At 46.2% G+C, this 144,179-nt stretch overlaps 2 protein-coding genes across 2 annotated transcripts; both read right to left on the reverse strand.

Annotated features, from left to right (window-relative positions):
* Window positions 1-49,033: 49,033 nt before the first annotated feature.
* On the reverse strand, window positions 49,034-107,057 carry LOC143817849 (olfactory receptor 52P1-like). Its single transcript, XM_077299313.1, has 2 exons — window positions 106,983-107,057; window positions 49,034-49,993 (listed from the first exon to the last, which is right to left on the reverse strand). Exon 2 carries the CDS (start codon window positions 49,958-49,960, stop codon window positions 49,034-49,036), a length of 927 nt encoding a protein of 308 aa, XP_077155428.1. The 5' UTR covers window positions 49,961-49,993; window positions 106,983-107,057.
* LOC143817850 (olfactory receptor 52E8-like) lies at window positions 79,270-80,289 on the reverse strand. Its single transcript, XM_077299314.1, has one exon. It carries the CDS (start codon window positions 80,287-80,289, stop codon window positions 79,270-79,272), a length of 1,020 nt encoding a protein of 339 aa, XP_077155429.1.
* Window positions 107,058-144,179: the final 37,122 nt, after the last annotated feature.

Raw genomic sequence — 144,179 nt, forward strand, 5'->3', positions numbered from 1 at the left:
TAATACCTGCACACCTGAGCAATATACCTGCCGTATATAGTATATAACCCCATATCTGTACTAATAATACCTGCACACCTGAGCAATATACCTGCAGTATATAGTATATTACCACACACCTGTACTAATAATACCTGCACACCTGAGCAATATACCTGCTGTATATAACCACACACCTGTACTAATAATACCTGCACACCTGAGCAATATACCTGCAGTATATAGTATATAACCACACATCTGTACTAATAATACCTGCACACCTGAGCAATATACCTGCAGTATATAGTATATAACCACACACCTGTACTAATAATACCTGCACACCTGAGCAATATACCTGCAGTATATAGTATATAACCACACATCTGTACTAATAATATCTGCACACCTGAGCAATATACCTGCCGTATATAGTATATAACCACATATCTGTACTAATAATACCTGCACACCTGAGCAATATACCTGCCGTATATAGTATATAACCACACACCTGTACTAATAATACCTGCACACCTGAGCAATATACCTGCAGTATATAGTATATAACCACACATCTGTACTAATAATATCTGCACACCTGAGCAATATACCTGCCGTATATAGTATATAGCCACATATCTGTACTAATAATACCTGCACACCTGAGCAATATACCTGCCGTATATAGTATATAACCACACATCTGTACTAATAATACCTGCACACCTGAGCAATATACCTGCAGTATATAGTATATAACCACATATCTGTACTAATAATACCTGCACACCTGAGCAATATACCTGCCGTATATAGTATATAACCACATATCTGTACTAATAATACCTGCACACCTGAGCAATATACCTGCCGTATATAGTATATAACCACACATCTGTACTAATAATACCTGCACACCTGAGCAATATACCTGCCGTATATAGTATATAACCACATATCTGTACTAATAATACCTGCACACCTGAGCAATATACCTGCCGTATATAGTATATAACCACATATCTGTACTAATAATACCTGCACACCTGAGCAATATACCTGCCGTATATAGTATATAACCACACACCTGTACTAATAATACCTGCACACCTGAGCAATATACCTGCAGTATATAGTATATAACCACACATCTGTACTAATAATACCTGCACACCTGAGCAATATACCTGCCGTATATAGTATATAACCACACACCTGTACTAATACCTGCACACCTGAGCAATATACCTGCCGTATATAGTATATAACCACACATCTGTACTAATAATATCTGTCATGGTTCCCAATGGCAAGGGAAAGTCAGAGAACATAAATAACAGAACAGCTCTTGGGTGATGGAATCTCGAGCTGACCATGAGCTAAACCTATCACACAACTAACAGTGGCCGGGTGACGTACCTACGTTTTATCCCTAGACGCCCAGCGCCAGCCGGAGGACTAACTAACCCTAATAGAGGAAAAGACAGACCTGGCTTACCTCTAGGGAAATTCCCCCAAAAAGGAGACAGAAGCCCCCCACATATATTGACGGTGAGTTCAGAGGAAAAGACATACGCAGTATGAAGGTAGGTTCAGCAAAGCGAGGTCCGCTTACTAGATAGCAAGAAGATACAATAGGGAACTTCACGGTCAGCTGAAAACCCTATTAAAATACCATCCCGAAATTACTTTAAGACTCATGTGTCAACTCATGACACCGGAGTGGCAATTTCGGCCCACAAGAGCTTCCAGCTACAGAAAAATAACATAACTGTGAACTGGAACAAAAATGCAAAACAAACTTAGGACTAAGAGTCCAACTTAGCTGATAGTAGTCTAGAAGCAGGAACATGCAACAGAAAGGCTCTGGTTACATTGATGGCCGGCACTAGAATAACTGAGCAGCAAGGCTAAATAGGATACTCCCATATCCTGATGGAAACAGGTGAACAGAGAAAGTGAAGCACACAAGTCCAGTACCACCAGTGACCACCGGGGGAGCCCAAAAACCAAATTCACAACAGTACCCCCCCCTCAAGGAGGGGGCACCGAACCCTCACAAGAACCACCAGGGCGATCAGGATGAGCCCTATGAAAGGCACGGACCAAATCAGAGGCATGAACATCAGAGGCTGTCACCCAAGAATTATCCTCCTGACCGTAGCCCTTCCACTTGACCAGATACTGAAGTTTCCGTCTGGTAACACGGGAGTCCAAGATCTTCTCCACAACGTACTCCAATTCACCCTCAACCAACACCAGAGCGGGAGGCTCAACGGAAGGCACAACCGGTACCTCATACCTGCGCAATAATGACCGATGAAAGACATTATGGATAGAAAAAGATGCTGGGAGGTCCAATCGAAAGGACACGGGGTTAAGAATCTCCAAAATCTTATACGGGCCGATGAACCGAGGCTTAAACTTAGGAGAAGAAACCCTCATAGGGACAAAACGAGAAGACAACCACACCAAGTCCCCAACACGAAGACGAGGACCAACACGACGACGGCGGTTAGCAAAATGCCGAGTCTTTTCCTGGGACAACTCCAAATTGTCCACCAACTGTCCCCAAATCCGATGCAACCTATCCACCACAGTATCCACTCCAGGACAATCCGAAGACTCCACCTGACCGGAAGAAAAACGAGGATGAAACCCCGAATTGCAAAAGAAAGGAGAAACCAAAGTGGCAGAACTAGCCCGATTATTGAGGGCAAACTCCGCCAACGGCAAAAAGGCAACCCAGTCATCCTGATCTGCAGACACAAAACACCTCAAATAAGTCTCCAAGGTCTGATTAGTTCGCTCAGTCTGGCCATTAGTCTGAGGATGGAACGCAGACGAAAAAGACAAATCAATGCCCATCCTAGCACAGAACGCCCGCCAAAATCTAGACACGAACTGGGTCCCCCTGTCAGAAACGATATTCTCCGGAATACCATGCAAGCGAACCACATTTTGAAAAAACAGAGGAACCAGCTCGGATGAGGAAGGCAACTTAGGCAAGGGCACCAAATGAACCATCTTTGAAAAACGGTCACACACCACCCAGATGACAGACATTTTCTGAGAAACAGGGAGATCAGAAATAAAATCCATAGAGATGTGAGTCCAAGGCCTCTTCGGAATAGGCAAAGATAACAACAATCCGCTAGCCCGAGAACAACAAGGTTTGGCCCGAGCACAAACATCACAAGACTGCACAAAAACTCGTACATCTCGAGACAGGGAAGGCCACCAGAAGGACCTAGCCACCAAAGATCCCGGGATGACCTGCCAACACAGAAGAATGAACCTCCGAGATGACTCTACTGGTCCAATCATCAGGAACAAACAGTCTACCAGGCGGGCAACGATCAGGTCTATCCGCCTGAAACTCCTGCAAAGCCCGTCGCAGGTCTGGGGAAACAGCAGATAATATCACCCCATCCTTAAGGATACCTGTAGGTTCAGAATCACCAGGGGAATCAGGCTCAAAACTCCTAGAAAGGGCATCCGCCTTCACATTTTTAGAACCCGGTAAGTATGAGACCACAAAATTAAACCGAGAGAAAAACAACGACCAGCGCGCCTGTCTAGGATTCAAGCGCCTGGCAGACTCAAGATAAATCAAATTCTTGTGATCGGTCAATACCACTACCTGATGTCTGGCCCCCTCAAGCCAATGACGCCACTCCTCAAAAGCCCACTTCATAGCCAAAAGCTCCCAATTACCAATATCATAATTTCGCTCGGCGGGCGAAAATTTTCGAGAAAAGAACGCACAAGGTCTCATCACGGAGCAGTCGGAACTTTTCTGCGACAAGACCGCCCCAGCTCCGATCTCGGAAGCATCGACCTCAACCTGAAAAGGAAGAGTAACATCAGGCTGACGCAACACAGGGGCGGAAGAAAAGCGGCGCTTAAGCTCCCGAAAGGCCTCCACAGCAGCAGGGGACCAATCAACAACATCAGCACCCTTTTTGGTCAAATCAGTCAAAGGCTTAGCAACATCAGAAAAACCAGTTATAAATCGACGATAAAAATTAGCAAAGCCCAAAAATTTCTGAAGGCTCTTAAGAGAAGAAGGTTGCGTCCAATCACAAATAGCCCGAACCTTGACAGGATCCATCTCAATGGAAGAGGGGGAAAAAATGTACCCCAAAAAAGAAATCTTTTGAACCCCAAAAATACACTTAGAACCCTTCACACACAAAGAATTAGCCCGCAAAACCTGAAAAACCCTCCTGACCTGTTGGACATGAGAATCCCAGTCATCCGAAAAAATCAAAATATCATCCAGATACACGATCATAAATGTATCCAAATATTCACGGAAAATGTCATGCATAAAGGACTGAAAGACTGAAGGGGCATTTGAAAGACCAAAAGGCATTACTAAATACTCAAAATGGCCCTCGGGCGTATTAAATGCGGTTTTCCACTCATCCCCCTGCTTAATTCGCACCAAATTATACGCCCCACGGAGATCAATCTTAGAGAACCACTTGGCCCCTTTTATTCGAGCAAACAAATCAGTAAGCAGTGGCAGAGGATACTGATATTTGACTGTAATTTTATTCAAGAGTCGATAATCAATACACGGCCTCAAAGAGCCATCTTTTTTAGATACAAAGAAAAAACCGGATCCTAAGGGAGATGAAGAAGGACGAATATGTCCCTTTTCCAGGGACTCCTTAATATATTCTCGCATAGCAGCATGTTCAGGTACAGATAGATTAAATAAACGACCCTTTGGAAATTTACTGCCCGGAATCAGATCTATGGCACAATCGCAATCTCTGTGAGGAGGTAGTGAACCAAGCTTAGGCTCCTCAAAAACATCACGATAATCAGATAAAAATTCCGGAATCTCAGAGGGAATAGATGACGAAATGGAAACCAAAGGTACGTCCCCATGAGCCCCCTGACATCCCCAGCTTAACACAGACATTGCTTTCCAGTCAAGGACTGGGTTATGAGATTGTAACCATGGTAATCCGAGCACCAAAATGTCATGTAGATTGTACAACACAAGGAAGCGAATCATCTCCTGATGGTCTGGATTCATACGCATAGTCACTTGTGTCCAGTATTGTGGTTTATTACTAGCCAATGGTGTAGAGTCAATACCCTTCAGAGGTATAGGAACTTCCAGAGGCTCTAGATCAAACCCACAGCGCCTGGCAAAGGACCAATCCATTAGACTCAAAGCGGCGCCAGAGTCGACATAGGCATCCGCGGTAATTGACGATAATGAACAAATCAAGGTCACAGACAGAATAAACTTAGACTGTAAAGTGCCAATTGAAATAGACTTATCAACCTTTTTTGTACGTTTAGAGCATGCTGATATAACATGAGTTGAATCACCACAATAGAAGCACAACCCATTTTTTCGCCTAAAATTCTGCCGTTCGCTTCTGGACAGAATTCTATCACATTGCATATTTTCTGGAGCCTTCTCAGAAGACACCGCCAAATGGTGCACAGGTTTGCGCTCCCGCAAACACCGATCAATCTGAATAGCCATTGTCATGGACTCATTCAGACCTGTAGGTGCAGGGAACCCCACCATAACATCTTTAATGGCATCAGAGAGACCCTCTCTGAACTTCGCCGCCAGGGCGCACTCATTCCACTGAGTAAGCACAGACCATTTACGAAATTTTTGGCAGTATATTTCAGCTTCATCTTGCCCTTGAGACAGGGCCATCAAGGCTTTTTCAGCCTGAATCTCTAAGTTAGGTTCCTCATAAAGCAACCCCAAAGCCAGAAAAAAACGCATCCACATTGAGCAACGCAGGATCCCCGGGTGCCAATGCAAATGCCCAGTTTTGAGGGTCACCCCGCAGCAAGGAAATTACTATCTTAACCTGCTGTGCGGGATCTCCAGCGGAGCGAGATCTCAGGGAAAGAAATAATTTACAATTATTTTTGAAATTCAGGAAACGAGATCTATCCCCGGAGAAAAATTCTGGTATAGGAATTCTAGGTTCAGATATAGGAGCATGAATAACAAAATCCTGTAAATTTTGAACCTTCATAGCAAGATTATTCAAACCTGTAGCCAAACTCTGAGGATCCATTTTAATCAGGTGAGATCAGAGCCATTCAAGGATTGGAAGGAGAGAGAGAGACAAAGGCTGCAATTAGAGCAGAAATGCAACAAAGTCAACTAAAAAGCAAGCTCAGAAGAAAAAAAAAAATAAATCTGCAGACTTCTTTTTCTCTCCTTGCTTCTGCCAACGGTTTTAACCCTTGGCCGGCCATACTGTCATGGTTCCCAATGGCAAGGGAAAGTCAGAGAACATAAATAACAGAACAGCTCTTGGGTGATGGAATCTCGAGCTGACCGTGAGCTAAACCTACCACACAACTAACAGTGGCCGGGTGACGTACCTACGTTTTATCCCTAGACGCCCAGCGCCAGCCGGAAGACTAACTAACCCTAATAGAGGAAAAGACAGACCTGGCTTACCTCTAGGGAAATTCCCCCAAAAAGGAGACAGAAGCCCCCCACATATATTGACGGTGAGTTCAGGGAAAAGACATACGCAGTATGAAGGTAGGTTCAGCAAAGCGAGGTCCGCTTACTAGATAGCAAGAAGATACAATAGGGAACTTCACGGTCAGCTGAAAACCCTATTAAAATACCATCCCGAAATTACTTTAAGACTCATGTGTCAACTCATGACACCGGAGTGGCAATTTCGGCCCACAAGAGCTTCCAGCTACAGAAAAATAACATAACTGTGAACTGGAACAAAAATGCAAAACAAACTTAGGACTAAGAGTCCAACTTAGCTGATAGTAGTCTAGAAGCAGGAACATGCAACAGAAAGGCTCTGGTTACATTGCTGGCCGGCACTAGAATAACTGAGCAGCAAGGCTAAATAGGATACTCCCACATCCTGATGGAAACAGGTGAACAGAGAAAGTGAAGCACACAAGTCCAGTACCACCAGCGACCACCGGGGGAGCCCAAAAACCAAATTCACAACAAATATCTGCACACCTGAGCAATATACCTGCAGTATATAGTATATAACCACACATCTGTACTAATAATACCTGTACACCTGAGCAATATACCTGCAGTATATAGTATATAACCAGACATCTCTAATAATACCTGCACACCTGAGCAATATACCTGCCGTATATAGTATGTAACCACACATCTGTACTAATAATACCTGTACACCTGAGCAACATACCTGCAGTATACAGTATATAACCACACACCTGTACTAATAATACCTGCACACCTGAGCAATATACCTGCCGTATATCTAATATATAATTGCCTAGAATACTACTTCCTGCAATTTGTGCCAACTTCCGTGGCTTTGTCCGGAGCTATTGTCCGGAGCTATTGTCCGGAGCTAATGTCCGGAGATAAGTGACGTCACCAGTGTCCTACACCCAGGCAGAGCACAGTGGCCCCAGGCAGAGCACAGGGGCCCCAGGCAGAACATGGGGCCCCAGGCAGAACACAGGGGCCCCAGGCAGAGCACAGGGGCCCCAGGCAGCATATGGGGCCCCAGGCAGAGCACAGGGGCCCCAGGCAGCATATGGGGCCCCAGGCAGAGCACAGTGGCCCCAGGCAGAGCACACACCAAATCGAAGGCCGAGCGGCCCCGCCCACCAAAGCGGAGGCCGAGGGTCCCTGACCACCACATCGGAGGCCGAGGGTCCCCGCCCACCAAATCGGAGGCCGAGGGTCCCCGCCCACCAAATCGGAGGCCGAGGGTCCCCGCCCACCAAATCGGAGGCCGAGGGTCCCCGCCCACCAAATCGGAGGCCGAGGGTCCCCGCCCACCAAATCGGAGGCCGAGGGGCCCCGCCAACCAAATCGGAGGCCGAGGGGCTTCGCCAACCAAATCGGAGGCCGAGGAGCCCCGCCCACCAAATCGAAGGCCGAGCTGCCCCGCCCACCAAAGCGGAGGCCGAGGGGCCTGGCCCCGCCCACCAAATCGGAGGCCGAGGGGCCCCGCCCACCAAATCGGAGGCCGAGGGGCCCCGCCCACCAAATCGGAGGCCGAGGGGCCCCGCCCACCAAATCAGAGGCCGAGGGGCCCCGCCCACCAAATCGGAGGCCGAGTTTCCCCGCCCACCAAATCGGAGGCCGAGAGTCCCCGCCCACCAAATCGGAGGCCGAGGGGCCCCGCCCACCAAATCGGAGGCCGAGGGGCCCCACCAACCAAATCGGAGGCCGAGGAGCCCCGCCCAACAAATCGAAGGCCGAGCGGCCCCGCCCACCAAATCGGAGGCCGAGGGGCCCCGCCAACCAAATCGGAGGCCGAGGGGCCCCGCCCACCAAATCGGAGGCCGAGGGTCCCCGCCCACCAAATCGGAGGATAAGGGGCCCCGCCAACCAAATCGGAGGCCGAGGAGCCCCGCCCAACAAATCGAAGGCCGAGCGGCCCCGCCCACGAAAGCGGAGCCCGAGGGGCCCGGCCCCGCCCACCAAAGCGGAGGCCAAGGGGCCCCGACCACAACATCGGAGGCCGAGGGGCCCCGCCCACCAAATCGGAGGCCGAGGGTCTCCGCCCACCAAATCGGAGGCCGAGGGTCCCCGCCCACCAAATCGGAGGCCGAGGGTCCCCGCCCACCAAATCGGAGGCCGAGGGTCCCCGCCCACCAAATCGGAGGCCGAGGGGCCCCGCCCACCAAATCGGAGGCCGAGGGTCCCCGCCCACCAAATCGGAGGCCGAGAGGCCCCGCCAACCAAATCGGAAGCCGAGGGGCCCCGCCCACCAAATCGGAGGCCGAGGGTCCCCGCCCACCAAATCGGAGGCCGAGAGTCCCCGCCCACCAAATCGGAGGATAAGGGGCCCCGCCAACCAAATCAGAGGCTGAGGGGCCCCGCCAACCAAATCGAAGGCCGAGGAGCCCCGCCCAACAAATCGAAGGCCGAGCGGCCCCGCCCACCAAAGCGGAGGCCGAGGGGCCCGGCCCCGCCCACCAAAGCGGAGGCCGAGGGGCCCCGACCACCAAATCGGAGGCCGAGGGGCTCCGCCCACCAAATCGGAGGCCGAGGGTCCCCGCCCACCAAATCGGAGGCCGAGGGTCCCCGCCCACCAAATTGGAGGCCGAGGGTCCCCGCCCACCAAAGCGGAGGCCGAGGGTCCCCGCCCACCAAATCGGAGGCCGAGAGTCCCCGCCCACCAAATCGGAGGCCGAGGGGCCCCGCCAACCAAATCGAAGGCCGAGGAGCCCCGCCCACCAAATCGAAGGCCGAGCGGCCCCGCCCACCAAAGCGGAGGCTGAGGGGCCCGGCCCCGCCCACCAAAGCGGAGGCCGAGGGGCCCCGACCACCAAATCGGAGGCCGAGGGGCTCCGCCCACCAAATCGGAGGCCGAGGGTCCCCGCCCACCAAATCGGAGGCCGAGGGTCCCCGCCCACCAAATTGGAGGCCGAGGGTCCCCGCCCACCAAAGCGGAGGCCGAGGGTCCCCGCCCACCAAATCGGAGGCCGAGAGTCCCCGCCCACCAAATCGGAGGCCGAGGGGCCCCGCCAACCAAATCGGAGGCCGAGGGGCCCCGCCAACCAAATCGAAGGCCGAGGAGCCCCGCCCACCAAATCGAAGGCCGAGCGGCCCCGCCCACCAAAGCGGAGGCTGAGGGGCCCGGCCCCGCCCACCAAAGCGGAGGCCGAGGGGCCCCGCCCACCACATCGGAGGCCGAGGGGCCCCACCCACCAAATCGGAGGCCGAGGGTCCCCGCCCACCAAATTGGAGGCCGAGGGTCCCCGCCCACCAAATCGGAGGCCGAGGGTCCCCGCCCACCAAAAGTAAGTGCGGCCCCAAAAGTAAGTGCGCCCCCGGGGTGCAAAAGAAAGTGCGCCCCCGGGTGCAAAAGTAAGTGCGCCCCCGGGTGCAAAAGAAAGTGCGCCCCCGGGTGCAAAAGTAAGTGCGCCCCCGGGTGCAAAAGTAAGTGCGCCCCCGGGTGCAAAAGTAAGTGCGCCCCCGGGTGCAAAAGTAAGTGCGCCCCCGGGTGCAAAAGTAAGCGCGCCCCCCAGTCCCGTGTGTGAAAAGTGCTGCTGTAAAGCTGGTAGCGCTGTTCAAGCACCATGTATTTTCTTCAGGAAATGCCCATCTAATATATAATTGCCTAGAATACTACTTCCTGCAATTTGTGCCAACTTCCGTGGCTTTGTCCGGAGCTAATGTCCGGAGATAATGTCCGGAGCTAATGTCCGGAGCTAATGTCCGGAGATAAGTGACGTCAGCAGTGTCCTACACCCAGGCAGAGCACAGGGGCCCCAGGCAGCATATGGGGCCCCAGGCAGAGCACAGGGGCCCCAGGCAGCATATGGGGCCCCAGGCAGAGCACAGTGGTCCCAGGCAGAGCACAGGGGCCCCAGGCAGAGCACAGGGGCCCCAGGCAGCATATGGGGCCCCAGGCAGAGCACAGGGGCCCCAGGCAGCATATGGGGCCCCAGGCAGAGCACAGTGGCCCCAGGCAGAGCACAGGGGCCCCAGGCAGCATATGGGGCCCCAGGCAGAGCACAGGGGCCCCAGGCAGCATATGGGGCCCCAGGCAGAGCACAGTGGCCCCAGGCAGAACATGGGGCCCCAGGCAGAGCACAGGGGCCCCAGGCAGAGCACAGGGGCCCCAGGCAGAGCACAGGGGACCCAGGCAGCATATGGGGCCCCAGGCAGAGCACAGGGGCCCCAGGCAGCATATGGGGCCCCAGGCAGAGCACAGTGGCCCCAGGCAGAGCACAGGGGCTCCAGGCAGAACATGGGGCCCCAGGCAGAGCACAGGGGCCCCAGGCAGAGCACAGGGGCCCCAGGCAGCATATGGGGCCCCAGACAGAGCACAGGGGCCCCAGGCAGCATATGGGGCCCCAGGCAGAGCACAGTGGCCCCAGGCAGCATATGGGGCCCCAGGCAGAGCACAGTGGCCCCAGGCAGAGCACAGTGGCCCCAGGCGGAGCACAGTGGCCCCAGGCAGCATATGGGGCCCCAGGCAGAGCACAGTGGTCCCAGGCAGAGCACAGGGGACCCAGGCAGCTTATGGGGCCCCAGGCAGAGCACAGTGGCCCCAGGCAGAACATGGGGCCCCAGGCAGAGCACAGTGGCCCCAGGCAGAGCACAGGGGCCCCAGGCAGAACATGGGGCCCCAGGCAGAGCACAGGGGCCCCAGGCAGAGCACAGGGGCCCCAGGCAGCATATGGGGCCCCAGGCAGAGCACAGTGGCTCCAGGAAGAGCACAGGGGCCCCAGGCAGCATATGGGGCCCCAGGCAGAGCACAGTGGTCCCAGGCAGAGCACAGGGGCCCCAGGCAGCCTATGGGGCCCCAGGCAGAACATGGGGCCCCAGGCAGAGCACAGGGGCCCCAGGCAGAGCACAGGGGCCCCAGGCAGCATATGGGGCCACAGGCAGAGCACAGTGGTCCCAGGTAGAGCACAGGGGCCCCAGGCAGCCTATAGGGCCCCAGGCAGAGCACAGGGGCCCCAGGCAGCATATGGGGCCCCAGGCAGCATATGGGGCCCCAGGCAGAGCACAGTGGCCCCAGGCAGAGCACAGGGGCCCCAGGCAGAGCACAGGGGCCCCAGGCAGAACATGGGGCCCCAGGCAGCATATGGGGCCCCAGGCAGAGCACAGGGGCCCCAGGCAGCATATGGGGCCCCAGGCAGAGCACAGCGATATTTTGGACCACTGTGCGGTGTTTCAGACCCCCTGTGTGATGTCTGGGGCCCTGTTCTTAAGTATATTAAAGATTAAAGTAACGTATATTAAAGTATATTATAGATCAAATTTGACACGTTTATGAGCACCATTGAGTGATATACTCAAGAATGACATAATTTTTCAACATTTTATGGTTTCAAACTGTAAACACTCAGAGTTTTTTTTACTTCAACCAGAAAACCTTAACGGTTCATAAAAAAACTTGACTGTTCAGGATATGATAAAAGTCATAGTATTCTGAATCTTTAACTTATAAAGATACCTTTACATGGGGTGATTATTGGTTCCAGAGAGGCTTTCGGCCGATAATCGTACACATGGCTGGTGACAGGACAATACAATATAAACGTTCAAAGGTAAACACTGATAACATTAAAATCTAATATATAATTGCCTAGAATACTACTTCCGGCAATTTGTGCCAACTTCCGTGGCTTTGTCCGGAGATAATGTCCGGAGATAAGTGACGTCACCAGCGTCCTACACCCGCTCAGGGTGGACAAAGATATATGCCTTCGTGGTGCGCGGCACTTTTCTGATTGGTTGCCGCCTGCCGCGAGCGACCAATCAGAAATGTGCCGTACTGTCAAGAATTGTCAAGAGCTGGTGAGTGCAGCCATTTTTTGTTCTTTCTTACTATTATTTATTAATTGTATTATTCTTACATTTGAATAAATAAAGTATATATGGATTCTAGACTCCCGATTCTTTAGAATCGGGCTGCCATCTAGTATAGTATATAACCACATATCTGTACTAATAATACCTGCACATCTGAGCAATATACCTGCAGTATATAGTATATAACCACACACCTGTACTAATAATACCTGCACACCTGAGCAATATACCTGCAGTATATAGTATATAACCACACACCTGTACTAATAATACCTGCACACCTGAGCAATATACCTGCAGTATATAGTATATTACCACACACCTGTACTAATAATACCTGCACACCTGAGCAATATACCTGCAGTATATAGTATATAACCACATACCTGTACTAATAATACCTGCACACCTGAGCAATATACCTGCAGTATATAGTATATAACCACACACCTGTACTAATAATACCTGTACACCTGAGCAATATACCTGCCGTATATAGTATGTACCTGCACACCTGAGCAATATACCTGCAGTATATAGTATATAACCACACATCTGTACTAATAATACCTGTACACATGAGCAATATACCTGCAGTATATAGTATGTAACCACACACCTGTACTAATAATACCTGTACACATGAGCAATATACCTGCAGTATATAGTATACAACCACATACCTGTACTAATAATATCTGCACACCTGAGCAATATACCTGCAGTATATAGTATATAACCACATACCTGTACTAATACCTGCACATCTGAGCAATATACCTGTAGTATATCTATCTATATATATAATTGTCTAAGGGTTTTTCCGTCTGTCTGTCTTTCTGTCTGTCTGTCTGTCTTTCTGTCTGTCTGTCTGTCTGTCTGTCTGTCCTGGAAATCCCGCGTCTCTGATTGGTCGAGGCCGCCTCAGCGAAGGGCACTGTATCGATGTAGATGTCATAATGGTTGCCATGGCGACGATGATGTCATAAAGGTTGCCTCGACCAATCAGCGACGGGCACAGTCTGCCGCGAATTCTGGAATCATCATTGTCCATATACTACGGGGACATGCATATTCTAGAATACCCGATGCGTTAGAATCGGGCCACAATCTAGTAGTATATAACCACACATCTGTACTAATAATACCTGCACACCTGAGCAATATACCTGCAGTATATAGTATATAACTACACATCTGTACTAATAATACCTGCACACCTGAGCAATATACCTGCAGTATATAGTATATAACCACACATCTGTACTAATAATACCTACACACCTGAGCAATATACCTGCAGTATATAGTATATAACCACACATCTGTACTAATAATACCTGCACACCTGAGCAATATACCTGCAGTATATAGTATATAACCACATATCTGTACTAATAATACCTGCACACCTGAGCAATATACCTGCAGTATATAGTATATTACCACATACCTGTATTAATAATACCTGCACACCTGAGCAATATACCTGCTGTCATGATTCCCCAATGGCATGGGAACATCAGAAACACAAAATAACAGACTAGCCCTCGGGTGATGGAAACTCAAGCTGACCGTGACCTAAATCTACCACACAACTAACAGTAGCCAGGAAGCATTCCTACGGCTGCCTAGATGCCATGCACCAGCTGGAGAACTAACTACACCTGGAAGAGGAAGGAACAGACCTGGCTTACCTCTAGTGAAATTCCCCAAAGATGATAGTAGCCCCCACATATATTAACGGTGAGTTCAGAGGAAAAGACATACACAGTATGAAGGTAGATTTAGCAAAGCGAGGTCCACTTACTAGATAGAGGAAGGATACAAAAGAGGACTTCACGGTCAGCTGAAAAACCCTTTCAAAAACCCATCCTGAAATTACTTTAAGACTCCTGTGTCAACTCATGACACAGGAGTGGCAATTTCAGTCCACAAGAGCTTCCAGTAACAGGAAATGACAAACTGTAAACTGGACAAAAAATACAAAACAAAAAGGACAAGAGTCCACTTAGCTGATCAGCAGACTGGTAGCAGGAACATGCAACTGAAAGACTCAGGTTACAATGATGACCGGCAAGGAAGTGACTGGAGAGCAAGGCTAAATAGGGAACTCCCAAAACTGATGGAAGCAGGTGAGCTGAGGCAGAAAAGAACACACAAGTCTCCAGTACCACCAGCCACCACTAGGGGAGCCCAAAAAGCGGATCACAACAGTACCCCCCACTTAAGGAGGGGGCACCGAACCCTCACAAGAACCGCCAGGGTGACCTGGATGAGCCCTATGAAAGGCACGAACCAAATCCGAGGCATGAACATCAGAGGCAGTTACCCAAGAATTATCTTCCTGACCATAGCCCTTCCATTTAACCAGATACTGGAGTCTCCGCCTGGAAATACGGGAGTCCAAGATCTTCTCTATAACGTACTCCAATTCACCCTCAACCAGCACAGGAGCAGGAAGCTCACCAGAAGGAACCACCGGCACCTCGTATCTCCGCAACAACGACCGATGGAACACATTATGGATAGCGAAAGATGCCGGGAGGTCCAAACGAAAGGAAACAGGGTTAATAATCTCCAAAATCCTATAGGGACCGATGAACCGAGGCTTAAATTTAGGAGAAGAAACCCTCATTGGGACAAAACGGGAAGACAACCACACCAAGTCCCCAACACAAAGGCGAGGACCAACCCGACGCTGGCGGTTAGCAAACCGCTGAGTCCTCTCCTGGGACAAATTCAAATTGTCCACCACTTGTTCCCAAATCCGATACAACCGATCCACCACAGCATCTACTCCAGGACAATCCGAAGACTCCGCCTGACCAGAAGAAAAACGGGGATGAAACCCCGAATTGCAAAAAAAAGGGGAAACCAAAGTGGCCGAACTAGCCCGATTATTAAGAGCAAACTCCGCCAACGGCAAAAAGGCAACCCAATCATCCTGATCCGCAGACACAAAACACCTCAAATACGTCTCCAAAGTCTGATTAGCTTGCTCCGTCTGGCCATTAGTCTGAGGATGGAAGGCAGACGGAAAAGACAAATCAATGCCCAACCTGGCACAGAATGCCCGCCAAAATCTAGAAACGAACTGGGTACCCCTATCAGAAACGATATTTTCAGGAATACCATGCAAGCGAACCACATTTTGAAAAAACAAAGGAACCAACTCAGACGAGGAAGGCAACTTCGGCAATGGCACCAAATGAACCATCTTAGAAAAACGGTCACACACCACCCAGATAACAGACATCCTCTGAGAGACAGGAAGATCAGAAATAAAGTCCATCGAGATGTGCGTCCAAGGCCTCTTCGGAATAGGCAAGGGCAACAACAACCCGCTAGCCCTAGAACAACAAGGCTTGGCCCGAGCACACACATCACAAGACTGCACAAAAACACGCACATCTCGAGACAGAGATGGCCACCAGAAGGATCTAGCCACCAAATCCCTGGTACCAAAAATTCCAGGATGACCCGCCAGCGTAGAAGAATGAACCTCCGAGATGACTCTACTGGTCCAATCATCAGGAACAAACAGTCTACCAGGTGGACAGCGATCAGGTCTATCCGCCTGAAACTCTTGCAAAGCACGTCGCAGATCTGGGGAAATAGCGGATAATATCACCCCATCCTTAAGGATACCTGTAGGTTCCGAATCACCAGGGGAATCAGGCTCAAAACTCCTAGAAAGGGCATCTGCCTTCACATTCTTAGAACCTGGTAGATATGAGACCACAAAATTAAACCGAGAGAAAAACAACGACCAGCGCGCCTGTCTAGGATTCAGGCGCCTGGCAGACTCAAGATAAATCAGATTCTTGTGATCAGTCAAAACCACCACCTGATGTCTAGCACCCTCAAGCCAATGACGCCACTCCTCAAATGCCCACTTCATGGCCAAAAGCTCCCGATTACCGACATCATAATTTCTTTCGGCGGCAGAAAATTTTCGAGAAAAGAACGCACAAGGTCTCATCACTGAGCAATCGGAACTTTTCTGCGACAAAACCGCCCCCGCTCCGATCTCGGAAGCATCGACCTCAACCTGAAAGGGAAGAGAGACATCAGGCTGGCGCAACACAGGGGCAGACGAAAAGCGGCGCTTAAGTTCCCGAAAGGCCTCCACAGCGGCAGAGGACCAATTGGCAACATCAGCACCCTTCTTAGTCAAATCCGTAAGAGGCTTAGCAACACCAGAAAAACCAGTTATAAATCGACGATAAAAATTAGCAAAGCCCAAGAACTTCTGAAGACCCTTTAGAGAAGTAGGCTGCGTCCAGTCACAAATAGCCCGAACCTTGACAGGGTCCATCTCAACAGAAGAAGGGGAAAAAATGTACCCCAAAAAGGAAATCTTTTGAACCCCAAAAACACACTTAGAACCCTTTACACACAGAGAATTCTCCCGCAAGACCTGAAAAACCCTCCTGACCTGCTGAACATGAGACTCCCAGTCCTCAGAAAAAATCAAAATATCGTCCAAATACACAATCATAAATTTATCCAGATATTCACGGAAAATATCATGCATAAAGGACTGAAAAACTGAAGGTGCATTAGAAAGGCCGAAAGGCATTACTAAATACTCAAAGTGGCCCTCAGGCGTATTAAATGCGGTTTTCCACTCATCCCCTTGCTTAATTCGCACCAAATTATACGCCCCACGGAGATCAATCTTGGAGAACCACTTAGCCCCCCTTATGCGAGCAAACAAATCAGTAAGCAGCGGCAACGGATACTGATATTTGACAGTAATTTTATTCAGGAGTCGATAATCAATACAAGGCCTCAGCGAGCCATCCTTTTTAGAGACACAGAAAAACCCAGCTCCTAAAGGTGGCGAAGAAGGACGAATATGTCCCTTTTCCAGGGACTCCTGAACATACTCTCGCATGGCAGCATGCTCAGGTACAGATAGGTTAAACAAACGACCCTTTGGAAATTTACTGCCTGGAATCAGATCTATGGCGCAATCACACTCTCTGTGGGGAGGGAGAGAACCAATTTTAGGCTCTTCAAAAATATCCCCAAAATCCGACAAAAATGCCGGAACCTCAGAGGGAATAGATGACGAGATAGAACCCAAAGGTATGTCCCCATGAGCCCCCCGACATCCCCAGCTTAACACAGACATAGTTTTCCAGTCCAGTACTGGGTTATGAGATTGTAACCATGGTAATCCAAGCACTAAAACATCATGTAAATTATACAACACGAGGAAGCGAATCACCTCCTGATGGTCTGGAGTCATACGCATAGTCACTTGCGTCCAGAACTGTGGTCTATTACAAGCCAGAGGTGTAGAATCAATACCCTTTAGAGGTATAGGAACTTCCAGAGGCTCCAAATCAAACCCACAGCGCCTGGCGAAGGACCAATCCATGAGACTCAGAGCGGCGCCAGAGTCCACATAGGCATCCACGGTAATAACTGATAATGAACAAATCAGAGTTACAGACAGAAGAAATTTAGACTGTAAAGTGCCAATAGAAACAGACTTGTCAACCTTCCTAGTACGTTTAGAGCATGCTGATATAACATGCGCGGAATCACCACAGTAGAAGCACAAGCCATTTTTGCGCCTATAATTCTGCCGCTCGTTTCTTGACAGAATTCTGTCACATTGCATTTTCTCTGGCGTCCCTTCAGAAGATACCGCCAAATGGTGCACGGGTTTGCGCTCCCGCAAACGCCGATCAATCTGAATCGCCATTTTGATGGACTCATTCAGACCTGTGGGCGTAGGAAACCCCACCATGACATCCTTAACGGCATCAGAAAGGCCTTCTCTGAAAATTGCCGCTAGGGCACACTCATTCCACTGAGTAAGCACAGACCATTTATGAAATTTTTGGCAGTATATCTCAGCTTCATCTTGCCCTTGAGACAGGGCTATTAAAGCTTTTTCAGCTTGAATCTCCAAATTAGGTTCCTCATACAGCAACCCTAAAGCCAGAAAAAACGCATCCACATTGAGCAACGCAGGATCCCCTGGTGTCAATGAAAATGCCCAATTTTGAGGGTCACCTCGCAGCAAAGAAATCACAATCTTAACCTGCTGAACAGGATCTCCAGAGGAGTGAGGTCTGAGAGAAAGGAATAATTTACAATTACATTTGAAATTCAGAAACCGAGATCTATCTCCGGAAAATACCTCTGGTGAAGGAATCTTAGGTTCAGAAATAGGAGTACGTATAAAATAATCTTGTAAATTCTGAACCTTCGTAGCAAGATTATTTAAACCTGCAGCCAAACTCTGAGAGTCCATCCTTAAACCGGAGAGATCAGAGCCATTCAAGGATTAGAAGGAGAGAAAGGCAAGGCTGTAAATAGAGCAGAAATACAACTGAGCCAACTAAGTAGCAAACATGTGAGGAAAAAAAAAAAAAAAAAATCTACAGACTTCTTTTACTCTCCTTTCTTCTGCCAATTACTTTAACAGTGGCCGGTCATACTGTCATGATTCCCCAATGGCATGGGAACATCAGAAACACAAAATAACAGACTAGCCCTCGGGTGATGGAAACTCAAGCTGACCGTGACCTAAATCTACCACACAACTAACAGTAGCCAGGAAGCATTCCTACGGCTGCCTAGATGCCATGCGCCAGCCGGAGAACTAACTACGCCTGGAAGAGGAAGGAACAGACCTGGCTTACCTCTAGTGAAATTCCCCAAAGATGATAGTAGCCCCCACATATATTAACGGTGAGTTCAGAGGAAAAGACATACACAGTATGAAGGTAGATTTAGCAAAGCGAGGTCCACTTACTAGATAGAGGAAGGATACAAAAGAGGACTTCACGGTCAGCTGAAAAACCCTTTCAAAAACCCATCCTGAAATTACTTTAAGACTCCTGTGTCAACTCATGACACAGGAGTGGCAATTTCAGTCCACAAGAGCTTCCAGTAACAGGAAATGACAAACTGTAAACTGGACAAAAAATACAAAACAAAAAGGACAAGAGTCCACTTAGCTGATCAGCAGACTGGTAGCAGGAACATGCAACTGAAAGACTCAGGTTACAATGATGACCGGCAAGGAAGTGACTGGAGAGCAAGGCTAAATAGGGAACTCCCAAAACTGATGGAAGCAGGTGAGCTGAGGCAGAAAAGAACACACAAGTCTCCAGTACCACCAGCCACCACTAGGGGAGCCCAAAAAGCGGATCACAGCAACCTGCAGTATATAGTATATTACCACACATCTGTACTAATAATACCTGCACACCTGAGCAATATACCTGCAGTATATAGTATATAACCACATATCTGTACTAATAATACCTGCACACCTGAGCAATATACCTGCAGTATATAGTATATTACCACACATCTGTACTAATAATACCTGCACACCTGAGCAATATACCTGCAGTATATAGTATATAACCACACACCTGTACTAATAATACCTGCACACCTGAGCAATATACCTGCAGTATATAGTATATAACCACACATCTGTACTAATAATATCTGCACACCTGAGCAACATACCTGCAGTATATAGTATATAACCACATATCAGTACCAATAATACCTGCACACCTGAGCAATATACCTGCAGTATATAGTATATAACCACACATCTGTACTAATAATATCTGCACACCTGAGCAACATACCTGCAGTATATAGTATATAACCACACATCTGCAGTATATAGTATATAACCACACATCTGTACTAATAATACCTGCACACCTGAGCAATATACCAGCAGTATATAGTATATAACCACACATCTGTACTAATAATACCTGCACACCTGAGCAATATACCTGCAGTATATAGTATATAACCACACACCTGTACTAATAATACCTGCACACCTGAGCAATATACCTGCAGTATATAGTATATAACCACACACCCGTACTAATAATACCTGCACACCTGAGCAATATACCTGCAGTATATAGTATATAACCACACACCTGTACTAATAATACCTGTACACCTGAGCAATATACCTGCAGTATATAGTATATAACCACACACCTGTACTAATAATACCTGCACACCTGAGCAATATACCTGCAGTATATAGTATATAACCACACACCCATACTAATAATACCTGCACACCTGAGCAATATACCTGCAGTATATAGTATATAACCACACACCTGTACTAATAATACCTGTACACCTGAGCAATATACCTGCAGTATATAGTATATAACCACATATCTGTACTAATAATACCTGCACACCTGAGCAATATACCTGCAGTATATAGTATATAACCACACATCAGTACTAATAATACCTGCACACCTGAGCAATATACCTGCAGTATATAGTATATAACCATACATCAGTACTAATAATACCTGCACACCTGAGCAATATACCTGCAGTATATAGTATATAACCACACATCTGTACTAATAATACCTGCACACCTGAGCAATATACCTGCAGTATATAGTATATAACCACACACCTGTACTAATAATACCTGCACATCTGAGCAATATACCTGCAGTATATAGTATATAACCACATACCTGTACTAATAATACCTGCACACCTGAGCAATATACCTGCAGTATATAGTATATAACCATACATCAGTACTAATAATACCTGCACACCTGAGCAATATACCTGCAGTATATAGTATATAACCACATACCTGTATTAATAATACCTGCACACCTGAGCAATATACCTGCAGTATATAGTATATAACCACACATCAGTACTAATAATACCTGCACACCTGAGCAATATACCTGCAGTATATAGTATATAACCACACATCAGTACTAATAATACCTGCACACCTGAGCAATATACCTGCAGTATATAGTATATAACCACATACCTGTATTAATAATACCTGCACACCTGAGCAATATACCTGCAGTATATAGTATATTACCACACACCTGTACTAATAATACCTGCACACCTGAGCAATATACCTGCAGTATATAGTTTATAACCACACACAAAATGGTAACAAAATTCTCATTGGGGTCTGTTACAAACCCCCAAATATAACAGAAATCATGGATAGTCTACTTCTAAAGCAGATAGATGAAGCTGCAACCCATAACGAGGTCCTGGTTATGGGGGACTTTAACTACCCGGATATTAACTGGGAAACAGAAACCTGTGAAACCCATAAAGGCAACAGGTTTCTGCTAATAACCAAGAAAAATTATCTTTCACAATTGGTGCAGAATCCAACCAGAGGAGCAGCACTTTTAGACCTAATACTATCTAATAGACCTGACAGAATAACACATCTGCAGGTGGTCGGGCATCTAGGAAATAGCGACCACAATATTGTACAGTTTCACCTGTCTTTCACTAGGGGGACTTGTCAGGGAGTCACAAAAACACTGAACTTTAGGAAGGCAAAGTTTGACCAGCTTCGAGATGCCCTTAATCTGGTAGACTGGGACAATATCCTCAGAAATAAGAATACAGATAATAAATGGGAAATGTGTAAGAACATCCTAAATAGGCACTGTAAGCGGTTTATACCTTGTGGGAATAAAAGGACTAGAAATAGGAAAAACCCAATGTGGCTAAACAAAGAAGTAAGACAGGCAATTAACAGTAAAAAGAAAACATTGTCACTACTAAAGCAGGATGGCACCATTGAAGCTCTAAAAAACTATAGGGAGAAAAATACTTTATCTAAAAAACTAATTAAAGCTGCCAAAAAGGAAACAGAGAAGCACATTGCTAAGGAGAGCAAAACTAACCCCAAACTGTTCTTCAACTATATCAATAGTAAGAGAATAAAAACTGAAAATGTAGGCCCCTTAAAAAATAGTGAGGAAAGAATGGTTGTAGATGACGAGGAAAAGGCTAACATATTAAACGCCTTCTTCTCCACGGTATTCACGATGGAAAATGAAATGCTAGGTGAAATCCCAAGAAACAATGAAAACCCTATATTAAGGGTCACCAATCTAACCCAAGAAGAGGTGCGAAAGCGGCTAAATAAGATTAAAATAGATAAATCTCCGGGTCCGGATGGCATACACCCACGAGTACTAAGAGAACTAAGTAATGTAATAGATAAGCCATTATTTCTTATTTTTAGGGACTCTATAGCGACGGGGTCTGTTCCGCAGGACTGGCGCATAGCAAATGTGGTGCCAATATTCAAAAAGGGCTCTAAAAGTGAACCTGGAAATTATAGGCCAGTAAGTCTAACCTCTACTGTTGGTAAAATATGTGAAGGGTTTCTGAAGGATGTTATTCTGGATTATCTCAATGAGAATAACTGTGTAACTCCATATCAGCATGGGATTATGAGAAATCGCTCCTGTCACCAATCTAATCAGTTTTTATGAAGAGGTAAGCTATAGGCTGGACCACGGTGAGTCATTGGACGTGGTATATCTCGATGTTTCCAAAGCGTTTGATACCGTGCCGCACAAGAGGTTGGTACACAAAATGAGAATGCTTGGTCTGGGGGAAAATGTGTGTAAATGGGTTAGTAACTGGCTTAGTGATAGAAAGCAGAGGGTGGTTATAAATGGTATAGTCTCTAACTGGGTCACTGTGACCAGTGGGGGACCGCAGGGGTCGGTATTGGGACCTGTTCTCTTCAACATATTCATTAATGATCTGGTAGAAGGTTTACACAGTAAAATATTGATATTTGCAGATGATACAAAACTATGTAAAGCAGTTAATACAAGAGAAGATAGTATTCTGCTACAGATGGATCTGGATAAGTTGGAAACTTGGGCTGAAAGGTGGCAGATGAGGTTTAACAATGATAAATGTAAGGTTATACACATGGGAAGAAGGAATCAATATCACCATTACACACTGAACGGGAAACCACTGGGTAAATCTGACAGGGAGAAGGACTTGGGGATCCTAGTTAATGATAAACTTACCTGGAGCAGCCAGTGCCAGGCAGCAGCTGCCAAGGCAAACAGGATCATGGGGTGCATTAAAAGAGGTCTGGATACACATGATGAGAGCATTATACTGCCTCTGTACAAATCCCTAGTTAGACCGCACAGGGAGTACTGTGTCCAGTTTTGGGCACCGGTGCTCAGGAAGGATATAATGGAACTAGAGAGAGTACAAAGGAGGGCAACAAAGTTAATAAAGGGGATGGGAGAACTACAATACCCAGATAGATTAGCGAAATTAGGATTATTTAGTCTAGAAAAAAGACGACTGAGGGGCGATCTAATAACCATGTATAAGTATATAAGGGGACAATACAAATATCTCGCTGAGGATCTGTTTATACCAAGGAAGGTGACGGGCACAAGGGGGCATTCTTTGCGTCTGGAGGAGAGAAGGTTTTTCCACCAACATAGAAGAGGATTCTTTACTGTTAGGGCAGTGAGAATCTGGAATTGCTTGCCTGAGGAGGTGGTGATGGCGAACTCAGTCGAGGGGTTCAAGAGAGGCCTGGATGTCTTCCTGGAGCAGAACAATATTGTATCATACAATTATTAGGTTCTGTAGAAGGACGTAGATCTGGGGATTTATTATGATGGAATATAGGAATATAGGCTGAACTGGATGGAGAAATGTCTTTTTTCGGCCTTACTAACTATGTTACTATGTTACTATGTTACCTGTACTAATAATACCTACACACCTGAGCCATATACCTGCAGTATATAGTATATAACCACATACCTGTACTAATAATATCTGCACACCTGAGCAACATACCTGCAGTATATAGTATATAACCACACATCTGCAGTATATAGTATATAACCACGCATCTGTACTAATAATACCTGCACACCTGAGCAACATACCTGCAGTATATAGTATATAACCACACATCTGTACTAATAATACCTGCACACCTGAGCAATATACCTGCAGTATATAGTATATAACCACATATCTGTACTAATAATACCTGCACACCTGAGCAATATACCTGCAGTATATAGTATATAACCACATATCTGTACTAATAATACCTGCACACCTGAGCAATATACCTGCAGTATATAGTATATAACCACACACCTGTACTAATAATACCTGCACACCTCAGCAATATACCTGCAGTATATAGTATATAACCACACATCTGTACTAATAATACCTGCACACCTGAGCAATATACCTGTAGTATATAGTATATAACCACACACCTGTACTAATAATACCTGCACACCTGAGCAATATACCTGCAGTATATAGTATATAACCACACATCTGTACTAATACCTGCACACCTGAGCAATATACCTGCAGTATATAGTATATAACCACATATCTGTACTAATAATACCTGCACACCTGAGCAATATACCTGCCGTATATAGTATATAACCACACATCTGTACTAATAATACCTGCACACCTGAGCAATATACCTGCAGTATATAGTATACAACCACATACCTGTACTAATAATACCTGCACACCTGAGCAACATACCTGCAGTATATAGTATATTACCACACATCTGTACTAATAATACCTGCACACCTGAGCAATATACCTGCAGTATATAGTATATAACCACATATCAGTACTAATAATACCTGCACACCTGAGCAATATACCTGTAGTATATAGTATATAACCACACATCTGTACTAATAATACCTGCACACCTGAGCAATATACCTGCAGTATATAGTATATAACCACACATCTGTACTAATAATACCTGCACACCTGAGCAATATACCTGCAGTATATAGTATATAACCACACATCTGTACTAATAATACCTGCACACCTGAGCAATATACCTGCAGTATATAGTATATAACCACACACCTGTACTAATAATACCTGCACATCTGAGCAATATACCTGCAGTATATAGTATATAACCACATACCTGTACTAATAATACCTGCACACCTGAGCAATATACCTGCAGTATATAGTATATAACCACACATCTGTACTAATAATACCTGCACACCTGAGCAATATACCTGCAGTATATAGTATATAACCACACATCTGTACTAATAATACCTGCACACCTGAGCAATATACCTGCAGTATATAGTATATAACCACACATCTGTACTAATAATACCTGCACACCTGAGCAATATACCTGCAGTATATAGTATATAACCACACACCTGTACTAATAATACCTGCACATCTGAGCAATATACCTGCAGTATATAGTATATAACCACATACCTGTACTAATAATACCTGCACACCTGAGCAATATACCTGCAGTATATAGTATATAACCACACATCTGTACTAATAATACCTGCACACCTGAGCAATATACCTGCAGTATATAGTATATAACCACACACCTGTACTAATAATACCTGCACACCTGAGCAATATACCTGCAGTATATAGTATATAACCACACACCTGTACTAATAATACCTGCACACCTGAGCAATATACCTGCAGTATATAGTATATAACCACATATCAGTATTAATAATACCTGCACACCTGAGCAATATACCTGTAGTATATAGTATATAACCACACATCTGTACTAATAATACCTGCACACCTGAGCAATATACCTGCAGTATATAGTATATAACCACACATCTGTACTAATAATACCTGCACACCTGAGCAATATACCTGCAGTATATAGTATATAACCACACATCTGTACTAATAATACCTGCACACCTGAGCAATATACCTGCAGTATATAGTATATAACCACACACCTGTACTAATAATACCTGCACATCTGAGCAATATACCTGCAGTATATAGTATATAACCACATACCTGTACTAATAATACCTGCACACCTGAGCAATATACCTGCAGTATATAGTATATAACCACACATCTGTACTAATAATACCTGCACACCTGAGCAATATACCTGCAGTATATAGTATATAACCACACACCTGTACTAATAATACCTGCACACCTGAGCAATATACCTGCAGTATATAGTATATAGCCACACACCTGTACTAATAATACCTACACATCTGAGCAATATACCTGCAGTATATAGTATATAACCACACACCTGTACTAATAATACCTGCACACCTGAGCAATATACCTGCAGTATATAGTATATAACCACACATCTGTACTAATACCTGCACACCTGAGCAATATACCTGCAGTATATAGTATATAACCACATATCTGTACTAATAATACCTGCACATCTGAGCAATATACCTGCAGTATATAGTATATAACCACATATCTGTACTAATAATACCTGCACACCTGAGCAATATACCTGCAGTATATAGTATATAACCACACACCTGTACTAATAATACCTGCACACCTGAGCAATATACCTGCAGTATATAGTATATAACCACATATCTGTACTAATAATACCTGCACACCTGAGCAATATACCTGCAGTATATAGTATATAACCACACACCTGTACTAATAATACCTGCACACCTGAGCAATATACCTGCAGTATATAGTATATAACCACACATCAGTACTAATAATACCTACACACCTGAGCAATATACCTGCAGTATATAGTATATAACCACATACCTGTACTAATAATACCTGCACACCTGAGCAATATACCTGTAGTATATAGTATATAACCACATATCTGTACTAATAATACCTGCACACCTGAGCAATATACCTGCAGTATATAGTATATAACCACACATCAGTACTAATACCTGCACACCTGAGCAATATACCTGCAGTATATAGTATATAACCACATACCTGTATTAATAATACCTGCACACCTGAGCAATATACCTGCACTATATAGTATATTACCACACATGTGTACTAATAATACCTACACACCTGAGCAATATACCTGCAGTATATAGTATATAACCACATATCTGTACTAATACCTGCACACCTGAGCAATATACCTGCAGTATATAGTATATAACCACACACCTGTACTAATAATACCTGCACACCTGAGCAATATACCTGTAGTATATAGTATATAACCACATATCTGTACTCTTAATCCCTGTACACCTGCAGTATATAGTATATAACCACATATCTGTACTAATAATACCTGTACACATGAGCAATATACCTGTAGTATATAGTATTGTAATGATATTACGAATATGTGCACATCCAACATACCCTTCTAGAACATTCCATAGTTTTACTGGTACACACACAGCTCTGCTACATCTTCCTGTTTTTGTAGTGACTGTTGTGAATTCCGTTCTCGAGCTCCCTCCTGTGGTCATGAGTGGTACTGTGTGAGTTTGTTCTTGGGCTCCCTCTGGTGGCCTTTAGCGATATGGCTGGTCTTGGCTGGGCGCAGCTGCTTCATTTCCTTCTATGCTGGGCCTATTTAATTCACCTGGACCTTCATTTGTTGCCTGCTGTCGGTGTATTCAGTCCTGTTTCTGAGTTCTCCTGAATATTCCTTGTGACCAGTCTCCTGCTGGAGAAGCTAAGTTTGTTTGCTCATTATTTCCTTGAAAACGTTTCTCAGTATATGATGAGTTTAGTCCAGCTTGCTTTTATGTGATTTTTGCTTGCTGGTTAGTTCTGGGGTGCAGAGTGCGCCCCTCACATCGTGAGTCGGTGTGGGGGTTCTTGCATTCTCTGCGTGGTTTATTTTTGATAGTTTTTGTACTGACCGCACAGATTCCTATGTATTTTCTGTCTATCTAGTATTAGCGTGCCTCATTTGCTTAACCTGTTTCATTTCTACGTTTGTCTTTTCCCCTTAACTCACCGTTATTATTTGTGGGGGGCTGACTATAACTTTGGGGTTATTTCTCTGAGGCAAGTGAGGTCTTTGCTTTCTCTCTAGGGGTAGTCAGTTTCTCAGGCTGTGAACGTGTTAGGGCATGTTAGGTTAGGCTATGGGTTGAACTAGATGGACTTACAGTCTTCTTTCAACCTTAATAACTATGTAACTATGTAACTATGTAACGTGGCGTCTAGGATTTTAGGAACGCTCCACGGCTGCCTTTAGTGTGTGTGGATAGGATCAGGATTGCGGTCAGTATAGCTTCCACATCCCCAGAACTTGTCCTATATTCTGGTCATATGTGTCAGGTCAGTTTTGAGGTCCTACCACCGGACCATAACAGTACAGCAGGCCACAAAGTGTTGATGCAGCAGAAGAGGGAGAAGAGAAATCCTGAAGTCATTTTTTTTTTTTCTCTGCACTGTGTTTAGTCTCTCTCCTCCCCTTAATCTCTGGGTGGTTCTGAATTCAGCTGCAGATATGGACATTCAGAGTCTGTCTTCTGGTGTGGATCATCTCACTGCAAGGGTGCAGGGCATTCAGGATTATGTAGTCCGTAGTCCTATGTCAGAGCCTAAAATACCAATTCCTGAACTGTTCTCCGGAGACAGATCTAGGTTTTTGAACTTTAAGATTAATTGTAAGTTATTCCTTTCTCTGAGACCTCGCTCCTCTGGTGATTCTGTTCAGCAAGTTAAAATTGTTATTTCTTTGTTGCATGGTGACCCCCAAGATTGGGCATTCTCTTTGGCGCCAGGAGATCCTGCATTGCTAAATGTGGATGCGTTTTTTCTGGCGCTTGGAGTGCTTTATGAGGAACCAAATCTGGTAGACCAAGCAGAGAAGGTTTTGCTGGCCCTCTCTCAGGGTCAAGATGAAGCAGAGGTTTACTGTCAGAAGTTTAGGAAGTGGTCTGTGCTCACTCAATGGAATGAGTGCGCCCTGGCGGCGATTTTCAGAAAGGGTCTGTCTGAAGCCCTTAAAGATGTTATGTGTTGTGGATTCTGTTTTTGGGCTCCCTCTGGTGGTTACAACTGGTACTGGGTGACTTTGGTGGGTTGCGGTCTCTGGTTTCCACCTGTCCATCAGTGGCTGGGTGTTTCCTATTTAACCTGGCTTTCCTGTCATTCCCTTGCCGGCTATCAATGTATCAGTGTGTGTCTCTGTTACCTGCTCCTAGGCCTTCAAGACAAGCTAAGTCTGTATTTCCCTGTTTCATGATTGCTTTCATATTTTTTAGTCCAGCTTGCAGATATGTAATTCTCTGCTGCTGGTTGCTCTAGTGGGCTGAAATTACCACTCATGTACCATGAGTTGGCACATGAGTTTAAGTAATTTCAGGATGGTATTTTGAAGGGTTTTTCAGCTGACCACGCAGTTCACCTTTTGTATCCTCTGCTATCTAGCTTAAGCGGGCCTCATTTTGCTGAATCTGTTTTCATAACTACGTTTGTGCCTTCCTCTCATTTCACCGTCATTATATGTGGGAGGCTGCTATCTCTGTGGGAATATTTCTCTGGAGGCAAGTGAGGTCTGTTATTCTTCTGATAGGGGAAGCTAGATCTCCGGCTGGCGCGAGACGTCTAGGGGCCCCCCAGGAACGTCCCCCGGCTACTGTTAGTTGAGTGTTGAGGTTCAGGATCGCGGTCAGCTCAGGTTCCATCACCCTAGAGCTCGTCCTGTTTTTGCCCGTGTTATGTTGACAAATTCCCTGCCATTGGGAATCATGACAATTATGGTGGGGTTTCCCACGCCTGCGGGTCTGAATGAGTCAATGTCTTTGGCCATTCAGATTGATCGGCGTTCGCGGGAACGCAAACCTGTGCACCATCTGGCGGAATTTTCTGAGCAGAAACCTGAGCCTATGCAATGCGACAGGATTCTGACCAGAGTTGAACGGCAAAACCACAGATGTCAGAATGGGTTGTGCTTTTACTGTGGGGATTCTGCTCATGTTATCTCAGAGTGTTCTAAGCGCACAAAAAGGTTCACCAAGTCTGTCACCATTGGTACTGTACAACCTAAATTCATTTTGTCTGTTACTTTGATTTGCTCTCTGTCATCCTACTCGGTTATGGCTTTTGTGGATTCAGGCGCTGCCCTGAATTTGATGGATTTGTCTTTTGCCAGGCACTGTGATTTTATCTTGGAGCCTTTACAATTTCCTATTCCACTAAAGGGAATTGATGCTACGCCATTGGCCAAGAATAAACCTCAGTACTGGACTCAAGTGACCATGTGCATGGCTCCTGCACATCAGGAGGTGATTAGCTTTCTTGTGCTACATAATTTGCATGATGTTGTCGTGTTGGGTCTGCCATGGCTGCAGGCTCATAATCCAGTCCTGGATTGGAAAGCAATGTCTGTGTCAAGTTGGGGTTGCCAGGGAATTCATGGCGATGCCCCTTTGGTGTCAATTGCTTCTTCTACTCCTTCTGAAGTCCCTGAATTTTTGTCGGACTACCAGGATGTATTTGAGCCCAAATCCAGTGCCCTACCTCCTCATAGGGATTGTGATTGTGCCATAAATCTGATTCCTGGTAGTAAGTTCCCTAAGGGACAACTTTTTAATCTATCTGTGCCTCAACATGCCGCTATGCGGAGTTATATAAAGGAGTCCTTGGAGAAGGGGCACATTCGCCCGTCCTCGTCCCCTTTGGGTGCGGGGTTCCTTTTTGTGGCCAAGAAGGATGGTTCTCTGAGACCCTGTATAGATTATCGCCTTCTAAATAACATCACGGTCAAATTTCAGTACCCCTTGCCACTGTTGTCTGATCTGTTTGCCCGGATTAGGGGGGCCAGTTGGTTCACCAAGATAGATCTTCGTGGAGCGTATAATCTTGTGCGCATAAAGCAGGGCGATGAATGGAAAACCGCATTTAATACGCCCGAAGGCCATTTTGAGTAACTGGTGATGCCTTTTGGGCTTTCTAATGCCCCCTTGTGTTTCAGTCCTTCATGCACGACATCTTCCGAAAGTATCTGGATAGATTTATGATTGTGTACCTGGATGATATTTTGGTCTTTTCTGATGATTGGGAGTCTCATGTGAAGCAGGTCAGGATGGTATTTCAGGTCCTGTGTGCCAATGCCTTGTTTGTGAAGGGCTCTAAATGTCTCTTCGGAGTCCAGAAGGTTTTCTTTTGGGCTTTATTTTTTCTCCTTCTACTATTGAGATGGATCCAGTCAAGGTCCAGGCTATTCATGACTGGACTCAACCTACAACTGTGAAGAGTCTTCAGAGGTTCTTGGGTTTTGCTAATTTTTACCGTCGCTTCATCACTAATTTTTCTAGCGTGGTTAAGCCTTTGACGGATTTGACCAAGAAGGGTTCTGATGTGACGAATTGGTCTCCTGCGGCCGTGGAGGCCTTTCAGGAGCTAAAACGTCGGTTTTCTTCGGCTCCTGTCTTGCGCCAGCCCGATGTCTCTCTTCCCTTTCAGGTCGAGGTTGATGCTTCTGAGATTGGAGCAGGGGCTGTCTTGTCGCAGAGAAGTTTTGATGGCTCTGTGATGAGACCATGTGCTTTCTTTTCAAGAAAGTTTTCGCCTGCCGAGCGGAATTATGATGTTGGTAATCGTGAGTTGTTGGCGATGAAGTGGGCATTTGAGGAGTGGCGACATTGGCTTGAAGGAGCCAAGCATCATGTGGTGGTCCTGACGGATCACAAGAATTTGACTTATCTCGAGTCTGCCAAATGGTTGAATCTGAGACAGGCTCGATGGTCGCTGTTTTTCTCTCGTTTCGATTTCGTGGTTTCTTATCTTCCGGGTTCAAAAAACGTGAAGGCTGATGCCCTTTCTAGGAGTTTTGTGCCTGACTCCCCGGAAGTTTCTGAGCCTACTGGTGTCCTCAAAGAGGGGGTGATTTTGTCTGCCATCTCTCCTGACCTGCGACGGGTGTTGCAGGAGTTTCAGGCCAATAGACCTGACTGTTGTCCACTGGAGAGATTGTTTGTCCCGGACAGATGGACCAGTAGAGTTGTTTCCGAAGTTCATTCTTCAGTGTTGGCAGGTCATCCAGGGATTTGGTGGCGAGGTCCTTTTGGTGGCCTTCCTTGTCGCGGGATGTGCTTTCCTTTGTGCAATCCTGTGGGATTTGTGCTCGGGCCAAGCCTTGCTGTTCTCGTGCCAATGGATTGCTTTTGCCCTTGCCTGTCCCGAAGAGGCCTTGGACGCATATTTCCATGGATTTTATTTCGGATCTCCCTGTCTCTCAGAGGATGTCTGTCATCTGGGTGGTTTGTGATCGTTTTTCTAAAATGGTCCATTTGGTACCCTTGCCTAAGCTGCCTTCTTCTTCCGATTTGGTGCCACTGTTTTTTCAGAATGTGGTTCGTTTACATGGTATTCCGGAGAACATTGTGTCTGACAGAGGATTCCAGTTTGTGTCCAGATTTTGGCGGTCCTTTTGTGCTAAGATGGGCATTGAATTGTCTTTTTCGTCGGCCTTCCATCCTCAGACGAATGGCCAAACCGAACGAACTAATCAGACCTTGGAAACTTATTTGAGATGTTTTGTTTCTGCTGATCAGGATGACTGGGTGACTTTTTTGCCATTGGCTGAGTTCGCCCTCAATAATCGGGCTAGTTCTGCTACTTTGGTTTCTCCGTTCTTTTGCAATTCTGGTTTTCATCCTCGTTTTTCCTCGGGTCAGGTTGAGCCCTCTGACTGTCCTGGGGTGGATTCTGTGGTGGATAGGTTGCAGCAGATTTGGAACCACGTGGTGGACAATTTGATGTTGTCACAGGAGAAGGCTCAGCGCTTTGCTAACCGCCGTCGCTGTGTGGGTCCCCGACTTCGCGTGGGGGATTTGGTATGGTTGTCTTCTCGTTTTGTTCCGATGAAGGTTTCCTCTCCTAAGTTCAAGCCTCGTTTCATCGGTCCTTATAAGATTTTGGAAATCCTCAACCCTGTGTCATTTCGTTTGGACCTCCCAACATCGTTTGCCATTCATAATGTGTTCCATAGGTCATTGTTGTGGAGATACGTGGTGCCTGTGGTCCCTTCTGTTGATCCTCCTGCTCCGGTCTTGGTTGAGGGGGAGTTGGAGTATGTGGTGGAGAAGATCTTGGATTCTCGTGTTTCGAGACGGAAGCTTCAGTACTTGGCTAAATGGAAGGGCTATGGTCAGGAGGATAATTCCTGGGTTGTCGCCTCCGATGTCCATGCAGCCGATTTGGTTTGTGCCTTTCATTCGGCTCGTCCTGATCGGCCTGGGAGCTCTGGTGAGGGTTCGGTGACCCCTTCTCAAGGGGGGGTACTGTTGTGAATTCCGTTCTCGGGCTCCCTCCTGTGGTCGTGAGCGGTACTGTGTGAGTTTGTTCTAGGGCTCCCTCTGGTGGCCTTTAGCGATATGGCTGGTCTTGGCTTGGCTCTGCTGATTCATTTCCTGCTATGCTGGGCCTATTTAATTCACATGGCCCTTCATTTGTTGCCTGCTGTCGGTGTATTCAGTCCTGTTTCTGAGTTCTCCTGAATATTCCTTGTGACCAGTCTCCTGCTGGAGAAGCTAAGTTTGTTTGCTCATTATTTCCTTGAAAACGTTTCTCAGTATATAATGAGTTCAGTCCAGCTTGCTTTTATGTGATTTTTGCTTGCTGGTTAGTTCTGGGGTGCAGAGTGCGCCCCTCACATCGTGAGTCGGTGTGGGGGTTCTTGCATTCTCTGCGTGGTTTAATTTTGATAGTTTTTGTACTGACCGCACAGACTCCTATTTTCTGTCTATCTAGTATTAGCGGGCATCATTTGCTTAACCTGTTTCATTTCTATGTTTGTCTTTTCCCCTTAACTCACCGTTATTATCTGTGGGGGCTATCTATTACTTTGGGGTTATTTCTCTGAGGCAAGTGAGGTCTTTGCTTTCTCTCTAGGGGTAGTCAGTTTCTCAGGCTGTGAACGTGGCGTCTAGGATTTTAGGAACGCTCCACGGCTGCCTTTAGTGTGTGTGGATAGGATCAGGATTGCGGCCAGTATAGCTGCCACATCCCCAGAACTTGTCCTATATTCTGGTCATATGTGTCAGGTCAGTTTTGAGGTCCTACCACCGGACCATAACAAGTGACATGCCAGCCCAGACACCCAGCAGTTTTCCCCCTACTGCCTAGAAAGCTCTCCTCTCTTTGTCTGTGTAATTCTATACCAGTCTTCCCCCTCCCTCAAGAATGTGCTAATTAGCAGAAAACCAGCTCTTTGTGTGCTGCGGCTGCCATGTGCATTCTGTTGTGTATAAGAGTTATTCAGGAAGGAATAACTCGACCCCAGGTAGTGATATAGGTATGAATGTTACATATTTAGGATCTGCAAGGGTAGAGCTATGCGCTGAGTGGGTTTTCTAAGCTACAACTCCAACAGAGTCTGATAAATGGATTATTACTTAACCAGGTTACGCAGCTACCCCATGTATAGACTGAAATGGAAGCTAAGACATGTAATACTTTCATTGTCACTCTACGAGGTTTCCAGCATAAACTATGTTGGTTATGAGTTTTAATAAAGTTCTGAGTCTCTGAGAAAAGAGGAATGCTTTCATAAGTCAGCCCACTCAGTGATGTCACGACCAGGGGGTATAAGGTAGTGGGACCTCATTTTGCACTGATCTTTGCAAGCTGCTCTGATGCATTTTGATGTATCTCCCCTCCCCCACGCCACATGTTTCCCATGATCTGAAAGGACTGTAAGTGCTTTTCTTATTTTAATCCCTTTTTATTTGTAATCATTCTGTACATATTATAATTGTCTCATCTTGTAATATCGTTTTTATACCTTTTGTAAACACTGCCTAATTTTTTGGTAGTAAAAGCTATAATATTTACTAGTCTTGTTTTCCTTGCTCTAAACGTACCCCAACGTCCTCTGAAGTAAATTACGCTACTGATTGGTTTGGCTCCTGACCCGCTATTAATCATAATAATAGGAGCTGGTGGCAGTGGAAGTGTCCTGAGCTTTTGGGGAAACTGGCAGTGACGGACAGCGTTGATAATTATATTTCCCGCCTGAGTGGGAGTAGTTATATCGCCCTCGCTGCAGTGTGCCCAATAGCCAGTACATAGCAGGCAGCCTTTCTGGTGACTAATTATCCTAGGTGCAGTTCCCTGAATGACCTGAAGGTAAGGGGGCACCAGAGAGCTGCAAGTTTCAAACCGGAACTGGGAAGTGGGATATAAATAAATCCCTGAAGAAAGAATTGGGGCAACCAAACACCCGCTTCATGACAAGTATATAACCACATATCTGTACTAATAACACTTACACACCTAAGCAATATACCTGTAGTATATCGTATATAACCACTTACCTGTACTAATAATATCTGCACACCTGAGCAATATACCTGTAGTATATAGTATTTAACCACATATCTGTACTAATAATACCTACACACCTGAGCAATATACTTGTAGTATATCATATATAACCACATACCTGTACTCCTGTACTAATATCTGTACACCTGAGCAATATACCTGTAGTATATAGTATATAACCACATACCTGTACTAATAATACTTACACACCTGAGCAATATACCTGTAGTATATAGTATTTAACCACATACCTGTACTAATAATACCTACACACCTGAGCAATGTACCTGTAGTATATAGTATATAACCACATACCTGTACTAGTAATATCTGCACACCTGAGCAATATACCTGCAGCATAAAAAATATAACATTCCTGTACTAATAATACCTGCGCACCTGAGCTCTCCAGATAAACTGCACCCTGAAACCTTTTGGAAGTCAGCAATTTAAGCCCCAGATCTTGTGACTGATCACATAATTGCATGATTGTGACATCACCAAGGTCCTGCTGTCATGAATGTGTCAGGTGTGACAGACAGTCATCCTGTATCCGGCTGTAGAAGGTCTTTAGGATTAACACAATCACCTTTTTGATTTTTGCATATCTGTTATGGAACGATATCCCTCTCCCTTTAGGACCGAATGGTTACCTCCATCTTCTGCTGCTATTTAGACACCTGTGCTAAAGGTTTATATATCTAGGGTCAGGCTGATTAGGTTCCTGCTTGGCGATAGGTGCAGAACCTATATAAGGACGGTTAGGGCAGACAGGGTGATTTAGATCTGCCTAGGGGTCTCCATGCCCCACTTCCCTCGTGTTTGGGCTCCCCTCTCCCATTCCCCTTGTTTGTGCACTTACTTATCCATCACTGAGTGTGACATTAACACCAGCTCCGATGGGGTGTAATGTCTGCTTCCCAGGTCTCCTTTGCAACATCTAGAAGTCCTTGGGGGTGTCATTTATATAACAGCTCGAACAGCGAGAACCCCGTAGATGACTGAGGAACTTCCCTGATACAGAACAACAGGTATGACAGTAGGCAATCCCAGTCTCGGCCATCCCTCTCCACGACCTTCTTAAGCATGGACTTCGATATCTTGTTGAATCCCTCCACGGGACCGTCCATCTGCGGCTAGTACACCGACGTGCGAAGTTGTGTAACCTGTAGAGTCTTATGCAACTCTCTCATCACTTTAATTTAGCAATTGTGTACCGTTGTAATAAAATTTTGACATTTTGTATGGTGATCCCTGCTCTTCTATGCCTTCTTGTTTTTGGTGTTGATTCTCTCATCACTTTAGACATAAATGGTGTGACCTGGTCCACCAGGATCTCCTTCGCAGGCCTGCCCCCCTAAAAATATGGACTAACACTTAGGCTATGTCTCTGGCGGAGGAGTTTCTAAGGGGTACCGCCTCTGTGTACTGTGTTGCATAGTCTGTCACCACTAGAATGTATTGGTGCCCTCTGGTGGATTGAACCAGGGGCCCCACAAGGTCCATGGCAATCAAGTCAAACGGGACCTCTATAATGGGCAATGGCACTATGGGACTTCGGAAATGGGACACGAGGGCTGTAAGCTGACAAGTAGGGCATAATCGGCAGTGGTCAACAATCTCTCTGTGAATCCCAGTCCTAAAGACCCACTCTTCTGTGTTGTCTACTCACAGAGGTCCACCCAAGATATGGGAATGGGCCAGGTCTAATACCCTACTCCTATAGGCACCTGGTACTAACAACTGCTCTACCACTTCATCTCTTAGCTTAGTGACCTGATACAGCAGCTCTCCATTTAAAGCAAAATGTGGAAACCTGGTGTCAGCCCCCAGTTCTTGGGCAACCCTATTTATCACGGTCACACTTTCCAATGCCCCATTTAGGGCAAGATCCTGCAATTGAGCAGTCCCAAAATTTACAACAGAAACCCTCAGTTCTGGAATCTTGGCTTCACTGGTCACCGTCTCATCCTCGTCACCAGCGAGGACACAAGGGGAACTCATCCACATCCAACTGCAATGTGGTTTCCTCAGGGCTCAGCTGGCTTCTGTCTGAGACACTTGGTATCCCTGACTTCCCCCATAAGTCCCAGAATAGGCTAAAGTCCTGCCCTATTATCACCATGTGTAGCAAGTCCTTAACCACCCCGACCTCATGTGACTCAACCCCACAGTTAGTTTTTATTGTCACTCTGGCAATGGGATAGTCCTTAGCTTTCCTGTGGATACGACAGAAGCCCACATGTTTTCCTGAGACCAACTGGTGGGGGAGTGTGGCCATTTTCAGGGTCACCAAGCTCCTCGAGTCTAACAGTCCTGACAGCAGCACCCCGCTTTTGGTCACAGTACATGCTTGCAACCCCTCTCTAGGCTCTCGAGGCTGATAGTCCACACTGCAGGTGGAATATTTATAGTAGGAGCAGCGCCTCCCTAGGCTGCAGTCCATCGCTTTGGGGGACAAGGGACAACGGGCAGCTATACATCCTGGACCGCAGCATCTCCAGCAAATCAAGTATCTCCCTGTGGTCTTTGACAAACCCTCAGTGACACCTTGGGATCTAGGACTCCCCCCAGTTGTGGCTGATACTACCCTCTTTTGGGGCTCAGGTTCCCTGTTGTGAATTTGGATTCTGGGCTCCCCCGGTGGCTACTGGTGGAATTGAACTGGTGTCTTCATCTTCTCTGTTCACCTGTTCCCATCAAGATGTGGGAGTCGCTATATAACCTTGCTGCTCTGTTAGTTGCTTGCCGGTCAACAATGTTATCAGAAGCCTCTCTGTGCTTGTTCCTGCTCCTAGACAACTACTAGATAAGTTGGACTCTTGTCCATGTTTGTTTTTGCATTTTTGTTCCAGTTCACAGCTGAAGTTTCGTTACTGTGTCTGGAAAGCTCTTGTGAACAGGAATTGCCACTCTGGTGTTATGAGTTAATGCCAGAGTTTTAAAGTAATTTCTGGATGGTGTTTTTGATAGGCTTTTCAGCTGACCATGAAAGTGTCCTTTCTGTCTTCTGCTATGTAGTAAGTGGACCTCAAATTTGCTAAACCTATTTTCATACTACGTTTGTTATTTCATCTCAACTCACCGCCAATACATGTGGGGGGCCTCTGTCTCCTTTCGGGGTATTTCTCTAGAGGTGAGCTAGGACTAATATTTTCCTCTGCTAGTTTTATTTAGTCCTCCGGCTGGTGCTGGGCATCTAGAATCAACGTAGGCATGCTACCCGGCCACTGCTAGTTGTGCGTTAGGTTTAGTTCATGGTCAGCTCAGTTCCCATCTTCCAAGAGCTAGTTCCTATATATGCTTATGCTATGTTCTCTTGCCATTGAGATCATGACAGTTTGACCGGCCTTCAAAGTGTTAATTGTTTGGGCTGAAGCAGGAGGAAAAGAAGTGTTGAAGGGAAATTTTTTTTTTTTTTTTTTCCCCCCCCCCAGAGTTTTGCTGCCTAGCCCTTAATTGCTGTCTAGCTGCTTCTTACCTCCTCTTAACCCTTGAATGGCTCTGTGTCCACCTGTTTGTAATGGATCTTCAGAGTGTAACTGCAGGTTTGAATAATCTCGCCACGAAGGTACAAAATTTGCAAGATTTTGTTTGTCATGCACCTGTATCTGAGCCGAGAATTCCTTTGCCGGAATTTTTCTCGGGGAATAGATCCGGGTTTCAGAATTTTCGAAATAATTGCAAATTATTTTTGTCCCTGAAATCTCGCTCTGCCGGAGACCCTGCACAGCAGGTCAGGATTGTGATTTCCTTGCTCCGGGGCGACCCTCAAGACTGGGCTTTTTCATTGACACCAGGGGATCCTGCGTTGCTCAATGTGGATGCGTTTTTTCTGGCCTTGGGGTTGCTTTATGACGAACCTCATTTGGAGCTTCAGGCAGAAAAAACTTTGATGTCCCTATCTCAGGGGCAAGATGAAGCGGAAATTTACTGCCAAAGATTCCGTAAATGGTCTGTGCTTACTCAGTGGAATGAGTGCGCCCTGGCGGCGACTTTCAGAGAGGGTCTCTCTGATGCCATTAAGGATGTTATGGTGGGGTTCCCTGTGCCTGCGGGTCTGAATGAGTCCATGACAATGGCTATTCAGATCGATAGGCGTTTGCGGGAGCGCAAACCAGTGCACCATCTGGCGGTGTCCACTGAGAAGTCGCCAGAGAGTATGCAGTGTGATAGAATTCTGTCCCGAAGCGAGCGGCAGAATTTTAGACGGAAAAATGGGTTGTGTTTCTATTGTGGTGATTCTACTCATGTTATATCAGCATGCTCTAAGCGCACTAAAAAGCTTGGTAAATCTGTTTCCATTTGCACCTTACCGTCTAAATTTATTCTATCTGTGACCCTGATTTGCTCTTTGTCATCTATTACCACGGACGCCTATGTCGACTCTGGCGCCGCTTTGAGTCTTATGGATTGGTCCTTTGCCAAACGCTGTGGGTATGATTTAGAGCCTTTGGAGACTCCTATTCCTCTGAAGGGGATTGACTCCACCCCATTGGCTAATAATAAACCACAATACTGGACACAAGTAACTATGCGTATTAATCCGGATCACCAGGAGATTATTCGCTTTCTGGTGCTGTATAATCTACATGATGATTTGGTACTAGGATTGCCTTGGCTGCAATCTCACAACCCAGTCCTCGACTGGAGAGCTATGTCTGTGTCGAGCTGGGGATGTAAGGGGGCTCATGGGGATGTACCTGTGGTTTCCATTTCATCATCCATTCCCTCTGAAATTCCTGAGTTCCTGTCTGACTATCGTGACGTCTTTGAAGAATCCAAGCTTGGTTCGTTACCTCCGCACCGAGAGTGCGATTGTGCCATAGATTTAATCCCGGGTAGTAAATACCCAAAGGGTCGTTTATTTAATCTGTCTGTGCCTGAACATGCTGCTATGCGAGAATATATAAAGGAGTCCTTGGAAAAGGGACATATTCGTCCATCGTCATCTCCCTTAGGAGCCGGTTTTTTCTTTGTGTCAAAAAAAGACGGCTCTTTGAGACCATGTATTGATTATCGGCTTTTGAATAAAATCACTGTTAAATATCAATACCCATTGCCGTTGCTGACTGATTTGTTTGCTCGCATAAAGGGGGCCAAGTGGTTCTCTAAGATTGACCTTCGTGGGGCGTATAATTTGGTGCGAATCAGGCAGGGGGATGAGTGGAAAACCGCATTTAATACGCCCGAGGGCCACTTTGAGTATTTAGTGATGCCTTTTGGTCTTTCTAATGCTCCGTCAGTTTTCCAGTCCTTTATGCATGATATTTTTCGCGATTATTTGGATAAATTTATGATTGTGTATCTGGATGATATTCTGATTTTTTCGGATGACTGGGACTCTCATGTCCAGCAAGTCAGGAGGGTTTTTCAGGTTTTGCGGTCTAATTCTTTGTGTGTGAAGGGTTCTAAGTGTGTTTTTGGGGTACAGAGGATTTCCTTTTTGGGATATATTTTTTCCCCCTCTTCCATTGAAATGGATCCTGTCAAGGTTCAAGCTATTTGTGATTGGACGCAGCCCTCTTCTCTTAAGAGTCTTCAGAAATTTTTGGGCTTTGCTAACTTTTATCGTCGATTTATTGCTGGTTTTTCGGATGTCGTTAAGCCATTGACCGATTTGACTAAGAAGGGTGCTGATGTTGCTGATTGGTCCCCTGATGCTGTGGAGGCCTTTCGGGAGCTTAAGCGCCGTTTTTCCTCTGCCCCTGTGTTGCGTCAGCCTGATGTTGCTCTACCTTTTCAGGTTGAGGTCGACGCTTCTGAGATCGGAGCTGGGGCAGTGTTGTCGCAGAAAAGTTCTGACTGCTCCGTGATGAGGCCTTGTGCCTTCTTTTCCCGTAAATTTTCGCCCGCTGAGCGGAATTATGATGTTGGGAATCGGGAGCTTTTGGCCATGAAGTGGGCTTTTGAGGAGTGGCGCCATTGGCTTGAGGGGGCCAGACATCAGGTGGTGGTATTGACTGACCACAAAAATTTGATTTATCTTGAGACCGCCAGGCGCCTGAATCCTAGACAGGCGCGCTGGTCATTATTTTTCTCTCGGTTTAATTTTGTGGTGTCGTACCTACCGGGTTCTAAGAATGTTAAGGCGGATGCCCTTTCTAGGAGTTTTGAGCCTGACTCGCCTGGTAACTCTGAGCCCACAGGTATCCTTAAGGATGGAGTGGTATTGTCAGCCGTTTCTCCAGACCTGCGGCGGGCCTTGCAGGAGTTTCAGGCGGATAGACCTGATCGTTGCCCACCTGATAAACTGTTTGTTCCTGATGATTGGACCAGTAGAGTCATCTCTGAGGTTCATTCTTCTGCGTTGGCAGGTCATCCTGGCATTTTTGGTACCAGGGATTTGGTGGCAAGGTCCTTCTGGTGGCCTTCCCTGTCACGAGATGTGCGAGGCTTTGTGCAGTCTTGTGACGTTTGTGCTCGGGCCAAGCCTTGTTGTTCTCGGGCTAGTGGATTATTGTTGCCCTTGCCTATTCCTAAGAGGCCTTGGACGCACATCTCGATGGATTTTATTTCAGATCTGCCTGTTTCTCAGAAGATGTCTGTCATCTGGGTGGTGTGTGACCGTTTTTCTAAGATGGTCCATTTGGTTCCTCTGCCCAAGTTACCTTCTTCTTCCGAGTTGGTTCCTCTGTTTTTTCAAAATGTTGTTCGTTTGCATGGTATTCCTGAGAATATCGTTTCTGACAGAGGGACCCAATTCGTGTCTAGATTTTGGCGGGCATTCTGTGCTAGGATGGGCATAGATTTATCTTTTTCGTCCGCTTTCCATCCTCAGACGAATGGCCAGACCGAGCGGATTAATCAGACCCTGGAGACATATCTGAGGTGTTTTGTGTCTGCTGACCAGGATGATTGGGTTGCTTTTTTGCCATTGGCGGAGTTCGCTCTCAATAATCGGGCCAGCTCTGCCACTTTGGTGTCCCCGTTTTTCTGTAATTCGGGGTTTCATCCTCGATTTTCCTCTGGTCAGGTGGAATCTTCGGATTGTCCTGGAGTGGATGCTGTGGTGGAGAGATTGCATCAGATCTGGGGGCAGGTGGTGGACAATTTGAGGTTGTCCCAGGAGAAGACTCAGCTTTTTGCCAACCGCCACCGTCGTGTTGGTCCTCGGCTTTCTGTTGGGGATTTGGTGTGGTTGTCTTCTCGTTTTGTCCCTATGAGGGTCTCTTCTCCTAAGTTTAAGCCTCGGTTTATCGGCCCGTATAAGATATTGGAGATTCTTAACCCTGTTTCCTTCCGTTTGGACCTCCCTGCATCCTTTTCTATTCATAACGTTTTTCATCGGTCATTATTGCGCAGGTATGAGGTACCGGTTGTGCCTTCCGTTGAGCCTCCTGCTCCGGTGTTGGTTGAGGGTGAGTTGGAGTACGTTGTGGAGAAAATCTTAGACTCTCGTGTTTCCAGACGGAGACTCCAGTATCTGGTCAAGTGGAAGGGATACGGCCAGGAGGATAATTCTTGGGTGAATGCATCTGATGTTCATGCCTCCGATCTGGTTCGTGCCTTTCATAGGGCCCATCCTGATCGCCCTGGTGGTTCTGGTGAGGGTTCGGTGCCCCCTCCTTGAGGGGGGGGTACTGTTGTGAATTTGGATTCTGGGCTCCCCCGGTGGCTACTGGTGGAATTGAACTGGTGTCTTCATCTTCTCTGTTCACCTGTTCCCATCAAGATGTGGGAGTCGCTATATAACCTTGCTGCTCTGTTAGTTGCTTGCCGGTCAACAATGTTATCAGAAGCCTCTCTGTGCTTGTTCCTGCTCCTAGACAACTACTAGATAAGTTGGACTCTTGTCCATGTTTGTTTTTGCATTTTTGTTCCAGTTCACAGCTGAAGTTTCGTTACTGTGTCTGGAAAGCTCTTGTGAACAGGAATTGCCACTCTGGTGTTATGAGTTAATGCCAGAGTTTTAAAGTAATTTCTGGATGGTGTTTTTGATAGGCTTTTCAGCTGACCATGAAAGTGTCCTTTCTGTCTTCTGCTATGTAGTAAGTGGACCTCAAATTTGCTAAACCTATTTTCATACTACGTTTGTTATTTCATCTCAACTCACCGCCAATACATGTGGGGGGCCTCTGTCTCCTTTCGGGGTATTTCTCTAGAGGTGAGCTAGGACTAATATTTTCCTCTGCTAGTTTTATTTAGTCCTCCGGCTGGTGCTGGGCATCTAGAATCAACGTAGGCATGCTACCCGGCCACTGCTAGTTGTGCGTTAGGTTTAGTTCATGGTCAGCTCAGTTCCCATCTTCCAAGAGCTAGTTCCTATATATGCTTATGCTATGTTCTCTTGCCATTGAGATCATGACAGTTCCCACTGCGTACACCATCCCCTGTACCACCAGGAACTGTTCCACTAAGCCTACTAGTTTGGCCACATTTTGGGGATCTCACTGGGTAACCTCGGTCTGCGCCAGGCTAAGGAAGGGAGTGCTCAAATCTGTCCATGACAGCCTGCTCGACCATCTGGGCTGGAGTCGAGGATTCCGGCTGCAACTACTTTTGCCCAAGATGTAGCTGATCTGGCATTTGGGATTGAGGCGGTTTCTCCCTATAATATGCCCAGTGGTGAACTCTTTGTGCTCTGACTGACATAGTCACTCCTGTGAGTGCAAAATTTCAGTTCTTAACTTGGCATAATCCTGCGCATCCTGCAGTACCAAATCATAATATGCCTTCTGGGGCTCACCAGTCAAATAGGGGGCCAGCACCTCCGCTCACTGCTCTGGTGGTAGCTTCTCACACTCTGCCCACCCGCTCGAACACAGTAAAAAATGCCTCCACATCATCAGCTGAGGTTATTTTTTGCATGGCTCATCTTAACGGTGAGGGTTGCTGGCCTTCCACAAACTGCCTCTGTAAGCAAGTTAATCTGCCTCTGATGCTGCTGCTTATGCTGTATGCTGGTCTTTTGTTGCGCCATCTGTTGCTGCTGTAATTGTTGTTGGTGCTGTAGTTGCTGTTGCTTCTGCACTTATAGCAGATGTTGCAGCAGGTCCTCCATCTTGCCTGATGTCGTATGCTGGCTTGTGGCCATCCCACGTGTTCGCTTCTAACACCACCTGTGGTAGAGCGGCTCACTCTGCTGGACACAAAGGTATAAGAGGAACATTATCTCTATAAGAACATGCTTGTTTTATTAATGGCAGCATAAACCAAGCTGGGAAAATAAACACAGCCCTCTGGGCAAAACAGCAGGGGTTCGGCCCGCTCACGGGTACAATGACCACAGTACAGTTCCTTTTCATGTCACAATGGCACAAACACTTTCCTGGAGTGTTTCCTCTCCAGGTACACTTTACCCTGAAACCTATTGGAAGTCAGCAATTTAAGCCCCAGATCATGTGACCGATCATGTGACATCACGAAAGTCCTGTCAGTACACGGCTCTGCAGGTGGAGATAAGGTGGACATCTTCCCACCCACTCTGTAGACGTCTACATAAAAACTAGCCCATGTATGGAACTGTAACATAACCGCCACAACACGTAGTGTGCTGCCGGAAAATGTTCTGTTTCCATATCACATTAGGTGAAGTGAAATATCTCCCCTCTATTACTTTACCAGTGGCTTCGTCACACTATATATACCTATGTATATACCTATGTATATACCTCTGTCTATCCGATCTGTATATACCTCTGTCTATCTGATCTGTATATACCTCTGTCTATCTGATCTGTATATACCTCTGTATATCCGATCTGTATATACCTCTGTATATCCGATCTGTATATACCTCTGTATATCCGATCTGTATATACCTCTGTCTATCTGATCTGTATATACCTCTGTCTATCTGATCTGTATATACCTCTGTATATCTGATCTGTATATACCTCTGTATATCTGATCTGTATATACCTCTGTATATCTGATCTGTATATACCTCTATATCTGATCTGTATATACCTCTGTATATCTGATCTGTATATACCTCTGTATATCTGATCTGTATATACCTCTGTATATCCGATCTGTATATACCTCTGTCTATCTGATCTGTATATACCTCTGTATATCTGATCTGTATATACCTCTGTATATCTGATCTGTATATACCTCTGTATATCTGATCTGTATATACCTCTGTATATCTGATCTGTATATACCTCTGTATATCCGATCTGTATATACCTCTGTCTATCTGATCTGTATATACCTCTGTATATCTGATCTGTATATACCTCTATATCTGATCTGTATATACCTCTGTATATCTGATCTGTATATACCTCTGTATATCTGATCTGTATATACCTCTGTATATCTGATCTGTATATACCTCTGTCTATCCGATCTGTATATACCTCTGTCTATCTGCTCTGTATATACCTCTGTATATCTGCTCTGTATATACCTCTGTATATCTGATCTGTATATACCTCTGTCTATCTGATCTGTATATACCTCTGTCTATCTGATCTGTATATACCTCTATATCTGATCTGTATATACCTCTGTATATCTGCTCTGTATATACCTCTGTCTATCTGATCTGTATATACCTCTGTATATCTGCTCTGTATATACCTCTGTATATCCGATCTGTATATACCTCTGTATATCTGATCTGTATATACCTCTGTATATCTGATCTGTATATACCTCTGTATATCCGATCTGTATATACCTCTGTATATCTGATCTGTATATACCTCTGTCTATCTGATCTGTATATACCTCTGTATATCTGATCTGTATATACCTCTGTCTATCCGATCTGTATATACCTCTGTATATCTGCTCTGTATATACCTCTGTCTATCTGATCTGTATATACCTCTATATCTGATCTGTATATACCTCTGTATATCTGCTCTGTATATACCTCTGTCTATCTGATCTGTATATACCTCTGTATATCCGATCTGTATATACCTCTGTCTATCTGATCTGTATATACCTCTGTATATCTGATCTGTATATACCTCTATATCTGATCTGTATATACCTCTGTATATCTGATCTGTATATACCTCTGTATATCTGATCTGTATATACCTCTGTATATCTGATCTGTATATACCTCTGTATATCTGATCTGTATATACCTCTGTATATCTGATCTGTATATACCTCTGTCTATCTGATCTGTATATACCTCTATATCTGATCTGTATATACCTCTGTATATCTGCTCTGTATATACCTCTGTATATCTGATCTGTATATACCTCTGTATATCTGATCTGTATATACCTCTGTATATCTGATCTGTATATACCTCTATATCTGATCTGTATATACCTCTGTATATCTGATCTGTATATACCTCTGTATATCCGATCTGTATATACCTCTATATCTGATCTGTATATACCTCTGTATATCTGATCTGTATATACCTCTGTATATCCGATCTGTATATACCTCTGTCTATCTGATCTGTATATACCTCTGTATATCTGATCTGTATATACCTCTGTATATCTGATCTGTATATACCTCTGTATATCTGATCTGTATATACCTCTGTATATCCGATCTGTATATACCTCTGTATATCTGATCTGTATATACCTCTATATCTGATCTGTATATACCTCTGTATATCTGATCTGTATATACCTCTGTATATCTGATCTGTATATACCTCTGTGTATCTGATCTGTATATACCTCTGTATATCTGATCTGTATATACCTCTATATCTGATCTGTATATACCTCTGTATATCTGATCTGTATATACCTCTGTATATCTGCTCTGTATATACCTCTGTATATCTGATCTGTATATACCTCTGTATATCTGATCTATATATACCTCTATATCTGCTCTGTATATACCTCTGTATATCTGATCTGTATATACCTCTGTATATCTGATCTGTATATACCTCTGTATATCTGATCTGTATATACCTCTGTATATCTGCTCTGTATATACCTCTGTATATCTGTATATACCTCTGTATATCTGATCTGTATATACCTCTGTATATCTGCTCTGTATATACCTCTGTATATCTGATCTGTATATACCTCTGTCTATCTGATCTGTATATCCGATCTGTATATACCTCTGTATATCTGATCTGTATATACCTCTATATCTGATCTGTATATACCTCTGTATATCTGATCTGTATATACCTCTGTATATCTGATCTGTATATACCTCTGTATATCTGATCTGTATATACCTCTGTCTATCTGATCTGTATATACCTCTGTATATCTGATCTGTATATACCTCTATATCTGATCTGTATATACCTCTGTATATCTGATCTGTATATACCTCTGTATATCTGCTCTGTATATACCTCTGTATATCTGATCTGTATATACCTCTGTATATCTGATCTGTATATACCTCTATATCTGCTCTGTATATACCTCTGTATATCTGATCTGTATATACCTCTGTATATCTGATCTGTATATACCTCTGTATATCTGCTCTGTATATACCTCTGTATATCTGATCTGTATATACCTCTGTATATCTGATCTGTATATACCTCTGTATATCTGATCTGTATATACCTCTGTATATCTGATCTGTATATACCTCTATATCTGATCTGTATATACCTCTGTATATCTGATCTGTATATACCTCTGTATATCTGATCTGTATATACCTCTGTATATCTGATCTGTATATACCTCTGTATATCTGATCTGTATATACCTCTGTATATCTGATCTGTATATACCTCTGTATATCTGATCTGTATATACCTCTGTATATCTGCTCTGTATATACCTCTGTATATCTGATCTGTATATACCTCTGTATATCCGATCTGTATATACCTCTGTATATCTGCTCTGTATATACCTCTGTATATCTGATCTGTATATACCTCTGTATATCTGATCTGTATATACCTCTGTATATCTGATCTGTATATACCTCTGTATATCTGATCTGTATATACCTCTGTATATCTGATCTGTATATACCTCTGTATATCTGATCTGTATATACCTCTATATCTGATCTGTATATACCTCTATATCTGATCTGTATATACCTCTGTATATCTGATCTGTATATACCTCTGTATATCTGATCTGTATATACCTCTGTATATCTGATCTGTATATACCTCTGTATATCTGATCTGTATATACCTCTGTATATCTGATCTGTATATACCTCTGTATATCTGATCTGTATATACCTCTGTATATCTGATCTGTATATACCTCTGTATATCTGATCTGTATATACCTCTGTATATCTGATCTGTATATACCTCTATATCTGATCTGTATATACCTCTGTATATCTGATCTGTATATACCTCTGTATATCTGATCTGTATATACCTCTATATCTGATCTGTATATACCTCTGTATATCTGATCTGTATATACCTCTGTATATCTGATCTGTATATACCTCTGTATATCTGATCTGTATATACCTCTGTATATCTGATCTGTATATACCTCTGTATATCTGATCTGTATATACCTCTGTATATCTGATCTGTATATACCTCTGTATATCTGATCTGTATATACCACTGTATATCTGATCTGTATATACCTCTATATCTGATCTGTATATACCTCTGTATATCTGATCTGTATATACCTCTGTATATCCGATCTGTATATACCTCTGTATATCTGATCTGTATATACCACTGCATATCTGTATATATAATTTTATTAGAAATCTGATTTCCCCTTGTCCCTTCCACACATCCCATCCCTGCCGTCACCTTCAGACATAAGGATAGCGAGGACCTTATAGATCTCTGACTCTTCCAGGTCACATCTGCCAGGATTTTATTAGGCACACCCGTATCTCCTTCACCCTGTATCCGTATATAAGCGGATGGACGGTTGCCGGGAAGAGGTAGTATATGGCGCTGGTGAGGTTCTGGAGGTCTATGGAGATTGGCATCCTGTATGCAATGGATGACAAGAGACCACAGGAATAGTTCAATACCACGACGCACAGGTGAGTCCCGCAGGTGTGGAGCGTCTTGCGGCGAGCCTTCCCGGTCACTATCTTCATGGCTGAGTAGAGGATCCTAGAGTAAGACATGAGGAGCAGAGTGATGTCCATGGCGGTCACCAGGATCCTCACCATCAGACCCACAATTTGGATATTGTTGATGTTCCCACAGCCCAGGTTCAGGAGAACCATATTTTCACATACGAAGTCCAAGATGAGGTTGGAGAAGCAGAACTCTACCCAAGAGGCTACAATGATTATAGGAGAAACCATGAGGCTACATTCAACAAAACTCAAAATGGAAAGCTGGAGTATCAGGCGGCCCGTCATGATGTCATGATAACGCAGAGGCTTACAGATTGCCACGTAGCGGTCCAGTGCCATCAATAGCAGCACATTGGACTCAAACATGACCATGGTGTACATAAAGAACATCTGGAAGAGGCAGCCACCTAGAGAAATGCGGTCCACTCCACATACCAGCGCCATCATAGTGCTGGGGACAACAGCGGTGGTACAGCAGATGTTCACAGCAAAGAGGAGACAGAGGAGCTGGTACATGGGGGCCTGCAAGCTCTTCTCTACCCAGATCCTATACACAAGGATCAGATTCCCAGACAAGATCAGCATGTAGACACTGCAGAACGGGATGGCAAGAAGCTCCCGAAATGACAAAATTCCGGGGAATCCTCGGAGGACAAATTCAGTGTAGAGGAGGGATGAGTTTACTTTCTCCATTTATCCATTTTATCCATTTATTTCAGGTTAATCCTGCAGCCAAAGCCAAAGGAAGAAGAAAGAGAAATATTCATGAGGTGGCAAACAATATATTTGCTCCACTGTGTATAACATTCTATACTCACAAAATACTTGGAAAGTAACTAAAGTTTTTTATTATTAAAAGTAAGCATTTGAAAAGTTCTGATTGTTTTTTATCTACTTGGCTACGTTATTTTTGCTTACGCTCTCCTACATGCCGTACTGAAAGTGCTGTTTTTGCAGCCTAGTTCAGCCCCTTTTACAAGCTGCTTTGAACTGCTGCTCAATCTCAAACAATATGGGTGCCCGAGTATAGATTTTTGCTAGAGCAGCAGTTCAAAACAGCTTTTTAAAAGAGCATGAAATAGCCACATTCATCATGATCATGAATGGCTGACTTTCCATTTCCTTCTTCCAGTGTGTGTCAAGATGAGACCTGTAAGAAACGAACAGTGAAGACCAGGTAAAGGGCAGGGTGCGATGTGTGGGTGATCGGTGAGGGTGAGTATCCTCTCGTGGGCCGGAATAGCCTCTGAAAAGAGCATTATCATCCAGTAAATCGATAGGATATTGCTAGGATATGCCTTCAGCTTATGATCCATGGGAATTCGAGCTCTGGGCCTCCACCAGAGATCGGTGACCAGAGATCAGTGAATCAATTTGAAGTAAATCGAATGTTTTAAAAAATTACGATTTACTTGCATACAATTTATGGCGATTCACTTTTGAGAAAACAGCAAAATGGCCACTCACCTCTTTGATGACATGGGCACTGGTGAACGGAAGGCCTGGCCATTGTGCTGCGAAGGCTAGGCCATCAATATCAAAGGCTTGGACAACCCCTTTAAACACTGATGACATCCTCAGTGCAATGTTTAACCCCTTATAGATGCAGCCAGTTTTTTGCGCTTCTGTGTTTTTTTTTGTCACCTTGTTTTGTGTCCTATCTTGCTCTATTCTTCCATCCATTTTTTGGTATTTCATATTTTTTTAATGATACATTTATTATATTTTATACATTTATTTTTAACTGAGAAAAGAGGGCATACTAAAATTTTTATCCTTTTATTTTTTAAAGATTTTAAAACTTTACATTTTATTTTTAATTAGTTTTTGGGATCGTTCAAAACAATGCAAGACTTTGGCAGTAGGGTATATTGCACAAATTACAGGCTTGAAGCCGAGCAACAGACTGAGCTAAAGTGGAATGCCAAGATGGCAGCAATGGATGGCTGGGCAGTATCACAAGCATTAAGTGCCGCTGTCATTAAGTAACAGCAGCATTTACGGGGTTAACATCAGCAATCGGAGCTATCACTGGAATAGGGGGTGCAGAGGAGCAGCTGCATCTACTTGAGGGACCCCTTTTAATGTTCAAGAAGACCCCGACACATGGAAAATCGCCTGCCTCTCACCAGTGGATGTGTCATCTCCTTCCATCATATCGGTCACAGCCCGGCAGATCCCACCGGCACAAGTCCAGTCTGGTCTCAGGGTCTTCCGTGTGATTTCATGTCTCATCAGTGACTGAAGTGACCGCTCACTAATGTGCAGCTTTAATATCAGTGGCACACTCCTACAGTACAGACCTCCCATCCCCAGGGGCGCTGCTAATTGCCACCATAGTTATAGTTATTCTCAAGGTAGAATATACTCATCAGTCTGGGGAGATAACAACATGTCCAGAAACTTGGAAGTAATCTAGTATGTTTTTATATTGTTGTTACTTAATAAAGTTATTAATTTTAATTCCTTATCAATCTCTTCTCATCTTTAAGGCACTTAACCATAATAGATTATGTTGATCCCAAAAGATTGCAGTAAGGCTCTGCTCACATTTATCCTGCACTCTGCGTTGAGCGCTTACACCGGGGTTTCCATGTAAATCTCTGAAATACGTGATTCAGACGGAACCCCAGGTGGAAGATTCCCTGTACTGAGACAGATAGAGGTACTGTGGACGCCGTCTGACCCGTGATCCGGCGGTGTTCGTCTTTTTACGACTGCATAAAAGTGCCATCAGCGACAGTTTTGTGCACTTCTGAAAAGGACAATGCTGAACACAGGCCAGACAGAGTCCAGAGTAACTCTGCTGCCTCATAGTGAATGGATCCCTCTGGGTTTCATCTGAATCACATTACTCAGAGATTTAGATGGAAACCCAAAAGTAAGTGCTCAGCGTAGAGCACCAGATATCTGTGATCCCAAATGTTATGTAAAATATTCCCAATAAAAGCTTCCACTCAATCCACAAAAAAAGCAAGTCCCCACTCAGGTCTGTCATGTGTTAATGGAAATATAGGAGGCTTCTATGTTACTGGTAGCAGAAAGGCTCTGGAAAAGCAAAATGGCTCCTCACCCGCCAAAAGAAATTCAGCAAATTCTAGAGTCCCAAATCCAAATGTCCCCTCCCTTCAGAGCCCCACAGTGTACCTAAACCACATACTGCGCCCACGTTTGGCATTTCTGAAGTGACAAGAGCCCGCCTAACTTACGGGTGCATGTCTCCAGAAGCATGATCTGGGCATAATATACTGCAACGTACTGGTCACTACAGCGTACTGGTCACTATAACGTACTGGTCACTATAACATACTGGTCACTATAACGTACTGGTCACTATAACGTACTGGTCACTACAGCGTACTGGTCACTACAGCGTACTGGTCACTACAGCGTACTGGTCACTACAACGTACTGGTCACTACAGCGTACTGGTCACTACAACGTACTGGTCACTACAATGTACTGGTCACTACAACGTACTGGTCACTACAACGTACTGGTCACTACAACGTACTGGTCACTACAACGTACTGGTCACTACAACGTACTGGTCACTACAACGTACAGGTCACAACAACAGCAGTTTGCAATTTTCACTTGGCTCCGTTCATTGCTGCTAGTTTCTGGAAAATGCCCATGGAGTCAAAATCATCATTACACCTGTAGGTAAATTCCCCAAGGGGTAAGTTTACAAAATGGGTCACTTGAGAGGGGATTCTGCTCTTCTAGCAATTAAGACTGTTAGGGGTCAAGTTCCCACCTCTGCACAGGGAGAATCTCAGGCCATCTCCGCTGCGGTCTCCCATTCTTCTCCTGCCACAGTGGAGCCTGCTCAGCGGAGATGTCGGTCCCAGCGTCTCGCTCATGCTGACTCTGTGCAAAGAGTTGCTGCCTTTCCTGCTTCTGCCATTGAGGCCAGTGTTGGGCAGTGGCAAGCAGACGCTGCTGGGACTAAGTCCTACTTTCCTCGTTCTGAGCATGCCCAGAGTAAGATCTCTCAGTGGAGATCGAGGGTCACATGTTCAGATACTGCAGTCAATTCTATTGGTCCTCCTAGGAAGGTCCTGTAGGTGCGCAGGCTCTGCAGCAGCCTCTCATTGGTCCTTCTAGGAAGGTCCTGTACGTGCTGCAACTATTTAAGGCTCGTATGGCCGCACGACCATGCGCTAGTGTCTTTTCAAGTTATGTGCTTTGCGCCACTGTGGTCATGTGGTTGTATGTGTTCAGGGACCCGGCTGAAATAAGCCCCTAGAATGCTGGCACCTCCGGCGAGGAGTTTTGTATGCATGCATGACCACTGACTGCTCTAATTTGGGTAGTTAGCCTGTGCCTCTGTGAAAGTTAACAGGACATAGAGCTTTGCTTTCCCGGCTGCTCTGTGAAGCTAACAGAGCTGGTTCATACCGCCATATAGTGCCGCCGTTTCCTAGCAGCAGGTTCTCCTGCACGGTGGACCCCGGGCTGCGAACGCATCTGTGTCAATAAAACATTTATATTTACTCGGTGCCTTCCGTTAGCCCTAACAGTACACTAGCGCCAGGGTCTGGCTAGAAAATGGCGGACGATCAGCGTCTACAGCGGTACATCCAGCAGCTGGAGGGTAGGTTGGCGGCTCTAGAACGTACAACCTCAGCTGTGGACGTCACCGCTGTCGCTGTTCAGGCTGCAAGTGTAGCTGCAGCCAGTTTGTCCGCTGCCACCCCTGCTCCGACTATACCCCGTCTCCCGCTTCCAGACAAGTTTGCTGGTGATAGTAAACTGTGTCGGGGATTCGTGAGCCAGTGCTCTATACACCTCGAGCTCCTGGCTACACGTTTTCCTACGGAACGGGCGAAAGTGGCATTCATTATTTCTCTTTTGTCGGGCAGGGCGTTGGAGTGGGCAACGCCGCTTTGGGAGCGTGATGATCGTGTGGTACAGAGTGCTCCTCTCTTCTTGGACGCTCTGAGGCAGGTCTTTTTGGGACCACGTGTTACCCACAATACTGCGCTCCAATTGTTGGCAATTACTCAGGGTTCGTCCATGGTCAGCCAGTTTGCCATCCAATACCGGACTCTTGCCTCTGAGCTAGAATGGCCAGATAAAGTTCTTATTCTGGTGTTCTGGAAAGGACTGGCAGATCATGTGAAGGATGCCTTAGCCACCAGGGAGATTCCTGCCACACTGGAGGAGCTCATTTCCATTTCTACCCGCATTGATCTCCGTTTTAACGAGCGGAGGTTGGAGCGGACCCAGTGTAGGCAGAGGTTTCGGCTGGCTCCCACTTTTGCCAAACCTCTAGAGTCTCCTGTTCAGGTATCCGACTCCCATGAGGCCATAGAGGTTTCTCGAGGGGGACCTAGGTCTCAGTCCGCTCGAATACCTGTGGTGTGTAAAAATTGCCAACAACTGGGACATTACGCAAATCAATGTCCACGGCGGTCAGGGAAACGATCGCGTCTAGTGACCATAGGAGGGGGTTCACTAGACTCGGCGGCATTTTCCTCCAAGTTGTCCTTTAAAGGGACAATCCTCTTAGGCTCATCCACTCATACAGTTGAGCTTTGTGTGGATTCAGGAGCAGAGGGGAATTTCATGTCCTCTGCTTTTGCTTTGCGCCACACAATACATCTGGTAATGCTACCCAAACCAGTAACTGTTAGAGTGGTGAATGGGTCAACACTTCCATTACAGATCACACATCAGACTGTCCCTTTCACCTTAGCCATGTCCCCATCCCACCAGGAGATTATTTCCCTTCTTGTCCTTCCCGAGGGAATGGATGAGATTCTGTTGGGGATACCCTGGCTCCGTTTCCACTCCCCACATATTGAGTGGACCTCTGGGAGGATATTGGGTTGGAGTGATGCTTGTACGGGCAGATGTGTGAAAGAGTGCGTTCAGGTTTCCACCACTGAGATACCCGCAGATCTCTCTTCTCTTCCCAAATGCTATTGGTCCTATGCTGACGTCTTCTCCAAAAAGGCTGCGGAGACCCTTCCGCCTCACCGTCCCTATGACTGCCCTATAGATCTCTTGCCTGGAGCAGAACCTCCTCGGGGACGTGTCTATCCCCTCTCTCTCCCGGAGACAGAGGCTATGTCCCAATACATCCAGGAGAATTTGGCAAGAGGGTTCATTAGGAAGTCAGTGTCACCAGCAGGGGCGGGGTTCTTTTTCGTGCAGAAGAAGAATGGAGAGTTACGTCCTTGCATAGATTACAGGGGTCTTAATGCCATCACCATTAAAAATAAGTACCCGCTGCCCCTGATTTCTGAGCTTTTTGATAGGCTTCGGGGAGCAAGAGTATTTACCAAATTAGATCTGCGGGGTGCTTATAACCTGATTCGCATCCGTGAGGGGGATGAATGGAAGACGGCGTTTAACACCAGAGATGGGCACTATGAGTATCTGGTGATGCCCTTCGGGCTCTGTAATGCCCCAACCGTCTTCCAAGACTTTGTCAACGACATCTTCCGGGATATGCTCTCCACCTCGGTCGTAGTCTATCTGGATGATATTCTCATCTTCTCTCCAGATATTGACTCCCACTGGAGAGATGTTGGCAGAGTCTTCGACCTCTTACGGGCAAATTATCTTTATGCAAAGTTGGAGAAGTGTATGTTTGAGCAGGAGTCTTTATCTTTCCTGGGCTATATCATCTCAGCCCACGGATTGGCTATGGATCCTGCCAAACTACAGGCTGTGATGGACTGGCAAGAACCCCATTCTCTTAAAGCGGTGCAGCGCTTTATGGGGTTCATAAATTACTATCGCCAGTTCATTCCCCACTTCTCAACTTTGGTAGCTCTCTTGGTAGCCCTCACCAAGAAGGGAGCAAATCCCAAATTGTGGTCTGAAGAGGTCTCCAGGGCCTTTTCTGCTATTAAGTTTAATTTTGCTTGCGCTCCCATCCAACATCGTCCCGATGTTGATAAGCCGTTCATAATGGAGGTGGATGCCTCTTCTGTTGGTGCAGGAGCAGTCCTCTTCCAAAAGGATGCTCAAGGTCGGAAGCATCCGTGCTTCTTCTTCTCCAAGACCTTCACACCTGCAGAGAGGAATTATTCCATTGGGGACAGGGAGTTGCTAGCGATGAAGCTGGCTTTCTCTGAGTGGAGACATCTCTTGGAGGGGGCTCGTTTTCCCTTTCAAGTCTTCACGGACCACAAAAACTTGTTATATTTACAAACAGCCCAGCGGCTAAATTCTCGCTAGGCCAGATGGTCCTTGTTCTTCTACCGATTCCACTTCACCCTCCATCTCGCTGGGGAGAAGAACATTCGTGCTGACGCCCTCTCTCGCTCTGTTGTGTCATCTGAGGAGGAGGAAGGAGAGCCTCGGCTTATTGTCCCTTCAGAGAGCCTGAGAACCGTAGCTCCGGTTTCGCTAGAGTCTGTGCCTCCGGGCAAGATATTTATGCCCATTAATTTGCGACCGGAGGTTCTCTCTTGGGCTCATTCGTCTAAGGTGGGTGGACACTTTGGAACAAAGAGGACATCTGAACTGCTGGCGAGGATGTACTGGTGGCCACATATGGTTCGAGATGTCAGAGATTATATTCAGGCGTGTGTCTCCTGCGCCAAAAATAAGTCTCCTCGACAACGGCCAGCTGAGTTACTCTATCCTTTGCCGGTGGCAGACAGGCCTTGGGAGATGGTCAGGATGGACTTTGTAGTGGGTTTGCCCAAGTCTCGCGGCTGTACCATCATTTGGGTCATCACTGATCATTTCTCGAAAATGGTGCATTTGGTGCCGCTACCACGGTTACCTTCTGCATGGGCCTTGGCAGCATTGTTCATAAAACACGTCTTCCACCTACACGGTATGCCGGACAAAATTGTCAGTGACCGGGGTCCCCAGTTTGCATCTCGGTTCTGGAGGGAGCTTTGTTGTCTTCTCAGCATTGAGTTAAATCTCTCCTCCGCATATCATCCCGAGACGAATGGGTTGGTAGAGAGAGCCAACCAGACCTTGGTCACATATTTGCGACATTTTGTCTCAGTCAGGCAGGATGACTGGGCATCCTTGCTATCGTGGGCAGAGTTTGCGCTGAACAATGCCGTAGCCGACTCCACTGGACAAACCCCATTCCTCCTCAATTATGGTCAGCATCCGCGGGTACCTGTGCCTATGCCCGTGTCTTCCGCCGACTCCAGGGTGGCAGACTGGGCTGTGGAGGCACGGGATATTTGGGACCGCACTCAGGATGCCATTCGGGCTTCCAAGGAGAGAATGAGGTCTTCCACCGATGCACATCGGCGCCCCGCTCCGACCTTTGCTCCTGGCGACTTGGTGTGGCTCTCTGCCCGTAACATCAGGCTGCGAGTTGAGTCCACTAAGTTTGCACCTCGCTTCTTGGGTCCTTTCAAGGTCCTCGAGCAGGTTAACCCTGTTGTCTATCGTTTAGCCCTTCCGCCACGCCTGGGTATCACCGACACCTTTCATGTGTCCCTCTTGAAGCCCGTATACATGTCCCGGTTTTCCGAGTCATCTGCCGGGACATCGGGTTTGTCTACGGACGATTACGAGGTGAACGCTATTTTGGGGTACAAGGTGGTATGTGGCAAAAAATTTTATTTGGTGGACTGGAAGGGTTATGGTCCTGAGAACAGGTCCTGGGAGCACATTCAGGCTCCACAGCTCATTGCTGCATTCGAGCGTAGCGAGGTCCAGGGGGGGGGGGGCATGTTGGGGGTCGAGTTCCCGCCTCTGCACAGGGGGAATCTCGGGCCATCTCCGCTGCGGTCTCCCATTCTTCTCCTGCCGCAGTGGAGCCTGCTCAGCGGAGACGTCGGTCCCAGCGTCTCGCTCATGCTGACTCTGTGCAAAGACTTGCTGCTGCCTTTCCTGCTTCTGTCATTGAGGCCAGTGTTGGGCAACAGCGAGCAGATGCTGCTGGGACTAAGTCCTGCTTTCCTCGTTCTGAGCATGCCCAGAGTGGACCCCGGGCTGCGAACGCATCTGTTTCAATAAAACATTTATATTTACTCAGTGCGTTCCGCTAGCCCTAACAAAGACTCTGTATATGAAGTCCGCAAACTGTTCTAGGAACATCTGTGCTCCAAGAGGCAAATAGCGCTCCGTTCCTCCTCAGTCTCTCCGTATGGATAAGTAGTACTGAACAGCCACATATGAGGTATTGCCGCCTTCAGTACAAATTTTTGGTGCCATTTTTACCAACGTCTTGTGTGAAATTGTAAAATCTGGGGCTAAAACAACGTTTTGGTGGTATTTTGTCTTTACTGCCCAATGGTATAAATTTCTGTGACACACCCATGGTGTCAATATGATCACCGTACATCTAGATGAATTCATTGAGAGGTGTAGTTTATAAAATGGGGTCATTTATGGGGGGTTCTGCTGTTCTGGCTCCTCATGGGCTCTCCCAGTGGGTCATGGCACCTCTAAACCATAACAGTAAAATCTGGCGCTCCTTGCCTTCTGAGCTTTGCACTGTGCCTGAAAAATATTTCCCGATGGCATGTAGGGTATTGACGCACTAGGAAAAAATGGACTTCAGTTTTTTGTAAAAAAAAATCCTAAGCAACATTAAAACTTGGGGCTAAAACAACATTTTAGTAATAAAAATGTAATCTATTCCTTCTTCACCGCTCAGTGGTATAAAATTCTGTGAGGCACATGTGGTGTCAATATGATCACTGCACCCCTAGATAAATTCATTAGGGAGTGTAGTTTGTAAACTAAGTTCACATATAGGGGCTTCTGTTCTGGCTCCTCAGGGGCTCTGCCACTGTGACATGGCACCCTCACACCATTCCAGCAAAATCTGAACTCCAATATGGCGACTCTTCCCTTCTGAGCTTTGCGCTGTGCCTCAAAAGTAGTATTCCCCCCACATATGGGGTATTGGTGTACTCACAAGAAAATGCACAACAAATTGTATGGTGCAATTTCTCCATTCATGAAAATGCAAAATTTGGGGCCAAAATAACATTTTTGTGGGGAAAATGTGATTATTTTTTTTATTTTCACGGCTCAACGTTATAAACTTCTGTGAAGCACCCTGGGGTTCAATGTGCTCACCACACATTTAAATACATTCCTTGAGGGGTCTAGTCTCCAAAATGGGGTCACTTATGTTAGGGGGTTCAACTGTTCAGGCACATCAGGGGCTCTCCAAATGAGACATGACATTCGCTAATGATTCCAGGACATTTTACATTCAAGAAGTCAAATGGCGCTCCTTCCCTTCCGAGCCCTGCCGTGCGTCAAAACAGTAGTTTTCTCCCTCATATTGGGTCTCGGCATGCTCAGGAGAAATTGCACAACAAATTGTATGGTGCAATTTCTCCTGTTACCCTTATGAAAATGCTATATTTTGTGCTAAAAACATTTGTGGGGAAAATGTGTCCACTATTTCTGTTACCCTTGTCAAAATAAAAAAAATTGGATTTGAAGTACATTTTTTGCGAAAAAAAGTTAAATGTTCATTTTTTTCCACATTAAAAAAATTCCTCTGAAGCACCTGGAGGGTTAATAAACTTCTTGAATGTGGTTTTGAGCACCTTGAGGGGTGCAGTTTTTAGGATGGTGTTACTTTTTGGTATCTTTTATCATATATACCGCTCAAAGTGACTTCAAATGTGAGGTGGTCCCTAAAAAACTGGTTTTGTAAATTTTGTTGGAAAAATGAAAAATGGCTGGTGAGCTTTTAAGCCTTATAACTCCCTAACAGATTTTTTTTTTTTGATGTATTAGACCCCCAATCAGAGGTGTATCTAGCCTTTCCTGCACCCGGGGCAAAGGATCAGTTTGGCGCCCCCCCCCCCCCCCCCCCAAACCTCCCCCATTTGAACCTTAACTCTATTGAAACTGTATGACCAAGCCAAGGTAGATTCCTGAATCCCCATAATGTTAAAATAGATCCCAATAAAAGTAAAATTAATTGAGACATCAGTAGGTTAAGTGTTTTTGAATATCCATATTGAATCAGGAGCCCCATATAATGCTCCATACAGTTCATTATGGCCCCATAAGATGTTCCATATTAAAATATGCCCCATATAATCCTGCATAAAGGTTAATAATGGCCCCATAAGATGCTCCATAGACACATTTGCCCAATATAGTGCTGCACAAACGCTATGGCCCCATAAGATGCCCCATACAGACACTTGCCCCGTTATAGTGCTGCACAAACGTTATGGCCCCATAAGATGCTCTATACCAGAGGTGTCAAACTGCATTCCTCGAGGGCCGCCAACAGGTCATGTTTTCAAGATTTCCTTGTATTGCACAGGTGATAATTTAATCACCTGCACAGAATGATTTCAGCACCTTGTGGAATGCTAAGGAAATCCTGAAAACATGACCTGTTGGCGGCCCTCGAGGAATGCAGTTTGACACCTCTGCTCTATACAGACACTTGCCCCATTATAGTGCTGCACAAACTTTATGGCCCCATAAGATGCTCCATACAGACACTTGCCCCACATAGTGCTGCAAACGTTGATTATGGTCCCATACAGACACTTGCCCCATATAGTGCTGCACAAACGTTATGGCCCCAGACACTTGCCCCATACAGTGCGGCACAAACATTAATTATGGCCCCATAAGATGCCCCATACAGACACTTGCCCCATTTGCTGTTGCTGCGATAAAAAAAATCACATACTCACCTCTCCGTCGCTCAGGCCTCCGGCACTTTCAATATTCACCTGCTCCTCGTTCCAGCCGCCGCTCCATCTTCAGCGTCTTCTGCACTGACGTTCAGGCAGAGGGCGCGCACTAACTATGTCACCGCACCCTCTGACCTCAGCGTCACTGCAGAAGACGCTGAAGACGGAGCGGCGCCGGAACGAGGAGCAGGTGAATATTGCTCAGCGCAGCGCTCCCCTCCCCGTTATACTCACCTGCTCACCTTCCCCGGCGCCGGCAGCTTCTTCCTGTATTGAGCGGTCACGGTTACCGCTCATTACAGTAATGAATATGCGGCTCCACCCCTATGGGAGGTGGAGCCACATATTCATTACTGTAATGAGCGGTACCATGTGACCGCTCAGTACAGGAAGAAGCTGGGGCACTGGGGAGCCAGGGACCTGCAGGGACCGCACCAGGAGCAGGTGAGTATAATTAGACAGCCTTCGCTCCCCCTCCCCTGCCGTCCCCTGGGTGTGACTCGTCGAGGAGCCTCCTTGGACCGCCGCATCATCAGGCGGCCCGCTGGCGCCCCCCTGTCAGCTGTTCCCGGGGCATATGCTCCGGCTGCCCCTCCCTGGATACACCACTGCCCCCAATAAACATCAATACGTAATAGAAAACATCCCAGTTAAGTATAGCGAATAATCATAAATATAAACACTGTAGGAACCACATATATCCTAATACTGGGTCGGACTGTACCAGACAAACTGCAATTCAATATATCAAATAAGCCAAAGAGAAAAAAAACACCCCTTGAAAAAGGCATCAAGCCGAAACGCGCGTCGGGGAGGGCGCAGTAGTGAGTGCATAGTGATCTACATCTTCTCCATACGGGTATGTACTATCTCCTAAACTATGACTGTGTTTACTATGAGTTACATTAAGCGGCAGCTATGTCTGCATTACCTTGTAGATATGGTACATTGTCCCTAATAATGGATATCTATATATGCACTCGTCTGTGCTCTGTTTATGCTTGTTGAGAATACTATGAGGGATCCTTTCCCTGTCATTCTGTTTACCTGTTATTCTTAATAAAGATTGTTTTTCTATTTGCATATAATTGGACTCTAGACCCCAATAAACATGCAGCGATTGCCTGCCATACACGGTAATGCCATAGCCATGTTATGGGCTGACTGCATCGCGTCATCAGGTCTTTTATAAGACCCGGTGACACGATGCTCGGCACTCTCTCCAGCAGCACTGGATCTATGAGGGAGCGCTTAGATTACAGCTGCAGTATTGCAGTACTTGTGCATTCAGTGTAGGGATAGCTGATAGCTGGAGGGATAGTGTTGGACTAGAGGCATATAGGCAGTGTTTATTGCCTTGCAATCCTTCTATAGGTATACCACTGCTGCAATCTTAAAACAAAAGTCCTTTTCAGGGCAACATATTTTTTCCCTATTAGTACAGGAAAGTCTGTAGTCATATATTATATACCTGATCTACAATGCACAAGGCATGCGGTAAAGAACAGGGAAATGGATGTGCTGCTGATTGTGCACGTAGAGGCAGAGGCTGTTGGTCAGGTAAAACTGTGTACCTAGCTTCCTTTCCCACTTTGCAGGGGGGCACCGAACTCAGTGCGTACAGTTGGCCAGTTGGATGGCAGATGCTTCCAGTATGTTTCCCAGCACCAACCTGTCTTTCACATGGTCCAGTATAACTAGCCAAGAATCTGGACCACATAATCCTCATCATGATCCTCCCTCCTCCCACCATGGCGAGTCCCATGAGACAAGTGATTCCACACTCGGACACTCCAAGGAGCTCTTTACATTTATTGCTTTTGGCCTCTAGCCCTGCACGTTTCAAGATTGACATGAGGAGTTCGTGTGTACTGATGTCCAAATATTTGAGCAGCCATGGTCAAAAGAAGACAAATGTGGGATAGGCAGGTGTCTGAAGAGGTTGATGATGATGAGGCAGAGTTGCCAACAAGTGATGTTAAGTCAATAAGTCAGGAGGACCAGAGTGCAGAAGAGGAAGATGAGATGGTGGTCGATGAAGTCACTAACCCAACCTTGGAAGGTGCCATTCTCAGCAAGGCCAGCAGCGCAGAAGGGAAGGATCCACAGCATCGCAACAGTCAGGAAGAAGCAGTTGAGTGCCCCGATGCAGAGCAATAATTCCTCAGAGCCCCCACACGTGGCAAGTTCCCAAGCCAAGGGTTAAGTGTTTCCAGTCTGGTGCTTTTGTAAAGAAAGTGCAAATGATAAAAGAATGGTCATTTGCAAAACTGTGCTATAACAAGATCAGATTGTGCCTAACCACCACCAACATGCTTAGGCACATGTCATAAAAGCACCCCATAGGTGGGCCAAATGCCTGGGTTCACAATAAGTGTCTGCAGTTGACACCACTGCCTCTTCCCCTGGTTACACTCTCGCCAATCTACTGTCCAGGATGCAGGCATGGATGCCTCCCACCCAGCACCTGCCGTTGCTCATTTGCAAGCACCATGCACTATGTCCAATTCTTTGTCCCAGATCAGTGCTCAGCTGTCCCTACCCAGGTCTTAAAATGCATCAAAAATACCCATCCACCCACCAACAGGTCCAAACACTAAACAAGCACATTTCCAACCTACTTATCTTAAAAGTGTTGCCGTTTAGGCGTGTGGACACTTGGACCACACGGTCCAAGTTTACCATCCACCGTTTATGGTTTATGGTCCACCATTTAGGTGTGTGGACATGTGTGGACCACATGGTGGCCCCTGTCATGCATAGCAGAGTGCGTCGGATCAATAGACAACCTTAGCACAACAACCCTGCCACACATTTGAAAAATAAGATCGACCAAATAAGACAAGTCTTTGTTGTTCAACCACCACAACCCCTCTGTATACCAGACCAGTGCCCTTACCCCATAACCTCCCTATCCAACATGACGGAGGGGGAGCTTAATTGTCTCCTCTCCAAATCACACCTCATCACTTGTGCACTAGACCCCATCCCATCCCACCTCCTCCCCAAACTCACCACTAAACTAATCCCATCCCTAACCCACCTCTTCAACCTATCACTAACTTCTGGCACCTTCCCTTCTGCTTTCAAACTTGCCACAATCACACCTATCCTTAAAAAGCCATCCTTTTACCCTAGTGCTATGTCCAGCTATCGCCCATATCTTTTCTCCCATTTGCTTCCAAACTCCTTGAGCAGCACGTCCACACGGAACTTTCCTCCCACCTCTCATCTAACTTGCTCTTTTACCATCTACAATCTGGTTTCCGCCCCATCACTCAACTGAGACTGCCCTGACCAATATCACTAATGACCTACTTACAGCCAAAGCTAACGGACAGTACTCTATACTCCTCCTTCTACACCTGTCCTCTGCTTTCAACACAGTTGACCACTGCCTCCTACTACAGATCCTCTCCTCCTTTGGCATCAAAGACCTCGCCCTATCCTGGATCTCCTCTTACCTTACCAACCGCACATTCAGTGTCTCCCACTCCTACAATACCCCACCATCTCTCTGTTGGAGTCCCCCAAGGCTCTGTTCTAGGACCCCTAATCTTCTCAATCTACACACTTGGCCTGGGACAACTCATAAAGTCCCATGGATTCCAGTACCACCTGTATGCTGATGACACTCAGATCCACCTCTCGGGCCCAGATGTCACCACTCTGCTGTCCAGAATCCCGGAGTGTCTATCAGCCATATCCTCCTTCTTTTCCTCTCGCTTCCTCAAACTCAGTGAGAACAAATCTGAACTCAATATCTTTCCTCCATCTCACACATCTTCCTTACCTGATCTATCCATCACAATTAATGACATTATGCTTTCCCCCATACCGGAAGTCCGCTGCCTCGGAGTAACCCTTGGCTCTGCCCTGTCCTTCAAACCGCACATCCAAGCTCTCGCCATCTCCTGTCACCTCCAGCTCAAAAATATCTCCAGAATCCGTCCTTTCCTCAACCGTCAATCTACTAAAATGCTTGTGTATGCCCTCATCATCTCCCTCCTCGACTACTGCAACATCCTTTTCTGTGACCTCCCTTCTAACACTCTCACACCTCTCCAGTCCAGTCCACCCTTAACTGTGCTGCCCGACTAATTCATCTCTCTCCTCACTACTCCTCCGCTTCCCCTCTCTGCAAATCTCTTCACTGGCTCCCATTCCGTCAGCGTATCCAGTTCAAATTACTAACACTGACCTACAAAGCCATCCATAACCTGTCTCCTCCGTATATTTCCACACTAATCTCTATATCTTCCCTCACGTAATCTCCGGTCCTCCCAAGACCTCCTTCTCCCCTCCACACTTATTCGCTCCTCATCCAACTGCCTCCAAGGCCTCTCCCGAATATCCCCCACCCTCTGGAATTCTTTGCCCCAACACATCCGACTATCAACCACATTTGGATCCTTCAGACGGAACCTGAAAACCCACCTCTTCAGGAAAGCCTACATCCTGCGCTGACCCCGCTGCCTCTTCACCACTACTGAAGCTACCGCCTCACCAACACCGGAGCTGCTGCAACCCCCCGACCTACTGTCTCCTTCCCCACCATCCTGTAGAATGTAAGCCCGCAGGGTCGGGTCCTCTCCCCTCTGTACCTGTTAGTCATTGTTAGTTTACTGTAAGTGATATCTGTAATTTGTATGTAACCTATTCTCATGTACAGCACCATGGAATCAGTGGTGCTATATAAATAAATAATAATAATAATAACATCTGTGGTCTTTTATTGTAGTGAAAACGGTAATGTTAACATTCCTGGTGGGCTAGGGTATAGTAACAATTAACTTTCAAGGCCCGCGTGGCATCACTACCTGGCACACACTACAAGTGCCGCGGCACTGGACAAATGGGGGCACACTCACCATCAGGGACACAGCACTTGACGTGTGGGGTCTGTAAGTTGGGGGACCTATTGCCATTGCCGGATCCACTTACCCCCATTGTACTTTCAGCTATTTTGGCATCCTGGATGCTGACAGTTGAAAGCAATGGTGAGAGAGGGAGCAGTCAGCTGACGCTCTCTCCCCCATCATTCCCTCTCTGCGTCTGAGCTCTGTGACATCTCAGTGCAGTGGGCCCGATGACGTCACTACAGTGTGTCCTCTGTGGCAAGCAGTGCAGAGTGCCAGAAGACGCTGAGGATACTGGAACAGCAAGGAACAAAAAGAGGTGAGTATTTGCTTATTTTTTATGAATGGAGCATAATATGGGGCCCATTATCCTGTATGGAGCATTATATTGGGCCAATTATACTGTATGGAGCAATATATGGGGCCCATTATACTGCATGGAGCATTATATGGGGTCCATTATTCTGTATGTAGCATTATATGGGGCCCATTATACTGTTTGGAGCAATATATGGGGTCATTATTCTGTATGGAGCAATATATGGGCCCCATTACACTGTATGGAGCAATGTATGGGGTCCATTATTCTGGTTGGAGCATTATATGGGGCATATTATACTGCATGGAGCACTATATGAGGTAATTATTCTGTATGGAGCAATATATGGGGTCCATTATACTGTATGGAGCCATATATAGGGCCATTATTCTGTATGGAGCAATATATGGGGTCCATTATACTGTATAGAGCATTATATGTTGTCCATTATACTGTATGCAACATTATATGTGGTCTATTATACTATATGGGGCAATATATGGGTTCCATTATACTGTATGGAGCATTATATCTTGTCCATTATACTGTATGGAGCATTATATGTTGTCCATTATACTGTATGGAGCATTATATCTTGTCCATTATACTGTATGGAACAATATATTGGGCCCATTATACTGTATAGAGCATTATATGTTGTCCATTATACTGTATGTACATTATATGTGGTCTATTATACTGTATGGAGCAATATATGGTTTCCATTATACTGTATGGAGCATTATATGTTGTCCATTATACTGTATGGAGCATTATATCTTGTCCATTATACTGTATGGAACAATACTGTATATTGGGTCCATTATAATTCAATTGAGTTAGATTGATTGGTAACGAGAGGGGGGAAGACCAAAAAAAAAAAAAAAAAAAAAAAAAAAAAAAAAAGTGAGATCTAAGAGCTGGCCACCTATAAATGTAGATATAGCTTGGGGAAGCATTCATGCAGGGGGCATTCGTGCACTATTATTCGTGTACATTTTTTTTCAAAGTACTTTTTTTTCTAAGTATTCAGCAGTTATAACATGGCAGTTAGACAGGGCAGGAGACAGGTAAGACAATCAAAATCTATTCCCTATTCAGTTGGCACACAGCAAATACTCACCATATGTATTTGTATAATCTATATCATGGCTGCTGCTTTCACACACAATCACCGCCCTTGCATAAACTCTTTACACTCCATCCATATTGGCCCCTCTGTCCTGGCCTCTCCTATGTATAGCACTCATGCTCTGTTCACATTGCTTAACAGTACAGATCCATTCATTCCCACCATCCAACACAAGAGACGCTCTCACAAATCACTTAACCATCTGCTCACTCTTTCTATCCTCCTTCTCCTAGTTGCTGGAGACATCTCTCCGAACCCCGGCCCCCCATGTTATAGCCAGTCAAACCTCCCAACTGCTACACCCAGAAACCCCTCTAACCTTATTAATATTCCCTGCATGCCTTCTGTCTCTTTCAATTGTGCTCTTTGGAATTCTCGCTCTGTGTGTAATAAACTCTCCTTCATTCATGACTTCTTCCTTTCTAACTCTCTTAATCTCCTGGCTCTTACTGAAACCTGGATCCAGCAGTCAGACACCACCGCTGCTGCTGCTCTCTCATTTGGTGGACTACACTTTTCTCATACCCCAAGATCAGACAACAGAGCAGGTGGAGGCGTTGGTCTGCTCCTTTCACCCAAATGTACCTTCCAAGTTATCCCCCAAGTACCCTCACTTGTATTCCCTTCCTTTGAGGTCCATGCTGTCAGACTCTACGTCCCCTTCTCCATGCGAGTGGCGGTGGTGTATCGTCCTCCCGGCCCCTCTCACCAGTTCCTGGATCATTTTGCCACCTGGCTTCCACACTTTCTCTCTTATGACACCCCCACCCTCATCATGGGTGATTTCAATATCCCAATTGCTTCTCCCCTCTCCCCATCTGCTTCTCACCTTTTATCTCTAACCTCCTCTTTCGGCCTCTCGCAGCATACTAACTCTCCAACACATGATGATGGAAACTCCCTTGATTTGGTCTTCTCCCGGCTTTGCTCACTGGATGATTTCACAAACTCCCCTCTCCCGCTCTCTGACCACAACCTTCTTTCATTCTCTATCAAGAACTGCCATCCCGCTCAGGTCACCCCCACTTTCCACACTTATAGAAACATACAGGCCATTAACACCCAGAAACTTATGAAGAACTTGCAGTCTTCATTGGCCCCAATCTCATCCATCTCTTGTCCTAATTCTGCTCTGAAGCATTACAATGAAACCCTGCAAAGTGCCCTGGATGAAGCTGCACCTCCTATACATAGAACAACTCGGCACAGACGGCGACAACCGTGGCACACGCTGCAAACACGTTTCCTGCAGCGGTGCTCCAGGTGCGCCGAACGTCTGTGGAGAAAATCTAATCTGCCCGAAGATTTCATCCATTATAAGTTCATGTTAAAAACATACAACTCTGCCCTTCACCTCTCCAAACAAACCTATTTCAACACCCTCATCACCTCGCTGTCCAATAACCCTAAACGTCTCTTTGACACTTTCCGGTCCCTACTCAACCCAAGAGAGCAGGCCCCAACCACAGATCTCCGCGCTGACGATCTGGCCAATTACTTCAAAGAAAAAATTGACCACATTCGACAGGAAATCATTTCCCAATCTCTTCATACCAAGCACTGTCCTCCCTCCCCCACTGCATCTAGTTCACTCTCTGACTTTGAACCAGTTACAGAAGAAGAAGTAAGCAGGCTCCTTGCATCTTCTCGCCCGACCACTTGCACCAGCGACCCCATTCCGTCGCATCTCCTCCAGTCCCTTTCCCCGGCTGTCACCTCTCACCTAACAAAAATATTCAACCTTTCCCTCACTTCCGGTATTTTTCCCTCCTCATTTAAGCATGCCATCATACATCCACTACTTAAAAAGCCCTCCCTCGATCAAAATTGTGCCGCTAATTATAGACCTGTCTCTAATCTTCCCTTCATCTCTAAACTCCTGGAACGCCTGGTCCACTCCCGTCTTACCCGCTATCTCTCAGATAATTCTCTTCTCGACCCTCTTCAATCTGGTTTCCGCTCTTTACACTCTACTGAAACTGCCCTCACTAAAGTCTCTAATGACCTACTAACAGCTAAATCTAATGGTCACTACTCCATGCTAATTCTCTTGGATCTCTCCGCAGCATTCGACACTGTGGATCATCAGCTCCTCCTCACTATGCTCCGCTCCATCGGCCTCAAGGACACCGTTCTCTCTTGGTTCTCCTCCTATCTCTCTGGCCGATCCTTCACTGTTTGTTTTGCTGGTTCCTCCTCCTCTCACCTTCCCCTTACTGTTGGGGTTCCTCAAGGATCAGTCCTAGGCCCCCTCCTCTTCTCTTTGTATACTGCCCCTATTGGACAAACAATCAGTAGATTTGGTTTCCAGTACCATCTCTATGCTGACGACACCCAATTATATACCTCTTCTCCTGTTATCACGCCGACCTTTTTAGAAAACACCAGTGATTGCCTTACCGCTGTCTCTAACATCATGTCCTCCCTCTATCTGAAACTGAACCTGTCAAAAACTGAACTCCTCGTGTTCTCTCCCTCTACAAACCTACCTTTGCCCGACATTGCCATCTCTGTGTGCGGTTCCACCATTACTCCAAAGCAACATGCCCGCTGCCTTGGAGTCATCCTTGATTCCGAGCTTTCATTCACCCCCCACATCCGATCACTGGCTCGCTCTTCTTATCTGCATCTCAAAAACATTTCCAGAATTCGCCCTTTTCTTACTTTCGACTCTGCAAAAACTCTTACTGTCTCACTTATTCATTCTCGTCTGGACTATTGTAACTCTCTACTAATTGGCCTACCTTTTACCAGACTCTCCCCGCTCCAATCTGTCCTGAATGCTGCTGCCAGGATCATATTCCTCGCCAACCGTTACACCGATGCCTCTACCTTGTGCCAGTCATTACACTGGCTACCCATCCAATCCAGAATCCAGTACAAAACTACTACCCTCATCCACAAAGCACTCCATGGCTCAGCACCACCCTACATCTCCTCTCTGGTCTCAGTCTACCAACCTACCCGTGCCCTCCGCTCTGCTAATGACCTCAGGTTAGCATCCTCAATAATCAGAACCTCCCACTCCCGTCTCCAAGACTTTACACGTGCGGCGCCGATTCTTTGGAATGCACTACCTAGGTTAATACAATTAATCCCCAATCCCCACAGTTTTAAGCGTGCCCTAAAAACTCATTTGTTCAGATTGGCCTACCGCCTCAATGCATTAACCTAATTATCCCTGTGTGGCCTATTAATAAAAAAACAACAACATAATCACGTTCCTCCATCATGTTCTCATACACTTTATGCAGTTAATAGCCTCTGTGTCTGTACTGCTACACACTTAGGCTGTTAACTGGTTCATGCAGCTTTACATGAACACCCGAGCCTTACACTATGGCTGGTCCAAATAACTAAAGCAATTGTTACCATCCACCTCTCGTGTCTCCCCTTTTCCTCATAGATTGTAAGCTTGCGAGCAGGGCCCTCATTCCTACTGGTATCTGTTTTGAACTGTGATTTCTGTTATGCTGTAATGTCTATTGTCTGTATAAGTCCCCTCTATAAGTTGTAAAGCGCTGCGGAATATGTTGGCGCTATATAAATAAAATTATTATTATTATTATTATTATTATTATACTATTTATTTATTTATATAGCACCATTGATTTCATGGTGCTGTACATGAGAAGGGGTTACATACAAATTACAGATATCACTTACAGTAAGCAAACTAACAATGACAGACTGGTACAGAGGGGAGAGGACCCTGCCCTTGCAGGCTTACATTCTGCAGGATGGTGGGGAAGGAGACAGTAGGTCAGGGGTTGCGGTAGCTCCGATGGTGTTGAGGAGGCCGTGTGGTCTTTACAGGCTGTAAGCTTCTTTGAAGAGGTGGGTTTTCAGGTTTCTTTTGAAGGATCCAAAAGTAGTGGATAACCGGATGTGTTGGGGCACTGAATGAGGATGGGGGATATTCGGGAGAAGTCTTGGAGGCGATTGGGTGAGGAGCGAATAAGCGTGGAGGAGAGGAGGAGGTCTTGGGAGGACCAGAGATTACGTGAGGGAAGATATTGAGAGATTAGTGTGGAAATATACGGAGGAGAAAGGTTATGGATGGCTTTGTAGGTCAGTGTTAGTAATTTAAACTGGATACGCTGGGAAATTGAGAGCCAGTGAAGGGATTTGCAAAGAGGGGAAGCAGGAGTGTAGCGAGGAGAGAGATTAATTAGTCGGGCAGCAGAGTTAAGGATGGACTGGAGGGGTGCGAGAGTGTTAGAAGGTAGGCCACAGAGGAGTATGTTGCAGTAGTCGAGGCGGGAGATGATTAAGGCATGCACGAGCATTTTGGTAGAGTGTGCGTTGAGGAAAGGCCGGATTCTGGAAATATTTTTTGAGCTGGAGGCGACAGGAGGTGGCGAGAGCTTGGATGTGCGGTTTGAAGGACAGGGCAGAGTCAAGGGTTACTCCGAGGCAGTGGATTTTGGGGACAGGGGAAAGTGTGATTTCATTTATTTTGATAGGTAGATCAGGTAGGGAAGATATGCGTGATGGAGGAAAGATAATGAGTTCAGATTTGTCCACATTGAGCTTGAGGAAGCGAGAGGAGAAGGAGGCTATGGCTGATGGACACTCTGGGATTCTGGAGAGCAGAGAGGTGACATCTGGGCCCGAGAGGTAGATCTGAGTGTCATCGGCATATAGATGGTACTGGAAGCCATAGGACCTTGTGAGTTGTCCCAGGCCGAGTGTACAGATTGAGAAGAGTATGGGTCCTAGGAGAGAGCCTTGTGGGACTCCAACAGAGAGGGGGCGAGATGAAGAGGTAGTATGGGAGTAGGAAACGCTAAATGTGCGGTTGGCAAGGTGTGAGGAGATCCAAGATAGTGCAAGGTCTTTGACCCCAAAGGAAGATAGGATCTGTAGTAGGAGGCAGTGGTCAACTGTGTCGAAGGCAGAGGACAGGTCTAGGAGGAGGAGCATAGAGAATTGTCTGTTAGCTTTGGCTGTAAGTAAGTCGTTAGTAATTTTGGTCAGGGCAGTCTCAGTGGAATGGTGGGGACGGAAGCCAGATTGTAGGTTGTCGAAGAGAGAGTTAGATGCAAAGTGAGAGGAAAGTTCAGCATGGACGTGCTGCTCAAGGAGTTTGGAAGCAAATGGGAGCAATGATATGGGGCGATAGCTGGACATAGCGCTTGGGTCAAGGGATGGCTTTTTGAGGATAGGTGTGATTGTGGCATGTTTGAAGGCAGAGGGGAAGGTACCAGAAGTTAGTGAAAGGTTGAAGAGATGTGTTAGGGATGGGATTAGTGTGGTGGTGAGGTTGGGGAGGAGGTGGGACAGGATGGGGTCAAGTGCACAAGTGGTGAGGTGTGATTTGGAGAGAAGATGAGCAAGCTCCGCTTCAGAGATTTTGGAGAGTGAAGTTATGGGGTTTGGGCATTGGTCTCTCATACAAAGGAGATGTGGTGGTTGGACAACAAAGACTTGCCTTGTTTGGTCTATCTTATTTTTGAAGTGCGTGGCAAAGTCCTCGGCAACGATTAGGGAACTCGGAGGGGGCAGTGGTGGGCGGAGGAGGGAGTTAAAAGTGTTGAACAACTGCTTGGGGTTGTGGGATAAGGAAGATGCGAGGGTTGTGAAGTAGGCCTGTTTAGCAGAGGTGAGAGCTGATTTGAATGCCAGTGCTGCTTGTTTGAGTGCAGCAAAATCATCTTGTGAATGTGTTTTCTTCCAACGCCATTCTGCAATTCTGGATACTTGACGAAGCTTTTTAGTGATGTTATTGTGCCAGGGTTGTCTATTGGTTCATCGCACTCTGCTATGCATGACAGGGGCGACCGTGTCAATAGCTGATGCAAGAGTGGCATTGTAGAAAGCAGTGGCAGTGTCTGTGTCGTGGAGTGAGGATATAGAGGACAGTGGTAGGATAGAGTCAGATAGTGTGTGGGTGTCTGGGTGTGCGAGGGTCCTGCGTGGGTACGCATGGTGCTGAACATGGGTGACTGGTGAGGAGGACAGAGATGAGAAAGTGAGTAGATGGTGGTCAGATAGAGGGAGAGGGGAGGTTGTGAAGTTAGATAGGGAGCATAAACAGGTGAAGACCAGGTCTAATGTGTGTCCGTCTGTGTGGGTGGGTGTGGAGGACCACTTAGTAAGTCCAAAGGATGAATTAAGGGACAGGAGCTTGGAGGCTGCTGACTGGTGGGTGTCAATGGGGATGTTGAAGTCACCCATGATGATGGTGGGAATGTCAGCAGACAGAAAGTGAAGGAGCCAGGTGGAGAATTGGTCAATAAAGGCAGTGATCCTGCCCCGAGGTTTGTATATGACGGCCATTTGGAGGTTGTAGGGGGAGTAGATATGGACAGAGTGGGCTTCAAAAGAGGGGAGGATAAAGGAGGGTAGAGGTGGGATTGGGTTAAAGGTACAGTTGGAAGAAAGGAGAAGGCCCACTCCTCCACCATGATTGTTGCCAGGGCGAGGAGTGTGGGTGAAGTGGAGGCAACCGTAGCATAGTGTAGCAGGGGAGGCTGTGTCAGAGGGTGTCAGCCATGTTTCGGTGATGCCCAGAAAGAAAAGATTACGAGAGGTAAAGAGGTCATGAATCACGTGGAGTTTATTGCAGATGGAGCGGGCATTCCATAGTGATCCAGAGAGAGGGTGCAGGGGGGTGGTGTTGTGAATTCCGTTCTCGAGCTCCCTCCTGTGGTCATGAATGGTACTTCGGTGAATTCTGTCCGTGGACTCCCTCTGGTGGCTGTGAGTGGAGCTGCTGGTTCTGAGATTCCTTTCCCACCTGCCCTCGTTTAGGGCTAGGCTGGATTCTCTATTTAACTCCACTCAGATCATTACTCCATGCCAGCTGTCAATGTTCTAGTACTGGTTCAGATCTCTCCTGGATCTTTCTGAGGACCTGACTACTCCAGCTAAAGCTAAGTTCCGGCTTGTTCATTTGTTACTTATGGTTTTTCTTGCTAAGTTCTAGTCCAGCTTGCTATCATGAAACTGTCTGGCTAGCTGGAAGCTCTGGGGGTGCAGAGTGGCACCACCGCACCGTGAGTCGGTGCGGGGGTATTTTTTGCACACTCTGCGTGGTTTTTTGTAGTTTGTTGTGTTGACCGCAAAGATCCCTTTTCTATCCTCAATCTGTTTAGTTAGACTGGCCTCTCTTTGCTAAAGCCTATTTCATCCTGTGTTTGTGATTTCCTCTTAACTCACAGTCAATACTTGTAGGGGGCTGCTTTTACCTTTGGGGAAATTTCTCTGAGGCAAGTGAGGCTTTGTTTCCTTTCTTTAGGGGTAGTTAGCTTTTAGGCTGTGAAGAGGCGTCTAGGCAGAGTCAGGCACGCTCCACGGCTATTTCTAGTTGTGTTGATAGGAGTAGGGTTTGCGGTCAGCAGAGTTCCCATTTCCCCAGAGCTCGTCCCGATTCCATGTTTAACTATCAGGTCATTCCTGGTGCACCTAACCACCAGGTCCATAACAGGGTGAGTGTCATAGGCACGGATTTGAGGTGGGCAAGATTTTGGGTGTTTATATTGGGTTGGGAGTGATAGGAGGGGGTAGTAATAGGAGGTATGAGCTGTGGGGGCCCAGGGTTGGGAGATATGTTGCCAGCAGAGAGAGACAGAGCAGGTGGGAGAAGGAGAGTGGGCGGCTTGTTTTGTGTTTTATTAGGAGAGATCTGAGGTTGAGGAGCAGGTCAGCAGAGGAGGTCAGGTGGGGAGGCAGGAGGGAAGGCGAGATTATTACTTGGTTAGGGGGTGATGGGGTTGGAGGATAGCGAAGGAGAGTGAGGAGTAGAGGAGCCAAGACTGTTAGAGCGTATGTCTGCATGATGAGAATAAGTGTGGCGGAAAGGGAAAGAAATTTAGTACAGTTATTAACAGTGGTTAGTCTTACCTTCTGTTCACTTCTGGCTCATTTCTGGCATATTTCTGCTATAATATTTTCTGTTATCCTTTTAGAGACATCCTTCTAGAGACAGACCAAGGTCCAGACAGACCTGTGTCTCAGAATTTATAACAGGCTAAGTGCACATGCAATAGGCCAGGTGTGATCAGGAGGGAGGGGCAGCAGGGAGACTGGTCACAGACACAGGAGGGGATTAACTAGAAGTCAGAAGGGAAAATGCAAGGGGAAATAGATCCAAATGGAAAGATAAAGCCAAACTGTGTATTGGAATCAAGGAATTAAAATGAGAAAACTTGCAGGGGAAAAAAAAAAAATCATAGCAGCAAGCAGACATACCAGGAAGGAATAGCAAGGTGAGGAAGATCAGGAAAGTTGGGTGATGGTGATGGGATTGGGGTAGCAGCCAGCGGACATACCTGAGGATGAAGCAGATAAGTTGTCAGATTGATAGCAATAACAAAGCATAGCAAAAATAAAAATAAAAATGAAGCATCTATAGCAGGGGGTTATTTTTCTGGCATATTTCTGCTATCATATTTGCTGTTATCCTTTTAGAGACATCCTTCTAGAGACAGACCAAGGTGTGGTCTATTATTCTGTATGGAGCAATATATGGGGCAATTATACTGTATGGAGCATTATATGGAGTCCATTATTCTGTATGGAGCACTATATGGGGCAATTATACCGTATGGAGGATTATATTGGGCCATTATTCTGTATGGAGCACTATGTGGTGCCCATAATACTGTACGGAGCAATATTTGGGGCCCAAGGAGCAGTATATGGGCCCTTTGTACTGTATGGAGCAATATATGGACCCATTATACTGTATGTAACAATATTTTGAGCCCAAGGAGCAGTATATGGGCCCATTGTACTGTATGAAGCTATCTTGTCTGACTACTCAGAGTAATGACTAAGTCCTTGATATCTGGACCTCACTGATGCATTATATGATGCTTCCATGTCTCCTCCTCCTCCTACTCGTAGATGACTGCACATGGCCATCTTGGTGGGTGCGACCTCCTTAGATGTGTAGAAACTTGCTGATCCCTTGCCATAGATATGGAGGTAGTAGGTACATTAATATTTGAGTGTTTTTCGGGCAATGATTTACATTTCTGTGGAACTTTCTTAGAAAAGCAAAAATTATTATAGATTTTAAATATGCAAATTGCCTCTTCTGAGAAAAAGAGGACTTAACTCTATAGCGCCACCTGTTGGAAGTAGCCACCTAGCCAAATCAGTTCTCATGCTTCGCACTGACGAGGGCCAACAGCCCGAAACACCGTGTCTGCGAATTGAGATACTGATTTGGCTTTTATCCTAAGTCATATTGCACGACTCGTTAAAGGGTTGATTGTGACTTGTAGGATCGCTACTTCCAACAGGTGGCGCTATAGAGTTAAGTCCTCTTTTTCTCAGAAGAGGCAATTTGCATATTTAATTTCCCAGAGGAGCGTTGCACGGCGAATAAGCCTCCTTACCTTGACAAGCCAGAGATGGTATGTCACTCTCCATAAGGAGAAACGTTACCTCTTAGACCCCAGTCCAGAGCCTCTCACCTAGCCAAATCAGTTCTCATGCTTCACACTGACGAGGGCCAACAGCCCGAAACACCGTGTCTGCGAATTGAGATACTGATTTGGCTTTTATCCTAAGTCATATTGCACGACTCGTTAAAGGGTTGATTGTGACTTGTAGGATCGCTACTTCCAACAGGTGGCGCTATAGAGTTAAGTCCTCTTTTTCTCAGAAGAGGCAATTTGCATATTTAATTTCCCAGAGGAGCATTGCACGGCGAATAAGCCTCCTTACCTTGACAAGCCAGATGGTATGTCACTCTCCATAAGGAGAAACGTTACCCCTTAGACCCCAGTATAGATTTTAATTAAGTTTTAATTTCAAGAAAATCCAAGATACAACTTATCACTAGGGTTGAGCGAAACGGATCGGACATTTTCAAAAATCGCCGACTTTCAGCAAAGTCGGGTTTCATGAAACCCGACCCGATCCCACTTTGGGATCGGCCATGTGGTCGGCGATCTTCACGCCAAAGTCGTGTTTCATATGACGCTTTCCCCGCCATTTTTCAGCCAATGAAGGAGTGTGGGCAGCGTGATGACATAGGTTCCGGCTTGCTTTCTGCGGCATCACAGGGGGTAAAACCACCTTATTACCGTTTGGGATGTAGTGATTTCCACAGTCCAACACAACCTTTGCTTTGCAGGGACGACGGAAGAGAGAGAGAGAGAGAGAGAGACTTTGCTCCCCCATTGACGTACATTGAGTTTTGTGTTTTGGTCGATCCCCGACTTTGCGCGATAATCAGACGATTTGACTCGACTCGACTTGACAAAGTCAGGTTTCGACTCGATCCTAAAAAAGTTAAAGTCGCTCAACCCTACTTATCACATTATATCATCATCATTGGAGGTGACATTTACACCACATATATTAGTATCTGCCTCCTTAGAATGTGTGGGGATTGTCAGTAGAGCTCACAATCTCATCCCCGTATCACGACTGTAGCATTTATGTTCTCTTTTGTCTACAGAGTATTACACGATATAATGAGCCCTTCAGTCTTATCTTTCTAATTAGAGATATTATTCACAATTGTATGCCCTGGTATGCTTTATGTCACCGATGTGACAAGTGCAAGAAGCCTATGGATCTTTTAATAGAATTTATGAGAATGGTTAGCCCATTATGGATTGTATGGGCGAAGGTAGATGGTCATGCCACCCTTCTCTCTTATCAGTAAGTGGAAAGAAGAGGTAGCAAGAAAAGAGTCCTCCTTTATAGAGTATAAAGTGGTATAGACATAGATCAAACCAAGAAGGGGCTCCTTCTTCCTTTTGGGATCCCCTCTGTAAAGTTTAGGCTTCCAGCTTGAGCCTCCCCAGAGTAAATGATTGTCATGAATAACCCTGGGCCTATAATTGAATATAAAAATAATCAACAAAGAAAATACTTGCGCATAAGTGAACATAACCAATGAGTGTCCCATCACTAATCTATCAAGATATGTGAATGTCCAGCTATGTCAAAACCCTTCCTACCTATTTGAGGGACAATAAACATGTCCCACAATTTTGTAATAATATAAACTAGCAAGATAATACCCTCTTGGGTCCTTGGATGTTACATTCATTTATTCGATTATTGAAAAAATAAACGATGTGACGCATCCTTCTACTTTCTCAATAAAATGGGTTCAATTCCTGGGGAACAAGTGCAATTTATTGGGGATTGTATATAATTTATTTCAACTCAGAATTATTTTAAATACTTTAAGTGGACTACTACATTCAATATTGGGGTACCGCGATGGGGGCCAGGTTCACACCTCGTTTTTCTAATTTGTTTGTGGATCACTGGGAAGACCAGAATATTTACCCTGGTGGTGTAGTATGTGCAAACCTAGTCCTCTGGTTCCGTTTTACAGACAATATTATATTTATTTAGTCAGAGGACCAAATGTCTCTTTTACAGATTTTTAATGAAATTAATAAAAATGACTTTTGTCTGAATTGACGCTTGCATTTAGCAAACCAGAAATTAATTTTTAGATTTATCTGTTTATATAGAGAAAGTAAAAATACCCACATGTCAATTAGCTATTAAAAATTCTCAAAAGGAAATTTATGAGGTTGCGGAGAGATTGTACAAAACGCGTAACTATAGTAAAGAAGCAAAAATATTAACTGCTAAATTTGTCCAATGCTACAATAGAAATATATTCCAAGATGCAAAACTATGTGCTGAAGAAATGGATTTTTAGTCTATCGATCTGTAGTTATATGGTGATGTTATTGGGCTGGCTGTGGATCGCACAGACAAAAAAGCTGAGTGAGCGCAGGCAGGTGGAGTGTTTCCCAATTTGGACTTTGTTCTATAACCTCATTATTTGTGGGATTCATATATACCTCGAGTCTACAGGACATAAGGTTTTATTTAAAGTGGGGGAGCATCACACAGCTATGGGTGTCTTCTATGCCTTGTATAGTAGACACAATTTCATTTTATTGGTGATTTATGCCATCCTGTGGATCACAGCTGTCATCAAACTGATCTCAGCACAGGAGACATTGTAAACAGTTGGCCCAAGAATCTCCATGTCTACTTTCAAGACAAAAGCTCAGTTTACATGTATCTAGCAAAGGTTCCTGGCTCTCAATAATACACAATTATGGAAGAGCTCAATTTTCTTCTGACGTCAGTCGGAGAACAAATGTTTTCTTCTTCTGGTCGTGCTTCGAGGAAAAGACTAGAGAGCCTCTCTTCTTCCAGGATCTCGTCAAGCTATTTCTGATTTCTTTGACTCCTAATCCATAGATAAAGGGATTTATTGTGGCGGGAATCATTAGGTAGATTGCATTAAACAGATTCTGGACATCATAAGAGATGAGTGACTGCATTCTGTACACGATGGAAGATACCAGAGCACAGGTATATAAGAACATGGCCACCAGCAGGTGCATCCCACAGGTGTTCAGGGCTTTGTGTCGAGCTTTACCAGATATAATCTTCATGGCCGTATAGAGGATGCTGGAGTAAGATAATAGGAGTAGACCAGAATCAAGAACAGTGATGAAGATCCTAACAAGCAGACCCACAATTTCCTGTTTGGTGGTGCTACCACAGGCCAGACTCAGTAGCCCCATGTTCTCACATACAAAATTCAGGATGATGTTGGACTTACAATATTGAACATAAGAAGCTAAAATGACCATTGGAGAAACAAAAAGAGCACTCCGCATGATCCCGAAAGTGACCAGGTAGATCAGGCTCTGATTAGTCATGATATCATTGTAACGTAGAGGCCGACAGATAGCCACAAACCTGTCCAGAGCCATTGACAGGATAACAGCAGATTCAAAAATAGCCATGAAATAAATATAGAACATCTGCATGAGGCAACCGGCCAGAGTGATCTCATTCATATTGAAGGCTAAGCCCAGGAGAAGTTTGGGTATGATGGAAGTTGTACATGAAATGTTGACAGAGAAGAGTATGGAGATGAGAATATACATGGGGGAATGGAGACTTCTTTCTACACAGATCCGGTAAATCAAGATAGAGTTTCCTGTCAAGATTGTGATGTACACAGAAAGAAATGGCATCACCAAAAACGTCCGGTAGACAACAATCCCTGGAAACCCAAACAGGAGAAACTCAGTGTGAGAGAAAAAATACTGACTTTGGTTGAACATGTTCATTCCTTGGTCATTAGAAAACTCAGTTATGGAAAGATTATATGAGAAGTATGGTTGAATGAGTCTATCCTTGGATCACTACAAAACTTAACTATCATGCCTTTGGAGGAAAGTCCATGTGAGTAGATGGTAAATATGATTCAACATGTTCATCCTCAGGTTATTAGGAAACTTAGTTATGATGCCTATTGAGGAAAGTAAATTATGAGCGAAAATAAGTGTGGAAGATAGTTGTGATAGTATCATAACCAGAAACATTAGTGGAGGTGAGTGACAATGGTAGTTCGATGTCTCATACGGTCATTCACGATGTTCAGATCTTCTCTCTTTGCTCGTGACCTTCATTTTTATTGATATCAAGCTGTATTCAATGATTGTCATGTCCTGATGTCCAATTGTCATCTTATCTCGTGATGAGCATGGATCAAGGATGCCTCCAAGTTCAAGAAGAAAACTTCAATCTTTGGTGAATGGCAATAATCCTTCAGAATAAAATTATAACATAATGTATCATTGGCAAACACTAGACGGTTGATGTTACCATTGGAGTGGTCTAATATAAAACCATTACATGCATGGTCAGATTGCTTGGAATGGTTACATTGATGGTGGAGGAGAGAAGCATGGGCAACCAAGGCACTGACTATCTAATCTCATTAGAAACTCTATCCAAAATGTACCACTAAGTACATATTTCCCCCAAATCATCTTTCTTAGGGTTCTCTCATAGCACACAACCAATACAAGATAAGTCATCTTACCATAATTTAAGCCCATGGCCAGTGACATGGGAGCTACAGTTGTGCTCAAAAGTTTACATCCCCAGGCAGAATTTTTGCTTTCTTGGCCTTTTTTCAGAGAATATGAATGACAACACCAAAACTTTTCCTCCACTCATGGTTAGTGGTTGGGTGAAGCCATTTATTGTCAGACTACTGTGTTTTCTCTTTATAAATCATAATGACAACCAAAACCATTCAAATGACCCCTACCCCCTTCCTACAGACTGGGACCATATTCTTTCAGTCGGAGTGACTGGGAAGTATACTGCTACATTGATTTGTCCGTCTTCATTGGTGAGACCAATCCAATTTCTATTCTTTGAGCACTGGTTCCCTTGAGCACTTTGTTTATGTTTGTGTCTTTTGTGGGGTGTCCAAAATATTTTAATCTCATGTTATTAAAAGTTATGTTTTAATATTGGATATCCTCCATAGCTGATTCTACTTGTTGATCCTGAGGGTTTTTATATGGTGTGGTTACTTCACATTATTGCTTTCTGCTGTGCATGTTATAAGGCCAAAATCTCCAGGGGATGTGAACTTTTGATCAGGGTCATTTGGATGTTTTGGGTTGTCATTATGATTTATAAAGAGAAAACACAGTAGTCTGACAATAAATGGCGTCACCCAACCACTAACCACGAGAGGAGAAAAGTTTTGTTGTTATCATTCATATTCTCTGAAAAAAAGGCCAAGAAAGCAAAAATTCTTCCGGGGTATGTAAACTTTTGAGCACAACTGTATACGTCTAGCCAGAAGAAACCCTACACATCCCATTGACATGAAACTCTGACCTGACCTTGCCAGAGGCTTCCACATGGGAATAAAAATGACAAATGTCATTGCATGGTGGTGATGTGTTTGTTACAGTGTATGAGGGGTCTTTGCCTGGAGGCCAGGGCAGGAGAGACCTTTGTGCTTCTCACAGTTTCTCTGTAACCAGATCGTCATCTCATCTGACCTGTAAACAGTTTGTACATTTAATGACTTTGAAGAGAAGGAACCCATGATGCATAAGCTGAGTTTCGGGAGCACGGACCCGTTGTGTCCAGGCGTGTAGAATCCAAAAGAAAATAATGTCCAGCTTCCCCGAATCCGTGGTCATGATTAAGGGAGCTTAGTCTCCAGAAACGCATTGAGATTCTTACCCATATGGTTTGTGCTAAAGTTTGTATCCTCCATGTTTAAGTTTGTGAATAAAGAAAACTTTTTTTTCACGGATTTGGTGAAGCTGGACATTTTTTTTCTCTTACATTTAATGACTGACTATTAATTTTCTTAGGTCTCCTATCATTAATGTACAGGTTGGTGCCTATATCTCTATGTTCCCATCCTCTTACCTTACTGTACAAGATTCTCCTGTTTGGCAGCTGCCATCAGTGATGTCGGTGATGGGGCAGCCGCTCTACATATTATATACTCCCGGGGCTCCTTGTGGATTTCCTCTGTCTCATTACCATCAATGTGGAAGTCTCCAGACACCCAAGAAGTGTAAACAGAGGTCCTTATTAGTGATGAGCGAATATACATCTTGCTTGGGTTTTCCAGAGCATGCTCGGGTGACCTCTAAGTATTTATGACTGCTTGGAGATTTAGTTCAGGATTCGGAGCTGTCACTGGAGAACATTGACTTTTTGTGCCGCCAAATATTTTCTATTGGGTTCAGGTCTGGAGACTGGCCAGGCCACTCCAGGACCTTGAAATGTTTCTCATGGAATGACTTCTTAGTTGCTCTGGCTGGGTGTTTTGGGTCATTGTCATGCTGGAAGACCCAGCCACGACCCGTCTTTAATGGTCTTACTGAGGAAAGAAGGTTGTTAGCCAAAATCTTGCAATACATGCGATACCCCATCCATCCTCCTTTCAATATGGTGCAGTCGTTCTGTCCCCTTTGCAGAAAAGCACCCCCAAAGTGTGAAGTTCCCCCACCATGCTTCACGGTTTGGATGGTGTTCTTGGAGTTGCACTCATCCTTCTTCTTCCTGCAAACTCGGCGAGTGGAGTTGATACCAAAAAGTTCTATTTTGGTTTCATCTGACCACATGACCTTCTCCCATGTCTCCTCTGGATCATCCAGATGATCATTGGCGAACGTCAAATGGGCCTGGACATGTGCTGGCGTGAGGAGGAGGACCTTGTGTGCTCTGCAGGATGATGGTTGGTGTGTGTTACTAACGGTAATGTTTGAGACTGTAATCCCAGCTCTCTTCAGGTCATTGACCAGGTCCTCTCATGTAGTTCTGGGCTGATTCCTGACCTATCTCAGAATCAGACCGAGGAAGATTGACAGTCTTCTTGTGTTTCTTCCATTTTCTAACAATTGTGGTAACAGTTGTTGCCTTCTCACCAAGCTGCCTGTCTATTGTCCTGTAGCCCATCTCAGACTTGTACAAGTCTACAATTTTGTCCCTCGTGTCCTTAGACAGCTCTTTCGTCTTGGCCATGGTGGAGAAGTTGGAGTGCGATTGCTTGTGTGGACAGGTGTCTTTTATACAGATAATAAGTTCGATCAGGTGCACTTAATACAGGTGATGGAATACCATTACTGCAATTAACTGCACTTCTAGTTTGCAGTGTATGAAGGATAAAAAATGCTGCTATTAATGGGCTGTTACTGCAGTATAACGCAGATCAATCAATTCACAGGCACACTACGTGACTATACAGGTCCAAAATCTCCTTATATATTACGCTGATTATGCCGGTCCAGTACCTCCCTATATGTTTCACACTGAGTATACTGGGCTAGTACCTCCTTATATATCACACTGACTACTGTATACAGGTTTTTAACCTCCCTATATATCACTCTGACTATATAGGTCCACCACCTCCCTATATGTAACACTGATTATGCCAGTATTGTACCTGCCTATCACTTGAATCTTTGGATAATTATTCACAGAGACTACCTCTCCCATTTAAATGTTCTTCAGCACTGCAGTAGTACACCATAATCAGACATAGGCTGTTTTCTGTTCCTCTGTGTAATGAGCTGTGCACTCTGACCTCCAATCCTTAAGCTGTAAGATCCATACATGGCCGCTGCTTTTCCTGCTCTCATTTTTATAGTGGCTGGATAGATGGTCCCCTTAATTGGCTGTGCTACACCAAGTGATATGCTAACTGCAAGGCATTATGGGAAAGCACAAAGGGCTGCTCCTAATGCCATTAACCCATTCTTTGGCTTATGCAATTTTCAGTAATGTGTGAAATGGAATGGGGTTTTTTTTTTGCGAATCGAATTGCAAATTGTTTGAATTCACCGTATCCCGAGAATTTCAGGGAATTCAACTCGCAGCTGATTTGCAGTAGATCGATCTGCTCATCTCTACTACTAGATTTCTGCATTAATGTGTAACAGTATCAATGTGGTGAATTATGCCACATGTGGCTGTCCAAAAATATATGTCGGACTCATGTCTCGCGAACTGCGGATCCATAAGCGAGAGCAAGTGAGGAACATTGCTGCGACCAGGACAGCGGCTGACATTACTGATCTGAAGCCAATTCCACGTCATTTTAGAATGCATCATCATGACTGTGACCCCAAATCCTTGCTAACCCTGACAGCTGAGGGTTGCAGCCTGGCTGGTTATAGAAAATATAGGGAAACCCATGCCAGATTTTTCATTTATTTATTTATAGTGCAGGTGGCGGGTGAGGAATACTCTCATCAGCCGCTCCTGCTGTCACTCTTATTAGAGGCAGCAGGTGTCAGATGATAGGAGTAATAGTCCCAAAAGCCACTGCCTGCTGTCATTGTTCTCACTTGAATACAACTCTCATCATTATCCCCTGCTTGTGCTGATCGCTGGCAGAGCAGGGGAGAATGATGAGAGTCATCTTCAATACCTGGCACCGGGGAACAGAGCTTACTGTACTGCTGCTTCCCTGGTGCCCATCATGCGATACTGATGCGGCACAAGGGCAGCACATAGTTGCCACGCATGTACCACACGTATTACACACACGAACACACGGACACTGACATCTCCGGGACTGATTTGACGTTAGTGCGAGCGCCGTGGGAAATTTTCCCACAGCACTAGGGATAATGTCAGATAGGTGAAGTGAGTTCATTGGCTGTGAACTCTCAGGACCTTTCTGAAGGCACCAGGAGTGTGAGAACTTTCTCACACTTGCGGTGATGTCAGACAGGTCATACCAGTTCACTGCAAGATACTTGGCAGCCATAGCAGATGCTGCTCGGTGTCTCTGCTGGATGACAGGCTGTATGGTCACATCATGCAAGCATACAGCCTGCCATCTAGATGTAGCAGAGTTAGACCCATCGTGGGACAAATTGATTATCATCTTCACTGTGGAAAGGAGAGGAATATGGCTGTTTTTTATATTTTAACTCTTTTGCAGAAGATAGTGGCATCAGGGGAATGGGCGAGGTTGTAAGTATGGTTTAATTAAGATTTATTAAAGGAATCTGTGTCATTCTTTCAATTAAAGGACTTTTTTCTGGGTGTGTGTGTTTTTAAATGATAAGACTATGGGGTTAGTAATGGGGGCATCTTATTGACGCCTCTCCTTTACTAACCTCGGGGCTTGATGTCACCTGACAATACAAAGGTGACATCAATGCCCCCAACCATCACCCCACTTGCCACCGCTACAGGGCAAGTGGGAATAGTGCGGCTAAGTGCCAGAATTGACTTATCTTAGAGATGCACCTTTTCTGGGGTGGCTGAGAGCTGATGTTTTTAGTCTGAGGGTGCCCTTTCCTAGGCTATTAATGTCAGCCCACAGATGTGTTGTGAAATTGGATTTTGGGCTCCCCCGGTGGCCACTGGTGGAATTGAACTGGTGTGCATCATCCCCTCTGTTCACCTGTTTCCATCAGGATGTGGGAGTCGCTATTTAGCCTTGCTCCTCTGTCACTTCCATGCCGGTCAACATTGTAATCAGAAGCCTTTCTGTGCATGTTCCTGCTGCTAGACAACTCCCAGCTAAGTTGGACTTTAGTCCTCGTTTGTTTTTGCATTTTGTTCCAGTTCACAGCTGTAGTTTCGTTTCTGTGTCTGGAAAGCTCTTGTGATCTGAAATTGCCACTCTGATGTTATGAGTTAATACTAGAGTCTTAAAGTAATTTCAGGATGGTATTTTGATAGGGTTTTCAGCTGACCATGAAAGTGCCCTTTCTGTCTTCCTGCTATCTAGTAAGCGGACCTCAATTTTGCTAAACCTATTTTCATACTACGTTTGTCATTTCATCTAAAATCACCGCCAATATATGTGGGGGCCTCTGTCTGCCTATCGGGGAAATTTCTCTAGAGCTGAGCCAGGACTATATTTTCCTCTGCCAGGATTAGTTAGTCCTCCGGCCGGCGCTGGGCGTCTAGGGATAAAAACGTAGGCAACGCTACCCGGCTACTGTTAGTTGTGCGGCAGGTTTAGTTCATGGTCAGTTTAGTTTCCATCCTTCCAAGAGCTAGTACTTATGTTTGCTGGGCTATGTTCTCTTGCCATTGAGAACCATAACAGTTTGACCGGCCAAAAAGGGTTAAATTAATTGACAGAGAAAGGAGAGAAAAGAGAAGTCTGCTGAAGATTTTTTTTTTTTTTTTTCCCCTTCCCTTCAGTTCTGAGTGTGCTTGTAATTGAATCTCTTGCAAGTCTGCCTATATTGCAGCCTTTCTCTCTCTCTCTCTCCTTCTAATCCTGGAATGGCTCTGTGTTCACCTGTTTAAAATGGATATTCAGAGTTTAGCTGCAGGTTTGAATAATCTCACCACGAAAGTTCAAAATTTACAAGATTTTGTTGTTCATGTTCCTATATCTGAACCTAGAATTCCTTTGCCTGAATTTTTCTCGGGGAATAGATCTTGCTTTCAAAATTTCAAAAATAATTGCAAGTTGTTTTTGTCCCTGAAATCTCGCTCTGCTGGAGATCCTGCTCAGCAGGTCAGGATTGTGATTTCCTTGCTCCGGGGCGACCCTCAGGATTGGGCTTTTGCATTGGCTCCAGGGGATCCTGCGTTGCTCAATGTGGATGCGTTTTTTCTGGCCTTGGGGTTGCTTTATGAGGAACCTCAGTTAGAGCTTCAGGCGGAAAAGGCCTTGATGTCCCTATCTCAGGGGCAAGACGAAGCTGAAATATACTGCCAGAAATTCCGTAAATGGTCTGTGCTTACTCAGTGGAATGAGTGCGCCCTGGCGGCGATTTTCAGAGAAGGTCTCTCTGATGCCATTAAGGATGTTATGGTGGGGTTCCCTGTGCCTGCGGGTCTGAATGAGTCCATGACAATGGCTATCCAGATCGATAGGCGTCTGCGGGAGCGCAAACCTGTGCACCATTTGGCGGTGTCTACTGAGAAGACGCCAGAGAATATGCAATGTGATAGAATTCTGTCCAGAAGCGAACGGCAGAATTTAAGACGAAAAAATGGGTTGTGCTTCTATTGCGGTGATTCAACTCATGTTATATCAGCATGCTCTAAGCGTACTAAGAAGCTTGATAAGTCTGTTTCAATTGGCACTTTACAGTCTAAGTTTATTCTATCTGTGACCCTGATTTGTTCTTTATCATCTATTACCGCGGATGCCTATGTCGACTCTGGCGCCGCTTTGAGTCTTATGGATTGGTCCTTTGCCAAACGCTGTGGGTATGATTTGGAGCCTCTTGAAACTCCTATACCCCTGAAGGGGATTGACTCCACCCCATTGGCTAGTAATAAACCACAATACTGGACACAAGTAACTATGCGGATTAATCCGGATCATCAGGAGATTATTCGCTTTCTTGTGCTGTATAACCTACATGATGTGTTGGTGCTTGGATTGCCATGGCTGCAATCTCATAACCCAGTCCTTGACTGGAAAGCTATGTCTGTGTTAAGCTGGGGATGTAAGGGGACGCATGGGGACGTACCTGTGGTTTCCATTTCATCATCTATTCCCTCTGAGATTCCTGAATTCTTGACTGAATATCGTGACGTTTTTGAAGAACCTAAGCTTGGTTCATTACCTCCGCACCGGGAGTGCGATTGTGCCATAGATTTGATTCCGGGTAGTAAATACCCTAAGGGTCGTTTATTTAATCTGTCTGTGCCTGAACATGCTGCTATGCGAGAATATATAAAGGAGTCCTTGGAAAAGGGACATATTCGTCCTTCGTCATCTCCCTTAGGAGCCGGTTTTTTCTTTGTGGCTAAGAAAGATGGCTCTTTGAGACCGTGTATTGATTATCGGCTTTTGAATAAAATCACGGTTAAATATCAATATCCGTTGCCACTGCTGACTGATTTGTTTGCTCGCATAAAGGGGGCCAAGTGGTTCTCTAAGATAGATCTCCGTGGGGCGTATAATTTGGTGCGAATTAAGCAGGGGGATGAGTGGAAGACCGCATTTAATACGCCCGAGGGCCACTTTGAGTATTTGGTGATGCCTTTTGGTCTTTCAAATGCCCCTTCAGTCTTTCAGTCCTTTATGCATGACATCTTCCGTGATTATTTGGATAAATTTATGATTGTGTATCTGGATGATATTTTGATTTTTTCGGATGACTGGGACTCTCATGTCCAGCAGGTCAGGAGGGTTTTTCAGGTTTTGCGGTCTAATTCCTTGTGTGTGAAGGGTTCTAAGTGCGTTTTTGGGGTTCAAAAGATTTCCTTTTTGGGATATATTTTTTCCCCCTCTTCCATCGAGATGGATCCTGTCAAGGTTCAGGCTATTTGTGATTGGACGCAACCCTCTTCTCTTAAGAGTCTTCAGAAATTTTTGGGCTTTGCTAACTTTTATCGTCGATTTATTGCTGGTTTTTCTGATGTTGTTAAACCATTGACTGATTTGACTAAGAAGGGTGCTGATGTTGCTGATTGGTCCCCTGCTGCTGTGGAGGCCTTTCGGGAGCTTAAGCGCCGCTTTTCTTCCGCCCCTGTGTTGCGTCAGCCTGATGTTGCTCTTCCTTTTCAGGTTGAGGTCGACGCTTCTGAAATCGGAGCTGGGGCAGTTTTGTCGCAGAGAAGTTCCGATTGTTCCGTGATGAGACCTTGTGCCTTTTTCTCGCGTAAATTTTCGCCCGCCGAGCGGAATTATGATGTTGGGAATCGGGAGCTTTTGGCCATGAAGTGGGCTTTTGAGGAGTGGCGTCATTGGCTTGAGGGGGCTAGACATCAGGTGGTGGTATTGACTGACCACAAAAATCTAATTTATCTTGAGTCCGCCAGACGCCTGAATCCTAGACAGGCGCGCTGGTCGTTGTTTTTCTCTCGGTTTAATTTTGTGGTGTCCTACCTGCCGGGTTCTAAGAATGTTAAGGCGGATGCCCTTTCTAGGAGTTTTGAGCCTGACTCCCCTGGTAACTCTGAACCTACAGGTATCCTTAAGGATGGAGTGATATTGTCTGCCATTTCTCCAGACCTGCGGCGGGCCTTGCAGGAGTTTCAGGCGGATAGACCTGATCGTTGCCCACCTGGTAGACTGTTTGTTCCTGATGATTGGACCAGTAAAGTCATTTCTGAGGTTCATTCTTCTGCGTTGACAGGTCATCCTGGAATCTTTGGTACCAGGGATTTGGTGGCAAGGTCCTTCTGGTGGCCTTCCCTGTCTCGAGATGTGCGAGGCTTTGTGCAGTCTTGTGACGTTTGTGCTCGGGCCAAGCCTTGTTGTTCTCGGGCTAGTGGATTGTTGTTGCCCTTGCCTATCCCGAAGAGGCCCTGGACGCACATCTCGATGGATTTTATTTCGGATCTTCCTGTTTCTCAGAAGATGTCTGTCATCTGGGTGGTGTGTGACCGTTTCTCTAAGATGGTCCATTTGGTTCCCCTGCCTAAGTTGCCTTCTTCTTCCGAGTTGGTTCCTCTGTTTTTTCAAAATGTGGTCCGTTTGCATGGTATTCCGGAGAATATCGTTTCTGACAGAGGAACCCAATTCGTGTCTAGATTTTGGCGAGCATTCTGTGCTAGGATGGGCATAGATTTGTCTTTCTCGTCTGCTTTCCATCCTCAGACAAATGGCCAGACCGAGCGGACGAATCAGACCTTGGAGACATATTTGAGGTGTTTTGTGTCTGCAGATCAGGATGATTGGGTTGCTTTTTTGCCTTTAGCGGAGTTTGCCCTCAATAATCGGGCCAGCTCTGCCACCTTGGTGTCTCCTTTTTTCTGTAATTCGGGGTTTCATCCTCGATTTTCTTCTGGTCAGGTGGAATCTTCGGATTGTCCTGGAGTGGATGCTGTGGTGGAGAGGTTGCATCAGATTTGGGGGCAGGTAGTGGACAATTTGAAGTTGTCCCAGGAGAAGACTCAGCTTTTTGCCAACCGCCGGCGTCGGGTTGGTCCTCGGCTTTGTGTTGGGGACTTGGTGTGGTTGTCTTCTCGTTTTGTCCCTATGAGGGTTTCTTCTCCTAAGTTTAAGCCTCGGTTCATCGGCCCGTACAAGATATTGGAGATTCTTAACCCTGTGTCCTTCCGTTTGGACCTCCCTGCATCTTTTTCTATTCATAATGTTTTTCATCGGTCATTGTTGCGCAGGTATGAGGTACCGGTTGTGCCTTCCGTTGAGCCTCCTGCTCCGGTGTTGGTTGAGGGCGAGTTGGAGTACGTTGTGGAAAAAATCTTGGACTCCCGTGTTTCCAGACGGAAACTCCAGTATCTGGTCAAATGGAAGGGATACGGTCAGGAGGATAATTCTTGGGTGACTGCCTCTGATGTTCATGCCTCCGATCTGGTCCGTGCCTTTCATAGGGCTCATCCTGATCGCCCTGGTGGTTCTGGTGAGGGTTCGGTGCCCCCTCCTTGAGGGGGGGGGGGGTACTGTTGTGAAATTGGATTTTGGGCTCCCCCGGTGGCCACTGGTGGAATTGAACTGGTGTGCATCATCCCCTCTGTTCACCTGTTTCCATCAGGATGTGGGAGTCGCTATTTAGCCTTGCTCCTCTGTCACTTCCATGCCGGTCAACATTGTAATCAGAAGCCTTTCTGTGCATGTTCCTGCTGCTAGACAACTCCCAGCTAAGTTGGACTTTAGTCCTCGTTTGTTTTTGCATTTTGTTCCAGTTCACAGCTGTAGTTTCGTTTCTGTGTCTGGAAAGCTCTTGTGATCTGAAATTGCCACTCTGATGTTATGAGTTAATACTAGAGTCTTAAAGTAATTTCAGGATGGTATTTTGATAGGGTTTTCAGCTGACCATGAAAGTGCCCTTTCTGTCTTCCTGCTATCTAGTAAGCGGACCTCAATTTTGCTAAACCTATTTTCATACTACGTTTGTCATTTCATCTAAAATCACCGCCAATATATGTGGGGGCCTCTGTCTGCCTATCGGGGAAATTTCTCTAGAGCTGAGCCAGGACTATATTTTCCTCTGCCAGGATTAGTTAGTCCTCCGGCCGGCGCTGGGCGTCTAGGGATAAAAACGTAGGCAACGCTACCCGGCTACTGTTAGTTGTGCGGCAGGTTTAGTTCATGGTCAGTTTAGTTTCCATCCTTCCAAGAGCTAGTACTTATGTTTGCTGGGCTATGTTCTCTTGCCATTGAGAACCATAACAGTTTGACCGGCCAAAAAGGGTTAAATTAATTGACAGAGAAAGGAGAGAAAAGAGAAGTCTGCTGAAGATTTTTTTTTTTTTTTCCCCTTCCCTTCAGTTCTGAGTGTGCTTGTAATTGAATCTCTTGCAAGTCTGCCTATATTGCAGCCTTTCTCTCTCTCTCTCTCCTTCTAATCCTGGAATGGCTCTGTGTTCACCTGTTTAAAATGGATATTCAGAGTTTAGCTGCAGGTTTGAATAATCTCACCACGAAAGTTCAAAATTTACAAGATTTTGTTGTTCATGTTCCTATATCTGAACCTAGAATTCCTTTGCCTGAATTTTTCTCGGGGAATAGATCTTGCTTTCAAAATTTCAAAAATAATTGCAAGTTGTTTTTGTCCCTGAAATCTCGCTCTGCTGGAGATCCTGCTCAGCAGGTCAGGATTGTGATTTCCTTGCTCCGGGGCGACCCTCAGGATTGGGCTTTTGCATTGGCTCCAGGGGATCCTGCGTTGCTCAATGTGGATGCGTTTTTTCTGGCCTTGGGGTTGCTTTATGAGGAACCTCAGTTAGAGCTTCAGGCGGAAAAGGCCTTGATGTCCCTATCTCAGGGGCAAGACGAAGCTGAAATATACTGCCAGAAATTCCGTAAATGGGCTGTGCTTACTCAGTGGAATGAGTGCGCCCTGGCGGCGAATTTCAGAGAGGGTCTCTCTGATGCCATTAAGGATGTTATGGTGGGGTTCCCTGTGCCTGCGGGTCTGAATGAGTCCATGACAATGGCTATCCAGATCGATAGGCGTCTGCGGGAGCGCAAACCTGTGCACCATTTGGCGGTGTCTACTGAGAAGACGCCAGAGAATATGCAATGTGATAGAATTCTGTCCAGAAGCGAACGGCAGAATTTAAGACGAAAAAATGGGTTGTGCTTCTATTGCGGTGATTCAACTCATGTTATATCAGCATGCTCTAAGCGTACTAAGAAGCTTGATAAGTCTGTTTCAATTGGCACTTTACAGTCTAAGTTTATTCTATCTGTGACCCTGATTTGTTCTTTATCATCTATTACCGCGGATGCCTATGTCGACTCTGGCGCCGCTTTGAGTCTTATGGATTGGTCCTTTGCCAAACGCTGTGGGTATGATTTGGAGCCTCTTGAAACTCCTATACCCCTGAAGGGGATTGACTCCACCCCATTGGCTAGTAATAAACCACAATACTGGACACAAGTAACTATGCGGATTAATCCGGATCATCAGGAGATTATTCGCTTTCTTGTGCTGTATAACCTACATGATGTGTTGGTGCTTGGATTGCCATGGCTGCAATCTCATAACCCAGTCCTTGACTGGAAAGCTATGTCTGTGTTAAGCTGGGGATGTAAGGGGACGCATGGGGATGTACCTGTGGTTTCCATTTCATCATCTATTCCCTCTGAGATTCCTGAATTCTTGACTGAATATCGTGACGTTTTTGAAGAACCTAAGCTTGGTTCATTACCTCCGCACCGGGAGTGCGATTGTGCCATAGATTTGATTCCGGGTAGTAAATACCCTAAGGGTCGTTTATTTAATCTGTCTGTGCCTGAACATGCTGCTATGCGAGAATATATAAAGGAGTCCTTGGAAAAGGGACATATTCGTCCTTCGTCATCTCCCTTAGGAGCCGGTTTTTTCTTTGTGGCTAAGAAAGATGGCTCTTTGAGACCGTGTATTGATTATCGGCTTTTGAATAAAATCACGGTTAAATATCAATATCCGTTGCCACTGCTGACTGATTTGTTTGCTCGCATAAAGGGGGCCAAGTGGTTCTCTAAGATTGACCTTCGTGGGGCGTATAATTTGGTGCGAATCAGGCAGGGGGATGAGTGGAAAACCGCATTTAATACGCCCGAGGGCCACTTTGAGTATTTGGTGATGCCTTTTGGTCTTTCAAATGCCCCTTCAGTCTTTCAGTCCTTTATGCATGACATCTTCCGTGATTATTTGGATAAATTTATGATTGTGTATCTGGATGATATTTTGATTTTTTCGGATGACTGGGACTCTCATGTCCAGCAGGTCAGGAGGGTTTTTCAGGTTTTGCGGTCTAATTCCTTGTGTGTGAAGGGTTCTAAGTGCGTTTTTGGGGTTCAAAAGATTTCCTTTTTGGGATATATTTTTTCCCCCTCTTCCATCGAGATGGATCCTGTCAAGGTTCAGGCTATTTGTGATTGGACGCAACCCTCTTCTCTTAAGAGTCTTCAGAAATTTTTGGGCTTTGCTAACTTTTATCGTCGATTTATTGCTGGTTTTTCTGATGTTGTTAAACCATTGACTGATTTGACTAAGAAGGGTGCTGATGTTGCTGATTGGTCCCCTGCTGCTGTGGAGGCCTTTCGGGAGCTTAAGCGCCGCTTTTCTTCCGCCCCTGTGTTGCGTCAGCCTGATGTTGCTCTTCCTTTTCAGGTTGAGGTCGACGCTTCTGAAATCGGAGCTGGGGCAGTTTTGTCGCAGAGAAGTTCCGATTGTTCCGTGATGAGACCTTGTGCCTTTTTCTCGCGTAAATTTTCGCCCGCCGAGCGGAATTATGATGTTGGGAATCGGGAGCTTTTGGCCATGAAGTGGGCTTTTGAGGAGTGGCGTCATTGGCTTGAGGGGGCTAGACATCAGGTGGTGGTATTGACTGACCACAAAAATCTAATTTATCTTGAGTCCGCCAGACGCCTGAATCCTAGACAGGCGCGCTGGTCGTTGTTTTTCTCTCGGTTTAATTTTGTGGTGTCCTACCTGCCGGGTTCTAAGAATGTTAAGGCGGATGCCCTTTCTAGGAGTTTTGAGCCTGACTCCCCTGGTAACTCTGAACCTACAGGTATCCTTAAGGATGGAGTGATATTGTCTGCCATTTCTCCAGACCTGCGGCGGGCCTTGCAGGAGTTTCAGGCGGATAGACCTGATCGTTGCCCACCTGGTAGACTGTTTGTTCCTGATGATTGGACCAGTAAAGTCATTTCTGAGGTTCATTCTTCTGCGTTGACAGGTCATCCTGGAATCTTTGGTACCAGGGATTTGGTGGCAAGGTCCTTCTGGTGGCCTTCCCTGTCTCGAGATGTGCGAGGCTTTGTGCAGTCTTGTGACGTTTGTGCTCGGGCCAAGCCTTGTTGTTCTCGGGCTAGTGGATTGTTGTTGCCCTTGCCTATCCCGAAGAGGCCCTGGACGCACATCTCGATGGATTTTATTTCGGATCTTCCTGTTTCTCAGAAGATGTCTGTCATCTGGGTGGTGTGTGACCGTTTCTCTAAGATGGTCCATTTGGTTCCCCTGCCTAAGTTGCCTTCTTCTTCCGAGTTGGTTCCTCTGTTTTTTCAAAATGTGGTCCGTTTGCATGGTATTCCGGAGAATATCGTTTCTGACAGAGGAACCCAATTCGTGTCTAGATTTTGGCGAGCATTCTGTGCTAGGATGGGCATAGATTTGTCTTTCTCGTCTGCTTTCCATCCTCAGACAAATGGCCAGACCGAGCGGACGAATCAGACCTTGGAGACATATTTGAGGTGTTTTGTGTCTGCAGATCAGGATGATTGGGTTGCTTTTTTGCCTTTAGCGGAGTTTGCCCTCAATAATCGGGCCAGCTCTGCCACCTTGGTGTCTCCTTTTTTCTGTAATTCGGGGTTTCATCCTCGATTTTCTTCTGGTCAGGTGGAATCTTCGGATTGTCCTGGAGTGGATGCTGTGGTGGAGAGGTTGCATCAGATTTGGGGGCAGGTAGTGGACAATTTGAAGTTGTCCCAGGAGAAGACTCAGCTTTTTGCCAACCGCCGGCGTCGGGTTGGTCCTCGGCTTTGTGTTGGGGACTTGGTGTGGTTGTCTTCTCGTTTTGTCCCTATGAGGGTTTCTTCTCCTAAGTTTAAGCCTCGGTTCATCGGCCCGTACAAGATATTGGAGATTCTTAACCCTGTGTCCTTCCGTTTGGACCTCCCTGCATCTTTTTCTATTCATAATGTTTTTCATCGGTCATTGTTGCGCAGGTATGAGGTACCGGTTGTGCCTTCCGTTGAGCCTCCTGCTCCGGTGTTGGTTGAGGGCGAGTTGGAGTACGTTGTGGAAAAAATCTTGGACTCCCGTGTTTCCAGACGGAAACTCCAGTATCTGGTCAAATGGAAGGGATACGGTCAGGAGGATAATTCTTGGGTGACTGCCTCTGATGTTCATGCCTCCGATCTGGTCCGTGCCTTTCATAGGGCTCATCCTGATCGCCCTGGTGGTTCTGGTGAGGGTTCGGTGCCCCCTCCTTGAGGGGGGGGGGGTACTGTTGTGAAATTGGATTTTGGGCTCCCCCGGTGGCCACTGGTGGAATTGAACTGGTGTGCATCATCCCCTCTGTTCACCTGTTTCCATCAGGATGTGGGAGTCGCTATTTAACCTTGCTCCTCTGTCACTTTCATGCCGGTCAACATTGTAATCAGAAGCCTTTCTGTGCATGTTCCTGCTGCTAGACAACTCCCAGCTAAGTTGGACTTTAGTCCTCGTTTGTTTTTGCATTTTGTTCCAGTTCACAGCTGTAGTTTCGTTTCTGTGTCTGGAAAGCTCTTGTGATCTGAAATTGCCACTCTGATGTTATGAGTTAATACTAGAGTCTTAAAGTAATTTCAGGATGGTATTTTGATAGGGTTTTCAGCTGACCATGAAAGTGCCCTTTCTGTCTTCCTGCTATCTAGTAAGCGGACCTCAATTTTGCTAAACCTATTTTCATACTACGTTTGTCATTTCATCTAAAATCACCGCCAATATATGTGGGGGCCTCTGTCTGCCTATCGGGGAAATTTCTCTAGAGGTGAGCCAGGACTATATTTTCCTCTGCCAGGATTAGTTAGTCCTCCGGCCGGCGCTGGGCGTCTAGGGATAAAAACGTAGGCAACGCTACCCGGCTACCGTTAGTTGTGCGGCAGGTTTAGTTCATGGTCAGTTTAGTTTCCATCCTTCCAAGAGCTAGTACTTATGTTTGCTGGGCTATGTTCTCTTGCCATTGAGAACCATAACACAGATGTCTGTATAGCCTTGCTGGTTATTAGTTATAGGGGCACCCTATGTCATTTTTTGGGGGGTCCCCATTTTAATAGCCAGTAAAGGCTAATTATACAGCTGATATTAATAGCCTGGGAAGCTCCATGGGTATTACCCCCTTCCCAGGCTATAAACATTGGTCCCCAGCCATCAGCTTTCCCTCTGCTGGTTAATGAAATTATACGGGAGCTCACACCATTTTTTTAGAAAAATAATATTTTAATAACTACATGTACAGTAAGCTGCACACACTGTACTAATTGTATATGTCACTGCCAGCTATATATTTATCTATTTTGTGTGCATTTACTGTATGTAATCCATCTCTTCTATCCTGTCAGCTCCTGCCGTGATTTTACATTACACAGTTGCTGAATTGCTTGCTTTTCTTCTATCTATGTAAAATATATAAAATATGTGTGTCACAGACATATATATATATATATATATATATATATATATATATATATCTACCTATTCTATGTGTATTTACTGTATGTAATATGTCTATTCTATCCTGTCGGGTCCTGTGCACGGCAGATGAATTGCCGAATTTTCATCTGTCGCACGCTGTGAGTCAGAAAGGTATGCAGGCATCTTCTCCATGCTGTTCCCATTTAGTTTTAGCTCTTTCCCATTCATTTCAGCTTTTTTCTCAGGCCCCCAGACCTGTGTGTTGGGTCCAGCAGAAAAATATTCGGCTTTCCCATTGACTTGCATTGGATCTGTTATTCGTTAACTTACAAATACACGGATATTAGAAAGTACTTGGGTCGATTTTCCTGAATCCGAATATTTCACTATTCGCTCATCACTAGCTATATACCAACAAAACAAAATGGAATAGTCTATGGAGGAGCCTTAGAAAACTGATTAATGTTTTGCCACTTTTTTGAGGCTTTTATAGCAACGAAATGCACCCAAAATATGTAATGCCCTATGGGCAAGCAATATAAAACTGATCCATTTCAAACAAGTTTTTTGAGGGTTATATACCAACAAAATGTAATCCAAACCACAGAATACCCTATGGATGAGCAATATATTAACTATAATATTTTGAAAACATTTTTGGTGGGTTATATATCAACAAAATGTACCCAAGAACAGGTAATACTCTATGGCTGAGAAATGTAACCCAGCTAAATTTTTTACGTTTTTTTAGTGTTATATATCACAAAAATGTACCCCCAAACAGGAAATAGTGTATGGGTAAGAAATGTGAACAAACAAGCAACATTTTCAAACCCTTTTTTCTGCTGTTATGTACGACCAAAATGTGATTGAAAGTACATAATACTTTATGGATGAGTAATTTAATCCTGCACTATTTATCTATGCATTTTTTATGCTTTACATACCACCGTAATGAAACAATAACCATGTTAAACTGTATAGATTAGTCATTGAATAAATAAAAAAAGTTTGAAAACAAAATTTTTTGAAAGTGTAATTGATGTACTTATAAAGTCATAAAGGCTTTGCAGAAAGTGCAAAATCAGGCAGAAAATATAATTAATGTCATCAACAGACCCCTGAAAGGCAGCAAATAGTGGGACTCATTAAAATATTGAATACTGCAAACACATATGTGCTGCTTTCATCTGGTGGTGTGGAAAAGTGTGGGCTAATCCAGGCTTTGTTCATTTTTATGAGTGTGAGCCTGTCTGCATTCTCTGTTACAGGAGAAAGTGCCTGCCTGTTATGACCTCCCTGGTGGCACTAAAAACCCCTCAGACAAGATGCTAGCGGCAGGGCAGCACAGCACCAATAGTTGAAAGTCGTAGCGGAATTAGGGAGTACGCTGGTTTAGTCAGCCAGGTATTGCTTGACCACTTTAAAAACTTTTCTTTCCTTGGTAAAAATAGCTGATCATCATTTTAGAAGACCACTTCTCCTCAGCAAGAATAGAGGCAAAGTTCTCCTTGTAGCGTGGGTCTAGCAGGTTGAACAACCAGTACTCTTTTTTGGCCAAGATGAATGTAGCACGAGAGTCACGGGAAAGGCAGCGGTTCATGAAGTTGGCCTCATGTGCCAAGCTCCATACAGCCAACACTTCCCTGTCTCCACCATGTTGACAATTCTCCATCTCCTCCTAATCATTCCCATCCATGTAGGAGAGACGGGACAAAGGTAGTGTGGCTACTAGCTTTTTTTGCTCTAGCTACCAGTTCCTGTTCCTCCTCAGCATCCATCTCCTCAATGTTACCCAATCGGTGCTGAGCAGTTGAGATAAGGCTGGACTGGCTACTATCTCTGTGTTATGTCTTCCTTCATCCCCACCTGATCCACATCTAAATCTTTATGCTTAATTGTGAGCAGCGACTGTTTAAGTAGGCACAGAAGTGGGATAGTTGCGCTGACTATGGTGTCATCGCTGCTCACCATCTTTGTGGAGTTCTGGAGAACCAAACAAATGTCAGACATCCATGCCCATTCTTCAGTTGCTATGTGTGGAAGCTAACCAGAATAACGATGAGGGTAATGGAACTGGTACTCAACCACTGGCCTCTTCTGCTCACAAAGACTTGCCAGCATGTGCAATGTGGAGTTCCAGTACGTGGTGATGTTGTACACCAGTTGGTGAGCTGGCACTTACATGGGCTGTTGCTGCACTGCCAGAGCGTCAGCTGCTGTAGCCGAATTGCAGAAATAGGAGCAGACAGGGCATACCATCACCAGAAACTCTGGCAAATCTGGACATGTGTTCAGAAACCACTGAACTACCAAGTTGACCACATATGCCAAGTATAATACGTGTGTGAGCTTGCCAAGCGTCCCCACCACCACCAGGTTACACCCATACTCAGACTTGAAAATGCTTGGTTGGAGATTAAGCGGCAAAAACCACAGAACTATCTGGTCTGTTATTTCTTTAAGTCACTCTGTCGTGGTGTGCGGTTTGTCTCCTAGACAAATTAGCTTCAGCACAGCCTGTTGCCGCTTCACTGAGGCAGTGCTGCAGAGCTTCCAGCTTCTGAGTGATGTAAACGACCTGCTCTGAGATAACACATCAGAGATGGAAAATGAGGAGCAGCAGGAGGGAGTGCAGGAACTGCTGTAGGAAGTGGAGGAAACCCTGATGAAAGTAGGGCCAGCAATCTTTGGCGTCGGCAGCACATGTGCTGAGCCAGGTTCTAACATGACCCCTGCCTCCACAGTATTCACCCAGTGTGCTTTCAGGGAAATGTTGCATCCCCGGCCACAAGCGCTTGTCCACTTGTCAGTAATTAAGTGGTCAATGGCAGTAGGTGCATTAGTAAGAGCATGGGTGATGTTACTGGTCACGTGGTGGTACATGGCGAGGACGCCACACCAGGAGAAAAAGTGATGGCTGGGAACCAAGTACTGAGGGACAGCTGCCGCTATGAGTCATCGGAAATCCTTCGTGACTACCAGCCAAAATTACATTTCCACGGCAAGCAGCCTAGAAATGTGCCCAATTAGCATTTGGGCCTATGGCTAGATGGCTGGGAACTTTATGTTTTGTTCCAGGGCTTGGAGTAGGAACAGCTGAATACTTGGCTGAGTCAAGGGTTTGGAAGTCCCTGACGATAGTAAGTCAGAATGTGCAAGGATAGTTGCAGGGTAGGAGGCATCTGCGCAAATATTTTGGACAGGGAATTGGAAAGCACCTACCACAGGGGATAAGGCAGTGATGTCACCCAATGGCACCAATCATGGACCCAGGCGTTCTTCCCTCTGAGTCGGGTGCTTAGATGGCATGTGCCTGATCATGCTGGTGGTGGTTAGGTTCTTAGTGGTCATGCCCCTTCTGATCTTGGCATGGCACAGGTTCCAAATGGCCATTTTGTTAGTCTCAGAAATTTCTTTAAAAAAATTCCCAAACTGGGGAACACCTAAATCTTTGACGGAGAAATTCAGGATTGTCGGTGGTGTGTGGAACAGTTGCCCGCCTTCTCTCTCTGGTCACCCCACTGGCCCTTTCTGTCTGTTTTGGTGCTGCTGTTTCGGTGATGCTGATCTATCCCCCTCAGTGCTGCTGGCCTCGCTCAGCATGCAAGCTTCCGAGGTTGAGTCGGTGACTTCGTCATCCACTATCTAATCTTCCACCACTGCACCCTGGTCCTCATGACTTTGGAACTTAACAACAAGACTTAAGGCCCCGTCTCACTAAGCGATTTACCAACGATCACGACCAGCGATACCACCTGGCCGTGATCGTTGGTAAGTCGCTGTGTGGTCGCTGGGGAGCTGTCACACAGACAGCTCTCTCCAGCGACCAACGATCAGGGGAACGACTTCGGCATCGTTGAAACTGTCTTCAACGATGCCGAAGTCCCCCCTGCAGCACCCGGGTAACCAGGGTAAACATCGGGTTACTAAGCGCAGGGCCGCGCTTAGTAACCCGATGTTTACCCTGGTTACCAAAAAAACAAACAGTACATACTCGCCTTTCGGTGTCCAGGTCCCTTGCCGTCTGCTTCCTGCTCTGACTGAGCCGCCGTACAGTGAGAGCAGAGCGCAGCGGTGACGTCACCGCTGTGCTCTCACTTCTCACTGTACGGCGGCACTCAGTGAGAGCAGGAAGCAGACGGCAAGGGACCTGGACACCGAAAGGCGAGTATGTACGGTTTGTTTTTTTTTACATTTACGCTGGTAACCAGGGTAAACATCGGGTTACTAAGCGCGGCCCTGCGCTTAGTAACCCGATGTTTACCCTGGTTACCAGTGAAGACATCGCTGGATCGGTGTCACACACACCGATTCAGCGATGTCAGCGGGGCCTCAACGACCAAAAAAAGGTCCAGGCCATTCCGACACGACCAGCGATCTCACAGCAGGGGCCTGATCGCTGGTACGTGTCACACATAGCGAGATCGCTATGGAGGTCGCTGTTGCGTCACAAAACTTGTGACTCAGCAGCGATCTCGCTAGCGATCTCGCTATGTGAGACAGGGCCTTTAGTGGCAACTTTATTTCATCATTAGCTTTCTCCTGAGCAAATTTGGCTTTCTCCACAAACATGTTCTTGTGTTTGTGGCTGCTCTAATTTTTGCTCATTACTAAACATCAATTCGTCCTGTCCTTCTTGGAGCAAGTAGGCTGAGAGACTACAATCAAGAAATGTTGTGATAAACAGCTCCTCGAAATGTCCTAGTGTAGGATCACTAGTCTCATGGGATTCAGCATAGTGGTAGGAAGAAGGATCACTGTGAGGATTAAGTGATCCAGACTTTAGGCTGGTGAGAAGGGACAATGTGGAAGACGGGGTGGTGCTGCAAGCCTGCTGGAAGCATTATCTGCCATCCAACCAACCACTTGCTCACACTGCCCTGGCTTCAGAAGTGGTGTTCTGTGCCTGCCTGCAAAGTGGGATGGAAACCTATGTGTCGTGGATGGACATGTTTCTTGTGTTCCAGCAACAGTCATAGTCACTCCTGCTCCAAGTCACCTGCAGGTAGAAGGACCCCTTAAAAACAAAAAAAGTTGTGAGTAAGTGTAAACTCCAAGAGCTCCAGAAGAAGGGCCCTGAAGCTGGAAGAATAGTCTCATGACGCGCTCGCAGATTGGTGGGAGGGTGGACGCGCCACTTGCTCTGTAGAATTAGGCTTATTTGTTCACCCACATTGTCTGCCCATATCCAATATGGTGTCCATATGCAGCACCCCAGAGTCCTGGTCGTTGCAGTACTGTGGCTCCGCCACTAAGGGGAGCTATGGTACGTCTGATGGCACTGAAGGAGTTCATCTGATCAGGTATCACAGACACCAATACATTTCACAGCCGGGCCTCCGGGGGGAGCTAAGGGTTCTATTCATTAGGCCACTCCCCACCATAGTGGGTAAACTGGGGATCAGGCAGGAAGTTAGATCAGAAAGCTGACTGGGTTGGAACCAGGCAACACCTTGTGGCAGAGGGTGTTGTGGGGGAAGATACAGTAGGGTCTCTGTCAGGGGTGGGATCCTGACAGAGGCTTGGCAACTTGAACGAACATAACGGGACCGTGCCTGCTCAGGATAGCGGCGGGACCCAAGAAAGGATTAGAAGAGAGATAGATTGTGCTGAGTGAGAAACGAGATCAAGCAAAAGGAGAAATACCAGTAGGGGTCGTGCTGTAAGACCGGAGCAACATCCTACTGAGGCGCACTACCGGTGGCCGGAACGCCGAGGGAGTATCATAACATTCCGCTTCAAGCAATACTCCAAACAGGACAGTCCGTTTAAGGCGGGCTGTCTAACCTAAATCACCTATGCAGTCTTGGGGGGCAACTTGTGGAGAGGGGCGACTCTAGGGTCCCGGAAGAGCTCCGAGCCTACCCGTCAAACGGGTGCCGTCCCAACCAGAACACCAGGGAGGGACGGAGGATTAGCAGAACATCATCTAATCGAGTTGTGAGGGAACTTAAGAAACAGACACAACAGTTGTGGGGGACTTTCCGTAAGCACAGCAGGGAAGGACCACAACACATAGCGCTAGAAGGAAGGCACCGATTTCCACCTGTGAAGAGAACTCTGGAGGTGTCATTGGACCGGCCGGACTTTCGCAGCCTGGTGAACCGTATTCCGGACTGAGGACTCAGAGATCTTCATTAAAGAGGTAAAGAGACTGCAACCTGGTGTCCTCGTTATTTACTGCACTGCACCACTACAGCGTCACCACCATCATCCATATCTATTATTCACTGTACGCCCCTCGGCAGGGTCACGGACCGGGGCCTAGCCACCGTGACAACCCCAGAGCAGAGACTCAGAGGCCCGGTACCGGGTAGTCCCTACGGCCCTGCGGCGGTGGGGGCGCTACACATATACTTTTATGCTCATTGAGCATGTATGGTGCTTGCCTCGCCCCCTTGTCGGCGCGCACGCTCGGCATCAGACTACACGGGGTTCTGTGTTTTGTCTGCTGTTCGGTGGTGCGCGGCGCGCTTGCTGAGAGGTGAGAGGGAGGACGCCCCACAAACTCGGTAGAATTAGGTTTATTTGTTTGCCCACACTGTTTTCCCTTATCCAATATGGTGTCCATATACTTTCATGCTTACTGAGCATGCTCGGTGCCTGCTCTGCCCCCCTGTCGGCGCTCGTGCTGGCTGTACATTCGGCATCAGACTACACAGGGCCCCGTGTTTGTGTGTTGTTTGGCTGTGCGTGGCGCCCTCGCTGGGAGGTGGGAGGGAGGACATGCCACACATATATGTATTTTTGTATTTTTCATTTTTTTTTGTGGTGATTAATGTGTGTTGGCATGGCAACCTACATACACTTCCGGGGTCAGACCTCATTTTATTTCCAGTATCCATTAGTATAAAAATCCACTTTTGGCACTCAGTGCCATGACCCCTGAAGAAGGAGTGCTTACGAAACGTGCGTCGGGGTGGGCGCACAGACCCCGGGAACCTGGATGGCTGCTTTCTATCTAAAGGTAATAACATTCATTCCCCTGTGGTTAGAATTTCTGCCTTTGGTGGCATTGGGTCTCTTATACTATAAGCAATTTGTTTTTCTAATTTGGAATTTTGTTAGATTCCATATGCTACACAGGTGCAGATATAATCATTTATTACAATACATAATTTACTATTTTTCACTATTTTTCTATACCCCCTTATTAGGGAGGGAATGGTTTTGATAACTTTATTGAAATATTGGCAGCCATGGTCCCCTGGCTCTGCGTGCCCCTGGTGCAGTCATGCGTTTATGCGGTGGTTTGTACTTCATGTGGCACTGTGTCCTCACCTGTTTCTATACTGTATCTAATAAAGATTATTTATATTTTATTATAAGTTGTGGACTTCATGGTCGTTATTTTGTTGTTGTTGTTTTTTACCCATTTCCCCCTTCTGTCTCCATCGTAATGTAACAGAATGCAAAAGTGTATGAATGACAATCAAATTCAATCCAGAAAAATGCTTCAATGCTTTTTCTCAGTTTTAGAGATCACAGAAATGTTCACAAAATCATGTAACACTGTATGTATGAGAAATGGAAGCCTACAAAAGTTGTAAAAGTTTTTTTGCAGTTTTGCAGATCACAGAAATTAATTACTCAATAAAATACAATAAAACCACTTGTGATAACACATTGTCTCCAGGAGGAAAGGCATGACATGACAGTCCCTGTCACACCCTCACATGTACATGTATGTGAAGCGCCCGCTAGGACCATGGGATACTCAGTACCAGGCCGGTTTCTTAAAGGGATGTGTCACTGCAGCAATGACCCTGTCCGTGGTCCTGGGCATCCAATAAAATATGAAAATGGAGAATAGAGTTTATGGGATAAGTGTTTGTGAAACCATCTGCGGTACTCGGCCAGGGATGGCCAACACTGCTTAAAGGGATCCACTGGGGCTGATGGCAATGCAGCTTAGATGGTTTCACTCCCCCCAGGGCTACCAGGACAGTCTATGTGGGGTTGTAGATGTTGGGGTGCAGGAAATAATTGGAAGACACAGGTTTTGCAGTCTCTTTACCTTTTACTGGTGAAATTACAGTCCAGGGCACAGGTTACAGGTGATCTTTGAAATCCGAGCAGCCTGGAAGCGGTTCGGAATCCCCCTAGCCAGGTGGGGTTGGAAGCCTTCCTTTCTGCGCTGAATTCTAGGTTCTTGATGCTTTAACTTTCCTCAAGTCCCTCTCTCAATCTGTCCTTCAGGTGGAACTCTACCCGCATGGCAGGTGGCTCGAGCCTTTTTACAGGTGTCCCTTTCTTGTGGTGACTCCGGGCTCTAATCTGCTGCTGTGCCTTTGGGTATCAGTTGTGGCTAGAAGGCCTGCAATCTCCTGCCCTCTGTTGTGGGGCATACTACAGTTCCCACACAACCTCAGACCCTGGTGTCCGGCTTCGTGCGCTCAATCCTGGTGGTGAGCTCAATCGCAGCTCCACTACCAGTTTCTCTCTCTCCTCTTGTGCCTCCACTCCCTTCACTGTCTCACACAGACCTCTAACTCCTCCTCCATACCAGAACTTATAGGGAAGCCACCCTGAAACCAGGTCCAGAGCTCCCACTTCTGGCCTGGAGTCAGGAAAGTGTTACCTGCTAAAGGGACTCCATCTTGCTCCCAGGCATGGCACCACCCTCCCCGGGAGGCAGGCAATATCACTGTGACAACCGGATTCCTGGGGTGTCACATACGGAGAATGGAAAATGGAAAACTTCTGACTCTTCAAGGAAGTGAAGGAAGAAACGAAATAAATAAAATGGAAAATATCGATGTCATTAGAAGACTTTTACCCTCCGAAGGCGTAAAGCTTTCCCCAGATAAGTTGTTTCTTTACCCTGCGGGGCCATGTGGGACTTGGCGGCGGTTTACTGCTCAGTTTCTGTAAGTTACTATTAATATGAGTATTATTATGATGTACGAGTTGGCGGAGTGTCACTATCTCCTTTCTATAAGCTATTAGTATCATTTTACTGTATTAATGCACTGACATGGCAGCACCGTGTACGAGCCGTTGGTCTTTATCCTATTACTGTCTCATTGCTGCCGTGGGAGGAGATGGCGGTGTGATGCAGACTTTTTATGCCGGTTGTGATATATTTTGCTATGATCCCGTTTCCTCCTATATAAGCGTCTAACATTCTGCTTGCTATAAGTGATATTTTCGCTGTAGATGTAACGCTCTGTCTCCATGTTGTAATATGTTTTATTGCTTTCTACCTTCTATGACGGCGTCACCCTCTCCGCTCTGTAATCACCGTCCTGTATTCTATGTATCACTCCCGGATTACAGAAGGCATACTGTATGTGTGAGATGTTGCTGCAGATTTCGGGAGAATTCCCCCCGCGCAGCGTCTCTATTGTAGGTGAGAATCTAATCAGTTATTGTGTTTCTGTATTTAGTGTACAGGAGGCTGCAGCTCACTTGGGGATCTCCCGTCCCTCTGACAACTCTTCTGGGACAGTCATATCATCCAATTAGCCTAATGAGCTGGACGGCACTTAATGAAAGCTGCAGGGGCCGGATGTGTCCTGAGCTCAGACCCTGCTCACCCTCCAGCCAATTACTCATTAATTGCTCCATACTCATCAGGTAGGCCACCGGGGCCCAGAGCTTAGTAAACAGTCACCGGCCCCGGGGCCCCGGAGATGTCCACTTCATTAGTCTTATTTTTCTGTTTGCAGAAATAGAAATGTTAAATGATTCTCATCTGTAGGTGAAACTCCAGGGAAAACATTCATTATCCTCTCCGGGTGTAAAACAACGTGAGTAATCGACCACCATGAAACCCACAATATACAGAGATAACGGTGCGAGGAGCAATGATCTGCAGAACGGCGTCCAGGCACCGAGACAGGAGGATGAATGTGCTGCAGAAATAATAATAATAATAATAATAAAATCTTATCCATACAGTAAAGTACAAAACTAGAATAAAAATAACAATCACTACAATAATAATAAGAGTCATAGACGTAATAGCCAACCTCCACCATCCTGTAGACTGTAAAGCCGCAGGGCCGGGTCCTCGCCCCTCTGTACCTGTCGGTCATTGTTAGTTTACTGTCAGTGATATCTGTAACTTGTATGTAACCCCGTCTCATGTACAGACCATGGACTCAATGGTGCTTTATAAATAATAATAATAATAATAGCAGTAAAAACTTAAAATAATGGACAAAAGTTTGCAACTAATAATCATAAATTCACTAATATTATTCTTTACTTTCAGAACACATTGATTCAATGGTCGTGTACATGAGGAAGGGTTATGTACAAAACACAGATAGAAATAACAGTGAACAAACTGAAACTGACAGACTGGTACCGGGGGGGAGAGGACCCGGCCCCTGTGGGCTTACAGTCTACGGGATGATGGAGAAGGAGACAGGAGGATGGGGCGCTGGTGTAGCTCCATTGGTGGTGAGGTTGCAGCTCCATTGGTGGTGAGGTTGCAGCTCCAGTGGTGATGAGGTGGCAGCTCCATTGGTGGTGAGGTGGCAGCTCCAGTGGTGATGAGGTGGCAGTTCCAATGATTGTGACGTGGCAGCTCCATTGGTGATGAGGTGGCAGCTCCAGTGGTGATGAGGTGGCAGCTCCAGTGGTGATGAGGTGGCAGTTCCATTGGTGGTGAGGTGGCAGCTCCATTGGTGGTGAGGTGGCAGCTCCAGTGGTGATGAGGTGGCAGTTCCAATGATTGTGAGGTGGCAGCTCCAATGGTGGGAAAGGGGCAGCTCCAGTGTTGGTGAGGTGGCAGCTCCAGTGGTGATGAGGTGGCGGTTCCAGTGGTTGTGAAGTGGCAGCTCCAGTCTTGGTGAGGTGGCAGCTCCAGTGGTGATGAGGTGGCAGTTCCTGTGGTTGTGAAGTGGCAGCTCCATTTGTGGTGAAGTGGCAGCTCCAGTGGTTGTGAGGTCGCAGGTCCATTGGTGGTGAAGTGGCAGCTCCGGTGGTGATGAGGTGGGAGTTCTGGTGGTTGTGAAGTGGCAGCTCCATTGATGGTGAGGCGGCAGCTCCATTGGTGGTAAGGTGGTAGCTCCAGTAGTGTTGAGGTGGCAGTGGAGTCATTGCAGGCTGTAGCTTTCTTGAAGAGATGGGTTTTCAAGTTCCGTCTGAAGGAAACGAATATGGTGGAAAATCGGACATTTTGAAGCACAGAGTTCCAGAGGATGGGAAATACTCGGGAGAAGTCTTGGAGGGAATTGAGTGAAGAAATGATAAGTGTGGAGAGAAAGAGGTCTTGGGAAGATCAGAGGTCGCGTGTTGGAAGATATCGGGTGATTTATTTGGATAAATATGGAGGAGACAGGTTATGGATGGCTTTGTATGTCAGTGTTAGTAGTTTGAACTGAAGACATTGATGAATTGGGAGCTAATGAAGGGATTTGCAGAAGGGATAAGTGTCGAGAGAGATTAATTAATCAATCGGGCAGCAGAGTTAAGGGCAGACTGGAGAGGTGCAAAAGTGTTAGCTGGTAGGCCACAAAGGAGAATGTTCCAATAGTCGAGGTGGGAAAAGACGAGTAGAGATGAGCAAATATTTCACTGTTCGGTTCGGATTACGCTCGCCGATTTTGCAGTATTCGTCAAACATATCCGAAAGTCATTGGAGTCAATGGGAGGCAAAAACAAACGCATAAACAACACCTTCAAACGGGCCCAAAAGCTGCCAAAACACATCAAATTAGGGGCAGACACCAGGAAAGTGGCCTCAATTCACCCACAGTACAGATTGTAGCATGGAACTGCAGCAATCAGCCAGGCATGAGGTATCGGGGTCTGGGACAGCATTTACAGCTTTCCAATGAACGTCACAGTAAGACGAGGTGGGTGAGGGATCGGTGTAGGCCTCCTGTGCTGGGAGCCCTGATACCACATGGAACACCTCTACCTGCTTTATACTCAGCCACACTCAGGTGGCACAAATATCAGTGTTGTAGACAAGACTACCATTGTCAGAAAAATGTAAGGATAGTAACACGGGGAGTTCAGTCCAAGGGGGTGGAGGCCTGACAGTTTCAAAGGCCTACTGCTATTGATGAGCGAATCTGTTTGGAAAACGATCGCCAAACATAAATTCAGGACGAATATGGCACATTCGGATTCATGATCGGAAACATGAGCAAAATTTTATAAAATCGGTAACATTCAGTAAAAAGTGCGGGGAAATATGTGTGTTGCCACAAAAGTATTTTCAGCTCTTTAGCACCGATAATGGTGGTGTATGATGAGCGTTTGGCACGTGAGGGGAGGGGGTTTGCAGAGCTCAGAGGCGCCGTGTTCTTGTAACCAGTCTTTTTTTTTTTCTCGTAACTTTATGTGTGCACATTGCGGCTAGCCAATCAGGGCGCAGGAAACATCCACAATGTCCTGACACTACGGCTTGTGCTGCTGAAATCAGATGTCCCTCTCCATATAAAGAGCGGACATCTTGTTTTAGCGCCATTTTAACACTGTAACAGCACGGAGAGGCTGCTCCTGATGCTGCCATTGTTAGCAGCTAGATTTTAGCTAGTTCGGCAGTTGTATATCAGTCACATAGTGTAGCTATATAGTGTCCAGTGTGGCTGATAAATTTACCTTCCAGCAATTTTTTGGCCATTACTGAGGTCCACAGACAAAGCCAGCAGGGCACATGTCCTACCAGTGTGTTGTGCACTGCTTCTATTGTGCTCCATGCACGAGTATAACATTCTAAATAATATTATATCACTAGCTAAATGTGAGACAGCCGCTGTATCCCACCTTGTCATTTACTGCTGTGGTGATATGAACCTGTCTGCAGACCTAAGGCACATTAACCCGCCGTATCACACTTTGTCATTTTGTTGGGTTGAAATTAAGCTGTAGAGGCCTGATCCAGAGGCCACAAACAAAATCTTCTGTTGCTAGTGTCATACAGTAGGGGACCTGACTCTCAAATAGTTTGCAGCAACTAGTGTTTTACAGAGTCCTGATCCACAGACCACCAAAAAATCCTTTTGTTCCTAGTGTCATACAGTAGGAGACCTGACTTTAAAATAATTTGTAGCATCTAGTGTGTTATAGAGGCCTGATCCAGAGGCCACCAAAAAATCATTTTGTTCCTAGTGTCATATAGTAGGAGACCTGTCTTTCAAATAGTTTGCAGCATCTAGTGTTACAGAGGCCACCAAAAAATTCTTGTGTTCCTAAGGTCATACAGTAGGGGACATCTGACTTTCAAAGAGTTTGCAGCGTCTAGTGTGTTACAGAGGCCTGATCCAGATGTAGGGAGGTGGACCGGGCTAGTGGTCCCTCTTGCGTGCCTGGGCCAGAACTGTCGGGACTGTCACCATTATTCCTGGGGGACAGGGTTTCTGACCAGTGGCCTCTACTAATTCAATCCTCTCCCCCATAGCTAGATATCTGGAGAAGATACTCACTCCTTTGACACAGACCTCCCAGTCTTACATTCTCGACACAGGTTCTTTTCTCAAAATTTTACAGGACCTAAATAACATTCCCCCTAATGCCACATTGGTCACGTTAGACGTGAAAGATCTATATACGTCAATCCCGCACATTGAGGGTATCAATTCCGTCCATAGGCTACTTTCACACTCTGGTATGTATGAGGAACAGATCAACCTGTGTGTGGAATTGCTCACCATTATCCTAACTTTGAACCATTTTATGTTCCAGGACGACTTCTACCTCCAGATCCGTGGCACCGCCATGGGCTCCAACGTAGCGCCCCCCTATGCAAACTGCTACATGGCAAATTTTGAGGAGAGTATCATTTACGGCAACTCCCGTTTCAAAGACAACGTTTTACTTTGGAAACGTTATATAGATGATATTTTTTGCATCTGGGGGGGCTCGTTGGAGTCCCTAGCCCTTTTCTTTGAATGGCTCAATACAGCATGGCCAGGAATCACGTTTACCATGTCACATGATCCACACAAGATCAATTTCTTGGATACCATGGTTATCCTGGAACCTGACGGATCTCTGTCCACTGACCTCTACACCAAAAGCACTGATCATAACAGTCTGTTACACTATACCAGCTTTCACCCTACCTCTACTAAACGCTCCATACCCAAGTCCCAGTTTCATAGGGTCTCTAAAATCGTGTCAGACCCAGACAATCGTTCCTGCAGACTAAAGGAGATGACCACAAAATTCTCGCAACGGGGTTATCCAGCCACCGTTCTCCACAATGCTCATACACCATCTCCTCCCAGACCTAACCGATCCTCAGGCCGTATCCCGTTTGTACACTCATTCCACCCTTTTGCATATATCCTCCATAAATCAATACGCAGAAACTGGCATTTGCTTGCCAAAGCCCACCCGAATATCCCGGAGTTCCGTGAACCTTTCCTTCCCTGCTTCAGACGGGCTCCCAATCTAAAAGATTCATTGGTGAAAGCAGACTTCGGTCCCAGCAAACCAGCACTTCGCCAACGATTTCTCGCCAATCCGAGAACAGGCACGTTCCCCTGTCTCCACTGTGCACAGTGCCATAATGTCTTAAAAGGCACATCCTTCCATCACCCTCATTCCGGCAAAACATTTAAGGTCCCAGATTTTTTCACTTGTGATTCCTCATGGGTGGTATATCTACTTAAATGCCCCTGCGGCTTGCTCTATGTGGGTGAAACCACACAGCCCATACGCAACAGAATATCAAAGCATAAATCTACCATACGTTGCAAAAATCTCCTTTTACCAATTCCCCTACATTTCACCAACCAGGGCCACAGTATTTCCCAACTCAGGTTCCAGGTGATAGAGCATATACCTCCACCCAGACGAGGCGGCGATAGGATCACCTTACTAAAACGCCGCGAGGCGTTCTGGATACACACTCTTGAAACCTTGCACCCGAAGGGACTAAATCGAGACTATGATCCGGCCTCTTTTGTGTAAAATGGTGTCATCACACACTATGACTCTCTCATGGTCCGGGATTGATGCACAGTAACCCACGGGTCCCTGTCCCGGTACCCTTTTGTATTTTACTTATGCTTTTGTCTAACATTCTGTTTAATTCTGTTGAAGTATACGCTATTTTTACCACGGATAATCTGTTACCTGCATTAGAATGTTTTTTGTCACACCATATGCTGCAACCCATAGACCATATGGGAATATTGTGTATGCCAAACGATGACTGTTTAATCTATTCCCCTCTCTGGTTCTCATACTAATGATTGTCTCCTCTTTTCATAGAGCCGGCTTTACTAGTGATGTCACATTCAATGGCACGATTTCCTCCACCGTGATCCACTCCATTGGATTTCTGCATAACCACCTATTCACCATCTGATCGCTGCTCTATAATCCACCACCGGACCTACGAGTTTCCTTACACCAGCGCCTGTGACTATATCGGCACCTCCCCCCCCCCCCCCAGCCCCCTCCCCGCACGTCACCACCTGACAGCATCTTCTTGCTGGAACGCAAACACTGCGGCTAGTGACACGCACGACCATACCACTTCCGCCTATGTCACTTCCGGCTCTGCGCCCGGTTCTCTGACATCCCCGGACACGGCCTCCTGCCTATAAAATGCGCGCCGTATAACGGCACACCAGACTAGCGGGGGATACCGCGTCTGGACACCTATACACGCCACCACGGCCATTACAGGTATGGACTCTATAATTTCTTTCAGTAGCAGTCTCACACTGCCAGCCGCACACCGCCACATCCAAGAGATGTACTTAACTCCCCCTTTTGTTATTATGTTTTCCTTTTAGCCATTCGTCCACATTTTTTCAGCGCATAGGACAGGTATGCCTCCACGTCCCCCTTTATATAACATCTGACACTACGGGATTAGTCACTTCCCTGTGTTTACATTACATTATATAGGCGCAGTCCACCGTGTATCTTTGACACGTGTTGTCATCAGCCACTTTTCCATTCTTGCAGTACGGTACGTTGCATTCTCCCTTTCCCTACCTCTCTCACCTCTCTCACAAGGTCACATGCTCATATGCCTAATATGATCTGGTCTCATTTGCTGGATACCTTCTGTATCCATACTGTGTTCTCTTGTATGACCTGATATGTTCTTATGGTTCTTCAAAGTCTGTATATACTTTTTTTACTTGTTCTTTTATTTTGTATATTATGTTTATTTTGCATATAATGTTTTCTCTCACATCTGTAGTAACTGATGAAGGTCCGGACATAGGACCGAAACGTTTTGTGTACTACATTAAATTGACACGAGCATTAAGTTGAGTGCCAGGTTTCTTCTTTAGGGTTTCTGACCAGAGCAGGCCATGACATCTGACTGATGGGGGTGGGTCTGACTTAAATAGAGCTTAGCACGCCAAGACGGGACTTTTGGCAGGGAATCAGCCTGTAAGTGCAGAGACGTTTGACTCCCTCTCATCATTAACACACCAACTCACTGTGACACTTTATCCAGATGGAACCCCCACTCAGTCAGACACTGCACAGCAGAAGGACATTCCCGCCCTGCCCTCTTATCTAGACAGTGTCCACGAGACTGTTCCGCTGACCAACGCGGAGGCACCGCACAGTACTATCCCTGCGGTGCATGTTGATTGCCGGAGTGAGCCTGCGATTTCTACTACTGAGCTGTCTGCTTCAGCAGAGGTGCCACGAACTTGCCCCCGGAACGCACCTCGTTCTAGGAACTGGAGACCACGTGCTGAAGGACCAGAAGGATTCGCCGCTGTCCACAAATAGTGCTTCTCTTATCTTCGTGACCGGATTGGAGACTTCTCGCGCCATCTGATAAGTTGACCCTTTTCTTCCCCCTGCTGTCTTGCCTGGTCCCGTGAACTTGTTCTCCAAGCCCCTATTTACACTCTCATACTCCCTGTTGGAAGAAACACTTCAATTTTTAATTTCTGTACAAATACTTGTTAACCCTTGTGTTAGGGTTGGCGAAATGCACCGAAAAAAAAAAAAATATATATATATATATATATATATATATATATATATATATATATATTGAGTAGTAGGTGCGTTCGCAACCCGGGGTCCACCGTGCAGGAGAGAACCTGCTGCTAGTAAAAGACAGTACTATATGGCGGTATAAGCGAACTCTGTTACTTCACAGATTCGCTTGAGAAAGAGAACGCTGTGCCTTGTTAACCTCACAGAGGAACAGCTACCTAATGGAGCTGACAGTGGTCATGCAGTCAGCATAGCACAGACAAAACTCCTCATCGGAGGTGCCGGTATTCTAGGGGCTTATTTTAGCTGAACCCTGACCACATACAAGCATGACCACATACAAGCATGACCACACTGGCGCTGAGCTCATAACTTAGGTTAATACTAGCGCATGACCGTGCAGCCATGCAAACCTTTTATAGCTGCAGCAACTTCAGGACCTTCCTAGAGCACCAAGGGGAGCTGCTACAGTACCTGAGCATGTGACCCCAGACCTCCAATGAGAGGTCTTACCCTGGGCATGCTCAGAAGGGAAAAAGCAGGACTTAGTCCCAGAGATGTCTGCTCGCCGCTGACCAGTACTGGCTACAATGGCTGAGCCTGGAAAGGCAGCAGTAATCATCCGCACCATATCAGGCTGAGCCAGATGCTGGGACCGACGTCTCCGCTGAGCAGGCTCCACTGCGGCTGGAGAAGAATGGGAGACCGCAGGGGAGATGGTTCGAGATTCCCCCTGTGCAGAGGTGGGAACTCGACCCCCAACATTACCCCCCCTCCTTGGACCTCGCTACTCTTGAAGGCTGCAGTGAGCTGCGGAGCTCGAATGTGCTCAGCAGGCTCCCAAGACCTGTCCTCTGGGTCATAACCCTTCCAGTCCACCAAATAAAATTTCTTGCCACATACCACCTTGCACCCCAAAATAGTGTTCACCTCGTAATCGTCCGTAGACGAACCTGATGTCCCGGCAGATGACTCGGAAAACCGGGACATGTATACGGGCTTCACGAGGGACACATGAAAGGTGTCGGTGATACCTAGGCATGGAGGAATGACTAGACGATAGACCACAGGGTCTTGAAGGGACCCAAGTAGCGAGGTGCAAACTTAGTGGACTCAACACGCAGCCTGATGTTATGGGCGGATAGCCACACTAAGTCGCCAGGGGCCAAGGTCAGAGCGGGGCGCCGCTGAGCATCGGTGGAGGACCTCATTCTCTCCTTCGGGGCCCTTATGGCATCCTGAGTGTGGTCCCAAATGTCCCATGACTCCACAGCCCAGTCTGCAACCCTGGAGTCGGCGGAAGACACGGGCATGGGCACAGGGACATGCGGATGCTGACCTTAATTAAGGAGGAATGGAGTCTGACCAGTGGAGTCGGCTACGGCGTTTATAAGCGCAAACTCCGCCCACGGTAGCAAGGATGCCCAGTCATCCTGCCTGGCAGAAACAAAATGACGTAGATATGTGACCAGAGTCTGGTTGGCCCTCTCTACCAACCATTCGACTCAATGCTGAATAGACGACAAAGCTCTCTGAAGAATTGAGACACAAACTGGGGACCCCGGTCACTGACAATTTTGTCCGGCATACCGTGTAGGCGAAAGATATGTTTGATAAACAACGCTGCCAGCGTCCGTGTAGAAGGTAGCCGTGGAAGAGGCACCAAGTGCACCATTTTGGAAAAATGGTCAGTGATCACCCAAATAATGGTGCAGCTACGAGACTTGGGTAAGCACACCACAAAATCCATCCCAACCATCATCCAAGGCCTGTCCGCCACCGGCAGGGGGTAAAGCAACCCAGATGGCCGTTGACGATGAGACTTGTTCTTGGTGCAGGAGACACACGCCCGAACATAGTCTGCGGCGTCACGGGCCATATGCAGCCACCAGTATTTCCTCGCCAGTAGCTCAGATGTCCTTTTGGACCCGAAATGTCCACCCACCCTGGACAAGTGAGCCCAAGAGAAAACCTCCGGACACAGACTGGATGGTACAAAAGTCTTGCCTGGAGGCACAGACTCCAGCGAAACAGGAGCCACAGTTCTCAGACTCTCAGTAGGGACAATAAAAATAATAATAATAATAATTTTTATTTATATAGCGCCAACATATTCCGCAGCGCTTTACAAATTATAGAGGGGACTTGTACAGACAATAGACATTACAGCATAACAATAAACACAGATCAAAACAGATACCAGGAGGAATGAGGGTCCTGCTGCTCGCAAGCTACAAACTATGAGGAAAAGGGGAGACACAAGAGGTGGATGGTAACAATTGCTTTAGTTATTTGGACCAGCCATAGTGTAAGGCTCGGGTGTTCATGTAAAGCTGCATGAACCAGTTAACTGCCTAAGTATGTAGCAGTACAGACACAGAGAGGTATTAACTGCATAAAGTGTATGAGGACATGATGCGAGGAACCTGGTTATGTTTTTTTTTTTTTTTTATTAGGCCACACAGGGATAGTTAGGTTAATGCGTTGAGGCGGTAGGCCAATCTGAACAAATCAGTTTTTAGGGCACGCTTAAAACTGTGGGGATTGGGGATTAATCATATTAACCTGGGTAGTGCATTCAAAAGAATCGGCGCAGCATGTGTAAAGTCTTGGAGACGGGAGTGGGAGGTTCTGATTATTGAGGATGCTAACCTGAGGTCATTAGCGGAGCGGAGGGCACGGGTAGGGTGATAGACTGAGACCAGAGAGGAGATGTAGGGTGGTGCTGAGCAATAACAATAAGCTGAGGCTCCTCTTCCTCCTCCTCAGATGATACAACGGAGCGAGAGAGAGCGTCGGCACGAATGTTCTTCTCCCCGGAAAGGAAATGGAGGGTGAAATGGAACCGGGAGAAGAACAAGAACCATCTGGCCTGGCGAGAATTTAACCACTGGGCTGTCTGTAGGTAAACCAAATTCTTGTGGTCTGTGAATACTTGGAAAGGAAAGCGAGCCCCCTCCAAAAAATGTCTCCACTCAGAGAAGGCCAACTTCATTGCTAGCAACTCCCTGTCCCCGATGGAATAATTCCTCTCTGCTGGTGTGAAGGTCTTGGAAAAGAAGAAGCAAGGATGCTTCGGACCTAGAGCATCCTTTTGAAAGAGGACTGCTCCAGTACCAATGGAAGAGGCATCCACCTCCATTATAAACGGCTTATCTACATCTGGGCGATGTAGGATGGGAGCGCTAGCAAAATGGGACTTACCGGTAATAGAAGTGAAGGCCTTGGAGACCTCCTCAGACCACAATTTGGGATTTGCTCCCTTCTTGGTGAGGGCTACCAAGGGAGCTACCAAAGTTGAGAAATGAGGAATGAACTGGCGATAATAGTTAATACCCCATAAAGCGCTGCACCACTTTAAGAGAATGGGGTTCTTGCCAGTCCATTACAGCCTGTAGTTTGGCAGGATCCATGGCCAATCCCTGGGCGGAGATGATATAGCTCAGGAAAGGTAAGGACTCCTGCTCAAACACACATTTCTCTAACTTGGCGTAGAGGGAATTAGCTCGTAAGAGGTCGAAGACTTTGCAAACATCTCTCCGGTGGGAGTCAATATCTGGAGAGTAGATGAGAATATCATCCAGATAGACTACGACCGAGGTGGAGAGCATATCCCGGAAGATATCGTTTACAAAGTCTTGGAAAATGGCTGGGGCATTACAGAGCCCGAAGGGCATCACCAGATATTCATAGTGCCTATCCCTGGTGTTAAAAGTCGTCTTCCATTCGTCCCCCTCACGGAATGCAAATCAGGTTGTAAGCACCCCGCAGATCTAGTTTAGTAAATACCCTTGCTCCCCGAAGCCTATCAAAGAGCTCAGATATCAGGGGCAGGGGATATTTATTCTTAACGGTGATGGCGTTAAGACCCCTGTAGTCTATACATGGATGTAGTTCCCCATTCTTCTCCTGCACAAAGAAGAACCCGGCCCCTGCAGGTGACACTGACTTCCTAATGAATCCTCTTGCCAGATTTTCCTGGATGCACTGTGACATTGCCTCCGTCTCGGGGAGAGATAATGGATAGACTCGACCCCAGGGAGGCTCAGCACCAGGCAAGAGGTCTATAGGACAGTCATAGGGGCAGTGAGGCGGAAGGGTCTCCGCAGCCCTTTTGGAGAACACATCCGCATAGGGCCAATATTGCTTGGGGAGAGAGGATAGATCTGCGGGTACCTCGGTAGTAGCAACCTGAACGCATTCCCTCTGACATCTACCCCCACAAGATTCACCCCATCCCAAAATTCTGCCTGGGGACCACTCAATATGAGGAGAGTGGTACCGTAGCCAAGGTATCCCTAACAGGACCTCGTCAATTCCCTCAGGAATGACAAGCAGAGATATAATCTCCTGATGAAATGGCGACAAGGACAGAGTGAAAGGGATGGTCTGGTGTGTTATCTGTGAGGGCAGTGTCGACCCATTCACCACTCGTACGGTAACTGGCTGAGCTAACATTACCAAGGGAATTGCGTGATGTTGGGCGACGGCTGAAGACATAAAATTGCCCTTCGCCCCAGAATCCACGCAGAGCTCTACTGAGTGGGAGAATGAGCCTATAGTAATTGTCCCCTTAAAGGACAATTTGGAGGCAAACGTCGCCGTGTCTAGTGTACCTCTACCCACTACCACTAGACACTGACGTTTCCTCGACCGCTGGGAATATCTGGTGGCAAGATGTCCTGACTGCTGTCAAACATGACAGACCTTGAGTGCCTGAGCGGTTCGGGACTTAGATCCCGCTCGTGACACCTCCATGGCCTCATGTGACTCAGGGACCAGGACCGGAGATTCCAAAGGTTTGGCGAAGGTGGGAGCCTGCCGAAACCTCTGCCTACACTGGGCTTGCTTTAACCTCTGCTCATAAAAACGGAGGTCAATACGAGTGGACACAGCTATTAACTCCTCCAGTGTGGTGGGAATCTCCCTAGTGGCCAGAATGTCCTTCACGTGGTCAGCCAGCCCCCTCCAAAATATTGGGATAAGGACTTTATCCAACCACTCCAACTCAGATGCTAGGGTACGGAAGTGGACGGCAAAATGGCTGACCAAGGACAAGCCCTGAGTCAATGCCAACAGTTGGAGCGCCGTATCATGGGTGACTCGAGGTCCTAAAAAGACCTGTTTCAGAGTGCTCAGGAACAGCGGAGCACTCTGCACCACATTATCGCCACGCTCCCACAGCGGCGTAGCCCACTCCAACACCCTGTCCGGCAGGAGAGACACAATAAATCTCACCTTTGCCCGCTCTGTGGGGAAACGTGCGGCCAGAAGCTCGAGGTGTATAGAGCACTGGCTCACGAAAACCCTACAAGATGCACTAACACCAGAAAATTTTTCTGGCAGCGGGAGGCGAGATAGAGTTGGAGCAGGGGTGGCAGTGGACAAGGTTGCTGCAGCCACGCTACCAGCCTGAACAGTAACTGCGGTAAGATCCACAGCTGAGGTTGTGCGCTCGAGAGCCACCAACCTACCCTCCAGCTGCTGGATGTACTGCAAGGATTGCTGTTTGTCCGCCATTTACTAGCCAGACCCTGGCACTAGTATATTCTGTTAGGTTGGCGGAGTATCTAATATATAATTGCCTAGAATACTACTTCCTGCAATTTGTGCCAACTTCCGTTGCTTTGTCCGGAGATAATGTCCGGAGATAATGTCCGGAGCTAATGTCAGGAGATAAGTGACGTCACCAGTGTCCTACACCCAGGCAGAGCACAGGGGCCCCAGGCAGCATATGGGGCCCCAGGCAGAGCACAGGGGCCCCAGGCAGCATATGGGGCCCCAGGCAGAGCACAGTGGTCCCAGGCAGAGCACAGGGGCCCCAGGCAGCCTATGGGGCCCCAGGCAGAGCACAGTGGCCCCAGGCAGAGCACAGGGGCCCCAGGCAGCATATGGGGCCCCAGGCAGAGCACAGGGGCCCCAGGCAGCATATGGGGCCCCAGGCAGAGCACAGTGGCCCCAGGCAGAGCACAGGGGCCCCAGGCAGAACATGGGGCCCCAGGCAGAGCACAGGGGCCCCAGGCAGAGCACAGGGGCCCCAGGCAGCATATGGGGCCCCAGGCAGAGCACAGTGGTCCCAGGCAGAGCACAGGGGCCCCAGGCAGCCTATGGGGCCCCAGGCAGAGCACAGTGGCCCCAGGCAGAGCACAGGGGCCCCAGGCAGCATATGGGGCCCCAGGCAGAGCACAGGGGCCCCAGGCAGAGCACAGGGGCCCCAGGCAGAGCACAGGGGCCCCAGGCAGCATATGGGGCCCCAGGCAGAGCACAGGGGCCCCAGGCAGAGCACAGGGGCCCCAGGCAGCATATGGGGCCCCAGGCAGAGCACAGGGGCCCCAGGCAGCATATGGGGCCCCAGGCAGAGCACAGTGGCCCCAGGCAGAGCACAGGGGCCCCAGGCAGAACATGGGGCCCCAGGCAGAGCACAGGGGCCCCAGGCAGAGCACAGGGGTCCCAGGCAGCATATGGGGCCCCAGGCAGAGCACAGGGGCCCCAGGCAGCATATGGGGCCCCAGGCAGAGCACAGTGGCCCCAGGCAGCATATGGGGCCCCAGGCAGAGCACAGTGGCCCCAGGCAGAGCACAGGGGCCCCAGGCAGCATATGGGGCCCCAGGCAGAGCACAGTGGTCCCAGGCAGAGCACAGGGGCCCCAGGCAGCTTATGGGGCCCCAGGCAGAGCACAGTGGCCCCAGGCAGAACATGGGGCCCCAGGCAGAGCACAGGGCCCCAGGCAGAGCACAGGGGCCCCAGGCAGAACATGGGGCCCCAGGCAGAGCACAGGGGCCCCAGGCAGAGCACAGGGGCCCCAGGCAGCATATGGGGCCCCAGGCAGAGCACAGGGGCCCCAGGCAGAGCACAGTGGCCCCAGGCAGAGCACAGGGGCCCCAGGCAGCATATGGGGCCCCAGGCAGAGCACAGTGGTCCCAGGCAGAGCACAGGGGCCCCAGGCAGCCTATGGGGCCCCAGGCAGAGCACAGTGGCCCCAGGCAGAACATGGGGCCCCAGGCAGAGCACAGGGGCCCCAGGCAGAGCACAGGGGGCCCAGGCAGCATATGGGGCCACAGGCAGAGCACAGTGGTCCCAGGTAGAGCACAGGGGCCCCAGGCAGCCTATGGGGCCCCAGGCAGAGCACAGGGGCCCCAGGCAGCATATGGGGCCCCAGGCAGAGCACAGGGGCCCCAGGCAGCATATGGGGCCCCAGGCAGAGCACAGTGGCCCCAGGCAGAGCACAGGGGCCCCAGGCAGAACATGGGGCCCCAGGCAGAGCACAGGGGCCCCAGGCAGCATATGGGGCCCCATGCAGAGCACAGGGGCCCAAGGCAGCATATGGGGCCCCAGGCAGAGCACAGGGGCCCCAGGTAGCATATGGGGCCCCAGGCAGAGCACAGTGGCCCCAGGCAGAGCACAGGGGCCCCAGGCAGAACATGGGGCCCCAGGCAGAGCACAGGGGCCCCAGGCAGCATATGGGGCCCCAGGCAGAGCACAGGGGCCCCAGGCAGCATATGGGGCCCCAGGCAGAGCACAGCGATATTTTGGACCACTGTGCGGTGTTTCAGACCCCCTGTGTGATGTCTGGGGCCCTGTTCTTAAGTATATTAAAGATTAAAGTAACGTATATTAAAGTATATTATAGATCAAATTTGACACGTTTATGAGCACCATTGAGTGATATACTCAAGAATGACATAATTTTTCAACATTTTATGGTTTCAAACTGTAAACACTCAGAGTTTTTTTTACTTCAACCAGAAAACCTTAACGGTTCATAAAAAACTTGACTGTTCAGGATATGATAAAAGTCATAGTATTCTGAATCTTTAACTTATAAAGATACCTTTACATGGGGTGATTATTGGTTCCAGAGAGGCTTTCGGCCGATAATCGTACACATGGCTGGTGACAGGACAATACAATATAAACGTTCAAAGGTAAACACTGATAACATTAAAATCTAATATATAATTGCCTAGAATACTACTTCCGGCAATTTGTGCCAACTTCCGTGGCTTTGTCCGGAGATAATGTCCGGAGATAAGTGACGTCACCAGCGTCCTACACCCGCTCAGGGTGGACAAAGATATATGCCTTCGTGGTGCGCGGCACTTTTCTGATTGGTTGCCGCCTGCCGCGAGCGACCAATCAGAAATGTGCCGTACTGTCAAGAATTGTCAAGAGCTGGTGAGTGCAGCCATTTTTTGTTCTTTCTTACTATTATTTATTAATTGTATTATTCTTACATTTGAATAAATAAAGTATATATGGATTCTAGACTCCCGATTCTTTAGAATCGGGCTGCCATCTAGTATATATATATTTATATATATTGAGTAGTAGATGCGTTCACAACCCGGGGTCCACCATGCAAGAGAGAACCTGCTGCTAGTAAAAGACAGTACTATATGGCGGTATAAGCGAACTCTGTTACTTCACAGATTCGCTTGAGAAAGAGAACGCTGTGCCCTGTTAACCTCACAGATCAACAGCTATCTAATAGAGCCTACAGAGGTCATGCAGTCAGCATAGCACACACAAAACTCCTCACCGGAGGTGCCGGTGTTCTAGGGGCTTATTTCAGACTGACAGGACGAAGGAGGATGGACAGGAGAAGGAGGAGGTCGCAAACCGACAGACAGGAGAAGGACGAGGTCGCTGACCAATGAGTGTGATATTGCTGCTGGCACCTTTCTTTCTCCCCCTATCAATTGAATTTCTGTATTATTCCAATTCTAATCTTCAGTGATGCAGTTGTGCAACACGTTATTGTCTGGAATATTTGTCCAATATTTTATAACCTTTTCTCCTTATCTTTTTTGCTTTGTTGTGATATGTGATGTTTGCTCGCTATCATAAAATGGATGCTGCATCCTCTGCCTCCTCTATTAGGCTAGGGTCACATTGCGTTAGGGCAATCCGTTAAGCGCATAGCGCTAGCGAATTGCGCTAAGGCAATGCTTCTCTAGGGTCCGCGTTCGGCATCCCCGCTAGCGCAGATCCCCGATCTGCACTAGCGAGGAACGGACCTCGGGCGCGCCGCGGACGCTGCAAGCAGCGTCCGAGGTCCGTCACTCAAATGACGGCACATCGCTAGCGCACGCCCAATGTGGGCGGGCGCTAGCGGCGCGTTCATCATTACAGGCTATGGCGGCGTTAACGGACTACGTTAACACAGCGTTATGCCGCGGTGTAACGTAGTCCGTTAAACGCGGTCACATAACGCAATGTGACCCTAGCCTTATAAAGGCTATGATAGTCCCTCCTAATTGGCTGCACTATACCATGTGATATGATAGCTACAATGCTGTATGGGAAAGCCCATGTGGTTGCACCTGAGGTCACGTCAGCATTCTCAAGTGGGTACCACAAGGCTCTGTCCTGGGCCCTGTATTGTTCAACATCTTTATCAACGATTTAGATGAAGGAATTGAGGATAAACTGATTAAATTTGCTGATGACACAAAGCTAGGAGGGATAGCTAATACTAGAGAAGAGAGAGCGATGATTCAGACAGATCTAAACAAACGCACTGTGGGCAGCAACTAACAGAATGTTTTTTTACAGGGTGAAATGCAAAGTACTACATCTGAGCAATAAACATGAAAAAAAGCATATACAGAATGGGAGGAATAGAAGTAACAGCAAGTGTGGAAAAAAACTTGGGTATAATAATAGATCACAGACTGCACATGAGTCAACAGTGTGATGCAGCAGCAAAAAAGACAAACACAGTTCTAGGATGATTTAAGAGAAGCATAGAGTCTAGATCACATGAAGTAATTATGCATAGAGTCTAGATCACGTGAAGTAATTATCTCCCTCTACTCCTCCTCGGTCAGGCCTCATCTGGATACTGTGTCCAGTTCTGGGAGCCACATTTAAAAAAAGACATTGAAAACGGGAGCAAGTTCAGAGAAGAGCTAAAAGGATGGTGAGCAGACTGCAAAGTATGTCCTACGAGGAACGGTTAAAGGATGGGGAATGTTTAGCTGCAAAAACGAAGACTGAGAGGAGACTAAATAGCTGTCTACAAATATCTGAGGGTCTGTCACTGTGTGGAAGGATCATCATTCTCATTTGAACGAGGAAAGATGAGAAGCAATGGAATGAAGCTGAAAGGGAGAAGATACAGATTAGATATTAGAAAAAACTTTTAGACAGCAAGGATGATCAATGAGTGGAACAGGAGGTCACGAGAGGCAGTGAGTTCTCCTTCAATGGAAGTCTTCACACAGAGGCTGGACAGACATCTGTCTGAGATGGCTTAGTGACTCCTGCATTGATTTAGGGGTTAGATGCGATGAGCCCGGGGGTGCCTTCTAATGCTAACATTCTAGAATTCTATGGTTCTATTACATTTTTGGCCTCCAATAGACTCCTGTCCATCTGCATCAAGTGTGTCTGTACTCCTCCACACTCCTCTGTTCCCCTTCACCAGATGCCTCTGTCTTCTCCGAACTCCTCCACATCCAGACTTATCTGTTCAATCCAAACCTCTCTGTTCATTCAAGACTTCTGTGTCCTCTATAGATACCTCGGTACTTCTCCAGAACCTACTGATGTTTTAACGACTCCTGCATTGAGCAGGCAGTTGGACCAGATGACCCTGAGGTCCCTTCCAACTCTACCATTCTATTCTGGGGCTGATTCAAGCTTCTGCAATTTGAAAAATGTTGGCAAGTATTTTTTTGCAAATTGTTGTATTTCACTGAAATATGCAACTATCATAAAATTTGACTCAAATGTGAATCAATTTACTCATCCTCACCAAACTTTTAACATTCCTACAACACCAGTACAAAGGTTAATACACAGATACAGTACCTAGTAACAAAGTAACAAAGTTAGCAAGACCGAAAAAAGCCATGTGTCCATCCAGTTCAGACTATATTCTGTCATAATAAACCCCCAGATCTACGTCCTACAGAACCTAATAATTGTATGATACAATATTGTTCTGCTCCAGGATGACATCCAGGCCTCTCTTTAACCCCTCGACTGAGTTCGCCATCACCACCTCCTCAGGTGAGGAATCCCAGATTCTCACTGCCCTAACAGTAAAGAATCCTCTTCTATGTTGGTGGAAAAACCTTCTCTCCTCCAGACACAGAGAATGCCCCCTTGTGACCATCACCTTCCTTGGTATAAACTGATCCTCGGAGAGATATTTGTATTGTCCCCTTATATACTTATACATGGTTATTAGATCGCCCCTCAGTCGTCTTTTTTCTAAGACTAAATAATCCTAATTTTGCTAATCTATCTGGGTATTGTAGTTCTCCCATCCCCTTTATTAATTTTGTTGCCCTCCTTTGTACTCTCTCTAGTTCCATTATATCCTTCCTGAGCACCGGTGCCCAAAACTGTACACAGTACTCCATGTGCGGTCTAACTAGGGATTTGTACAGAGGCAGTATAATGCTCTCATCATGTGTATCCAGACCTCTTTTAATACACCCAATGATCCTGTTTGAGTAACAAAATCACCTATGGCCCAATCTTGTCTAATATTGATCAACACTTTTTAATATATTGATTACCAAATCTGGGATGTAAATTTTGTCCTGCCAAACCTCTTTGCAGGAGATTTTTTGTTCATGCTGCTGGATCTGAGGATTTGAGGTCTGTGATTGGCCTCACATGGTCGAGCAAAGCACTTCATTAAGTGTGTCATTCCCAACTGTGACTACATGATGTTAGTCGGAGGTCTGTGATTGGCTTCATGCTCTTATTTCGGAAAGAGAGATGCTCGGCATGTTATCCATAGCGCTCTATGTGATTTGTGAGGTTTGTTACAGGCCTCAGATTGGCCTCAGCACTGGAAGATAAGAAGACTGGTGCAATGGATCAGAGCTGTGGTGACATAGGAGGTCCTGGAGTAGGGGATGAAAGGTGATGTTCAGGGCATCAATAGAAGCAGTTTCGAATAGGTTAAATTTATTCTGATGGCTGAATTCGAGTGAATCCAATTTCGGAAGCTCTATTCATCTCTGGACTTCCCTTTTTCTGGGTTTTATTACATAGCATAAAAAGAGTGGGGGCTTTTACTGACCTACAGTGCTATATAAGGTGCAGCCAATCTAATGAAGCACCACATCAGATTAGTGATATGTGAGGCGGCGTGATGTCTGAGACAAACAATTATATAGGAGAAGTGTCCAATGTCTAAACGTGCCCTGATAATTACCACTGGTGATCACTAGTGAAATCTGAAGCACTGAGTGTGGAGCATGAAAAGGTAATACACTGAGCTGTGCGAAATACTGAGTCTTGGGGAATGTCATCACTAATGGTCAATGCCGCCTGGTTGTGGATGGATAGAAAGCGGATAAGGTCCTGTGTTCCCTCCCGTAGAGAGCAGATACATGCAGACTAGCAGCCCGACAAGAATCAGGAGAGGACAAGCCCCGCACAAATGTCTGTGTAATAGAAACATGTAAAAGGTGAGTGATAGTTGCCAATTGGTGTGCCACTCCTGGTCAAAGGGGAGGAGCAGGAGCCGACGCCAAAGGAAAAGATAGCCACAGGCACGAGACCTGCACTGTCCACCAATAAAAAGAAGGTGGACAATTGTGGGCAATTTTTGTAAATGAGGTCTTAGTTGCACTAACATTTCAGAGTTCCCCGTCTGTCCTTCATGTTGTTCATGTGACCGCTGCAGCTAATCATTGTCCTCGGTGGTCACATGCTTATACATCTTGTTGGAGGCCTGGGATTGGTAGCGGCAGTCATGTGAATCATGTGATGTCATCACTGCAGGACCAGAAGGATTTTATTTATTTTTTGTTATTGTTGCACAATTCGTTCTAGATTATTCCGTGTCTTCTCATTCGTGGAGCTGAATCATCTTCCTATTCATGTGGCTGCGGGACAATTACATTTCAGTTTTTATTGTTACAGATAATTTATTGGCTAATTTCGGGGATTATTAGTAAAAAGTCAAATAGTTTTCTTTGTAGGTTTAGTTTGTAGATGTTTATGACGGCAGCAGGACCTGTAGCCATTGATGTTGTCACACGGGGACGCAGTCATTGCATCGTAATCACCTGCTGGTCGCAGCGCGCCGCGGATAATGAGCTCCGGCTATGTCTTCCCACTTGTCGTTTATTTTGGGAACTGGGCTAATTAACGAGGTCAGTATAACGAGGCCGGCTGGACTGCGCCCAGGAGATGAGGGACACACGTCGTAATGTGTTTATACAGCTCCGGTCTCTGCGGACAAAACACTCGCATTATCAGGAGCAGTAACCTCGTCCTGGTCAGTTGGGAGTAACCTCTTCTCTGCCGCTCACTGTAATGTGACGAGATATTAAAGAAATATGGAGGAATTTACTGTTAGATTTCTGCCAGTTTTCTGATGTAAACGGTTGCACCACATTGTGTAAGCCATGTTGGCCCAGAAGTACGCGACTAGTTGCAGTTTGTCCTTCACTAGCCAATCTTCAGAAGTGATGAGCGAAGGTTTAGCTTGAGGGGAGATCTCAAAAACCTGAGTCAGGGTTATATACGGCGTAAATCTGCGTCCGTGGACGACCATGAGATGTGCCACCGTTACTAAGAGGTATGCGTCTCTTAATAATTTGTTCTCCACCCCACCTTACCGTAGAGGGAACTGGATGATGATTCGTGTTGCCTGAACCAGACGGAATCAGGCGCTGGCTCCATTATGTCACCCAGACGTGCTCCAGTCCTCACACACATGTTCCTTTTTCACATACGTGTCTTATCTGTGTTTTTTTTCCAGATAGAACATGTATCCATTATAGTCTAAGGAGCCGCTGATGCAGCACCCCAGGTTACCGGTTGCTGCAGTGATGTTGCTTTTCCTTCAGGAAAGGTGATGTCATGCTCAGAGGCAATGGAGTTCTCTTCACCAGGTAAGGCAACACATTCTGAATCCAGGCCAGGAGGGGGAGCTCAAAACCCGGATTCAGGGGAGCTTCCCTAGGCTTTATGTATCCTGACCTGGAGGAGGAGCTAGTTTAGTCCAGGAGAGACACAGAAGAAGATGGAAGTCTGGAACTGAGTGCAGTCAGAGAGGCCTAGCAGCGATGAGGGAGCTGCAGCCTCTGGGAAGGAGTAACCTGTTGGGTTACATGTGGAGCAGTCGGAAGGGAAGGAGCACAGGAGAGAGGCAGAGCTCAGAGGGGAACTGTGGCAGGGCACCCTCGGAGCTGAAGCACAGAATCCGGGTACCAGGAGCCCGAGGCTTTTGTGGACTCTACGACACAGAGCAGAACTGGAGGGCACTACACTATACGTGACCTGCCTGCATCACGCCTGAGACGCAGCAGCACTGGAGGAGCCTGGGGCATCTGAGAGTCCCTGTAAAAAGGCTCAAGCTGCCCGTCGTGCAGGTACCTGTCCCAGGACAGGGGAAAACTGGAGGACCTTGTAGGAAGCTTAAAGCAGCAGGGACCTCACTTAGAAAGGTGTAAGTAGGAAAGGCTCATGGACCTCTACTGGGAAAAGAGAACTCTAATTTGCCTCTGAGTCGGCCAGACCACCATCATTCGTGCCTGGTACCCTGGACTGTGGCCTGTCACCCACAAGTAAACCAGGTAAAGACGCATCACTTGTCTCCTCCATTTATTCTCCGGCTACACCATCTACGCCACACACCATAGGACCCCTGGCGACCCCGCTTCACCTGTGGGAAGTGTAACATCTGGGCTGCCGCAACATCCCCCAGGGGACCCCTCTAATGCAGCGTCGGTCCCCCTATTGACCGAACTTCACAAGGTGGCATCACGACAAACTTTGAACATTAACCCCTTTAACGTTGAGGCCCAGGGCCATGGGCCGGGTCGCAGCCACCGTTACATCCCTTGCGACCGGACCGGTACCGAGTACCCCACTGCCCTGGGGGCGACTCACTGACATGTCTGTGTTTTGAAGACATAGATGAAAATCAAGGACCTAAATCATCCATACATTAATATTATGGAGAATCCATAGATGCTGTCCGTGTGCTGCATGATTGTAACATTGTAATGGGCTGGAAAAGCTCTGAAAATGGACACGTGGACCAAACACTTATGAAAACCTGACCCAATGCACTGATAAAAAAAATCTGATCCATTTTATTTTTGTGAGAAAAATCCCTGACATCTGAATGAGGCTTGGCTGTGAAACATGTCGGCGTTTGTGCGTGTTCCTCGGTGGCCCGAGTTCGGGGCTTTTCATGCTCGCTTATACTTTTCAGGGTACTTGGAGGCCTCGCTGTACTAGAGATTTGTAGAGATTCAAGTCTCTGCATTTTTTTTATGAATCTGGTGAATCTGAATGTTAAAAGATTTGCTCATCTCTGGTGCCAGCGGAGTCCGTCATTAACCCTTTGTCACTGCACTGTACATGTCCTGACATGAGAGCCTTTTGTTTCGGTCCTACTCTATAGTATTCAGTGTAGTGATAACACAAGCTGACGGGACCACCCCGGGTGACTGTGATTGATAGCTGGTCACCCATAACAACTACTGAAATGTGACCAAGTCAGTCAGTAGAGATGAGCAGATACAGCAAAATTTGAATTTGCTGATTTCTTGCAGATTTTTCAGGGAAAAATTTGTTTTCCAAATTTTTTTTTTGCACAGATTGAATGTTCATCATTATGAAGTCTCTTCAATTCCTAGATCACCTCACCGCTCACCTCTCTGGAAGCAGCACTTCTCACCATCACCCGTTCAGTCCTTCAGCACATCTTCTGATCACTGCTGCTTGCGCCAAAGCCCCCGTGCCTCTCATACTAAGCTGGAACTAGCGGGCATTATGGAGGATCCCGCACAATCACACAAAAGATCCAATGTCATGAGTAGAGATGATTGAATATTTCAACATTCAGTTCAGATTACGATCGAAGATTTTGCAATATTCGTCAAATATTGGTCAAACATAGCCGAACACCATTGGAGTCAATGGGAGGCAAAAACAAACGCATGCACAACACCTTATAACGGGTCCTGTCATGATCTCAATGGCAAGAGAACATAGCATAAGCATATATAGGAACTAGCTCTTGGAAGATGGGAACTGAGCTGACCATGAACTAAACCTAACGCACAACTAGCAGTGGCCGGGTAGCATGCCTACGTTGATTCTAGATGCCCAGCCCAGCCGGAGGACTAAATAAAACTAGCAGAGGAAAATATTAGTCCTAGCTCACCTCTAGAGAAATACCCCGAAAGGAGACAGAGGCCCCCCACATGTATTGGCGGTGAGTTGAGATGAAATAACAAACGTAGTATGAAAATAGGTTTAGCAAATTTGAGGTCCACTTACTACATAGCAGAAGACAGAAAGGGCACTTTCATGGTCAGCTGAAAAGCCTATCAAAAACACCATCCAGAAATTACTTTAAAACTCTGGCATTAACTCATAACACCAGAGTGGCAATTCCCGTTCACAAGAGCTTTCCAGACACAGTAACGAAACTACAGCTGTGAACTGGAACAAAATGCAAAAACAAACATGGACAAGAGTCCAACTTATCTAGTAGTTGTCTAGGAGCAGGAACAAGCACAGAGAGGCTTCTGATAACATTGCTGACCGGCAAGCAACTAACAGAGCAGCAAGGTTATATAGCGACTCCCACATCTTGATGGGAACAGGTGAACAGAGAAGATGAAGACACCAGTTCAATTCCACCAGTAGCCACCGGGGGAGCCCAGAATCCAAATTCACAACAGTACCCCCCCCTCAAGGAGGGGGCACCGAACCCTCACCAGAACCACCAGGGCGATCAGGATGGGCCCTATGAAAGGCACGAACCAGATCGGAGGCATGAACATCAGATGCATTCACCCAAGAATTATCCTCCTGGCCGTATCCCTTCCACTTGACCAGATACTGGAGTCTCCGTCTGGAAACACGAGAGTCCAAGATTTTCTCCACAACGTACTCCAACTCACCCTCAACCAACACCGGAGCAGGAGGCTCAACGGAAGGCACAACCGGTACCTCATACCTGCGCAATAATGACCGATGAAAAACGTTATGAATAGAAAAGGATGCAGGGAGGTCCAAACGGAAGGAAACAGGGTTAAGAATCTCCAATATCTTATACGGGCCGATAAACCGAGGCTTAAACTTAGGAGAAGAGACCCTCATAGGGACAAAACGAGAAGACAACCACACCAAATCCCCAACAGAAAGCCGAGGACCAACACGACGGTGGCGGTTGGCAAAAAGCTGAGTCTTCTCCTGGGACAACCTCAAATTGTCCACCACCTGCCCCCAGATCTGATGCAATCTCTCCACCACAGCATCCACTCCAGGACAATCCGAAGATTCCACCTGACCAGAGGAAAATCGAGGATGAAACCCCGAATTACAGAAAAACGGGGACACCAAAGTGGCAGAGCTGGCCCGATTATTGAGAGCGAACTCCGCCAATGGCAAAAAAGCAACCCAATCATCCTGGTCAGCAGACACAAAACACCTCAGATATGTCTCCAGGGTCTGATTAATCCGCTCGGTCTGGCCATTCGTCTGAGGATGGAAAGCGGACGAAAAAGATAAATCTATGCCCATCCTAGCACAGAATGCCCGCCAAAATCTAGACACGAATTGGGTCCCTCTGTCAGAAACGATATTCTCAGGAATACCATGCAAACGAACAACATTTTGAAAAAACAGAGGAACCAACTCGGAAGAAGAAGGTAACTTGGGCAGAGGAACCAAATGGACCATCTTAGAAAAACGGTCACACACCACCCAGATGACAGACATCTTCTGAGAAACAGGCAGATCTGAAATAAAATCCATCGAGATGTGCGTCCAAGGCCTCTTAGGAATAGGCAAGGGCAACAATAATCCACTAGCCCGAGAACAACAAGGCTTGGCCCGAGCACAAACGTCACAAGACTGCACAAAGCCTCGCACATCTCGTGACAGGGAAGGCCACCAGAAGGACCTTGCCACCAAATCCCTGGTACCAAAAATGCCAGGATGACCTGCCAACGCAGAAGAATGAACCTCAGAGATGACTCTACTGGTCCAATCATCAGGAACAAACAGTTTATCAGGTGGGCAACGATCAGGTCTCTCCGCCTGAAACTCCTGCAAGGCCCGCCGCAGGTCTGGAGAAACGGCTGACAATACCACTCCATCCTTAAGGATACCTGTGGGCTCAGAGTTACCAGGCGAGTCAGGCTCAAAACTCCTAGAAAGGGCATCCGCCTTAACATTCTTAGAACCCGGTAGGTATGACACCACAAAATTAAACCGAGAGAAAAATAATGACCAGCGCGCCTGTCTAGGATTCAGGCGCCTGGCGGTCTCAAGATAAATCAAATTTTTGTGGTCAGTCAATACCACCACCTGATGTCTGGCCCCCTCAAGCCAATGGCGCCACTCCTCAAAAGCCCACTTCATGGCCAAAAGCTCCCGATTCCCAACATCATAATTCCGCTCAGCGGGCGAAAATTTACGGGAAAAGAAGGCACAAGGCCTCATCACGGAGCAGTCAGAACTTTTCTGCGACAACACTGCCCCAGCTCCGATCTCAGAAGCGTCGACCTCAACCTGAAAAGGTAGAGCAACATCAGGCTGACGCAACACAGGGGCAGAGGAAAAACGGCGCTTAAGCTCCCGAAAGGCCTCCACAGCATCAGGGGACCAATCAGCAACATCAGCACCCTTCTTAGTCAAATCGGTCAATGGCTTAGCAATATCCGAAAAACCAGCAATAAATCGACGATAAAAGTTAGCAAAGCCCAAAAATTTCTGAAGACTCTTAAGAGAAGAGGGCTGCGTCCAATCACAAATAGCTTGAACCTTGACAGGATCCATTTCAATGGAAGAGGGGGAAAAAATATATCCCAAAAAGGAAATCCTCTGTACCCCAAAAACACACTTAGAACCCTTCACACACAAAGAATTAGACCGCAAAACCTGAAAAACCCTCCTGACTTGCTGGACATGAGAGTCCCAGTCATCCGAAAAAATCAGAATATCATCCAGATACACAATCATAAATTTATCCAAATAATCGCGAAAAATATCATGCATAAAGGACTGGAAAACTGACGGAGCATTAGAAAGACCAAAAGGCATCACTAAATACTCAAAGTGGCCCTCGGGCGTATTAAATGCGGTTTTCCACTCATCCCCCTGCCTGATTCGCACCAAATTATACGCCCCACGGAGATCTATCTTAGAGAACCACTTGGCCCCCTTTATGCGAGCAAACAAATCAGTCAGCAACGGCAATGGGTATTGATATTTAACAGTGATTTTATTCAAAAGCCGATAATCAATACATGGTCTCAAAGAGCCGTCTTTTTTTGACACAAAGAAAAAACCGGCTCCTAAGGGAGATGACGATGGACGAATATGTCCCTTTTCCAAGGACTCCTTTATATATTCTCGCATAGCAGCATGTTCAGGCACAGACAGATTAAATAAACGACCCTTTGGGTATTTACTACCCGGGATTAAATCTATGGCACAATCGCACTCTCGGTGCGGAGGTAACGAACCAAGCTTGGATTCTTCAAAGACGTCACGATAGTCAGACAGGAACTCAGGAATTTCAGAGGGAATGGATGATGAAATGGAAACCACAGGTACATCCCCATGAGCCCCCTTACATCCCCAGCTCAACACAGACATAGCTCTCCAGTCGAGGACTGGGTTGTGAGATTGCAGCCAAGGCAATCCTAGCACCAAATCATCATGTAGATTATACAGCACCAGAAAGCGAATAATCTCCTGGTGATCCGGATTAATACGCATAGTTACTTGTGTCCAGTATTGTGGTTTATTATTAGCCAATGGGGTGGAGTCAATCCCCTTCAGAGGAATAGGAGTCTTCAAAGGCTCTAAATCATACCCACAGCGTTTGGCAAAGGACCAATCCATAAGACTCAAAGCGGCGCCAGAGTCGACATAGGCGTCCGTGGTAATAGATGACAAAGAGCAAATCAGGGTCACAGATAGAATAAATTTAGACGGTAAGGTGCAAATGGAAACAGATTTACCAAGCTTTTTAGTGCGCTTAGAGCATGCTGATATAACATGAGTAGAATCACCACAATAGAAACACAACCCATTTTTCCGTCTAAAATTCTGCCGCTCGCTTCGGGACAGAATTCTATCACACTGCATACTCTCTGGCGACTTCTCAGTGGACACCGCCAGATGGTGCACTGGTTTGCGCTCCCGCAAACGCCTATCGATCTGAATAGCCATTGTCATGGACTCATTCAGACCCGCAGGCACAGGGAACCCCACCATAACATCCTTAATGGCATCAGAGAGACCCTCTCTGAAAGTCGCCGCCAGGGCGCACTCATTCCACTGAGTAAGCACAGACCATTTACGGAATCTTTGGCAGTAAATTTCCGCTTCATCTTGCCCCTGAGATAGGGACATCAAAGTTTTTTCTGCCTGAAGCTCCAAATGAGGTTCGTCATAAAGCAACCCCAAGGCCAGAAAAAACGCATCCACATTGAGCAACGCAGGATCCCCTGGTGTCAATGAAAAAGCCCAGTCTTGAGGGTCGCCCCGGAGCAAGGAAATCACAATCCTGACCTGCTGTGCAGGGTCTCCGGCAGAGCGAAATTTCAGGGACAAAAATAATTTGCAATTATTTCGAAAATTCTGAAACCCAGATCTATTCCCCGAGAAAAATTCCGGCAAAGGAATTCTCGGCTCAGATACAGGTGCATGACAAACAAAATCTTGCAAATTTTGTACCTTCGTGGCGAGATTATTCAAACCTGCAGTTACACTCTGAAGATCCATTACAAACAGGTGGACACAGAGCCATTCAAGGGTTAAGAGGAGGTAAGAAGCAGCTAGACAGCAATTAAGGGCTAGGCAGCAAAACTCTGAGGGGAAAAAAAAAAAAATTTCCCTTCAACACTTCTTTTTCTCCTGCTTCAGCCCAAACAATTAACACTTTGCGGGCCGGTCAAACTGTCATGATCTCAATGGCAAGAGAACATAGCATAAGCATATATAGGAACTAGCTCTTGGAAGATGGGAACTGAGCTGACCATGAACTAAACCTAACGCACAACTAGCAGTGGCCGGGTAGCATGCCTACGTTGATTCTAGATGCCCAGCCCAGCCGGAGGACTAAATAAAGCTAGCAGAGGAAAATATTAGTCCTAGCTCACCTCTAGAGAAATACCCCGAAAGGAGACAGAGGCCCCCCACATGTATTGGCGGTGAGTTGAGATGAAATAACAAACGTAGTATGAAAATAGGTTTAGCAAATTTGAGGTCCACTTACTACATAGCAGAAGACAGAAAGGGCACTTTCATGGTCAGCTGAAAAGCCTATCAAAAACACCATCCAGAAATTACTTTAAAACTCTGGCATTAACTCATAACACCAGAGTGGCAATTCCCGTTCACAAGAGCTTTCCAGACACAGTAACGAAACTACAGCTGTGAACTGGAACAAAATGCAAAAACAAACATGGACAAGAGTCCAACTTATCTAGTAGTTGTCTAGGAGCAGGAACAAGCACAGAGAGGCTTCTGATAACATTGCTGACCGGCAAGCAACTAACAGAGCAGCAAGGTTATATAGCGACTCCCACATCTTGATGGGAACAGGTGAACAGAGAAGATGAAGACACCAGTTCAATTCCACCAGTAGCCACCGGGGGAGCCCAGAATCCAAATTCACAACAGGGTCCATAAGATGCCAAAACACATCAAATTAGGGACAGACACCAGGAAAGTGGCCTCAGGTGAAACATCACTTCACAATGTGCACCATGACCTTGCATACACCTTCGCGGATCCATCCAGGGCACCATCAGAGCCAGAGGACCTGGCGAGGCACGAGGCCTGTGGCTTTCAGTGCTAGCAAAATAAAAAATAGACATTTAAATATGCTTGTTTTTTCACACCTGCTTTGTTTTCTGGGTGTGCTCCTACCTTCATAGCATTTCTTGTTGCATCCTTTTTGAGAAGGTGGTTGAAATTTTGACACAAACCACTACTCACAAACAGGCTGTGAGGCAGGGTAGTCACACGTTCCAGGGTCAGATACCAAGGGATCACATATAAACTAAAGTGGAAAGAAAAAAGGGCAAGTCAGGTCACAGTCCGGGGTCAGAATACCAGGAATATAACGGATCAGAGCAAAGGGGCTAGGCAAACAGATGGTCACAACGAGGTCCAAGGTCAGGCAGCTATAGATCAACAAACATATCACAGGAATACAAGGCAATTCATTGAGCAGATCTATGTCTGGCAGAGATCTGGGACTGACAGCTCAGCTAAGTAGCTGGGTAATCGCCTAGAACAGGGAACACCTGTAAGAAGCTCAGCACCTCTCAGTCTCAGATTGGATGGCTGATCTGTCCATCAAAACACTGACAGCTCAGCATGCCTCTGCACCAGATTGGACGACTCAGTCCCCGTGTCCAAGACACACTGAGAGGAGGAAGTGTGACAGAAATTTGTTAATACTGTATATACATTTAAAATCTGAACATTAAACGGTGCAGGTCTGCTTTTGCACCCTCATTTCACTAGTCCAATATTATAACTGTACACACCACACCTATTCAGTAGCCTGTTGTTGCTTTAGGCTTTTTAGATGTGTAGCTACCTAACATTTATCCTTATGTCTTTTTTGCCAAGAGTTGAAGAAGGGGTGAAAAGATTGTGAAAAGTTCATTATAATGTTATAATAATGTATAAGAGTAAAAATGCAATGACAATGTAAAAAAAAAAATACAAGAATGGTAACCGCTTTACGACCTATGAAGTACCTATACGTCATAGGCCGCCTTCCCCTCTTTGGAGCAGGCTCTGGCGCTGAGCCCGCATCTTTTCAGGAGCATGACAGATAATCTACTCAGATGTCATGTGCCCCTAACAGCCGCAGGTGAAATCGTAACCGCAGCTGTTAACATGTTGAATGCCGCTATCAATCTCTGGGGCATGTGATAAACCCCACCCATCGACGCCCCTGTCACATGATCACGAGGCACCTATGGGTTGGCAGGAAAATTCGAGGTTTGCAGGAGACCCCTGTGGTTGTCATTGCCGATCTGCTATGATAGCCACCCCATGGTCAGCTTTCATAGTAGATGATTTTGCTATACATAACTGCAGAAGCCATGTGTGTAGCACAAGCGATCAAGGATTGTAGCTTTAGGTCTCCTAAGGAGATTATTGAAGCAAGTAAAAAGTGGAAAAAAATGTTTTTAACCCCTTACCGACCTGTGACACCACGTTGGTGTCATGAAAGTCGGTGCCAATCCGATCTGTGATGCCTATGTGGCGTCATGGTGGGATCGCATTCCTGCAGGTCGGGTGAAAGGGTTAACTGAAATTTCACCCGGCCTGTAGGTACAGGGGGACTTGTACTTGAGCCCAGGGGGGGGGGGTGGCTTTGCCCCCCTTGGCTACGATCGCGCTGGTGACCACTTTGTCACCACCCCCCAGATCTGATTGGCGCTAGCGTCCTTGTCCTCAGATGTGGAGGGGCAGAGTAAATGATGGCTGCCTCGCTGTCCAGGTTCATGCCATCCTTGGAAGCTGAACAGCGAAGTCCCTGACAGCCCCCTCCTGCCCCGATTTTCACCGCCCTGCCCTCCTGCCCCCGGTGATCACCCCCTGCCCCCTTGCACTCCTGATTGCCCCCCTGCCCCGCTGATCTCCCCCCTGCCCTGCAGGTCTCCCCCCGACCCCACTGATCACCCCCTGCCCCACGGATCTCCCTCCACCCCGCTGATCTCCCCCCTGCCCCGGTGATCACCCCCCTGCCCCAGTTTTCCCATTAGGGTTAGAGTTGGGCTTAAGTTAGGGCTAGGGTTGGGCTAAAATTTAGGTTAGGGTTGGGGCTAAAGTTAGGGTTGGTTCCATTCAAAATGTTGCCGAGTTCAGAATCGCCCGGTCTATTAATGAAAAAAAAACAATTAACCTGCTAAATTGCGTAGCGATAAAAAAAATCAAAACTCCAGAATTACGTTTCTTTGGCCGCCCTGACATTGCATTCAAATGCAATAATGGCAATCAAAAGAACATATCTGCACAAAATTGGTATCATTAAAAACGTCAGCTCATCCCGCAAAAAATAAGCCCTCCCACGGCCATATTGACAGAAAAATTAAAAAGTTATGGCTCTGGAAAGAAGGGGATCGAAAACGGAAAACGAAAAATCAAAAAAAGCTCCGGTCATGAAGGGGTTAAAAACCTTCCGTGATCCAGACTTTTGGAGCACATATTCGTGTTCAGCGTATCAAAATCTATAAGACACAATAAAATTTTCTCGGGACAAGAACTTCCCTGAAATTTGTTGCGCAGTGTAATCCTTGTTTTTAGAATTATAACAGAATATTATAATGTTTCGTATCATTTCTGAAAAACCGGATAGGAAAAATCTGCATGAAAAAATCTATCAGGAACACTCAAAACTGTCCGAGGGACAAAACCTTTGTAACACAGGGTAAAATTAATCCGGTCAGTAAAAGGCGCGATGAGAAAAAACATCAAAATGAAAGAATTACATTTTTTGGGTTGTCATAACATTGCAATAAAATGCAATAACGGGCGATCATTTCCAACCCAAAATGGTATCAATAAAAAACATCAGCTTTGCGCCCCAAAAAGTAGGCGATAGCGCAGCCAAGATCACAAAAATCGAGACAATATGGGTCACGGAAAATGACGCCATTTTTTTTTTTTTTTTTTACAAATTTTGGATTTTTTCACCACTTATACAGGTCTGCCAAAAATTAACAGACCTCCACATCAAATCCCTGTCATGGCCGCCCAATCTCCAGACCTGAACCCCACTGAAAACCTCTGGAGTGTGATCAGGAGGATGATGGATAGTCACAAGCCATCAAACACAGAAGAACGGCTGACATTATTGTACCAGGAGCCGTGTGAGAGACTGGAGGAAAGCTGGGATTAACAATCATGGTTATTCCACACAATATTGATTTCTGAACTCTTCCTGAGGTAAAACATTAGTATTGTTGTTTCTAAATGATTATGAACTTGTTTTCTTTGCATTATTTGAGGTCTGAAAGCACTGGGTTTTTTGTTATTTTGACCATTTCTCATTTTCAGAAAATAAATACAAAATTTATTGCTCGGAACTTCGGAGACCTGTTGTCAGTAGTTTATAGAATAAAAGAACAATTTACATTTTACTCAAAAATATAAAGAGGAAAATCAGAGAAACTGAACATTGTGTGGGGGTCTCTTCATTTTTGCCAGAGCTGTATAAAGAGAACCTAGTCATGTTTGGTGTCTATGAACTTGTAGTGACCTGGAGAATCATAATGGCAGATCAGTTTTAGCATTTAGAGAACATGGTAAAAAAACAAACAAAAAGCAATTGTGGAATTGCGCTTTTTTTTGCAATTTCACTGCACTTCGAATTTTTTTCCCATATTCGAGTACACTATATTGTAAAACCAATGGTGTCGTTCAAAAGTACAACTCGTCCTGCAAAAAACACAAGCCCTCACACGGCCATATTGACTGAAAAATAAAAAGTGATGACTCTGGGAAGAAGGGGAGCAAAAAACGAAAATGGAAAAATGGAAATTTCCAAGGTGGTAAAGCTGCTATTAGCAACAACCTCACTAGTGGCCCCTGTCATGTGGGCAATAACGTTACCAAATGTTGTCATCTATTGTATATATGAAACATCTCTTGTCTCAGTATCAATAGGAAGATGTTACCTCTGACAGCAACATCGTCAGTTTGAGTCTGTGATCTGCACGGAACGATCTGTCTGATAACAAATGACTAAGAGAGATAATGTTTGGACCAGTTTTAATTAACAAAAGCATGAAAATTCTGTCAGTGTACTGTGTTATTAAATGGGCTGCTGGCTATTACCGGGTTACCATTAACCCTTTTAACCCCCAAGGTGGTTTGCATGTTAATGACTGGGCCAATTTTTACAATTCTGGCCACTGTCCCTTTATGAGAACGCTTCAACGGATCCCGGTGATTCTGAGATTGTTTTTTCGTGACATATTGTACTTCATGACAGTAGTGACATTTATTCTATATGACTTGCATTTATTTGTGAAAAAAATGTACATTTGGAAAATGTTGCAATTTTTAAACTTTGAATTCCTATGCCCTTAAATCAGAGAGATATGTCACACAAAATAGTTAATAAATAACATTTACCACATGTTAATAAATATTTCATCAAAAAATAACTTTAGACCCCATTTTTTATTTTCATAAGTGTAACAGGAAACATCAAACCTCAAAATTCCTCCTGAGTACGCAATACCCCATAGGTGGGGGAAAACCACTATTTGGGTGCACAGCAGGGCTCGGAAGGGAAGGAGCGCTATTTGACTTTTTGAATGCAAAATTTGCTGGAACAATTAGCAGACACCATGTCACCTTTGGAGAGCCCCCGATGTGTCTAAACAGTAAGGGTATGTGCACATGCTGCGGATTTTGCTGCGGATCTGCAGCGTTTCTGCAGCTGCGGATCCGCAGCAGTTTCTCATGAGTTTACAGTACAATGTAAACCTATGGGAAACAAAATCCGCAGTGCACATGCTGCGGAAAAAAACGCACGGAAACGCTGCAGTTTATTTTCCGCAGCATGTCAATTCTTTTTGCGGATTCCGCTGCAGGTTTCCACCTGGGCCAATAGAAATCTGCAGTTGAAAACCCGCAGAGGAAATCGCAAAAGAAACCGCGATAAATCCGCAGTGAAATCCGCAGCGGTTTTTCACTGCGGATTTTGCAAATCCGCTGCGGAAAATTCCGCATTGGAATCCACAGCATGTGCACTTAGCCTAAATGTCCCCACACAAGTGACACCATTTTAGAAACTAGACCCCTCAGGGAACTTATCTAGATGTATTGTGAGCACATTGAACCCACAGGTGCTTCATAGAAGTTTGTAACATAGAGCCGTGAAAATAAAACCAAATAATTTTTTACCCACAAAAATGTATTTTAGCCAAATATTGCAATTTCATAAGGTTAACAGGAGAAAATGCACCATTATTGAGCAATTTCTCCGGATTACGCCGATACCCCATATGTGGGGGAAAACTACTGTTTGGGTGCATGACAGGGCTTAGTAGGGATGGAGCATCATTTGACTTTTTAACTGTAAAATTTACTGGAACCATTAGCGGACACAATGTCCCATTTGGAGAGCCAGCCCCTGATGTGCCTAAACAGTGGAAACCTCCCACAAGTGACACCATTTTGGAAACATCTAAAATATATTTAGTGTGTATTGAGCACATTGAACCCCAAGGTGCTTCAAAGAAGTTTATAACGTTGAGCTGTGAAAATAAAAAAAATCACATTTTCTCCACAAAAAAGTTGTTTTAGCCCCAATTTTTTTATTTTCACGAGGTTAACAGGAGAAATTCCACCATACAGTTTGTTGTGCAATTTCTCCCCATGTGTGGGGGAATAATACTTTTGAGGCACAGTGCAGACTCAGAAGGGAAGAGGCGCCATATTGGAGTTCAGATTTTGCTGGAATGGTGTGAGGGGGCCATGTCACATCAGCAGAGCCCCTGAGGTGCCAGAACCCCTGTTATGGAAATATTAGGGTTGGATAAATTTATCCCTCTGTGTGTGCTGCGGCCGCTCCCAATTAGACTGAGTATTTTGAGCGCTCATCAAGAATGTACTGTACACAACTGTGACAGAACAACATTCCATCAATACTGAAACTTTATTGTACATACATAGTTTTATATTTTCACATAGAAAGGAGTGGTTAGGGGTTGTCAGGGGTGGTTAGTTAATTACCATATTGTCTAGCTCCTCTGTCATTGGTTATCTAAACATATATGGAACATGGTGATTAATGCTCATATGACAGAGGATTAAGCAACTAAACTTGAGTTCTGTGTCTAGGACAAAGTGGAGACATCTGATCAGCAGTCACCAAACATCTGACACTCTTCTGCTTTTGAGAGATGGAAAACCCCATATGATCTGTCTGGGTTATATTAGTTCGTGTCAACCATTTTAAACCATTTATTATAATGTATATATTAGCTGTGAGCATATAAGTATATATTTGATTATAGAGGAGTATACATGCAAGTGAGATCTACATGATATATATATTTCTATCACAAGCCCCCCTTAGATATCACTTGTCCTAATCCTAGCCTCCTGTCCCAAAGCGCTGCAACTCTTTTGTGCTGTCGGCGAACTGACACAAGCCTAACGCCTGTGCCCCACTCCGTACAGACTTTTCGCAAATGGGCGGTCAGGAGATCTGTCCCTAACGGGGCGATGAGTGGATCCAAGCGGGTCTTCCCTCCAGTTTCGCAGAGTTTGGTGTCATCAGCAGCACTTGAACAGGACCATCAAATCTGGGATCGAGTGGTGTTCTCCTTACAAACTTTTTTCCACCAACTCCCAGTCTCCTGGCTTCTAGGAGTGCATACCGGACACCGAATCTGGATCTGGCAATGAAGAAAAAAACTCGAGAATGGATGTTAGCAAGTTTCTTGGTGAGTTCAATTACATAAGCAGACAAAGTATCATATTGCATAGTCAGCTGCTGAGGGAAAGGATACCCCTAACCTGGAACTAGACCCAAACAAAATTTCATATGGTAACAGCTTTTCTGGGCCTCTGGGAGTGTGCCTAACACTGAGTAGTGTGATTGGGAGTGTGTAGGCCTAAGTCTGACCCTACTGCTGACTAGATCTCTCGTGTGAGGTTTGCTGTGAATGTGGGTCCCTGGTCACTCTCTATCACTTCTGGGACCCCATAGCTGCATATCTCGTCTCTGAGAGTAGCTTCTTTGCAGTAGTCTTTGCTGACTGGTTCCTCACTGGGAAAGCTTCTGGCCATCCTGTGAACATGTCCACGACCACAAGGGCATATTTGAAACCCCCACTTGGCGGCATCTGGATGTGGTCTATCTGGATCCTCTGGAAGGGGTACAGTGGTCTGGCAAGACGATGTGTGGGAACTTTCTCCATTCTTCCAGGGTTGCATTTGCCGCAGGTCAGACAGCTGCTAGTGAACTTGGCTGTTAGGGTGGGGATCCCTGGAGCGAACCAGTAATCACCAATCAGATCATTCATCTGTGTCTTTAATCTGTGTGTGGGCCCATGTGCCCACTGGACCACGATGAGGTACATGCTTCGGGGTAAACAGGGTTTGTAGTCCATTGAGTATACCCTTCCTTCTTCATGTGCTGCTCTCTTCTGCATCCAGCATTCCTTCTTGTCCTTTGGGGCTTGCTCTTGCAGCTTTTTTGAGCAGATCACAGGATGTCATCTTGTCAGGTTTCCTGTCTTCAGCCGTCCTGTAGTAGCCGTCCGGCTCTACGACCTCTTCCACTTTTCCATATTGTCTTCCCTTGACTGCTTCTTTGGCTGCCATGTCCGCCATGTTGTTGCCTCGTGCCCCTACTGTGTTCAGTTTTCCATGCGCTTTGACTTTTAGTACTGCCACCACTTTTGGAAGTTGAAGTGTGTTCAGCAGGTCCTTAATGGCTCCATGATGCTTCACGGTTGTTCCGCTTGCTGTGATGAAGTCCCTTGCAGCCCAGATGGGTCCGAAGTCATGTGCTATGCCATGCAAGTACCTTGAATCGGTATACATTTTCTCAGTCTTGTCTTCTGCCATCTGGTAGGCCTTCATCAGCGCTATCAGTTCTGCTTCCTGGGCTGACAGACTGGGCAGCAGACTTCTGGACCACAGGATCTCTTGATTGCTGGTCACTGCACATCCCGTGTGGAATCTTCCTTCATCATCTGCAAATCTGGAGCCATCCACATAGAGGATCAACTCTGGGTTGGTCACTGGCTCTTCTGCCACCTTGGGTAGTCCTGCCGTTTCCTGTGGCATGATGCTGAAGCAATCATGGTCATCCGTCCGGAGCAAATTCAGATCCCATGCAGACTTTTTATCTGAGGGTCCATATCTGTATCCCCCCTTGGGAGTGGGAGTAGAGTGGACAGGTTGAGGACTGTGCATCTGGAGATGGCGACATTGTTGAGCAGGAGTAGAGAGCACTGGAGGCGAAGATGCCTGGCGGTGGAGAGATGTTTTAGCTGGGTTTGGTTGAGGATTGCCGAGATGTCATGCAGAGCCAGGGTTTCCAATGATTTTTCCACTGATGTCAGTAGTCCTGTCCAGGAGGGCGTGTGCTGCAACTGCTGCTCTCATGCGGGAGGAAGAGGCTTCCCTTGCAACTGGATCCAGGCAAGCTGAAAAGTAGTCCGAAAGTCTCTGCTTTCCCCCCTGAAGCTGTGTCAGGACTCCAGTAGCAAGGCCTTCTTTTCTCATCAGTAGAGACGGAATGGCTTCTCGTAGTCAGATGGGCCTAGTGC

This window comes from Ranitomeya variabilis, chromosome 3 (assembly GCF_051348905.1).
Source record: "Ranitomeya variabilis isolate aRanVar5 chromosome 3, aRanVar5.hap1, whole genome shotgun sequence".
Taxonomy (NCBI): domain Eukaryota; kingdom Metazoa; phylum Chordata; class Amphibia; order Anura; family Dendrobatidae; genus Ranitomeya; species Ranitomeya variabilis.

Excerpts from the sequence above, each read along its gene's own strand:
- LOC143817849 (XM_077299313.1), bottom strand. The coding sequence starts at position 49,960 with ATGGAGAAAGTAAACTCATCCCTCCTCTACACTGAATTTGTCCTCCGA.
- LOC143817850 (XM_077299314.1), bottom strand. The coding sequence starts at position 80,289 with ATGAACATGTTCAACCAAAGTCAGTATTTTTTCTCTCACACTGAGTTT.